The sequence below is a fragment of the Caretta caretta genome, chromosome 1 (genome assembly GCF_965140235.1).
Source record: "Caretta caretta isolate rCarCar2 chromosome 1, rCarCar1.hap1, whole genome shotgun sequence".
NCBI lineage: Eukaryota > Metazoa > Chordata > Testudines > Cheloniidae > Caretta > Caretta caretta.
The window spans coordinates 288,158,461-288,278,027 of NC_134206.1; the positions used below are offsets into that span (position 1 = coordinate 288,158,461).

At 43.6% G+C, this 119,567-nt stretch overlaps 2 protein-coding genes across 4 annotated transcripts; one reads left to right on the top strand and one right to left on the bottom strand.

Annotated features, from left to right (window-relative positions):
* Positions 1-3,272: 3,272 nt before the first annotated feature.
* Positions 3,273-59,831, bottom strand: RAB3IP (RAB3A interacting protein). 3 transcript variants are annotated; one of them, XM_048835801.2, is made up of 11 exons: positions 59,681-59,831; positions 36,465-36,740; positions 35,974-36,235; positions 29,003-29,098; positions 25,531-25,608; positions 24,925-25,128; positions 21,298-21,426; positions 14,451-14,563; positions 9,616-9,715; positions 9,445-9,514; positions 3,273-3,631 (listed from the first exon to the last, which is right to left on the bottom strand). In XM_048835801.2, the coding sequence occupies exons 1-11, from the start codon at positions 59,797-59,799 to the stop codon at positions 3,549-3,551; spliced, it is 1,530 nt and encodes a 509-aa protein (XP_048691758.1). In that variant the 5' UTR covers positions 59,800-59,831; the 3' UTR covers positions 3,273-3,548. The 3 variants fall into 3 exon arrangements, with proteins under 3 accessions (XP_048691758.1, XP_048691759.1, XP_074980467.1); XM_048835802.2 differs by lacking the exon at positions 29,003-29,098; XM_075124366.1 differs by lacking the exons at positions 36,465-36,740; positions 59,681-59,831 and adding an exon at positions 32,020-32,130 and having other exon boundaries at positions 35,974-36,111.
* Positions 59,832-88,065: 28,234 nt separating this feature from the next.
* Positions 88,066-115,983, top strand: BEST3 (bestrophin 3). The gene is made up of 9 exons (XM_048835798.2): positions 88,066-88,217; positions 90,793-90,887; positions 91,456-91,689; positions 99,756-99,910; positions 100,634-100,711; positions 101,161-101,313; positions 110,417-110,497; positions 111,978-112,129; positions 115,043-115,983. The coding sequence occupies exons 1-9, from the start codon at positions 88,066-88,068 to the stop codon at positions 115,962-115,964; spliced, it is 2,022 nt and encodes a 673-aa protein (XP_048691755.2). The 3' UTR covers positions 115,965-115,983.
* The last annotated feature ends 3,584 nt before the right edge of the window (positions 115,984-119,567 follow it).

Consider the following 119,567-nt stretch of genomic DNA (forward strand, 5'->3'; position numbering starts at 1 on the left):
CCTCACAATATACCTATGGGAAGTAGTATCTCCATTTTATAGTCATGAAACTAAAGCACAGAAATTAAGCAACATGCCCAAAGTCACACAAAGTCTGCATCAGAGCTGGAAATTGATCTAAGATCTCCTGAATACAGGGCACTACAACCAGTCCACCTTTCCTCATTTATTTGATGTATATAGAGCAATACCGTATGCACTCCAAGTAGTTTGTTCCCTTTCACCCCAAAGACTAAATTGGAAATCGACCATATCTAATATGGTGGGTAACTCCAAGGGGCATTTGGATTGGAGGATCAAGGTCTGAATACAAACTCAAGAAACCTGCATGAAGACCAGATACAGAGACGTTAAGGTCACTGCAGAGGCAGCAATTGTATAACTGCTGTTATGTCCCTTTACATCCAGTCACAGAGCTGCATAGTTTCTCCTAAGAGGCTGGTCTCTTAACCATAAAGTTTACACTACAATAGAACAGCTGCATAGAGCGGAAATAGGATTTAAGGGGCGGGGGAAGAAAGAAGACAAGAGACTAGCAGATCAGTGTTAAAGGGTGGTAATTTATTGAGACCAGACTAATAGCCAGGGTTACTGCCTCATGGAAGCCAGAACCCAATGGGTATACCTTTGTAGTCCTTGGCTACCAAAAAAAAAAAAAAGTGTGCATGATAAACTTTCATATATATATATATATATATATATAAAAAATACCTTTTGTGCCTACACAGTACCAGATACCAAAACAGCTTTTCTGCTGGGATGAGTGTTGTTTGTAATCAGTTTGTAAATTGTAGATTTTTAGGTATCAGGTATCATTCGGTTACAGAATAAAGTAATTCTGAAAATGGTTTGATTTCAACAACAGAAAAGTTTAATCTTTCAAAAACAACAAGTGAGAAGTCAGTCTAAGTCTGAGTTGGGCAACTCACATCTTTTCATGTATTTATACCTGCTCCTGTATTTTCTACTCCATGCATCTGATGAAGTGGGTTCTAGCCCACAAAAGCTTATGCCCAAATAAATGTGTTAGTCTCTAAGGTGCCACAAGGACTCCTCATTGTTTTTGATGATACAGACTAACACAGCTAACACTCTGAAATCTTTAATCTTTCAAATACTCAAAATAAAAAATAATGATAATTTAAGATCTTTAGCAAGCATTTCTGTGTATAGCACAGAGAGATAACCATGAACATATGGTCATGTTTTCAACTGAAAATAGCAACTGAATTAAACAGACCTTTAGGCTATTATTGCTTAACAGAATATTAATAACCTTTGACATTATTAAAATTCATCCAGCTTGCTACAGTAGAAACCATTGAACCAGTGGTAGGATATACAAAATCCTTTCACCAATGGTTTCAATGAATATGTTGCTGGCAATGGAGAGTGATTGGGGAAAAAATTTCATTTCACTATTGGAATGACTATCAAACACCCGCCGCGGCCCCCCACCCATACACACACACACACCTTTTCCTGAAATACTGTGTTAAACACATTTATTCCATTAAATCTTGCAGCTCATTTGATTTACTTTTGTGTAAAAATGAGATCTTTTGCAAGTATATATTTAGTGGTTAAAAGAAATCACTTGGGAACTATGTATGTTTCGAATCTTTCATAATAAATGAAACATCTGTTTACTACTTAAGTGCTCTTATTATAATTAGAGCAAAAGTTTTTTGTCTCTACATTTTAATTTGATAATCAATTTACCCACCAATAATCTTAGGATATTTGTAAATGAAGAGCTGCTGTCAGGATCAAAAACAAGCTACTGTTTTTCCCAAAGTGATTATGTGTAGTAAGTCTGCCATACAGTGCTGGCTATGTTCCACAAATCCTGATCAGTTGTCTGCCGGTGGAGCAGGCAAAGTGCCACTTCGTAACAAAAGCAGGCAAAGTGGCACTTGAGCAAAGAAGCATTTTTCTTAAGGAGCCATGATCATCTTTCTTCAGTTTCCCTTTGCAAGCAGTTCTACGCGTGAGGAGATTAACAGAAAGAAATTTGCTAATCTTAATTTTCCATCTAAGAAGGAGGGCAGAAATGATTTACATGTGCAATGGCAGTTGACGGAAACTGATGTGTAAAGAATTACTGATTCTTAATATAGGAAAAAAAAGATGTAAGGAAAAAGAAACCAGATACATGCAGAGAGAATGAAGGACAGGGTGGGAAAAAAGGATGCATAACCAGAAGGTGGCTATGAGTAGGATACAGATTAAAAATCGAAGCAGTGTTCTAACACTGATAACCATAGTATTGTCTTTGAGCAGAATTGTGTGGTACACCAAAGTTTAGGGGTGAGCTACCTGAACATATCCCCCATTAGAATACTACATAGTACGATTGTTTTTCCATCTCAACTAGCCTTAAGAACAAGTAACTCAACATGTATGAGATCCCAGTGAAATGCTGTGGCAAAAAGGGGTAATGTGAACCTTGGATGTATAAAATGGGAAGTAGAGAGTTGATTTTACCTTTGTATATAGCATTGGGGAGACAGATCATAGAATACTGCATACAGTTCTAGTGTCCATATTTTTAAAAGGAGGTGAAAAATTGAGAAGGGTGCAGAAGAGAACCACCAAAATGATTTGAGGACTGGAATAAATGCCTTCTGTGGGAGACTTAAAGAGGTCAATCTGTTAAATTTATCAAAAAGTAGATTGAGAGGTGACTTGATTACAGTGTCTAAGTACCTTCTCAAAGAATAAATACTAGGTAGTAAAGGTCTCTTCAGTGTAGGAGAGAAAGCATAATCTCTCATGTCTTCATATCAAGACTGATGCCTTTCTGGAAGATTTGCTTTAGCAAAAATCCAAGTTAGGATTTAATCAACGAGTTACTTGGCTCAATAAAAGGGGTAACTGAGTTAAATCTAAGGGCCTGTTATACACAGATCAGACCAGATGATCTAATGGTCCTTTCTGGCCTTAAACTCTACAAATTTATAAATGAGAAACATAGGGAGAGGGCAACATTTAAAAAAATATTTCAGAGAACCCCAAATCCTCTTAGATATTTCCTTCCATACTGATGATCAATTGCCCAGATACGGCAGTGACGGGAACGTTTTAAGTGTTTAAGAGACACATTTACTCCCACCTGTTCATAAAATTCTGAGATGTACCTCAAACCAACTCTTTTCTAAGGGTCAGTACCCTACAGATTACAGAGTTTAGAGTGACTATGGTGGTGGTGGGGATGTGGGGTGGTGGTTCACATGCCATTCTGCATCATAAACTGTACAGGACAATAAAAACACGTCTTCAATCTAACATTTATTTAATCAGAGGTTTTGTTTTCAATTGTAAATTACAATAACAAGTACTTGCCACATTTTGTTCAACTGAAGTATCATATCTAAGCATACACAGCATAGGAGAGTTTAAAATAATCACAGTACTTAGTGCAATTTGCAAAAAGGAGAAAAGATCTTGGACCGACTTGTTGGAAATAAATATCAAGTGACAAAAAATTTCAGCCATTTTAGAGTTTATCCATATCGAAGTTCACGCATGCGCCAGACTGTAAAGAATTAGAGCTCTTCCTTGTAATATCCAAGTTTTGCCAATGACATCTCTTTTCTCAGCTGCATAACTTCCCAAAACATCTGATCCGCTGTACAAAACAGAAAGTGTAGAAAACTTACTGAAACTAAATCTCCATCCTCATTTCTTCAGGGTTTTTAACTGAAATATGTAGGCTACCTTATTCAAACAGTAGTTTCATCTTTAGAAACATTTTACAAAGTGGCATGATTTCAAAGCTAATTTCACCAATTTCAAAATCCCATCCTTTTATTTTGCACAAAGGAATATACAATGTTTTTCATTTATTTTTTTTAAAAACCATCCCTTCAACACACAGAGGTCATCCCAGTCAGGAGTGGGCTTTCTATTCACTTTATAACTGCAGATCTGCGACACACTGGCAGCCTTAAAAGAAGGCATGTTTAGAGCTCTTTTAAGTGACCTTTGGAATTGTGAGATGTAAAAAATGCAAGAATTTAAAATATTTAGTCCAGAGGCCTTGCCACTATGTGCAGTAATAATACATTAAGGAAACCTTGAATCCCCACATAAAGGGCTTAAACTATTAACTCCTCTGCATCCTTGATTGCTGGCGTGCCTGTTGCCAGAAATGGTTTTCCTTCTGCAGGATGCGTATGAACAGTTTCAAAGCAAAGTCTCATAGCAACCTTGCTGACATCGCTGTACCTAACCAGACCATAAAAACATGGAAGTTTGGCAGTCATACATGTATTTGTTATTCACTTTACTGGATATTGTTTGCAATGTTGTTGTAGCTGTGTTGGTCCCAGGATATGAGACACACATGGGTGAAGAGAGACACACAATCTTTCCAGCTACACAGAGCTGAAGAGCTCTGTGTAGCTCAAAAGCTTGTCTCCATCTTCCACCAACAGAAGTTGGTCCAATAAAAGATGATATCCTACCCACTTTATCTCTCACTTTACTGGATGTCAGAGTTGAAGTTTTCCATATAAAAATATCTTCACACTAAAAATGGCTTTTAAAATCAGAAATTTCCATAAAAATTGGGGGGCAAGGGGGTGCCACCCCCTCTTTTTTAAAAAACAAACTATGGAACAAACACTGACCTACTTTTTTCAGTTTAATCAATTTTCATCTTGCCTATTTCTTCTGAAAGAGGGGATCTTTTTTAGTGGCAAAATGGAAAAAAAAGAAAGGCGTAGAAACAGAAGGGAAAAAGGAAAACCAAAGTTTTTGGATTACGAAAAAGTGTTCCTTTTCAAAACCTGGGAATGAAAATTAAACTAACTTTTTCAACTGGTTCTACTGGATGTAAACAGTAATCTAGGAACATCAAAAATTTATGATTTTACATATGAAAAATGTTATCAAATGAGAGTGTGTTTGTATAGCCCCTAGCATAAGATGGTACAGTAAATGACTAGGGCTCCTACATGCTACAGTAATACAAATCATAATCATAATGAATTACATGGTTAAACACATAAGACAACAAGAGACACATCACTCTTACATCATCATCTTCCTTAGGATCATAGTCTTGGCTCTAAGTAAATGTAAAGGTATTGCTCAAATTAAGACTAAAAACTAAGTAAAATGTTTTCCCCGTCATCTTTCAGAAATTCTCGAACTCTAAGATAGAGTTCTATCTAAAATAAAAAGATAGCACCAGAAGCATACAAGTAGCAAAGAAGCATACAATACAGTATATGGATGACCACCATAAAAAAGCCTATATTCCCCTAACTCATTGTATACATTATCTGAGAAAATATTTGCATAAAGCAACAGGTCCAATTTATATAAAAAAATAAATTTTCCTAAAAGTGTGATGTAGTTGGAACATCAAGCCAAAATACTGAGTTCAGAGCATAGCTGTTAAACATTAACAATTCTGGTAAATAGGAAAATGTTTCCAATGTTATCTATTATAATCTCTCCCCTTCAAATAGTTTTCAGTCTTTTAATCTTCACAGTATTGTGGCAAGCATTATATCACAAACTGGGATAAATATAAGCTTTTTTGGTCAGAACAATATCCTCCTCTTAAATTCAATTGCTTTAAAATTAAGGCCAGTCATTTTCCAAGCATACTTCCTGCAATTTCCTTAAATTATTATTAGCAGAAACCAGTGACATATGCCTTACATATATTTGCACTAAACCTGTTCAATACTTAGGCTATGTCTACACTACTACTTATGTCGGTGGAACTTATGACACTTGTGGGTGACTTTTTCACACCCCTCAGTGATGTAAGTTACACTGCCCTAAGTACTGGTGTAGAAAGCACCGTAAGTACTGCCGCTCACTGAGGGTGGATTAATTAAATAGACAGGTGAGCCCTGCCAGTTGGCTTAGAGTGACTACACTAGAGAGCTTACAGCAACGTCACTGTAAGATCTCTAGTGCAGCCATAGCTTCAGAAGTAGGCTGTCTTCATGTAAATTTACTAGGGCTGTTGATTAATCGCCGCTAACTCATGTGATTAACTCAAAATGTATTGCAATTTTTAAAAAAATAGTTTTAATTGCGCTGTTAAACAGAATACCTATTGAAATTTATTACGTATTTTGAATGTTTTTCTATATTTTCATATAGATGATATTCTGTGTTGTAACTGAAATCAAAGTACTTTTTATTACAAATAATTGCACAATAAAAATGATAAACGAAATAGTCTTTTTCAATTCACCTCATAAGTACTGTAGTGCACTTTGTCATGAAAGTGCAACTTACAAAGGTAGATTTTTTTTGTTACATAATTGCACTCAAAAACAAAACAAAATGTAAAACTTCAGAGCCTACAAGTCCACTCAGTCCTACTTCTTGTTCAGCCAATCGCTAAGACAAACAAGTCTGTTTACATTTACAGGAGATAATGCTGCCCTCTTCTTATTTACCATGTCACCAGTAAGTGAGAACAAGCATTTGCATGGCAGTTTTGTAGCCGGCATTGCAAGGTATTTACGTAGCAGACACGCTAAACATTCGCATGCCCCTTCATGCTTTGGCCACCATTCCAGAGGACATGATTCCATGCTTATGATGCTCGTTAAAAAAATAATGCATTAATTAAATTTTTGACTGAACTGTTTGGGAGAGAATTGTATGTCCCCTTCTCTGTTTTACCCACATTCTGCCATATATGTCATGTTACAGCAGTCTCGGATGATGACCCAGCACATACTGTTCATTTTAAGAACACTTTCACTGCAGATTTCACAAAACGCAATGTAAGATTTCTAAAGATAGCTACAGCACTCAACCCAAGGTTTAAGAAAATAAAGTGCCTTCCAAACTCTGAGAGGGATGAAGTGTGGAGCATGCTTTCAGAAGTCTTAAAAGAGCAATACTCCGATACAGAAACTATAGAACCTGAACCACCAAAAAAGAAAATCCACTTTCCGCTGGTGGCATCTGACTCAGATAATGAAAATAAGCATGTGTTGGTCCGCACGGCTTTGGATTGTTATTGAGCAGAACCTGTCATCAGCATGGACACATGTCCCCAGGAATGGTGGTTGAAGAATGAAGGAACATGAATCTTTAGCGAATCTGGCACGTAAATATCTTGCGATGCTAGATACAACAGTGCCATGAGAACACCTGTTCGCACTTTCAAGTGACATTGTAAACATGAAGTGACAACTGACACATCCAACACATATTGTTGCCAATATACTGAAGTGGCAATCAACATTACTGAAGTTCTAGAGATAATGGAAACAAGCAATTATGGGGAATTTCTTGAAAAGCATCTATATTATTAGCTATGAAAATTTAGCAGCTGCAGCACAAGGCAAAGTTTACTCTGATAATAAAGAAAATTAATGGATTGTGAAGGCTGTAATATTTTGTGATTATACATTCTATGAATTTGATTGTTATTGTGTTTGCTATATAATTAGTAAGGATTAATTTAGGTATAGGTTAGTTTGTATCTAGACAGGAAAGCAGACAAACATTTCTGATAACCCTCTATTTACTGATACTTAAAAAGACAATGCAGGTGTCAATTCCTCAGACGTTTTACCTCCGCCATGCTAGGATCAGCAGTCTGGCTGGTGGGGAAGGTTTCAACTTGAAACCTCTGGGAGACTCCAAGTGAGAAAGAGAAACAAAGAACTTGAGAGTGGTTACAAACCTTGAGCCCCTGAAGTTCAGGAGAGAGGGAGACAGAGACTGTAGGGGTGCAGAGCAGTGGTGGGGGTGTCTGAATAAGCTAGACCTACCTAGCCTTTAGATAAGACAGATGCATGTAGACTTGTCTTGAAAACCCTTTTTCTTGTTATGCCTCATTCCTGCTGTTAAGATTAAAAGGTACTTTGTTTTGAACAGGCTGTTTTGTGTATTTTCACACTAGTCATAGCTCGCAAAAGGAAGATCACTAAGGCTCAAACCCAGTCAGGCTGCTGAGGAATCACAGCTGATATTGTGCCCCTGGAACAAGTCTGAAGGTAGGAGAATTGCAGGATTCCACCCTGAAAGAGGGAAAGGCAAGAGGACTGTCTCCTGAAGGGGTGCACTCAGAGACGAGGGGGTGGGGGGGTGGGAAGGAAGGTGGAGGAGTGGCAAAAGCGCAGACAGTCCTGAACCGTGACAATATTATTTTACTCTTTTATAAAAAATAAAGTCATTTGCCTCAAACATATTAGCAAAACTTAACAGTGACAGCAAATTTCTAAGTGAGGATAATCAATCACTGGAACTTAGTGAGGGATATAGTACATTCTCCATCACCAGACGTGTTTAAATCAAGTCTATATGTCTTTCTAAGGCAGTGGTCCCCAAACTTTTTTGTCTGCGCCTTTCCCCTTTTGGTCTGTGCACTCCCAGGAGCCACGGTTGGGCACCAGGGCCGGGAGCGAGGCCAGCACTGCAGCTGGGGCCTTGGCCGGGAGTGGGGCCACGGTCGGAGCCAGCTGCCACAGCTGAGAACAGGCCCACAGTCGGGGCCGGGAGCCAGTTCCCGTGGCCAGACCTGCAGCTGGGGCTGGAGTGGGGCTGGGGGCAGAGCAGGGCTGGGTGGAGCTCCCTCCCCACTCCCTATGGAGGCTGGCCCAGGCCCCACCACACACCTCTAAATGTTCCTCTGTGTCCCCTTAGGGGGGTGCGCCCCACAGTTTGGGGACCACTGTTGTAATTCAATCAGATTATTGGAGTGGAAGTAAGCATTGCTGGATGATATTTTGTGACACCTATGCTATGCAAATCAGATTAAATAATCATAACTGTCCCTCCTGACTTAAAAAATAACAAACCAAGCATGAAACTTTGCAAGGCTAGTGCACTTAAAAAATGAAGCTCAAAGCCTACTCCAAAAAGCAGTAAGTTTGCAAAATATCTCTCTAAAATTGTATAAATCTAAATTGTGGGCTGCAGTGTCTTCATAGCCAGCTCTATGTATCCATTTTACTGGAACTGAACAGTTCAACTGAGCTGCTTTCCTAATTACTAACCTAGATAGGAGCTTGGATAGAGAGCCAGCTGTCCAAAGCTTAGTCCAGAGAAGAATGAAGCTAGCAGATTGGGGAAACAGCCTGAGGAAATGGCAGCAATATTATCTGTTCCCTTTACTGGAGAATTCACCTATTGCTTGTCATTCACACTGTAAACTGGGTATCTAAGCAGACTGCTTCATGATGTCCTGATAGCAGCGGCTAAAAGCATATTTTCCATCTGCATTTGGCTCTTGCATATTTTTACACATTAAGCTCAGAACAACCACTGTTCATGTAAATACTGTATGAGAACACCTAATGTAATGACTAGTATATGGGTACCAGCAAAGGACCTTTCTGTCATATCATGTCACTATTGCCGTGCATAAGTGGGTATTTGGTATGTTTTAGACACAGATACACCATTTACCTGGATATTTACATCTGTACCAAACTACAGTTCTCCACTTACCATCCTGCTGCTTCACAAGTCCTTGTTGGATATACCGAATGTATGTAAAGAAGTTACACACAGAAGTGATCTAAATGAATGGGAAGGAAAAAAAAAGTTCTCATGTATTACATATCTGTATGGAAACACAATGTAAGCTCAAATGAATTCAAGATAAAGGTAGATACTTACCCTGTATCGGCAAAAAGGAGAAATATAGTAATAGCTGCTTGAGTCCCCTAACTTGATTCTATGCTTGCATGATTTACTTTGTCCACTGAGAGCACATTTCCTGTAAAATATAAAATTTGCTTATTTTGCTTTAAATGAAATTTTGGAAACTCAACCACCTGCAAATTTTAGGATGTAAGATGCTGTTTTAGTTGTTTTAAAGAAAGATATGTAGTAATAGTTGCTTGAGTTCCCCTTCCAGCCTCTTGACTTGTAGTTTGCAATTACTATTCTAGGTTGTCAGCTATTATGGTTTACAATGACTATTCTGTTTTTAACATTCTCGCCCCATTAAATTTTACTAATTTTAACATCTTCTTTAAGACCCTTAAGGCAGAACCTGAGAAAACTTGATCATTCTTAGTCATATATTCCCTCATTCATTACATTTCAAGTTGGTTGAATATAACTTGAAACAATGAGCTAGGGATTTGTCCAACAGAGCTCCTCATCTGTGGAATATGCTATTATATTTTGAGTTAATGTCAATTATTTGAAAATCAGTTAAAGAACTGCGCTTGACATTATATTTATTTGTCCTAAAGCACTGATATTTTATGTTGTTACACTGCTCAACCCTGAAACATTTGTGTAAGATGTATTTTATAAGATCAATTTTGCTTTTATGCTGACGTTTATATTGCATTTTGTATTCAAGGTACTATAAAAATCCTGAATAGAGGGACTGAAGTGAAAGCCTGACAGCAATGTTTTGGGCTGCCTTACAGAAAACTACGGTTAAATGACCAGGTCCATTCCCCGCCACACCCCAACCACTGTTTGTGGTCATCTGAATATAATAAGCATGCTGGCAGATATAATACATTGAGTCCCAGAGGAAGGGTCATGTTAGCCAATGGTGATCCAGCTAAACAATTAAGGGAAAGCACTAAGTTTAAATGAATTTTCACCTACATTCCTTAGCAACAGAAAAGGGGGTATTTACAATTTGGAATAATTCATCTTCCGCTTTATCTGATGGAAAAAAACTGTTGCTACAATAAAAGCTTCATATATATAACTAGAAAAAAGTTTTAGATTTTTCTGTAGCAACCACCAGCATAGTAACAGCACATCTCACAGGTAAATTAGGTTCCTATGGCAAGGTGAGTAGTGGACTTGAAGTTTTTTGCTCTTCTCCCTTCCATTCTACATTATCCAAAATCAGGAGGTACAAGAACCACACTCTCTTCAAAAATGAAACAAAAGCAACTAAAAGCACAATAGCTAAAATATTCTGTTGTGTTTATCTAAAAAGTATACATTCAGTGTTTATCAGACTAGCTGATCTCAATTTTGGCAAAGCTTTTGGGGAGAGGAGGAAAGACTTTAAAAGCTAGAAAATGTCTCCTGCTATGTTCTTACGGTTATACAAGTCTCATATGAAGTTCTTCTTCACTTAGCGCACAGTCAACCTGTGGAACTCATTGCCTGAGGAGGTTGCGAAGGCTAGGACTATAACAGTTTAAAAGAGAACTGGATAATTTCATGGAGGTTAAGTCCATTAATGGCTATTAGCCAGAATAGGTAAGGAATGGTGTCCATAGCCTCTGTTTGTCAGAGGGTGGAGATGGCTGGCAGGAGAGAGATCACTAGATCGTTACCTGTTAGGTTCACTCCCTCTTGGGCACCTGGCATTGGCCACAGACAGGATACTGGGCTGGATGGACCTTTGGTCTGACCCAGTATGGCCATTCTTATATTCTTAAGTCCTTTTAATATGCTAAAAATAATTTAGAAGCTCAAACCAATGCTTTAGAACAAAGATAAACCACTGTGACATGTATCCCATTGACGAAAATAGGAGATAGTCTGTGATGGTGACAAAACACATCAAGTCACATGATAGAGAAGAGCAGTTCACTACAATTCATTTAAAACTAATAAATAGGGCCCTACCAAATTAGCTGTCATGAAAAACGCATCAGACTGTGCAATCTGGTCTTGTGTGCGCTTTTACCCTATGCTACACAGATTTCATGAGGGAGACTAGTGTTTCTCAAATTGGGGGTCCTAACCCAAAAGAGTTGCAGGGGCGGGGGTCGCGGTATTGACTTCACAGCTGGGCGGCCGGAGAGCGGTGGCTGTTGGCCAGGTGCCCGGCTTGGAAGGCGGCACCCCAATACCATTTGAATATTAATGACCTACTTTAAAAAAAAAAAACACAACCTATAACCAATTTTTACAATTCTTACAATGACAAAACCCTCAGTCTAGCGTATTGCCTACAAGTAAATAACTAGCCTGGGTTAGCTATTTAAATCAATCTGCTAGGAAGTTCTCCATGACAAAGTTGTTATTAAACACATAACTGATCATAAAATGGAGTTTATATCCCATGGGAAATTCAAAATATGTTTTGGTTCCAAAATATTAAATATGTATAATAAAACATAGAAGTCAATATGAAACATTTTATTCTATGACTCCCTGCCGCATGGGAATTGAACTTTGTTAGAGGAAATATTAAGACAGGGACCATCTTTTTGTTCTGTTTGTACAAAGCCTAACATAATGGTGTCCGGGTCCATGATTGAGTTTCCTAGGTACTGTGGTGGTGGTGGTGGTGGTAATCATCATCATCACCACCACCACCACACATGTAAAACACAGGCAGAATAACACTGCAGAAAAAGCCTATGAGGAATTTAATAATCTTTTGGTACTTCACTTAAGTAAGACACATAAGGAAGAGTAATATTTAATTCATTAAAATGATCCAGTCCTTGACTTAAGGATTCAATTTTCTCCACTGCTCTTTTGTGTTCTAAAGCACTATCTATACTTAAACAAAATAAATCCTCACAATGTCTATTTCCTGAAGAGTGTTTGATCTAACATTAGATAGGTAAGTTACATGCAATAAGTTAAATTGCAAGAGGCTGTGAATGTGGACACCATCTGAGGGGACACTATCCGTTGAAAGGCTTCATGAAAGAAATAGGTATGAAGAAACAGAAAGTACAGAACGGAATGAGTAATATTCCCAGAACAGGGAAGGAGTGGGAGGGAGTTAAGACAATGATCGGGGGGGGAGGTTCTTCTCATACAGAGGATGTTGAGTAGAACCTATGATGTGCCCCAACCAGGGCTGCAATAAAGAGGGGGATAGAGCTTGATTACCCCCACAGGATTCAGATAATTATTCCCACAAGGTACTCAGAACTAAGCAGCATGTATTATATACCATATAGCACTGAAGTAAATATCATACCAGCAACTAACCTGGAGTGGTGGAACCCCACGATTTTTTGCGCTTGTCTTGTGAGTACTGGTAGTAATGACACAGTTATGGCCGAGGGACTACGTTGACGTTTAAGAATATGCAAACCTTTAATGATTTTGGGGTTCTGCATGGTTCAAAAGTAGTGAGTGTGTGACTTCTCATTAAACAGCTTCTTTAAAAAAAAATTCTGAATCTTCCTTCAAAGTGTGGTCAAAATATTTTCCTTTTCTCTTTTTTAGGAAAAGTGGGGAATAGCAAAACAAAATGCAAATATCCTACATTAAATATGATACGAGACACCATAATGATTTTTGTAATTTTTTAAATATACAAGTAGAGCTGGAACAGTTTTCCATCAGAAAATGCAGATCTGTCAAAGTGAAATGTTTTGTGGGAACATGTTTATTTGACAAATTGTTTTGACAGAAGAGAGTAGACGACTTGGGTTTTCCTGCCAGGAGGCTCACCATTTGCTTAAACAGTCCTGGCTCTCTCTTTATAGATGACCTCTAAACTCCTTGCTTTCTTCTGCACATCTATTGCAAGAGCCCTGTTCCAATGCCTTAGTCACCTCTCGGTCCAATTGCTACAGCCTCCTCTTCTCCAAATTCCCATCATCATAGCTTACTTCATACTGCTGCAGTTCCATCCAGAATGCAGCTGCTAACACAATCTTTATTTCCTGTTACTTACACCCCATCCTCTTCTCTCTTCCCGCATCAGCTTCAAACTCATCCTCATCTCAACTCCACCCTCCTATCTATGCTTGTTGGTGAGGCCTTGCTCCTTGCCGTCCTCTTGAGTGCCTTCAACTGCTTCCTTTGTCTTGGTTCCAGAATTTTTTCATGCAGCTTGCTATGCTTGAAACACCTCCAGATATCAAACACTCACTCTCTATTTCTTCATACCTACTTCTTTCATGAAGCCTTTCAATGGATAGTGTCCCCTCAGATGGTGTCCACATTCACAGCCTCTTGCAATTTAACTTATTGCATGTAACTTACCTATCTGATGTTAGATCAATCACTCTTCAGGAAGGAAACTTTGTGAGGGTTTACTTTGTTTAAGTGTAGATGGTGCTTCAGAACACAAAAGAGCAGCAGAGAAAACTGAACCTTTAAGTCAAGAACTGGATCATTTTAATGAATTAAATATTACTCTTCCTTATGTGTCTTACTTAAGTGAAGTACCAAAAGATTATTAGATTCCTCATAGGCTTTTTCTGCAGTGTTATTCTGCCTGTGTTTTACATGTGTGGTGATGAGGATGATGATTACCACCACCACCACAGTACCTAGGAAACTTAATCATGGACCCAGACACCATTATGTTAGGCGTTGTACAAACAGAACAAAAAGATGGTCCCTGTCCTCATTTATTTTCCCCTAACAGAGTTCAGCATAGCATTCTAATATTCTTGATGCAGAGGCCATAAACAAAAGGTTAAGATATATCCATTTTATTAGGGTCATGCAACAGTTACAACAGTTCAATCAAACACAAGAACCATTCAAATGCCAAATGAAAAATATTGTGCCTCTCATATGACAGAATATTTGGTGTAACATACTTTGGTCCCCCACATTCAACTGCAGAAGCTTTCACAAATCGAACAGGTTGCAGGCCAACTGGTTCAATGCTCAAGGTGTTGTTTTCAACAGCCTCTAGAACAGCTGAAGCCAACTACAAAAGGATAGCAAAGAAAGTAATTAGAAGTAGTTTGACATTATCCATTGCACTGAAGTAATACAAGATTTACAGCTATATAAATATCATTTAATTAAAGCAAAGTCTAAACATGCAAATTCAACACCCCAGATAGGTTAAGAAGTTGCCCTGTATGTCAGTGTAAATAGGACCTTTTGGTTTTAACTCCAGGCTCCTCTCCAAATAACCCTGAACTCCAAGCTGTGAGGTAACTGCATTTAGAACAACAAAAACAAAAAGTCTAGTTTGTTTTCTTGTTAAGCATTGACTCATAGTGAAATTATTCTTCTTAAGCTGAATCAAACATGCTTTTAAAGCAAGGAGTGTTTCAGTCCAAGTATCTGGGCATTCACTTTTAACATTTTTTTAAAGCCAATTATTATTTAAAAGATTTTCAGGAAGGAATAAAACCTGTTAATTTATAGAATACCTAAAAAACAATAGATCATTATCAATGTTGTCAAAGTAGGCTTGGTTATAATATTTTCCTGTGGAAACAACATAAAGCAAAAATTAAAATACCTTTCCCTAACTCATTTTCCTGACTCATTGTTTTAAAGTGCTTTTACATATAGATTCATAGATACTAAGGTCAGAAGGGACCATTATGATCATCTAGTCCGACCTTCCGCACAACGCAGGCCACAGAATCTCACCCACCCACTCCTGCGAAAAACGTCTCACCTATGTCTGAGCTATTGAAGTCCTCAAATCGTGGTTTAAAGACTTCAAGGAGCAGAGAATCCTCCAGCAAGTGACCCATGCCCCATGCTACAGAGGAAGGCGAAAAACCTCAGGGCCTCTTCCAATCTGCCTGGAGGAAAATGCTAACTAAGCAGGATGTGACTCAATATCAGCCCATATGATTGTTTAAATAGACTCAACAGTTCTGTTTCGCTAATATAGTCCATTAAAGGGTTATTCCTCAATGGTTTCCACTAAACTCCTAACTGTATTATTAAAACAACTCTGTACCAGTGATCTTTGCTACCGCCTATATAGTGTTATTCTGCTTTGGATATTTTACAAATCAACTCACAGAATACAGTATTAAATAAGTTTAAATAGAATATTCCTTGTTTGCCCCTCCCCCAAGAAATAAAATAAAATAGTTCACATTCACAGCATATTTATACAGGCAAGAATTTATATAACACATCAACTAATCACATAAGCAGACATCACAACTTAATCTAGTTACCATTTAGTTTACACATTCAGTTCGTCTGGTTATACTTAAAGGAAAATAAAAGATGGTCACTCCATGTACAGTGATTATCTGTAATTTATGCACAGAAGTGGTAGTAGCTGCATCCTGGCCTTTTCAGGCAACAAATAAGTCTACAGTAGCAATTAACAGGGTGAGAGGGCTACAGAGGGAAAACAGTAAGATGGCCTAGTTATACAAATTAGAGACACAAATATGAACTACAAGAGCATACAGATAAAACATTGTACTGAAAGAAGTTAACGTACTGCTCTACATGGATTGCAAATGAACCAATATGCAAATAGCTACCCAGATTGTATGCCAATGGCCATTTGAAAGAAGACTGGATGAATCATGATAGAGTGATACACCAGTCAAGTGAAGACATGAGACTGTTCATAGAATCACAGAATCATAGAATATCAGGGTTGGAAGGGACCTCAGTAGGTCATCTAGTCCAACCCCCTGCTCAAAAGCAGGACCCATCCCCAATTAAATCATCATCATGTTGTATGCAGGAGGAAAATTTAGCACTGTGCCAGGAAAGGCTGTCAATGTTCACCTGCTTCAAACAAATGAATCTCTGTAGACTTAAAAGATTCAATCTTGCCTCTTGTATTTTAGGAAGATCCAAGAATAAATTTCTTTTACTCTTAGGGCTGAATCTTCAACTGTACCCAGTAAGTGCTGTGTAGAGGTGACAGGGGCAAACTCACAAAGAAGGAATGACCTGGACCAGTTCTGTGCTTTTTCCAGCACAGCTTAGGACACTCTTAGGGCTGCTCTAAACAGTGCAGGTATGTAATGAGCTCTCTTGCTGATAGTGATTCTAGGAGTGTAGCATGCTCCAACCACACCTCTTTCTGACCCCACAGCATCACTGGAAAATCTGGGAATGGGGTCCAGGAGTTGTGTAGAACCAGCCTTAGATTTCCCCATGACAGCAAATACACAACTGGCTGCTTACTGGCTACAACAGCTTTCCATCCCTTTTGTCCCACCTGAGGCCTTGATCTCATTTACAATTTACTGTAAAAGGTTGTGTTTCTTTCTTTACGGTCGGGGGAGGAGGAGGTTAGCAATCAAAATGAACGTCCTCTTTCATGTCTTTACTGTAAAACACGCAGATTTCCAAAACAGTAATACCTCTCCCTACTTGAAACATGAGAATTCTTACTTTTTTTTATTTATTTATTTAACTCTGGATCTCACCACAGTCATTTGGAACTATTTGCATCTCCATTTTTCTGTAAAATTGATAGGCCAGGCTAGGAGCAGGAGGGATTGCATATTTTATCCTTGTACAGTCTCCTCTGTCCGGTTAATTGACTAACAATATTTTTAATTAAACCGTATAAAGGGTTTCTAGATGGAATAAGTTACAATAGGTAGAAACCGGAGAAAAGGCACTGAGAAAATATATCTGGCCATGACCAGCAAAGGCCAGTTTGACAGAAGGGAGGAGCAAGTTAATCTGTGTAGAACTGATATCTGGTGGATGAAAAATAAAAATGGTTTGCATGATGAAAAAGGTAACTTTTCTACTTATTTAAATTATCGTAGTGCTTAGGAGCCCCAGTCATGGACCAGGCCCCCACTGTGTGAGATACAGTACAAACAGCACAAAAAAGACAGTCTCTTGCCAAAGAGCTTACAAACTAGGTATAAGACAGACGAATACAGACCAACCAACAGGAGAGTACAAGGAAACGAGACAATATTGGTCAGCATGGTAGGCTGTGGCAAGACAACAGCAGCCTAGCCTAGCTGTTTTCAAGTATAGGCATCACCACAGTGGAGCGTTTTAAGGAATGATTGAACAAGAACAGTAAAATGGCGTTACACACGTTTACGGGGAGTACATCCCAAGCATACAGGGCAGGATGGGAGAAAGCACAAAAGTGCTTGTTTGAAAATTTAACAAGTGAGCTATGGAGGCTGGCATCATGGGCCAATCAGAGGTAAGTATCAACAGCTTGGTAGTGAATGATAATAGATAGGGTGGGGATAGGCTATGAAGGGCCTTGAAAGTGCTGACAAGTAGCTTAGGGTTGATATGATAGAGAAGAGGGTGCCAGTGGAGGGATGACATGGTCAAAGCGACAGGCTAGGAAAATATTTACAGCAACAAATGAAAATTCAAAATGCAGAAAAAAAAAATCAAAGAAGGTGAAATTCACACAACTGTTTTAATCCAAAATCAATTATGTTCCCAACTCTTTCACCTTTCTCTGAGCTTAGCCCTTCTGTCTAAGGCTTCCCTCCTCAAAGAAAGCAGAATGCACCACAGCCCTGGCTGCCTGCTCCAAAGCCTGACTTTCTCTGCTGCGCTGATAGATTGGGAGAGAAGACAGGTGTCTGCTGAGTAAAGGGTGTTGTGGCCTGTATGGCCATTTACATAAAGGCGTAAGTAAGAAAGATAGTAAATGGACAATGTCCCTCCTAAAAGGTCCCTAGTAAGATGAGAAGTACCCAATCCCCAATTCCTCAGGGCACTAGAGTTTGAAGGAGGGATAGGAGAAGAATGAGAGTCTCTACTTGAAAGAGTCATGTCTGGAATAGCAAGAGAACTCCAAGTTAGTATTGGATACAGTGACAGAGGTAGGGAAGGGGGAATCTGAACAACTGTGGTCTCCAACCTTTTTACGCACAAGATCACTTTTTGAATTAAAGTGCAACCCAGGATCTACCCCGCCCCTTCCCCGAGGCCCCACCCTTCTCACTCCATCCCCCACCCTCACTTACTTTCACTGGGCTGGGGTGCAAGGTCTGGGCTGGGGCCGAGGGGTTCAGAGTGTTGGAGGGGGCTCCGAGCTGAGCCTGGGGCAGGGGTGCAGGAGGGGGTGAGGGGTGTGAGCTCTGGGAGGGAGTTTGGGTGCAGGAGGGGGCTCTGGCCTGGGGCAGAGTGCTGGGGTGCAGGAGGAGGTATGGGGTGCTAGCTCTGAGAGTGGGCTCCAGAGCTGGGACAGGGGTTCAGGATGCAGGAGTGAGTTCAGGGTGCTGGCTCTGAGAAGAGGCTCAAGACTGGGGGTTGGGGTGCAAGCTCTGGAAGGGGGCTCAGGGCTGGGGCAGAGGTGCGGGCTCCTGCCAGGCAGCACTTACCTTAGGTGGCAGCGCAGCAGCGCTAAGGCTCCCTGCCTGCCCCACGCCACTCCCAGAAGCGGCCAGCATCTCCCTGTGGTGCCTGGGGCGGGGGCATGGCTCCACATACTGTCCCTCTCTGCAGGCATGGCCCCCGCAGTCCCAATTGGCCGCTGTTCCCCATTCCCGGCTAATGGGAGCTGCAGGGGTGATGCCTGCACACAGGAGCAGTGCATGGAGAACCCCTGCCCCACCCCCATCAGGGGCCGCAGCGACCCTGCCTGAGCCCCGCTGCGCCATTGAACTTTTAAAAAGAAAAGGAGTACTTGTGGCACCTTAGAGACTAACAAATTTATTTGAGCATGAACTTTCGTGAGCTACAGCTCACTTCATCGGATGCATTCAGCGGAAAATACAGTGGGGAGATTTATATACACAGAGAACATGAAACAATGGGTGTTATCATACACACTGTAAGGAGAGTGATCACTTAAGATGAGCTAATACCAGCAGGAGGGGGGGTGGGAGGGAAGAAAACCTTTTGTAGTGATAATCAAGGTGGGCCATTTCCAGCAGTTGACAAGAACGTCTGAGGAACAGTGGGGGGGAGGGAATAAACATGGGGAAATAGTTTTACTTTGTGTAATGACCCATCCACTCCTAGTCTTTATTCAAGCCTAAGTTAGTTGTATCCAGTTTGCAAATTAATTCCAATTCAGCAGTCTCTTGGAGTCTGTTTTTGAAGTTCTTTTGTTGTAATATTCCGACTTTTAGGACTGTAATCGAGTGACCAGGGAGATTGAAGTGTTCTCCGACTGGTTTTTGAATGTTATAATTCTTGACGTCTGATTTGTGTCCATTTATTCTTTTACGTAGAGACTGTCCAGTTTGGCCAATGTACATGGCAGAGGGGCATTGCTGGCACATGATGGCATATATCACATTGATAAATGTGCAGGTGAACGACCCTCTGATACTGTGGCTGATGTGATTAGGCCCTATGATGGTGTCCCCTGAATAGATATGTGGACACAGTTGGCAATGGACTTTGTTGCAAGGATAGGTTCCTGGGTTAGTGGTTTTGTTGTGTGGCGTGTGGTTGCTGGTGAGTATTTGCTTCAGGTTGGGGGGCTGTCTATAAGCAAGGACTGGCCTGTCTCCCAAGATCTGTGAGAATGATGGGTCGTCCTTCAGGATAGGTTGTAGATCCTTGATGATGCACTGGAGAAGTTTTAGTTGGGGGCTGAAGGTGATGGCTAGTGGCGTTCTGTTATTTTCTTTGTTGGGCCTGTCCTGCAGTAGGTAACTTCTGGGTACTCTTCTGGCTCTGTCAATCTGTTTCTTCACTTCAGCAGGTGGGTATTGTAGTTGTAAGAACGCTTGATAGAGATCTTGTAGGTGTTTGTCTCTGTCGGAGGGGTTGGAGCAAATGCGGTTGTATCGTAGAGCTTGGCTGTAGACAATGGATCGTGTGGTGTGGTCTGGATGAAAGCTGGAGGCATGTAGGTAGGCATAGCGGTCAGTAGGTTTCCGGTATAGGGTGGCGTTTATGTGACCATCGCTTATTAGCACTATAGTGTCCAGGAAGTGGATCTTTTCTGTAGACTGGTCCAGGCTGAGGTTGATGGTGGGATGGAAATTGCTGAAATCATGGTGGAATTCTTCAAGGGCTTCTTTTCCATGGGTCCAGATGAAGATGATGTCATCAATGTAGCGCAAATAGAGTAGGGGTATTAGGGGATGAGAGCTGAGGAAGCGTTGTTCTAAGTCAGCCATAAAAATGTTGGCATACTGTGGGGCCACACGAGTACCCATAGCAGTGCCGCTGATCTGAAAGTATACATTGTCCCTAAATGTGAAATTAGTTATGGGTGAGGACAAAGTCACAAAGTTCAGTCACCAGGTTTGCCGTGACATTATTGGGGATACTGTTCCTGATGGCTTGTAGTCCATCTTTGTGTGGAACATTGGGGTAGAGGGCTTCTACATCCATAGTGGCCAGAATGGTGTTTTCAGGAAGATCACTGATGGATTGTAGTTTCCTCAGGAAGTCAGTGGTGTCTCCAAGATAGCTGGGAGTGCTGGTGGCGTAGGGCCTGAGGAGGGAGTTGAACTTTTAGCGGCTGGAGATTGTGATTGACTGTCAGAGGCTCCAGGATCGACCAGTAGATTGCAATCTACGGGCTGGTGACCACTGCTGTACAACATCTTACCACTTTAAGTTAGGCTTCAGCCCTTCACTTTGACTAGTGCAATTTTTTTTATAATGAGGCAAATAGCTAAATATTATGTAACTATGTGAAGAAATAATTTACAGCCTTCAGGTACTGAGTAAAACATGTGGAAACAACTGTTCCATGAGTACCTATGTACATTATATAAAGACAGCATCAACATTTAGACAGAATAAATACATTACCTCACTTTTTGAGAAGGTTAAACATGGGAAGATATCTTCCTGATAGATTTTATCTAAGAAAGGGCATGTTCTGTCCATCGTCGGCTCATCCTTCCAGGATCTGAATTCATTATACAGAGATAAGTCAGCCTAACAAACAAACCCAGAAAGATACTTTTTAAACAAAAAGAAGTTATATTCTAGTGACAAATGTTATGGATTACAGCAGTTCTGCTAAAACTGAACAGTTAATACCACCTGCATTTCAATCAACAAGCATTAGAACCAATACCACTATTCCACATTATTCTATAGCTCCAGCAACTGCACATTAACCACACTTTTTTTTAAAATCTCTGCTTTGCCTAAGTATACAAAAATAAGCAATTTAAGTTGTGTTGTTTCATGTATCTTGAACTTATTGCAGTATTAGGGCACTGAAATATTAAAAAATGAGACAAGAGAGGAAACTGGCAAGTCACTGAAGTCTTGAAGTCAGGATACCCTTGGCAATACAAGAGAAACTGTTTAACTGGAAGAAGTCACTAATTCTTTTACATCTGTGCATCTGTTACATCCTTTCAGTCTGTCCACTGCTTATTTTCTGAATTTGAAAAGTTTGGTAAGGTGACCAAATCTAAGTGATCTGTTAATATTATATTTAAAAGCAAAGTAAATAAACAAATACCTTTGTATGTCTACAGAATTTAATGTAAGAGTAGAATCGAGCCCATCATTTTAAACTCGCTGTTATTCTTCATTTGAGGTCCCTCAAAGTCCAAAAACTTCATTCTCCCACTTTGCTAAGCCTATCTCATGCTATAATTTCACAGGTACCACATAGCATTTATTGGAACATGAAGCCAAACCACATGAGATCATGTTCGGGGGGGGGGGGGAAGGTACATTGGGAAAGCATGAAGGGGAAATAATTGGTGGGGTTTTGGGGAAAGGGTGGGAGTTGGTGTAGTTTTTATTATTAATTCACTTCTTGATGGAACTGATGGAGCTTATGAGAGCTCTGAATGAGAAAGATAGTGTCTTGATGAAGTGGGATTGGAATGGTATTTTATGCACAGGCAGCAGCACTAAAGGAGACAGAAGCAGAAGCGAAACAAATAAATGGGATGTTGAGGATGGATCACCCACTTGTCCTTTTGCCCTACAAACCTGTCTTCCTTAACACACAGAATACCCTCCCTGAACTGATTCATAAGGCTACTACCGTCTCCTCACAACCCCTTCAAGATCCACACCTGCCTACAGAAAAATGAAATTAAAATAGCTACACAGAGTTCCAATGAGGACCAATGATGTCCATCTACTTACTTATATTTGAAAATAAAAAAACCTTTTAGATTTGAAGTTATGAAGATGTCACTAACTAGCCACATTAACTTTGTGACCTTATTACCATTACCCTCATCTCCTTTCCTTCCTACTGTTTGTTACAATCTAATATGATGACACAAGTGAGTGTAAACTCTTTGGGGCCAGAACCATGTCTTCCTATAGTTGGTGTAGTGCCTACCTCCATAGGGCCCTTGCACACTACTGTCATAATATAAATGAAGATTTAGGGAATGGTCTTGGTTTTGTCTGTAAATTAATCCACAGTTAAAGGTCAAATGAGGAGGTATGTGTGAGGGAAGCAGGAAGGAAAGAGTTGGATATGTAGGTCAATAGCATGAAAGCTGAAGAGGGTCGAGGACTGTGAGGTGAGGAAGGGTGAATGCCATTTAAATAAATAAGAGATGGGGAAGATGTGGCCACCTAGAGGATGGCAGAGGACAGTTATGGACTGAGAGAAGAAAACAGAAACTCACTGACAAACTTGGAGAACTGAAAACAGGAAAAGTTCGAAATAGAGAAAAAGGAAGAGAAGCCCATTGATGGATTTTCTGGGCCACCTCATGATTAGGGACTGTGAAAGAGAAGAAGCTGTTGTTTTAGTGAGATGGAATGAGCAAGAGTTCAGAAACTATGAATGGGGTGGGTGTTCTAGAGGAAAGTAACGTTCAACAAGCAGACACACCCAACTGAGAATTTAATTATGCTTATTTTATAGTATGCTTGTTAGAAAGAATATAAGGTTTAAATTACCATTTAAAAATCATTTTAAAATATTCTATGTAAATGAGGCACTGCAGAGGGAAAATAATTCACACTAGAACAATCCTAATTGACTAAACTCAAAAGATTAGTTTATGTATATTAACCTCCTGTATACTATTCTAGTCTATCCATTTTCAGAGTTTTCCCTGATCTTTAGCATTTTACCATTTTCCTATAATTAGTTTTTAAAAAAAACACAGAATTTAGGCAGGCCAATTTATTTTCTATTAGATCCACCTGACTTTCACCTAGGTATAATCAAAGTCAGCTGTCTCAGTTAAACCAGATTGTAAATGCCTTTGTTGCTAAGCCACCAATCTCATTGTGCAAATGAAACACAATAAATGTATTCTGTTCCGTAAAGGAACATTCCCCGTAGCCTCAATCAAAAGCCTCAATCAAAATTCTGAGGCATGAGAAAATGAATGGTTTATCAATACCTTAAAGAGTCACCCACAGGGGTGAAAAACTTTTTTTAAAAAAAGCATAATTTTTGTATGTGTTTACTGAACATTTTGGAAATCTAACAGTCATTATTTACATTGCATTTATTTTTAGTATTTTGCTGAGTTTCCCTCTTCATCCAATATTTAAAAGAAACCAAGCTGACTTGAAAAGCTCTTTTTATTTGGCTTTCTGCTTCGTACTTTGAGTGCCTTATTCATTTCCTTTCTAGGTACTGAATGTGTATCTCTCTTCTATCCCCACTCTTTCCCTCATCAAATCAGCAGTGAATTATAATGGAACAAAATTTTAAAAGGGATACAATCATTATAAATTACTCTTCTGTCTGAATATTTTTCCATCTTTACAAACAGCACCTAAAATTACTAATATATGAAAGATTAGAGAATTATATTACAGCCCTTTAAAAAAATACTGGTGCAATAACATCATTTTGTATATAATTAGTTTCCTGATTTCCTCTATACAGTCAGTTTCCTTTGTGCTTGTTTCCCTTGAACAGCAACAAGAGAAAGAAAAACATTTTTAATTTAGTTGCAAAACAATTAAAATTGGCAAGTAGACTAAGAAGCAAGTGTAGGAAACAACTTTTTTTTTTTATTTTAGATTAACTAGATTTCAGAGTTATAGTTTGACTTTACCATGTGTTAGTCTGATTCTTCCCAGTTCTATGCCCAATAGTGCAGAAAGGCCTGAAATTAACCAAGTCTCATACATTTTCCAAATGTATAACAAAAAAGCTCACAGTATAAAAAACTCTTGCAGAAAATGTTAGAGGTAACTATCTTATAATATTTCAAATATTTAGAATCTTCTCCCCCGAAGAAAGCATTTAAAGGTAAACAGGAAGATTCAGAAATTCACCAGTTATTGATATGGAACTCCAAGATGAAACAGAAGTTAACAGAAAAAATCTCTGAAAGCAATCAGTGGTACACAAAGATTTTACAGACACATGCATAACCATACACAATTTTATAGGGAATGAAAATAAAATTGCTTTTTTAATTCAGGAAACATTAATGACCATCCCACTAGCCAAAAAGAACACAATCTTTGAACTGTTACCTCTTTGCAGTCTTTCACAATGGGCTGCACTGTGGTGAGGTCTTGATGACTGCCACACATAGCACTACTTGTACTTTTGTTTCTTGCATGTCCTTTTTTAAATGGAGCTTTTCCACTAGACTGAAGCTCCTTAGTTGGTGATGTTGGTGAAGTGGACAGTACTAGTGTTTTCAAAGCTGCTACTTCAGCCTGAAGGACATCAATCTTGAAAATGAGAAAATACAATTAAGTACTTGCAACCTAGGCACACATTATGGCATGATATAAATGCCAATTGGCAATACTGTTAGATACTTTTCAAATATGGATAGTGAATGTAATTGTCTTGATTTGCATAAAGAACAGCAACATGTACACCTTCAGAGCACAGTATGCAGTAGCACTGCTGTTTTGCTGTGTCCACTGCCAACTTTCAACATTGTGCTGGAAAAATCCAATGCCAAACCCAAAAGCGTTTACAGACTGTATATGTAGATGGCACAGAACAATTCAGTAATTATTAGCACAGATTTACACAAGTGAGGATCCTTTTTAAATTTTTTACCCACGAACAATTCTGGATTTAAACACTAATAATGCACAGAAAATAAGTTTGAAAAAACTCACCTTTCCCTGTGCTTCTTTTAATTGTTTTTCTGCAGTAGCTTGTTTGACATTAGCTTCTCTCACCATTTTGTGTGCTTCCTATAAAACAAAATGTTTTTGTAGTGTGCATGTTTCCCATAAAATAGCCACCCTACAAAATCCAGGGAAAAAAAACTTTTAAAAATAAATGACATAACCACCCATTTCTTCATGAAGATTACATATAAAAAGAGTAAGATTTGTGATGTCTCTTGGAATTTAAATAAAATAGTTATTAACTCAAAATATCTATAAACCTATTACTTTTGCAATGGCAAAACAAAGGGGATCAGCAGGCCCTGATCACAGACACTGGGCAACTGAAATCCTTTGCAGCCAACCCCTAAGCACCATGCCTGGCAGGACCTCCAAACTCCAATCAAGCTCTGGTGGCTGCCAACTGAAGACCCCACTCCTCTCTTGAGAAAGAGGACCAGCAGCAAGAGAAGCAACATAGGCACACATTCATACTCAAAGGAGCCTGCTTCTGCTCTCCTGTTGCCAGCAGAGCCAACCTCAATAATCTTAATTTGTGCATGAAGGCGGCTCGTTGAATGAATATATGAAGTCTAATACTTAACAGTAAAAATAAATTCAACAGGAAAACGGGCAACATAAAAACCAAACAAATATATCAGGCTAGAGATTAATAAATTACATTTAAAAAATGTAAATAGTAACGTGTTAAAAACAATCCAGGTAAGGAAGTAAGATTCAGCTAATAAAGGGAAATAGAAGAGAGCTAAGGGGTTAAGATTTTTTTTTTTTTTAAAAAAACATCATTTTGTCTGTATATGTCATGTCTATTTAAGCCTTGTTTCAACAACTTATTGCACATGGGTAAATGCTGTGACTGGCTGGTGCCAAGGAAAGTCAACACAATGGATTTAGACTATAAATTATTTGGGACACGGACCTAGCTTATATCTGTAGAGCGCCTAGCATATTTTTGGATGCTATATAAATAAAAGAAAAAATAATAAATCATTAAAGCAGGAATGACTTCGCTCCCCTTGGCTTACATGAGAGCTCTAGATTATGGGTTTATAAAATTACCTTAAATCACAACAGATACATGCAGGAATAAGAACACACACATTTATACAATCTGTACAGGTACATTTAACATTGACCATGCAGTTTCCAAGCAGGGATGCATCTCACAAAACAAAAAGTGTGTCATATTATTACAATTTAAGTATTTGGGATGTAAAACACACACACAACTATACAAAATAAATCCTGGATCCTGCACTGGGATATGCTAGTGTAACCCCTATTTCTTTTTCTTACATCACGGTGTTCAGCCAAACACACTCATTGCTGTTATTACTGCTGCTGTTTCTACTTGCTCTGAGTAGATATGGAAACATTCCCAGACAAGGTGGCAAGCCAATCAGTAGTGAATTCTGTCAGGGTTACAAAACTGGCAACCATTTGGAGGACCAGTCAGATCCCACCCAGTCCTGCAGGGAGAAGATAGAGCTGTCGGGGTAACCCAGATTAAATCTCTGGGTTGAATCTTAGTGCCATTTCCTACAATTTTACAGAAGTCAATAAGAGTTAGACTGGGAAACACCATTAAGAAGGAATTGCAGATTGGAGGCCAAATGTCTTCAGGAGGTGTACTATATCACCGAACCAAAGACAGTGTGTGAGCCTAAAAGCTGTGGTAATTATCAAGTTTTCTTTTCTTTCTTGTTTGAAGTTTACATATGCAATAGCGTGGATGCTGAAATAGTTGGTTATATACTATAACTAAACGTTTTACCTACTTGTCAATTTTACCTACTTGTAAATAAATTTGTTAGTCTCTAAGGAGTACACAAGTACTCCTTTTCTTTATGTGAAGGTAGAAGATCTCTGATTGTCAGAATCCCAATTCCTGTATTTATTTTGTAAGGAATTATATATATATGTGGCTTCAGGTTTAGGTCCTATAGTCTTCATTTCAAGGAAAACAACAAAATCTCTAGTTAGTGATATTCATCTAGCTAGGGTGCATTGTAACACTGTGCTGTAACAGTTTATTTTTGGAGTGTTATTCATAAAAAGGAATTTTAAATTATTAATTGTGTGTGCGTGCATAACTGGCTGATGGTAAAGACTGGTACAGGATTCCCAAGATGAGAAAGAAAGTGAATCTTATTATAATTTCCACTTTTAGTATTTATATGGTCCTATATAATCCAGCTGTAGTTTCTTACGATGACAGGAATTCATGGTCTGTATAAATACTTTAAGTCAGAGAGAGGAACTCCATAGCCAGAATTGGTAAGTAGATTGACTTACCTCCCCCTCTACATAGGTTACACTAGTACAAGCCCCTGTGCCCATTCAATGACCCAAGGAAGCCAATGAGACTCTGCATAAACACGAAGGTCCAGGCTTGTGGATCCCAATGCAGGATCAGGGCCCAAGGCCCTAGTGAAGTAATCACAGAAGTAAAGCTTCAGTGGTATGTTAACATTTGGGAGTGTTGAACACTTAAACACATTACAGAATAGTTACTAAATGCCCCACATTTCATGTTTTGCATATCAAATACAAATTAAATTAATTAATACAGATTAATACACTTTTTCATGGTGCTGTGACATGGCATCAATTTAATGTTTCAGAGGTATATTTATTTTTATGTGAAATACTTACCCAATTTCTCTCATTTTCCCCTCTCCTTTCTCTTGTTTACCATCTCTCTCTCTCTCTCATACACACACATTCTACCTTACTCTTTCTAGCCTTCTATTCATTCTTTTCCAATTACATGCCTCTGAACTCAATTTTTTTAAAATACTAGTCATCAGTATGCTGCCTCCTTTAAGTATAAATATATCTTTAGAATGGTTTCCTGAGATGGCACAAATTCATTCTCGCTATGATAACTATCCTTATCTTAACTTTAGAGATCCCCTTTGATATCTATGCTTCTAATTGTGCAACCAGATTCTATACTGACTGATTACACAAATGCACATAAATAACTGTGTATATTTAATAGGTTTATTTCAAAGTTTTGGGGAGCAATGCACCTGGCCCCAAATCTAAAAGCTGGAAGCATGATAAGTTATTCATTTTTATGTCCCCCTCATTGTGGCCCCAAATTTACTTCTTTTTTATGCAATTTTCTAGACAGATAATCTGACTTTGATAGAAAATGGTTATACAAAAGAGAAGAATGACACATTTTAAGCTTTCTGGTCTATTTTTTCTTACATCCCTCATTTTGGTTGCAGTAGGCAGACTAACAAGGCTAATGAGGTCTCTCTCTCTCATACATGTAAAGCTATATGATTTCTTGCTCTCAAGTCTCCACTTCAACAGGCCCAAGCCTTGAGACCACAAATTCTTTTACAAGCTGGATTTTTCTGTATCAGAGTACAATGTACTGATGCTACATAACACACCTTGCCCAGTCTCCTTTAATTATATCACAGCAATGACTCAAACAAACCTCAAACAGACTAGCTGTAAGTTCTTCCAATTCCTGTCCAAGTTGATCTCGCACTTTAGAAAGTCTTTCACATTCTTCATCTTTTAATTTCAGCTCCTACGGAAAATTGAAAATTATTTATTCTAACTTAATGTAGTAGTCTGTGGGCTTTTAAAGCTCTGCCACAAGTAAATCAGTGCAACAGATAACCTTTGCTAAATAAAACCTTTCAAAACATTGATCTTAACACTAGAGGCAACAACATTAATGCTGTATATGTATACCTAGTACTTCCTTCTATATGGCAACCTGTCAGGCTGATCTAAAAATACAACTAAGCTAAATGTGTGTTTCCAAAATTCTCTGAAGTACAAAGGCTTCTTTCCTGAAATACAGAAGACCACATTCACTGAAACAGAAATATAGAAACCAAAAGGAGAATATATAAAAGAATTCTATAAGTTTGCTAATTTCATAAGTTTTGTATTGTGACAATGTGAATACTGCTTTCACTAGTGCTTGATATAGCCATATAGATAATATATACCTTCCAAAATTTTAATTTTATTTTAAAGCAATAATGTTTTATTTTCTTTTCCTTTAAAGAAAAACATTTGTCTGAAGAAGAGTCCCAGTTCACAGAATCTTTTTTATATATTTTTAATATAAAGTTTTGTCTCCAGAGAGCCTCCTTACAGTACAGCTCTAGCTAACCCCAAAACAGCACTCTAGTTATATCCCTGCTCCTTGTAAAGGCAGCAATATGCAGTCAAATCAAATCAGTTTAATCATTAAAGCTTGGGGACTGGGTAGCTTAATCTCATTTACACTAAGACCCCTATCAGGCCCCTTTACACTGCCAGAACATTGTAAAGTGGGCATAAATTACATTTACTCCAACTTTAAGGTCTTACCACCGAGCAAAGCAGCGTAAAGAAGTCTTTGTGTAAATGGTAATATGGTCCAAGATTTCTTGAATAGATTTTAAAAATGGAAGGAAAAGCTCAGAAGAGTCTTCCTATTGCCAGTCCTTCCTGACATTAGGATGCTAAATACAGTTAGGAACAGTGGGAGCTGGAGCCCAAAACACGTGATAGTGCTGCAGGTGACAACCTCCCAGGGTGCCCAGGTTGATCATGTTTTCAAAGTGAAAAACTGAAACACTGGGGTTTGGAGTATTTTGACAGGTATAAGGGAGGTTGGTGAGGAAGTGGGAAGAAAAGGGGGAGGGGCCACTCTGGTCCTTCCCCCCCACTGCTTGGCCCTTTCAAAATGAAAACCTGGGACCTTTTACAAGAAAGGGCAGGGTGGGAGAAAACAGTATATATGCCACTTTAATGCCTTTGGTGTTGTCTTTGTCACAAGCTCTCCTCTTTCAATTCAATTCTTATCTACCATTCCTCACGTACACCAACTCATTAACCAATTGACTCTCAATTCCCCTTGCTCTCATCTGTGCCAACTAAACTCATCCCCCTTCCAGCTCACAGCGTGCCAGAGTACATCAGCTCCCTCCAAGCCAACTCCCACCAACTCAGAAGCACCTCCACATACACCCCCACACAACAATTTATCTCCGTAGTCAAGAAGCCCTCATCTTCCTGCTTAACCTGCAATAGCTCAGAACTACCCCCCACCTCAGCTCTAAGCTCTCTTCTATCCAAGACTCCAGGTTCAGAATTCTTTTCCCTTCTACTTGACATCCAACACCACCACCACGCTCAGAAATCCTTCCACTCCACTTGTTGATGGATCTGGAAAAGCAGAAGAGGCAGCAGGGAGGGTGTGCATGTGATCTGAAACAGCTCTACGGATGCCTGTATTCCCTACTTATTACTGCCTCCCTCTGCTGCCCTCAGTCCATGTTACCTTTAGCTAGACTACCTCATTGGAAGCCACCTTTACTGAAGCCTCCAGGTGCCCCACTAAGTCTCCAAATGGCAGCATGTAACACTGTACTCCACAGTACATCACATTACATACACGAGACATTTTTGGTGGGGCTTACATTCAATAGGCTCGAATCATCAGCTTACTCTACTCATGACACTCAATGAAAGCAATAAAATAGCACCACAGAATACACAGTAATGTGGGTTTTTTTTAGATATTTAAAAATGGAGAAGCCATCACTGTTTCTGAATTCTCAGGTTACAGCTTTAGGTCTTAGCACCCTGCATTCCCCAGTGGGACATGAGGCTACAGCCACTCCACTGTGATGTAGAACTCAGCCATTCACAATTTTGTCACTGCCACAATAGAATACTCTAATACACTCTACTTAAAACTTCCCTTGAAAGTCACCCAGAATATTCAGCTGCCCACCCGCCAACCCTCGCACTTCCTTGGGGGAAGAAATCACTATGAAGACATAGAACCAATGCCCAAATCTCTGCATTGGCTTCCTGTACAGTTCTGGATGCAACTGCAGGTGTTCCCAATTGTCTTCAAAAGCTTAAACACCCTAGGACATAGTCATGAGAAACCACATCTCACTTTGTAGCATCAAATTGAGCTCTTAATCTCAATTCCTAGAATAACATCAGCAGCAAAATTTTCTAATATCCTGCTTTTGGACAACTAAAGTTTGACAAGCCTCAGGGCACAGTTATAAGTCCATCTCGGTTGGAATTTGTAGATTTTTTTATTTAATTTGGGAGTTGTGTTTATTTTGGGTTTGTTTGTGTGAAAGTTTCATTTTTTGCTTTTCCGATCTGCAGCCTTTTAACTTTTTTGAAAGATTGTATTTCGAGAGGTACTATGTATGCAAAGGCACAGCAATTAAGATATATCTCCCAAATAAATATATATTGTTCCATACACAAGGAGCTAGCTTTCCCAAAGAGAATGCTGTAGAAAAATGAAAGAGGCTAGGGAGGGAGACAGATGCATATCTTGTGGTGGGAGAACAGAAAGAAAGAGAAAAAAGAGGAAGACCATGGAAATAAAAAGGAGAGAAACAAAGTACAATAAAGGAATTAAACAGAAAAATAAACCCAAGGGAAGACAACACTGAAGGTCAGCAAGTTTATATTTACTCATGTTCCTTTTTGTTTAACTGTATTTCTCGAGGAAAAAGTAGGGGAGTTGAAGAAGGGAAAAGGCAGGTTTTGATCCAGGAGTGGTGAATATTCAGGCCTCGTATGTTTCTACAATGGAGAGGGAACATACCAGCACTTAGTTTTCAACTTCACTGTTTGTAAAGGAAACATTACATGCATCAGTAAATCTCAAAAGGAAGTTAAAATAACATTAGGTCAAGCATTATCTTCAAGTCACATTGAAAGGTAAAACTAGTTTTGCCCACTTTTAAACCTTTAAAGTGACAGAACATACATATAAAATATTGTGGTTTAGATACATGGATTTTTTTTTTTAACTGTTCAGCTTGTGGTGATTGGAAAGACTGCCTTTTTAAGATCCAGTGTAGGCTGCCAAAGTAAATCAGACTTGTAGTGTAAACTTAAACAATAAAATTGTCCAAGCAGGAGTTCAGTTTTGGCTACTGAAACATAACAAAAAAAGCAGAGGACACCATACATAGCCTATTGCTTTTAGAAGTTTGGCTAGACATGTCAAATCTTAAATCCTGTTGGGCAAGTTTCCAGGCTGTTATTTAGGAGGAATATCATATACTATATATTATATTGTCAAGCAAGCTACATATTTTGGGTTGATGTGCTTTAAAAGTAAAGATATCTAGGCAGATGCTTAAGGCTCTCTTATGTCTGAAGCTGTTACTGAAGACTTAGCTAAACTCAGCTGTGCGTAATGAGAAATAAAAAGCACAAGCTGAGACAGCTGGTTTAGAGGAACTCCCCACCTGGCTACTTCAAAAAAAAAAAAAAAAGTTAAGCTACTTGGAAAAAATCAACTTTTTTAAACCTGAAAACTCACAAAATTACTATGGAATTATTTCACCCAAAAACAAAAGTCAAAAATAGTCTCCCTATGCAGATAGATAGCAATGGTAGTGCTTTTATTTCCTGACTAGATCCTCATGAACAAAGGTTTTTATATAGTGCAACATATATACAACTGAAAGTACGTCAGCATGGTCCACCAGCATCTGCAATTCACCTTTAATTGCTTAAGGACCAAGAGGTTTGCTCTCAGCACTTATCTGTTTATGGGAAGTCTGGTTTTCCTTGAAATGCCACAGCATAATCAGATATTCCAGATAAGCTCCCAACAAAAGACAATTTTGAGATGCCAATTACTTAAAATGGGGAACAAACAAAAGGAACTCCCTTGAAGCCACTCTCTTGCACTCTTCAACAGGTCACGGAATGCTGTACATCAAGACATGGTCACTATTCATCTGGATGACATCTAAATGTGGTTGGCTCATTTTTCTTAACCACTTTTCACAAACACCTCAATCTGAGGTTGGCAGATAAAATATAAGTGCATAAAGACATGAGTGGAAAAAGTCTTAGGTACAAGTGTACTGAGTCAGTGAAACGAGTCTTGAAATGACCATGCTTGGCTAACCGTCATTTGAGTTTCTTGATATTTGCTTTAATGAAGGAATATAGCTGATGAGTTACAAACTTGAACAGCCCACACAAAAGACACGATTGTGGGTTGAAGTGAAAGTTTACTTTCACTGACTGAACCCGTGTCCCTGTTATCTTCAATATGAAGTTGATGAAACTGAGTCAACTCAAGTTTTCTGACTACAAGACTGCTTTTTTGCATTGGTTCACCTGAGCATGTCTTGGCTAACCTCTGGCTATGCTGCAAAATGGTTACTTTATTTTAAGAAGGGGTGGGTTTGAGGTTTATATAATTCTTATTATACTTGCTGGTGACTGTTTATCTGTCATGGTGGGATGGGCAGTCCTTTATATTGCTATGTTGTATGTATTTTTTTATTTATGGAATGCACACTCACAACACTAAATTCGTGCCAGAGACGTTTAAATCTAAAGACAGATACAGTCTAGTTCCAATAAATAACTAGAGAGCTTTAATCAACCTTCCTACCAACTCCAACACTCTTATCAGAAGATAGCCACTAGAAATAAGATTAAGGATTAGAAAGAGAAAGTGGAAACAGCAGGAATAAGCTCAAAAGGAGGTTCACAAAGAGCTCAGACAAAATTAAATTTGCAAGAGGGAAATTCTGTGGACAGGAGAATGCTTTAGGATATCTGAATTCAAGAAATGCCTAGAATAAAGGTGAATGAAATCCTGGCTCTTATGTCAGCAAAATTTCCCACAATCTTATGATAAGCTTTGGATGTGGTGGCTCATCTAGACTGAAGCAGAGTAAGCATACCTGTCACTGAGACCCCCAGAAATTCTAGGGCATTTCCTTTTTACAACCTCGCCGATGGTGCCAAGCATCTTGAGAAGTGACTAAAGTGTGTGGCCTCTCTGAGGGAATAAGTGGGTTTTCCACCACCATCCAAATCATTAGCATAACAGATTTTCTAGGCCCAGAAACACTACCAGTGTAGTACATGCCCTGTTCCCTCTGATATCTTTCTGAGAACTATGTCCAGCAGTGAGAGAGAGAAGGCATATTCAAATACATACATGAATATTGGACCCCATTAGGCAGACAGCCTTATCTGGGAAGTTTGAAATTGGGAAACTATTGTCAACCTATCTCAGATTTTCTGGTTGTTCTCATGTTGACAATACCAGGGCTATGTCAAGTTGTTTAGGTAACCCTAGCTATGCATTTGTGTACTTTGAAGTGTTTGGGGTTTTTCTGTAAAGTGGAACTTTAAACTTAGAAAACTACAATGAATTGAGAACTGGTTAGTGACAGTGATTGACTTTCCCCAAAAACTTAACACAATTGCTTTTTGGTTTTGTTTTGTTTGCCAAATTACAACAAAATAAAACAGTATAGCAAAGAATTGAAAGTTGGCAAAGAGTGATTATTTAGTGGAAAAATATCAATACCAGGAATAATATGAGAACCCACATTTAAAATTTACATTGACCATCATAATGAAGGGGTAAAGTCAGCCATGACAGAATTAATGACAACATCCAACACTGAGGGAGGGAAAGCATTCAGGAAGACTGGTCCAAACATGTGGCAAGATGGGGTTAAATACAAATAAATGTGGAGAGAGAGTAAAGACAGCACATCTACAAACTGGGTAACATCCACTAGGAAACTAGCAATTCTAAGAAAGACGAAGTGGTGTTAACACAATAAATAATAATGCTTTCCATTTATATAGCATACCTTCCATCCAAGGAAGGCAAAGCGCTTTACAAATACTAATGAATTACACCTCTGCACATTGCATGGTAAAAAAGTATTACTTCCATTTTACAGATAAAGGAACAGAAGAGGAGTTTAAGGGACTTGCTCTGGGTTACATGTCAGTTTGCGGAAAGAACAAGAAATAAAACCAGATGTTTTGATTCCCAGTCACATGCTTTAACAACAAGGCTATTCTATCTGACAGAAGACAGCATTCCATTCGAAGTATGACATACTGGTACTGTGAAGAGTGCCACTGATGTTCATATTTCTTCTTTCATATACATTCATTCCTATGATACATCATTATAGTATGTGAACACCTGTATATAAAAATATTTCTATTTTATATGGCATCTGCTACATTTATGTAGTATGGGAGAGAGAAGCCTCAAGAGGTACATCATCAGCGTCTATAAACAACTACAAGGTAACACCAGAACAGAAGGGAATTATTCTTATTCTCAGAAGGGAGAAACGGCCTAAGTTTAAGGAAAGAAAATGTTTTAATTTAGACATTACAGAAAACGTTTTTCATAACAAGAAGAATCAATACTGGAAAACTACCAGAGGAGGTTTGAGTCATTATCACTGCAGATATTGGGGATCAGGTTACATAAAATAATGATGTAGTGATAATCCTGCAAAACATGGGGGACCCAGACTATTTTGACTTCTGACCCATCTATAAGTTTGATAGTACAAACCTCTCTATTCTGCAAGCAAAAATCATTAGAGAATACAATAAAACAAATCTTACCCTCTGAGCTTTTGCAAGTTCTTCTTTCAATCTCTCATAGCCTTTCTCTCTTACTTCCAGTACAGATGGGCTCCGTAAGTGAGACAGACTGTCTGTACTCAGCCCAAAAATATCTTCATTCCCTTCGGAAACATCCGTTAGCGTAGCACCCTGCAAAAACTCTCTCTCTGCATTATTGCTCTCCTTTCTGGAACTACTGTGTTTGGATGACCCACTCTGGGGTCCAGAGGTAGAACAAGGAACCGTGTCTGTAACATTGATGCTGGAAAGAAATGACATTTCTTTATTTAAATAAGAACACACACTAAGAGGAATAAAACTTTTAGAAATGTCAGTTTTGCTGTTACATGTGCCACTATAAGCATAACTTAACATAGGACGTTAAAGATATTCATAATGTTTTTACTAAAGACATGCTATGTAAACCATTTAAATAAATTAACAAGATTTGCATTTAAATAAATCAGATATGTTAATCATCAATAACCTACTTGATGCCTGATGTTTCCCCACAGTTTAGGTGCCTTGGAGATGAATAAACAGGTTGTGTGGGAAGGTCAAAAACATTTAATGCATTGGGTTGGATAGGTGTAGAGCACACAGCAGAAGGATGTGGGCGGTAGATTACGCTGGGTGAGGTAGTTGGTTCTTGAGTCCCTGGCTCATACACTCCAAGAAGATCTGGTGTAGTGGGAGAAGCGAGGTTCACTTCATGAAAGCCTTCCAATGGGTCACTGGCCATAATAAAAGCCTCATCATATGAAACCCTGAATTAAACAAGCAAATTATTAGAATGATTAGTAAAGAATACATTTATATATTACATTATTAACTTCAAATGCAAGCAACCCATTCTTACTCAAACACTGGACAGCATGGCTGATGAAGCCGGGGGCTTAGGACTAAGCTTTAGGTGCCTGTTTACCAGAGTGATGGGAACTGAATGTATTGTGATGAATGTGTGTTCTGTTTTATACAATGAAGTCAGCTTGCACAAGACTACAGGTGTCTTGTAAAGCTACACAAATGTGCCGAACACATGGGTTGTATGTAGTGGAGTAGGGAACAGAAGTTACAGGAGAAAAATGGAAGTTTTAAGTAAAACCTCTCTTCTACCTTAAGAGACTAACTAATTTAGTCTCTAAGGTGCCACAAGTACTCCTTTTCTTTTTGCGAATACAGACTAACACGGCTGTTACTCTGAAACCTCTCTTCTACCCTAGATCAGTACTCTTTTGATCTCAATAAAATAGACACAGAAAAGAACATAAGAAAGCTCATATTCCAGTGTGTGAAGTATTTCCAATCAGTGTATCTGTAAATAAGTCTCCCAAAGTTCTATGGTTTGTTAAACTACAGGCCTGTTCCTGAAATAGCTCGCTCAAGCGGCAAAAACAGTAAACGGGACTACTCAGACAAATGAGCCCTTAAATTTATATCTTTAGCGTATTATATCAACCCAAAGATATACAAAATAGTAATACTATGAAGTAGTAAAATACTAATAAAACTGCCATGCACTAATCTCTGCATTTTCCCCATATTCACCATAAGGTGAAAATTCACTATTTTGAATTGACCAGGTTCTAACACAATTTCTTTGTTTTCAGCATAAAATCAGGGAGACTATGTGCCCTTTACGACCAGGTAACTCCAAATTTACAGAAATTTCACATGACATCCAAACCCTTTGTAAAAGTCAGGATTCTACATTTCAAAGGGTAGAATTTGGAGACTTGAGGGGCAAATTAAGTACCAAGTACTTACATGACCACCTCTGAAAGTGGTGGCAATGCAAACAGGTTTTTCCATTGTTTAGAAGTATAAATAAATGCAATATAAATATAAAGTATGTCTCTTCATGTAGCTGCATAGTACTATGGGAAAGAATTACAGCATTTAAACAACAGACATGTATGGCATTTTACAGACAAAAATCTGCTCTGAGCTTACAATTTAAAAAGACATAGCACCGCAAATTATGACAAAGGGTGGTGCAAGAGAGGAGGTATGCAGAGATAAGGTTTAAAACAGTCAGAGATCATGTGATATACTTACTATTACATTTGCAGCCCGTTTGTGAATTTTTAAAAATACTTATTACAATGTAGGCACAGTGTCCAGGGTGGAGATCAGCAATTTGCATTTGCAGTAATTTAGTAATTGCATCCCTTTTTTGGTCCATTTAATAAAACAAACTGTTTTCTACTGCCAGTATTGTATTTGACTGGACACATGTACATCGATAATTATTTCCTAATGCGACTAGCTATTTAAATACATTGCCAGGTAAGGTTTCCCAAAAAAAAAAAAAAAAAAAAAAAACCACACCCCAAAACCCTAAAATGTGCCTGCACCTCAACACAATGGCTTCACTGTGCTGTTTCTGTGTTAAGTATGCCCTTGCTACTTCACAGAGATGTTTTGCAGGAAATCCCAGAAAATGCACAGTAAGGACCATGTATGGCTTAAAAGGGACCCTCCTTCCATTCCTGTTTTCTGTAGAAATGTGTTATTTAGAACTACCTACAACAGTAGTATCTCCTCCAGTTGCACAGTGTTTCTTTTGTAAGCAGAGTAAACTCTAAATCTACAGCTTCTCTACTGAACCACAAACATGAGCAGCTTATTTTTAAGTTTCCATGTAAACAATTTCTTTGGCAAGAGAATCTTATTTTTTCTACACCTGTGCTTAACTATCATAAAATATTCCATTAATGTACTTTTGAGGATAAAGCCTGTTAGATTAACAAATGAAAAGATGGATGGGAGCAGGCTGACAAAAGTACAGACCATTTCTTCAAAGTTAAAACTTCAACAATATGTTTTCAGCTTCCCTCTACTGCAATCACTAGAGTGAAAGTGGATTTTTTTTTAAACATTTTAGAAGCTCCAACATAGGGACTAAGGGTATGTCTACACTACGGAATAAGGTCGAATTTATAGAAGTCGGTTTTTTAGAAATCGGTTTTATATATTCAAGTGTGTGTGTCCCCACAGAAAATGGTCTAAGTGCATTAAGTGCATTAACTCGGCGGAGCGCTTCCACAGTACCGAGGCTAGAGTCGACTTCCGGAGTGTTGCACTGTGGATAGCTATCCCACAGTTCCCGCAGTCTCCGCTGCCCATTGGAATTCTGGGTTGAGATCACAATGCCTGATGGGGCTAAAACATTGTCGCGGGTGGTTCTGGGTACATATCATCAGGCCCCCGTTCCCTCCCTCCCTCCGTGAAAGCAAGGGCAGACAATCGTTTTGTGCCTTTTTTCCTGAGTTACCTGTGCAGACGCCATACCACGGCAAGCATGGAGCCCGCTCAGGTAACCGTCACCCTACGTCTCCTGGGTGCTGGCAGACACGGTACGGCATTGCTACACAGTAGCAGCAACCCCTTGCCTTGTGGCAGCAGACGGTACAGTACGACTGGTAGCCGTCATCGTCATGTCCGAGGTGCTCCTGGCCACGTCGGCTGGGAGCGCCTGGGCAGACATGGGCGCAGGGACTAAATTTGGAGTGACTTGACCAGGTCATTCTCTTTAGTCCTGCAGTCAGTCCTATTGAACCGTCTTATGGTGAGCAGGCAGGCGATACGGATTGCTAGCAGTCGTACTGTACCATCTTCTGCCGGGCAGGCAAGAGATGAGGATGGCTAGCAGTCGTATTGTACCATCTTCTGCCGAGCAGCCATGAGATGTGGATGGCATGCAGTCCTTCTGCACCGTCTGCTGCCAGCCAAAGATGTAAAAGATAGATGGAGTGGATCAAAACAAGAAATAGACCAGATTTGTTTTGTAATCATTTGCCTCCTCCCCTGTCTAGAGGACTCATTCCTCTAGGTCACACTGCAGTCACTCACAGAGAAGGTGCAGCGAGGTAAATCTAGCCATGTATCAATCAGAGGCCAGGCTAACCTCCTTGTTCCAATAAGAACAATAACTTAGGTGCACCATTTCTTACTGGAACCCTCCGTGAAGTCCTGCCTGAAATACTCCTTGATGTAAAGACACCCCCTTTGTTGATTTTAGCTTCCTGAAGCCAACCCTGTAAGCCATGTCGTCAGTCGCCCCTCCCTCCGTCAGAGCAAAGGCAGACAATCCTTCCGCGCCCTTTTTCAGTGTGGACGCCATACCAAGGCAAGCATGGAGGCCGCTCAGCTCACTTTGGCAATTAGGAGCACATTAAACACCACACGCGTTATCCAGCAGTATATGCAGCACCAGAACCTGGCAAAGCGATACCGGGCAAGGAGGCGACTTCAGCACGGTCATGTGAGTGATCAAGACATGGACACAGATTTCTCTGAAAGCATGGGTCCTGCCAATGCATGCATCATGGTGCTAATGGGGCAGGTTCATGCTGTGGAACGCCAATTCTGGGCTCAGGAAACAAGCACAGACTGGTGGGACCGCATAGTGTTGCGGGTCTGGGACGATTCCCAGTGGCTGCGAAACTTTCGCATGCGTAAGGGCACTTTCATGGAACTTTGTGACTTGCTTTTCCCTGCCCTGAGGCGCATGAATACCAAGATGAGAGCAGCCCTCACAGTTGAGAAGCGAGTGGCGATAGCCCTGTGGAAGCTTGCAACGCCAGACAGCTACCGGTCAGTTGGGAATCAATTTGGAGTGGGCAAATCTACTGTTGGGGCTGCTGTGATGCAAGTAGCCCACTCAATCAAAGATCTGCTGATATCAAGGGTAGTGACCCTGGGAAATGTGCAGGTCATAGTGGATGGCTTTGCTGCAATGGGATTCCCTAACTGTGGTGGGGCCATAGACGGAACCCATATCCCTATTTTGGCACCGGAGCACCAAGCTGGCGAGTACATAAACCACAAGGGGTACTTTTCAATAGTGTTGCAAGCTCTGGTGGATCACAAGGGACGTTTCACCAACATCAACGTGGGATGGCCGGGAAATGTACATGACGCTCGCATCTTCAGGAACTCTGGTCTGTTTCAAAAGCTGCAGGAAGGGACTTTATTCCCAGACCAGAAAATAACTGTTGGGGATGTTGAAATGCCTACATGTATCCTTGGGGACCCAGCCTACCCCTTAATGCCATGGCTCATGAAGCCGTACACAGGCAGCCTGGACAGTAGTCAGGAGCTGTTCAACTACAGGCTGAGCAAGCGCAGAATGGTGGTAGAATGTGCATTTGGACGTTTAAAGGTGCGCTGGCGCAGTTTACTGACTCGTTTAGACCTCAGCGAAACCAATATTCCCACTGTTATTACCGCTTGCTGTGTGCTCCACAATATCTGTGAGAGTAAGGGGGAGACGTTTATGGCGGCGTGGGAGGTTGAGGCAAATCACCTGGCTGCTGGTTATGCGCAGCCAGACACCAGGGCGGTTAGAAGAGCACAGGAGGGCGCGGTACGCATCAGAGAAGCTTTGAAAACCAGTTCCATGACTGGCCAGGCTACGGTGTGAAAGTTCTGTTTGTTTCTCCTTGATGAAACCCCCCGCCCCTTGGTTCACTCTACTTCCCTGTAAGCTAACCACCATCCCCTCCTCCCTTCAATCACCACTTGCAGAGGCAATAAAGTCATTGTTGCTTCACATTCATGCATTCTTTATTCATTCATCACACAAATAGGGGGATGACTACCAAGGTAGCCCAGGAGGGTTGGTGGAGGAGGGAAGGAAAATGCCACACAGCACTTTACAAGTTTACAACTTTAAAATTTATTGAATGACAGCCTTCTTTTTTTTTGGGCAATCCTCTGTGGTGGAGTGGCTGGTTGGCCGGAGGCCCCCCCACCGAGTTCTTGGGTGTCTGGGTGTGGAGGCTATGGAACTTGGGGAGGAGGGCGGTTGGTTACACAGGGGCTGTAGTGGCAGTCTGTGCTCCAGCTGCCTTTGCTGCAGCTCAACCATACACTGGAGCATACTGGTTTGGTCCTCCAGCAGCCTCAGCATTGAATCCTGCCTCCTCTCATCACGCTGCCGCCACATTTGAGCTTCAGTCCTGTCTTCAGCCCGCCACTTACTCTCTTCAGCCCGCCACTTACTCTCTTCAGCCCGCCACCTCTCCTCCCCGTCATTTTGTGCTTTCCTGCACTCTGACATTATTTGCCTCCACGCATTCATCTGTTCTCTGTCAGTGTGGGAGGACAGCATGAGCTCGGAGAACATTTCATCGCGAGTGCGTTTTTTTTTCTTTCTAAGCTTCACTAGCCTCTGGGAAGGAGAAGATCCTGTGATCATTGAAACACATGCAGCTGGTGGAGAAAAAAAAAGGGACAGCGGTATTTAAAAAGACACATTTTATAAAACGGGGCTACACTCTTTCAGGGTAAACCTTGCTGTTCACATTACATACATAGTACACGTGCTTTCGTTACAAGGTCGCATTTTGCCTCCCCCTACCGCGTGGCTACCCCCTCAACCTTCCCCCCTCCCTGTGGCTAACAGCAGGGAACATTTCTGTTTAGCCACAGGCAAACAGCCCAGCAGGAATGGGCTCCTCTGAGTGTCCCCTGAAGAAAAGCACCTTATTTCAACCAGGTGACCATGAATTATATCTCACTCTCCTGAGGATAACACAGAGAGATAAAGAACGGATGTTGCTTGAACGCCAGCAAACATACACTGCAATGCTTTGTTGTACAATGATTCCCGAGTACGTGTTACTGGCCTGGAGTGGTAAAGTGTCCTACCATGAAGGACGCAATAAGGCTGCCCTCCCTAGAAACCTTTTGCAAAGGCTTTAGGAGTACATCCAGGAGAACCGCGAATGCCAGGGCAAAGTAATCCTTTCACATGCTTGCTTTTAAACCATGTATAGTATTTTAAAAGGTACACTCACCGGAGGTCCCTTCTCCGTCTGCTGGGTCCAGGAGGCAGCCTTGGGTGGGTTCGGGGGGTACTGGCTCCAGGTCCAGGGTGAGAAACAGTTCCTGGCTGTCGGGAAAACCGATTTTTCCGCTTGCTTGCTGTGAGCTATTTACAATCTCATCATCATCATCTTCTTCGTCCCCAAAACCTGCTTCCGTATTGCCTCCATCTCCATTGAAGGAGTCAACCACACGGCTGGGGTAGTGGTGGCTGAACCCCCTAAAATGGCATGCAGCTCATCATAGAAGCGGCATGTTTGGGGCTCTGACCCGGAGCGGCCGTTGGCCTCTCTGGTTTTCTGGTAGGCTTGCCTCAGCTCCTTCAGTTTCACGCGGCACTGCTTCGGGTCCCTGTTATGGCCTCTGTCCTTCATGCCCTGGGAGATTTTCACAAAGGTTTTGGCATTTCGAAAACTGGAACGGAGTTCTGATAGCACGGATTCCTCTCCCCAAACAGCGATCAGATCCCGTACCTCCCGTTCGGTCCATGCTGGAGCTCTTTTGCGATTCTGGGACTCCATCATGGTCACCTGTGCTGATGAGCTCTGCATGGTCACCTGCAGCTTGCCACGCTGGCTAAACAGGAAATGAGATTCAAAAGTTCGCGGTTCTTTTCCTGTCTACCTGGCCAGTGCATCTGAGTTGAGAGTGCTGTCCAGAGCGGTCATAATGGAGCACTCTGGGATAGCTCCCGGAGGCCAATACCGTCGAATTGTGTCCACAGTACCCCAAATTCGAGCCGGCAAGGCCGATTTAAGCGCTAATCCACTTGTCAGGGGTGGAGTAAGGAAATCGATTTTAAGAGCCCTTTAAGTCGAAATAAAGGGCTTCATCGTGTGGACGGGTGCAGGTTTACATCGATTTAATGCTGCTAAATTCGACCTAAAGTCCTAGTGTAGACCAGGGCTAAAAAACTGCCCCTGCAGCTATACAAAGGAACTTACTAGACCAGTTGAAAAATGTCCACAACATACCCAAAGCCACTGCCTCCCACCCTGATAAGTCAATTCAATTTCTCCTACTCATCCCACCACTTCACAGTTCAGTTCCCCCTTTCCTCAATAAGCCAATCTAAACTTTCCACAATCACATTCTCATTCTCTGCCTCCCCACTTCTCCTTTGCATCCCAATTTCTTCAATGAGAAGAAAAAGCAGGGAGGCAAGTCCTCTGCATGACTGAAAGGGAGAACAATTGCCTGAAATGACATGCCTTTTACATGCCCAACTAGCAGACAAGTGGAGAATATGGCCTAGGAAGTAAAATGGGAGCAACAATCCTGCCAGTTCCTCTGTACGTCAATCCCTTTGCTCCGTGACTCCCATTTCATCAAGTATGAAAAACTTTAATGTGAAGGAACTATCATCACACATACCAGCAGACAGGTAAAAACTGCCAGCTCTCCAAGATTTTCTGGACAGGCGATCAGTGCAGCGAGCATATAAAGAGGCTGAAGAGTGAGTGCCAGAAGACCAGGGACAATAACTGCACCTCAGGCAACTCACCAACAACATGCCCATTTTGTGATGTCTTTGACCAGGTCCCGGGCACTGCATTCAGCAGGAAGCCAACCGTGCTTCATAATGACCTGGTCAGCCGGGATGGTACCCCATTGGCCCTTGAATCCAGCCTGGGGAACTGCTGGGAGCCAGCAGCAGGCTCCCAGTCAGGAGCATGAAGTGACTCCAGAGCAGACAGTGGATCAGGACCAATAACAAATTCTCAGTCCCTACTGCCCCGCCCCACTCCACCCCATGAGGAACAGCCGGCTGCCAAACCTGCAGAGAATCTGGTGGAGACAGAAGCCACTCCAGAGCCTGGTAAGTGTATGACTCAAAAGTTTATTATTACACTAATGGGAGAGAAGCAAAAATGGTAAGCCCTGGCTACCAACATTTGGCCACTAGTGGCCGACTGTATCACACCACCTAGGCGTCCCCTCTCCCTCTTCCCTTTCCTCCCACCATGTGGGGTTCAAGACAGTGACTTGGAATTTCAAACATTCATAAACAGCTGTAAAGATTATTTTAACTGTTAAGTCACAGAGGTTTGCTAGGGTCACTCTTGTTTTCTTTTCATTATTTAGAAATTTGCCACTCTGCCATCACGTCTCCTGGGTCTATGCAGACACCTGTAATTAGTGAACTGCGTGTGTGCGTTTGGGAAACAGTATTCTATTTCCAGATCTAGTCCATTTCAGTTAGAGATAATCCATGCAATTCTGCAGGTCACAAAATCATTTCTCCAAAGTATGAGTGTGGTGGCAGTTTTTTCCCAGAACTGTGCTGGGTGCGGGATGGAGTAAAGTTGCAGATTTCAATGCGCTTGTATGCAGCAACAACAGGATAATTCATATTAATTCTCTCATGGATTCTGACCCAATCCTGGCTGCTGATAGCTACAAACTTTTCTTGAAGCAGGAACTCCAGATAGTTAGTCACATTGCAGATAGGGGTGTATTTTTCAGGCCCCCCCATATAGCTGACTAGCCCACTCCACTAAAATGTGCTGTTCAGTTACTATTCATTTGAATACTCCAGCTGCATACACTGCAAGTTTCCCTCCAGCAGCTTGGAATAACATCTCCCACTGCCAGTGGGGCACCACAAGAACAGTTAAGTCTTCCAAAATATGAAAGGCCTGAAATGAGAGAGAAAGCCTTTGGCGGCAAGGGCACTATACACGCCCCTCCTCCCCGCCCCCAACTCCAAATGGTAATTAGTTATGAAATTTTCATGTAACAGAATACAGGTTATAATTCTAAAATTACCATGGTCTCTGCCCTTCTGTAATGGCAATTAACAAGGCTGTGTGCAGAGACAGTGTGAGGACTGAAGCATCCCCTTCACAATATGTGTTGGTTCACTTTAGAACTGTTACATTTTATGTCCTGGAAATTTCACAATAATTCTGTCCTGCTCTACTGAACTACTTTAGACAATGACCCTCTGTTTCTTGTCCTATTTCGGGACCCTCAATCTATACTGCCTGCTGTTCTTCAGGAACTCGAACCCTGACCCCTTGTACCTGCACAGACTGTTCCAAGAGGAAGCATTTCCGTGATGAAATGGTTTACTGTTTTAAGACATGTTTACAAATAAGGCATGTTATGATGCCAAGAAAGTTTGTCGCTGCCATTACATCACATTACACAATCATGATTTGCGATAATAAAAGTGAAAACATGTTCAGGAGCAATTATGCATTAGTAAGCAAATGGTATTCCTCTATTTAGGGTTCACAGCAATTCACATTTCTATGAACTCCACCTGTACAGCTATTGTGCCCACTCCAAGCAAATTCATTGTTCATCATGTCAGTCAGACTTACACTGCATAGCAAACAAGCCCAACCCCCTGCCAAATACCACCCCTCCAAAATAAGAGAGCCAGTTTTGTCCTACTAGCACATTCATACAGGTACTATTCCCCCTCTTCCATAGGGCCATGCAAGTCGATATAGTGAGAATGCAAAGCATTCCTGACTTCTGCTGCCCAGATACAACCAGCTCCCGCAGTGGCAGCTATACTTTCTGGCTGAGGGTACTGATCCAGTATCCCCTCACTATCATATATCCATTCAGGGGGAAATGGCTCTCCTCAAATTTGACAAAGGTTGTGAAGATCGCAGCAAGCCGTAGTGATTCAAACAGCATTGATGACACTGGCATCCAAATGGGTTTGTAAACACCTTCAATGAGATTTCAATCTGCCAAAAGCACATTCAACAATCATTCTACACCTGCTGAGAGTGTAATTAAACCTTTTTTTTTTTTTTTGGCCAAGGCCTCTGAAATCAGGGTATGGTTTCATAAGCCAAGACAAAAGAGGGTACAATGGGTCCCCCAGAATACAGAAGAACACTGGGGACAGTAACGTCGTTTATGTCAATGTAATTTGGTGTGAATAGCATCCTAGCCTGTCCATGAATGTAGATTCCCAAGTGATGAACTCTGGCATCGTAAATTTTTCCTGTACAACCCAAATTGACATTCATAAATCTGCCTCTGTGGTCCATTAATGCCTGCATAACAATGGAGTAGTAACCTTTGAGGCTGAACATGCTCCTTGAGGAGGGCAAACTATGGGCACATGAGTCCCATCAATAGCCCCAGCACAGATCAGAAACCACATTCTCTCAAAACCAGCAATTACTTCCAGAATATCCAATGTCAGCCACCTTGGGGTAAACCACATGCCTGATGGCCTCAGTTTCCTCTGCCACCACTTTACCCACAGTCGATTTTCCAACCCCAAACTGGTTGGCAATGGACCTGTAGCAGTCTGGGGTAGCCAGCTTCCAGATAGTTATAGCAACCTGCTTCTGGACCAGCCAGGGTGACCTCAGATGTGTCTCTTTACACCAGAGGAAGCTGCTCATAAATCTCCAGAAACGTGGCTTTCTTCACGAAAAAGTTCTGGACACACTGCTGGTCATCCCAGCTGCACATAATGATGTGATCCCACCAGTCTGTGCTTGTGGCCCTGCACTAGAAGTGCCAGTCTACATAGGGAGCATCAGCAGCTATGCCAATTATACAGAACAGCATCTGCTAGTGAGAGTACTCCTCCTCCTCCTGCAGCTCCACCAGGAAATCCATCAGGTACCTTCGGTGGGACAAAAAAAAAAAAAAAAACACTGCCGAAACGTCCACCTGCTCCTCCTGGATGCTCTGCCAGTTTTCTGACACAGAAGTGAAAGCACAAGCAAAAGAAGTTCATCAAAAGGTGCCTCCCTCCATGTTGCTGGCTCCAGTAGCTGGGAGTGCACAGACCAAAATGACTGCTTGGCGGGCTGATCAAACTTCCTGTAACAAGCAGGGAGGGGAGTAAAGATTTCCCACCGCGTACTACAGTTTTAGGGCTAGAGTAGCCACATTTCAGGAGTCTGCTTGGCACTCTGGGATATGATTACTTCGAGTCAGGTCTGTGCACTGCAGTCTGGATGCCAGAACCCTAGGTTCAAGCATGGGTTAGAAAAGTCTTAATGTGAAGTTAAGGAACAGTGTACACTCAAACTTGGGGCTTTCTAACATGGGTCACCTGACTCAAGTCCCACTAACTCTGGGCTTACAGTGGAGTGTAGACATACCTTAAGAGGTTGCTTGCGTCAGTCGGGACACAGACAGAAATAAAGCCCAAATCTATTCCACTCAGCCACACTGTCTCAGATTTACAAATAGTTTACCCCATATTCTTTCACCTAACAAGCAAATATAAGTCAAAATATAAGCCAAACTTCTGTGCCTGTCTGTTAACCCTCTTCTTTTCCCCCAATGCTATCCCCACACAAATTTAGAGATCTAGAATATGCACAGTTCAAACAAGGATTTTTCTTACTTTGCACTACACCTTATTTTATTAGATCATCACTAAAACAAGGAAGGACAGTTTAATAAATGTTTTCCAACAGCAAGTCAAATTGTGAATTATCTCAATGGGGAAAAAAGGACAAAACAAGCCAGCATGTTTAACTTATTTATATTTGATATAAACAACATGAATTTGAAGCAGCTCAACTGCTAGCCTGAGTCAAAGCAGCAAGTGTCCAAAAGATTGATGGTTCAATGCGAAACAATAATTAAATCATGCCATATCTTCATTTGGAACCCCAAAAAAGTCATTTTATTTTAAATTATCTAGTACTGACTATGGAGCCTTGCTCAGATCCCTCAGAAGTTTGTCATCACAAGCCCCTGCAGCCAGTCAGAAGAGATCTGCCTGACTAACAGCTTGCCTATAAACCTACAGCCACAACTCTCACTCTTCATTCCATGTATTTCAAAAATTCTAGCTGCAACACTCAGGAGCACCTACAGAACAGCAAAACCCATACACTGTGTTGTTACTATTTAACAGAAAGAAATATAGGAGAGAAGGAAAAAATACCATTTTAATATGATTTTGGTGAGGGAAAGTCAACTCTAGTTAGCATTTTCAAAAACAAACAAGTGTGTATGTTTAAAAGCACTGTACAATTATCGCCACACAGTTCTTCTTTTGCATAAGAAATAACGTCTCAGAGAGAATTTGTTAGAACTTGTTTCTGCCAGAGGGTTTTTTATTCTGCACTAAAACTAGTTTTCAAAATGCCTGAAATTAGCTCTGTATTAGACAGGCATGCTCTTTTCAGTAAGCTAAAGAAGCAAGGCTTGAAACACTATTTAGCATAATCAGTAATATTAATATGCTTTTTATGCTCTATCACAAAGAATTGAAGGGGGAATAACTATCTTCAGTATTCTAATGGGCTAATCAAGAATTTGTCTTTTTCTGTGGACTCTGAATAGTCACAAAGGTGGCCTAATTAAGTACACATACTGTACAATTAAGGTCTTCAAGATTTTGTGATCCCTGGTTAATTGTCCAGAACATAAAGGTTAATAAAATGTCTCAGACCTTATCCACACGAGAAAGTTGAATCAATTTAATTTATATAGATGTTTTAATTAGTTTAAAACTTATATAGGTTTTAGTTAAAATAGTACAAACCCCCCACGTGAACATTCTCATTTTGGTTTAAACCAGGCACTCTCTTCTTTGGTTTAATTGAAGTAATAGTGTCCACACAGGGATTTGCAACGGTTTACTTAAGGCCTTGTCTACACTGGCAAGTTTCTGCGCAGTAAAGCAGCTATCTGCAGTGTAACTCCCAAAATGTACACACTGCCAAGCCACTTAGTTGCAGAACTGCCCAGTTGCAGCGCTGTAAAAAAACCACCCCGATGAGAGGCGTAAAGCTTTCTGCGCTGGGGCTACAGCTCCTCAGTGCCAGAGTAGTCACCCTGGTCGACTACAGCGCCGCAATTGGCCTCCAGAAGGTGTCCCACAATGCCTGTTCTTGCCACTCTGGTCATCGGTTTGAACTCTACTGCCTTGCCCTCCGGTAACCAACCGTGAGCCCCGCCCCTTAAATTCCTTGAGAATCTTGAAAGTCCCCTTCCAGTTTGCTCGGTGATGCATGCAGTAGTCTCAGCGCATCTTTCCAGGTGACCACGCCTGCTCCACGCGCCAGGTGATCCCTCGCTTGGAGCAATGCCGAGCTGCTGGACCTCAACAGCATTTGGGGAGAGGAGGCTGTCCAGTCCCAGCTGCACTCTAGCCGTAGGAATTATGATACCTAGGAACAGATTTCACAATGCATGACAAGAAAGGGGCCATGACCGGGACACACTGCAGTGCAGGGTCAAAGTGAAGGAGCTGCGGAACGTCTACCACAAGGCACAGGAGGCAAACCACCACTCCGGTGCTGCGCCCACGACCTGCCAGTTCTACAAAGAGCTGGACGTGATACTCGGTGGCGACCCCACCTCCACTGCGAAGGCCCCTGTGGATACTTCAGTGGCTTGCGTGCCATTCGAGAGTGGACTGAGCCAGGAGGAGGAAATCTTGGACGAGGATGCAACTCTACCAGTGTAGACATACCCTAAGTCTGTTTAAAAGTGGATATAAGTCAAATTTATGCAATTCACATGCAGACAAGGCCTCTGTTTAATTTTATTTTATTTCTTTACCTCTCAAGGTGTCACTATGGGGCAGAGATAAGATTGTAAAGGTGACCTTAACTGTATTTTAAAACGCTTGGGTTCTAAGTTTAAACTTAGCTCTGAATTTCCTGGCTTTCTAATTACTTCTTTTTTATTACCTACAACAGAACTTAAACTCTCTGTACAAATCCATTTTAAGATTTTTCATGGGAATTTCTTTAGATTTTTTTTAATGGTTAAGAATTATTCAGTAGCAGAAGTCCCAGCACAGTTTGGGTCACTACTTCCTTATCTCCCAACAATCCATCCCACTCCACCCCAAATTACAGTTCCCAACTGCCATTACATTAGCACCCTATGCAATTTGTTAGCTACTGCTACTCCATAATATAACAATGAGATATTTATAGTCCTGCTGCTGGAATTAAGACGGATTGCAGCTATATTTTAAATCCTTACTTAAATACCACATGATGCAACAGATTAGGAAAAAGTCAGACTTTCAAGATCTCTTACTGAGACATTTTATCTCCCAATTGTTTGTAATACAAAAACATCCTGGCTATTAGATATTCTAGAGACAAAGCAATTCAATAAAATTTTGAAGAGGGTACCTTTACGCTCAGTTCTTTTAGAAAAGGTGATGTGATAGAAGTAGCAAAATATTTTCCAGAAATTATTTTGGGAGGGTAGGGTGTGAGGAAAGGCTAGAGAGGAACTGTTTTCCAAATTCAAAATTCTTCATTTTTACTTTGAGAATGATTGTGTAACAGTGCCCAATGAATGGGTCACTCAGAAGCTTTTAGAAAAAAAATACACTATTCTGAGGACTAGTGAAAAAATGTACTTTCAATTTTGGGGCAGCAATGATATTTCTTCTCCTATAAGTATCACACAGTACATGTATAATCATATTCATTTAATGTATTTTTCTCTGTTGTGCATCTGAACACTTAATATTTCACATTCTTTAGAAGAAATTGTCTGGGTGTTTTTTACCCTTCAAAACAAGATTTTGTTTAAAATACTAGATTTCACAAAGCTTATTAATGGAATTATTTTAATAAAAACAAGATGTGAAAAGGACAACTTGAAAAATCCTTTTTGAATCTGGAAAAGTTGAAATACTATAGTTACAGGTAACATTCAAGATTCTAGGGCTGTCAGACACCTATATGCTTATGAAGCTTTTCTGAAACCTAAAATATATATTTTGTCACATAAATTAAAGTTTGGTAGTTATTGTATCTTTTGTTAGAGTGGAAGCCAGTACTTTGCTGGATATAATCAACTGAAATTTTATGACAAATTGATTTTTCTGTTTTTTTAGTTAACATATAGCTGCCCAAGATTTAAGAAACTCTCTCTAAACTGACTCAATTTTTACTGTGAACACTCATCTATTTTAAGTAATATGACCGATCTGCAATATATTTCTCCTCTCAACTTTACACTACTTTCTAGATTTTAGACCTGATGCCACTGCTACTGAAGTCAGTGGAATTTTTGCTTCAAAAAGAGCAGCCCCTTCAACTTTGTCTTAACAGCAGAAATGTTGTAACCAACAACAAAACCAAAGTGCATGACTGCAATGTTTAGATATTTTGTTTCCAGAGACATTTTAATGAAAGATTTCCTCTCTTCTTGTTCCTTTTTCTTATTTTTATGGAAAACAAGGTTAACATATGAACTACAGAAGTATGACTCAATTATTCAGTTACGGTTTTACTGAAATTGTGATAGAGTTAGTTTTAAATATATTTTTTAATGTTATGGTAGCATGCAATTTGAAATCAAAATAAAAAAATATAAAAGCTAAAAAGAAAAGTTGCTTCTTTGACAGACGTGATAAGCATTAAGACAACTATAAAAGTAGTTCACTGGACTTTTAAAATGACTGAAACTGAATTTTAAATAAAATGAATACAGGCTGCAAAACTACCAATTACCTTTCTTCTGCATGGACGCAAAATAGACGATTTTATTGAAAAGGACAATTCTAACTGTTCTACTGCGAATGTTTCCCCTTTTAGGCTGTGTCTACACTACCACTTTCAGCACTAAAACTTTAGTCGTTCAGGGGTGAGAAAATACACATCCGTGAGCAACAAAAGTTTTAGCGCTGAAAAGCGCCGGTACAGACAATGCTTTATTGCCAGGAGCTGCGCTTCTGGCAATAAAGCTACCACCGCTCGTTCAGGGTGGGTTTTTTTTAACCCCCGGTCATAAAGCGAGCCTACACTGCCCACATCACAGCACTGCCGCTGTCATGCTGTAACATGGGCAGTGTAGACATACCCTTTAATATATTGTAACAAGATTTTAAGAATGCTGGGTATTATGGTGTCAGCTACAAGGTGTGCGCACATTATTTATTAAAAGCATAACGACAATGGTAAATTATTTAGTCTACTTTGCTCACAAGGTAACATTAACCTAGTGCAATGGAAGCGTAACCTTGCTAAATGAGACAAAAACATGAAAGGCATGATGTGGCCACACTCAGAACACCTACACTTTAGTATGTGTCATGTAATAAAATACAACAAAGTATTAACAGGATATTAATGCTTAATCAGGCTTCAGTTTCTTCCCCATATTCCCCATCTCTCACTTTGTCAAGGAATATGGATACAACTGAGCAGATGACATCTGTCAATACAAACTTCTAAAAAAAAAACCAACAAAGTTTACTTCTGCTTCTAAAAAGAGGCTGATTATTAATTTCTCAGTTACTGCAAATTCTAGAGCTGGTTTAGCCATTTAGGCCATTATCCTTAAGACTGTGTAAAGAGACACATTCATGTGACTGGAGTAAACAAATAATACAAAGCAAAGGTAAGTGAACAAAAATGTGCCAACTGCGAACTAAACAAAATGACAACGCTTTGAAACTGGGAAAAATATTATTGCAGTTGTGTATTTTAGGTCTACAGAATTGTTCAGGATTTTGCCCCTTGGAGGATGCTTGTTTGTCAACGAATATCTGTCATAATTCTTATGAAACTAGTACAGTATCAGAAAAGTGTTTAGAATATTTACTGTCATATTTGATTGCAAGTGGTCAGCTATACAAAAGTTACAAGCAAAATCTGTGCCTTGTTGTTCTTGCTCCAACTTAATTGCATTACGAAATTGAGGTTAACTGAAATCCTCACTACTTAATAGTGCTGGGATTTTACAGTGACATGGTATTAACCTCTATATCACATGCAACTATTCTCTTCTGCAAACAAAAACACTTTGTAAACAACTCCACAACCTTTATCACAACACAAAATGAAAATATCAAGAAAGCAGATATGCACTTTTTTAAATACTTCAAGATTGTCACTTTAAGCCGGGAGCTGCTTCAGACCAGAATTTCAAGGACAAAGTTTCACTATCAAATTGAACAGTAACAAGCCTGATTTTCACTTTTTATAACAGCGTCTCTCTTTCTATCTTGGCTTTAATGCCAGATGTAGTCGAGGAAATTAATGCTTGAGAACATTTTCAGCAGAACTACTACTATATGCATATCTCATCAACCTTTAAAACAACAAAAATTAAGCCTCTAATTTCACTCATTTTTCCCCAATGTCTTGATTTTGTTGTTCTGCTGGAATGTGAAACAACATGCAGGAATTTAAAGGACTTAAAACGACTTAAAAACCATTGACTTAAAAAACTGGCTGGTTGGTTTCATGCTAATTGTAGCATGATTACTTTAATATTAGAGAAAAACATTCATTTTTTCTGGTTATTTACTTTGTGCATTTGACAGTTCTTTCTGCAGTCAGACTGAGTTTTCCCTGTTTGTTTGATCTTTTATACAACAGGTGTGTAAGACAGTTTCGGGGGTGGTACCTGAAACTTTTTTTTTTTTTAAACTGGATTTCCAGTTGACAATATCTCTTTACTCATCAACTAAGTTGTCAGCAAAGTCCCAGAGGACACCAAAGAGGGATGCAAAGAGGCAAATAATATGTTTATTTAGAGAATAGCTATCCCTCCCCACCCCAAACACATACACACACACACACAAAACAATTTCATTGCAAGACCTGACCTATCGGCTATATCATGCAACCAGTATTAAGGCAGACTTTCCCACAGATTTCCAGTAGGAAATTCTGCTGAATAACTGATGGCACAATAAAGGCATAAATGAAACATTCCCACTGAGGGGGGTGAAAAGGTATTTGTATGAACTGCGGATTTCTGTATAGAAGCAGTCAATGTTCATGGGCAGAAAGAGGCCTCTGTTGTTGCTGGTATCATGTGAGTGCTGAGTCTGCAAGGGGTTGCTTAAAGAAGAGGAAACAGAAAGGGTCTGTTTGGGTCATAGGGAGAGAATAAGATATAGGAGCCTAAGTGGGGTCTCAGAAAGGAGGCTTGGGTTCAACACACATACGCTGCTGGGGGAGAAGTCATGGGTACTGTCAGGAGGAAGAAAGGGCACTCAGTACAGCCCCTTAGTGCTCTCTACATGCAGGGGCTCTGTATAGGTGCAGAGGCTGAGTTGCCTCTGAGTTGGGTATCTTGGGGGATGGTGGGTGAGGAGTATCTGGAGGATGCAGGGGGTCAGGGCGCCTGGAGGGGGGACTGTGCGAACAAGAGTGGGTGTCTGGGGCTGCAGAAGGTGGGTGCTCGGGGGAGGGTTGTGCGGGCGAGGGCGGATGCCTGGGGGGTGCGGGAGGTGGGAGTTGGGGGGGCTTTGTGGGTGATGGGAGGTGTCTGGAGGGTGCGGGAGGTGGGGGCTGGGGGGAGCTGTGCGGGCGAGGGCGGGTGTCTGGGGGTGCGGGAGGTGGGGGCTGGGGGTAGCTGTGCGGGCGAGGGCGGGTGTCTGGGGGAGCTGTGCAGGCGAGGGCGGGTGTCTGGGGGAGCTGTGCAGGCGAGGGCGGGTGTCTGGGGGTGCGGGAGGTGGGGGCTGGGGGGAGCTGTGCGAGCGAGGGCGGGTGTCTGGGGGTGCGGGAGGTGGAGGCTGGGGGGAGCTGTGCGGGCGAGGGCAGGTGTCTGGGGGGTGCAGGAGGTGGAGGCTGGGGGGGGCTGTGCGAGCGAGGGCGGGTGTCTGGGGGTGCGGGAGGTGGAGGCTGGGGGGAGCTGTGCGGGCGAGGGCGGGTGTCTGGGGGGGTGCAGGAGGTGGGGGTTGGGGGGGGCTGTGCGGGCGAGGGCGGGTGTCTGGGAGTGCGGGAGGTGGAGGCTGGGGGGAGCTGTGCGGGCGAGGGCGGGTGTCTGGGGGTGCGGGAGGTGGGAGTTGGGGGGGCTTTGCGGGCGATGGGAGGTGTCTGGAGGGTGCGGGAGATGGAGACTGGGGGGAGCTGTGCGGGCGAGGGCGGGTGTCTGGGGGTGCGGGAGGTGGAGGCTGGGGGGGGCTGTGCGGGCGAGGGCGGGTGTCTGGGGGTGCGGGAGGTGGGGGGGGCTGTGCGGGCGAGGGCGGGTGTCTGGGGGTGCGGGAGGTGGGGGCTGGGGGGAGCTGTGCGGGCGAGGGCGGGTGTCTGGGGGTGCGGGAGGTGGGGGCTGGGGGGAGCTGTGCGGGCGAGGGCGGGTGTCTGGGGGTGCGGGAGGTGGAGGCTGGGGGGGCTGTGCGAGCGAGGGCGGGTGTCTGGGGGTGCGGGAGGTGGAGGCTGGGGGGAGCTGTGCGGGCGAGGGCAGGTGTCTGGGGGGTGCAGGAGGTGGAGGCTGGGGGGGGCTGTGCGAGCGAGGGCGGGTGTCTGGGGGTGCGGGAGGTGGAGGCTGGGGGGAGCTGTGCGGGCGAGGGCGGGTGTCTGGGGGGTGCAGGAGGTGGGGGCTGGGGGGGCTGTGCGGGCGAGGGCGGGTGTCTGGGAGTGCGGGAGGTGGAGGCTGGGGGGGGCTGTGCGGGCGAGGGCGGGTGTCTGGGGGGTGCGGGAGATGGAGACTGGGGGGAGCTGTGCGGGCGAGGGCGGGTGTCTGGGGGTGCGGGTGGGGGGGGCTGTGCGGGCGAGGGCGGGTGTCTGGGGGTGCGGGAGGTGGAGGCTGGGGGGAGCTGTGCGGGCGAGGGCAGGTGTCTGGGGGGTGCAGGAGGTGGAGACTGGGGGGAGCTGTGCGGGCGAGGGCGGGTGTCTGGGGGTGCGGGAGGTGGGGGCTGGGGGGAGCTGTGCGGGCGAGGGCGGGTGTCTGGGGGTGCGGGAGGTGGGGGCTGGGGGGGCTGTGCGGGCGAGGGCGGGTGTCTGGGGGTGCGGGAGGTGGGGGCTGGGGGGGCTGTGCGGGCGAGGGCGGGTGTCTGTGGGTGCGGGAGGTGGGGGGAGCTGTGCGGGCGAGGGCGGGTGTCTGGGGGTGCGGGAGGTGGGGGCTGGGGGGGGCTGTGCGGGCGAGGGCGGGTGTCTGGGGGTGCGGGAGGTGGAGGCTGGGGGGAGCTGTGCGGGCGAGGGCGGGTGTCTGGGGGTGCGGGAGGTGGGGGCTGGGGGGGCTGTGCGGGCGAGGGCGGGTGTCTGGGGGTGCGGGAGGTGGGGGCTGGGGGGGGCTGTGCGGGCGAGGTCGGGTGTCTGGGGGTGCGGGAGGTCGGGGCTGGGGGGGGCTGTGCGGGCGAGGGCGGGTGTCTGGGGGTGCGGGAGCTGGGGGGGCTGTGCGGGCGAGGGCGGGTGTCTGGGGGTGCGGGAGGTGGGGGCTGGGGGGGGCTGTGCGGGCGAGGGCGGGTGTCTGGGGGTGCGGGAGATGGGGGCTGGGGGGGGCTGTGCGGGCGAGGGCGGGTGTCTGGGGGTGCGGGAGGTGGGGGCTGGGGGGGCTGTGCGGGCGAGGGCGGGTGTCTGGGGGTGCGGGAGGTGGAGGCTGGGGGAGCTGTACGGGCGAGGGCGGGTGTCTGGGGGTGCGGGAGGTGGGGGCTGGGGGGGGCTGTGCGGGCGAGGGCGGGTGTCTGGGGGGTGCGGGAGGTGGGGGCTGGGGGGGGCTGTGCGGGCGAGGGCGGGTGTCTGGGGGTGCGGGAGGTGGGGGCTGGGGGGGGCTGTGCGGGCGAGGGCGGGTGTCTGGGGGTGCGGGAGGTGGGGGCTGGGGGGGGCTGTGCGGGCGAGGTCGGGTGTCTGGGGGTGCGGGAGGTGGGGGCTGGGGGGGGCTGTGCGGGCGAGGGCGGGTGTCTGGGGGTGCGGGAGGTGGGGGCTGGGGGGGGCTGTGCGGGCGAGGTCGGGTGTCTGGGGGTGCGGGAGGTGGGGGCTGGGGGGGGCTGTGCGGGCGAGGGCGGGTGTCTGGGGGTGCGGGAGCTGGGGGGGCTGTGCGGGCGAGGGCGGGTGTCTGGGGGTGCGGGAGGTGGGGGCTGGGGGGGGCTGTGCGGGCGAGGGCGGGTGTCTGGGGGTGCGGGAGGTGGGGGCTGGGGGGGCTGTGCGGGCGAGGGCGGGTGTCTGGGGGTGCGGGAGGTGGAGGCTGGGGGAGCTGTACGGGCGAGGGCGGGTGTCTGGGGGTGCGGGAGGTGGGGGCTGGGGGGGGCTGTGCGGGCGAGGGCGGGTGTCTGGGGGGTGCGGGAGGTGGGGGCTGGGGGGGGCTGTGCGGGCGAGGGCGGGTGTCTGGGGGTGCGGGAGGTGGGGGCTGGGGGGGGCTGTGCGGGCGAGGGCGGGTGTCTGGGGGTGCGGGAGGTGGGGGCTGGGGGGGCTGTGCGGGCGAGGTCGGGTGTCTGGGGGTGCGGGAGGTGGGGGCTGGGGGGTGCTGTGCGGGCGAGGGCGGGTGTCTGGGGGTGCGGGAGCTGGGGGGGCTGTGCGGGCGAGGGCGGGTGTCTGGGGGTGCGGGAGGTCGGGGCTGGGGGGGGCTGTGCGGGCGAGGGCGGGTGTCTGGGGGTGCGGGAGGTGGGGGCTGGGGGGGGCTGTGCGGGCGAGGGCGGGTGTCTGGGGGTGCGGGAGGTGGGGGCTGGGGGGGCTGTGCGGGCGAGGGCGGGTGTCTGGGGGTGCGGGAGGTGGAGGCTGGGGGGGCTGTGCGGGCGAGGGCGGGTGTCTGGGGGTGCGGGAGGTGGAGGCTGGGGGAGCTGTACGGGCGAGGGCGGGTGTCTGGGGGTGCGGGAGGTGGAGGCTGGGGGGCTGTGCGGGCGAGGGCGGGTGTCTGGGAGTGCGGGAGGTGGAGGCTGGGGGGAGCTGTGCGGGCGAGGGCGGGTGTCTGGGGGTGCGGGAGGTGGAGGCTGGGGGGGGCTGTGCGGGCGAGGGCGGGTGTCTGGGGGTGCGGGAGGTGGAGGCTGGGGGGCTGTGCGGGCGAGGGCGGGTGTCTGGGGGTGCGGGAGGTGGGGGCTGGGGGGAGCTGTGCGGGCGAGGGCGGGTGTCTGGGGGTGCGGGAGGTGGAGGCTGGGGGGAGCTGTGCGGGCGAGGGCGGGTGTCTGGGAGTGCGGGAGGTGGGGGCTGGGGGGGGCTGTGCGGGCGATGGGAGGTGTCTGGGGGTGCGGGAGGTGGAGGCTGGGGGGGGGCTGTGCGGGCGAGGGCGGGTGTCTGGGGGTGCGGGAGGTGGAGGCTGGGGGAGCTGTGCGGGCGAGGGCGGGTGTCTGGGGGTGCGGGAGGTGGAGGCTGGGGGAGCTGTACGGGCGAGGGCGGGTGTCTGGGGGTGCGGGAGGTGGAGGCTGGGGGGCTGTGCGGGCGAGGGCGGGTGTCTGGGAGTGCGGGAGGTGGAGCCTGGGGGGAGCTGTGCGGGCGAGGGCGGGTGTCTGGGGGTGCGGGAGGTGGAGGCTGGGGGGGGCTGTGCGGGCGAGGGCGGGTGTCTGGGGGTGCGGGAGGTGGAGGCTGGGGGGCTGTGCGGGCGAGGGCGGGTGTCTGGGGGTGCGGGAGGTGGAGGCTGGGGGGAGCTGTGCGGGCGAGGGCGGGTGTCTGGGAGTGCGGGAGGTGGAGGCTGGGGGGGGCTGTGCGGGCGAGGGCGGGTGTCTGGGGGTGCGGGAGGTGGGGGCTGGGGGGGGCTGTGCGGGCGAGGGCGGGTGTCTGGGGGTGCGGGAGGTGGGGGCTGGGGGGGGCTGTGCGGGCGAGGGCGGGTGTCTGGGGGGGTGCAGGAGGTGGGGGCTGGGGGGGGCTGTGCAGGCGAGGGCGGGTGTCTGGGAGTGCGGGAGGTGGAGGCTGGGGGGAGCTGTGCGGGCGAGGGCGGGTGTCTGGGAGTGCGGGAGGTGGAGGCTGGGGGGGGCTGTGCGGGCGAGGGCGGGTGTCTGGGGGTGCGGGAGGTGGAGGCTGGGGGAGCTGTACGGGCGAGGGCGGGTGTCTGGGGGTGCGGGAGGTGGGGGCTGGGGGGGGCTGTGCGGGCGAGGGCGGGTGTCTGGGGGGTGCGGGAGGGGGGAGCCGGGGAGGCTGTGCGGGAGGCAGGGGTTGCATGGCGGACGCTGGGTGCCCGGGGGGGGGGTCTGTGCGGGACAAATGGGGAGGGGCTGTGGGTGGCTGCGGGGAAGGGAGACGGTTTCCTCTGAGCCCGCCCACAGGGACCAGCCACCCCCGCCTCTTACCTGCCGAGCCCCGCCAGGCCGTTCGCAGGCGCCGCGAGAGGCTCCTCAGCGCCGCAGCTTCCCCACAGCGAGCAGCTGGCGCGGGGCGGGGCTCCGCCGAGCCCGCGTGGAGGGCGCATGCGCGCAGAGTCCCCGTTTCCCTCTGCTCCTCCCCCTCCCACACACGCCCCCCTGGGGCTGGTCCGGGAGGGTCGGTCCGGCTGCGCGGGGCGGTGATCAGCCCACAGCACCGTAGTAGCGCCGCCCCTCCCCCGCCCCCGGTGACGTTGTGGCAGGATGGTGCCCCAGGGTCTGGCTGTTCTGCCAGGCAGGGCCAGGGCGAGTGGGGCTGAGTCACCCGAACCGTGTTAGGGAACCTGGGGTGGAGCCTCTACACTGATCTTTAACCCTACGTTGAGCATTTTCTGCCTGGGGCTCCGGCAGAGCTATGCACACGCTGCGGGATATTTATTAATTCCTCTGCCACTTTGACTTTGCCCCGCCGCACACACACACACACACACGACTACAAAGATTCTGGCACCCAAAGGGCCGTTGTCGTCTGTCCCTCCCCCTTTAAATCTGGCTCAGAGGGAGCGCGCACACGCTGTGACTTGGCACCTGGGTCCCATTCTGCACTGAGCCACATGCTGGCAGCTGGGCCCTCCCGTGTCACTACCAAAACTGCTCCTCTCGGTGCCTAGGACCTGAGGGCTTCGCGCTGGTCAGCAAGGTGGGGGGGGGCGCAGGGGCTCTGGGAGGTTGGGGCTGGTAGAAGCGGGTAGGGGCTCTGGTCGGGTAGGACAGGGTGGGAAGGCTGGGGCTCTGGGAGAGGCAGGGGATCTGGTAGGATAGGACTGGAGATGGTGGCTGGGGCTTCAGGAGAATTGGGGAGAGGGGGCTTGGTCCTTCCACTCTTGCAGTCCTTCCAGCACCCATGCCTGCCGTCCACATGGCAGCATTCAGACCTGAATCAGACCAGCCATACCCCAGACTCCCTAGAGCATGGGTGGGCAAACTTTTTGGCCCGAGGGCCACACCTGGGTATGGAAATTGTATGGCGGTCCATGAATGCTCACAAAATTGGGGTTGGGGTGCAGGAAGGAGTGAGGACTCTGGCTGGGGGTGCAGGCTCCAGAGTGGGCCAGAAATGAGGAGTTCAGGGTGTGGGAGGGGGCTCTGGACTGGAGGTGCGGGCTCTGGGGTGGGGCTGGGGGGATGAGGGGTTTGGGGTATAGGAGAATGCTCCAGGCTGGGACCGAGTGGGTCAGAGGGCTGGGGCAAGGGGTTGGGGCATCAGGGTGGGGTGCAGGCTCAGGGGTGGGGCTGGGGATGAGGGGTTTGGGGTGAAGGAGGGTGCTCTGGGATGGGATCAAAGGGTTCAGGCTCTGGACGGCACTTACCTCAAGCAGCTCCTGGAAGCAGCAGCATGTCCACCCTCCGGCTCCCAGGTGGCTCTGCGCGGTGTGTGCTGCCCCGTCCACAGACACCACCCTTGCAGCTCCCATCGGCCGCAGTTCCCGGCCAATGGAAGCTGGGGGGGGGAGCAGTGCTTGGAGCAGGGGCAGCATTCAGAGCCCCCTAGCTGCCCCTACGCATAGAAGCCGGATGGGGGACATGCCACTGCTTCCAGGAACCACGTGGAGCCATGGCACGCATATGCGGAGCAGCCCCCAACCCCAGCTGGAGCAGGGCAAGCCCTGGACCCTGTTCTGCAGCAGGACCTCAAGGGCTAGATAAAATCGGCTGCCGGGCCACACGTGGCCCGCAGGCCATAGTTTGTCCACCCCTGCCCTAGAGCCCTCCTGAAATGTGGCTGCTCTAGCCCTTTGACTGTGGTGAACTGTGGGAGAACTTGACGGTCCACCTTGCATGTGACAGGAAGTTTGAACAGCTGCCAATACATCCTGCTGCTCAGTCATTTTGGTCTGTGTGCTCCAAGCCACCAGAGCCAGCAACATGGAGGAGGCGCCTTTTGAAGAACTTCTCTTGCTTGTGCTTTCACTCCTGTCAGGAAAAAGGCATGAGGTGCATTGGTGGACATTTTGGGGCATTTTCTGACCCATTGAAGGCACCTGACAGAGCTTACGATGCAGCAGGAAGAGGAGACCCCTCCTGACATGGCAGACTTGCATTCCCTGATGCTGCTTATGATATTTGTCATAGCCACTGATGCCCCCTACATAGAGTGGTGTGGGCCCACAAGCACAGGCTGGTGGGATCACATCATCATGTGGACTTGGGATGACCAGAACTTTCTCATGAAGAAAGCCACATTTCTGAGCTTTGTAGGTAGATTGCCTCCACTCTCCAGTGTAAAGACACCTGCAGGAGGCCTCCCTTGCTGGTCCAGAAGTTTGTTGCTATAACTGTCTGGAAGCTGGCTATCTCAGACTGTGCAGATCTGATGTCAACCAGTTTGGGGTTCAGAAGTCAACTGTGGGAAAAGAAGTGGCAAAGGTTTCTGAGACAATCAAGAGTGTGGTTTTATCCCAAGTGGCTGGCATAAAATTTATTCCTGAAATAAATGTTGGCTTTGAGAAAATAGGGTTTTCAAACTGTGCTGGGGCCATTGATGGGACTCATGTACCCATAGTTTGCCCTCCTCAAGGAGTACATAAACCACAAAGGTTACTACTTGTTATGCAGGCCTTCATGGACCACAGAAGTTGATTTCTGAACATCAACATGGGCTTCACTAGGAAAGATCATGATGCCAGGGTTTTTCTCTGATCATGAATAGACTGGGACACTATTCCCACCAAATGACATTGCCATAAATGGAGTTATTGTCCCCACTGTTATTCTGGGGGCCCCCACATACCAACTTTTGCCTTACTTATGAAACTGTACCTTCATCTAAGAGGCCCTGGTAAAAGACAGTTTAATTACACTCTCAGCGGTTGTTGAATGGTTGTTGAATTTGCTTTTGTCAGCTTGAAATTCCACTGGAGATGTTTACAGACCCATTTGGATGCCAGGGTCATCAATGCTGTCTGCACTATTGCGGGTTGGTGTGCTCTTCACAATCTTTGTGAAGTCAGAAGTGAGCCATTTCCCCCTGAATGGACATAAACAGCAAGAGGCCACTGAATCGGTTCCCTCAGCCAGAAAGTGCACCTGCCACAGCTAGAGCTGGGGAAAGAAGTCAGGGATGCTTTGTGCTCCCACAGTATGGACTTGCATGGCTTGATGGAAGAGGGGGAATGGTACTTTACGAATGTGCTTGTGGGGGGAGGGGCTCACTGTTCGTGGGAGTTTCAGTGCTTCGGGAGGGGTGGTGAGTTTAGTGCCATGCAATATACTTATGAATGACATGACCAATTATCAAAGGAGGATGGTGGTCTTTCACAGTAGGGATTCACTTACGGAAGTGACTGAAGTATGAATTGCTATAGATTACAGTATTGAGGGATAATCTTTGCATACTAATTCCTAGTTGTCCCTGATCATATGTTTACCATTATTATTTTGAATACACTGTATGATATGAAGCAGTGATAGCAAAACCCCTGCCCTAGGTGTCTCCTGGCCACCATTCTCCTTTCCCTTCTTTCCCTGATTGCCACTCCCTTGGCACTGTGGGAGGAGTGGAGGCATCCACAGAGAAGGGAGTCAATATGGAGAGCTGCATGGGGCAAGGTTGCCCTTCCCAGCTACTCAGGGGGTTGCCAGGGGCCACCCACCCATGGAGTCTTCCAAGCTGCTTCTGGACTACAGCACAGGGTAGTGTGCAGGGACTCGGGCTGTGGTGTGGGTGAAGCAGCAGGAGCCACTACTCTTGGAGTCATTACTGATATGAGCTGCTCAGACAGTTCTTTCTGCTGAGCTCTATCCTCCTCCCGTAGCCAATGTTCCAGGAACTGTGAAACAAGTGCTTGCTCCTGTGCTGAAACTCTGTCCTCAAGCTTTACAAACAGCCCGAGCCTTTCCTCTCGCCTCTCGCGCCATGCCTTTCTGAGCCTCAAGTCCCTCTGACTTTGGAACTAGACCTGCTTGTTTACCCTCCCCAGAACTTCAACCGTAAGTCCATCAAGGAAATGCTGCTTCTTGTAATGATCCATGGAGGTACCTTGGCCCAGACTTGTGCTGCAGAGTGGGCAAGCTGTGGAGGTACTGGAGCCAGTAGAGGTCAAGGGACCTCAACAGGACAAGATACAGAGGGTTATAGTTTCAAATAGCTCAGTGCAGGAGCACAGAAAAAAATCCCTGTGGAATTTCAAGGACATAAAACGATACTTTTAAGAAACTCAACTTCAGTATATTGTGAGAGGGATGGTTCAGAACACAGAAGCCCCCTGGATGCAGCCTGCTCAATCACAGTGAAAGAAGCAACAGTAAGTTAAAAATGAAAAGCTGGGTTTTTTTTATTTTAGAAAATTGCAGAATTCTTCGGTTTGGAATGGGGCAATGGGGGTTGACATCTGTCAGGCTACAAAAGCTGCTTCTATCATTTCAGGCCTTCCACATTTTGGAGGCCATAGCAGTTCTTGTGGTGCCTGACTGGCAAAGAGAGATGTTCTTCCAAGCTGCTGATGGGAAACTTGCAGTTTATGCAACCAAAGTATTCAAACATATAGTGACTGATCAGCACATCTATGAGTGGAGAGGACTGGTCAGTGACCGAGGTGGTAGCCCTGGAAAATTCACCCTTTCCTGAAAAATAACTACCTATCTGAAGTTCTTGTTTCTGGCAGCTATTAGCACCCAGAATTGGGTCAGATTTCATGAGAGAATCAAGAGGATGCTGCATTAACTTCCACATGGCTTACCTTGTTATGGCTGCATGCAAACATGCAGAACTCCACAGCCTTTCCTCTTGCCCCCTGGCACATTTCTGGACAAGATTTCAAATCCCAGTCATATTTAACACAAATGATTTTGTCACCCATGGACTGCATGGACTACCTCTATCTGAAGTGGACTAGGTTTGTAAATGGAACACATTTCTACTTCCCTGTATGGTTCACTGTTTCTAGGCAGCTCGACAGACCGTTTAGTGGTTACAGAGCAACATACTTACAGGCATGGCAATGCAAGGTTATTATTTTTAAGAAACAGGAATGGCCCTACCTAAACTCTGTGCCTTTCTAGTAAAAATACACTTTCGAAGTGTTCTTTACTGTTTGCATTTCCCAATCACCATTTTGAACTTCATGTGCAGTGGGGGATGGAGAGGGAGGTACCAAGGTCCTGACACACAAACTGCCATTAGCAGATACATGCTGCTAAGCTGGGGTTTCTCATAAATTTTGCATGGGTTCACAGAGCAGAAATTTCTCCTATTACTGAAGTAATAAACGTTAAAATGGAGCCAGAAACTTACTGGGCTCAGGGGCAGCTTTTGTCCCTTCTGTGTCTGCTGCAGGCTTCACAGCAGGCTGTTCCTTAGGGGGAAGTGTGTGTGTGGGGGGGGAGATCAAATAGCTCCTCTGAGCATGGACCCAGAATGTGCTGCTGCTTCTACTCCTGCTCCAAAGCCTACTCCGGGACTTGTTTCAGCAACGGAGTGACTTCATTGTGACCTGAAGGTCAGACTAGACGATCATAATGGTCCCTTCTGACCTTAATATCTATGTATCATTCGATGCCTGCTGCTGGCTCCCATCATTCCCCAAGCAAGGCCCCATCCCAGGTGACCAGGTCGTCCTACACCACTCTTGGCTTCAGGCTGGGAGCAGTACCCAGCACCCGGTCAAACGCCTCATAAAACCAGCATAATGTTGGCGAGTTGCCCAGTGTGCAGCTGTGGTCCCTGTTTTTTCTGCACTCACTCCTGAGCTGCTTAATTCACTCCCTGCGCTGGTCACCAGTCCAGTAAATCTGCAACGCTGACAACTTCTTAACTATCTGCTGGAATGCGTGGTCATTACTGGTGTTCTTACTAAAGTCCACAGTTTTGCTGGCCTCATGCCAGACATTTACCAAAATCTGGCTGTGCTCTTATGACCATGAAGCAGTGCACTTTGCAAGAGGCTTCTTCTGTTCAGTCTCCATTGCAAACACCGAAGGTTCTCGGATGGTGTATTTGCAACTTAGTGGTCAGAAGTCAATGGAAAGGTTCACGCTGACTCACCGAGCTGCTGCTGTATGCCCAGAACAGGTTGCTTCTGTTTTCACTGCAGTCAACTGGAGATTGTTGGGATACAGAGGACAAAGAAAGTTGGCTCACAGGATTGTAGAATACTTTGGTGGACTCTCAGGACCCGAGTCAGAGTGGGGCGGGCTGTGTCTACACTGCAAAACAATGAAGCTTGAACTCTGGATCATGGCTTGACTTGGGCTTGGACCCTCCAGCCCTGCAGGGTCCTAGGACCCGAGGTCTGAGCCTCAGTCTGAAGTATTTGTGGGTATATCCACACTGCAATGTAAGCCCAGCCTAACTCCCCTTCTGTCTATACACAAATCATGCTAACCCAGCACTTGGATCCAGAGACCCAGGACCCCATGGGGGTGGAGGGTCTGAGTCTGAGTCAACTCAGGACTGAGGGTTCAAGCCCTATTGCTTTGCAATGTAGATGCAGCCCCACTGGACTCCTGCTCTGGGAGTCTGCCAAAAGTATCCTACAATCCCATGGGCTGATTTTCTATGTCATCTGTTCAGTCAAGTTTTCCCACACTAGCCCTTTGTTCATGGTGCAGAGTGGCCACATTTTGGGAGGACATTAGGAAGTCTGGAATATGGGTGGTTGGACTCAGGCCCTCATAATGCAGTGTAGATGCTGGAGCCCCAGGTTGGAACCCAGGGTTTAACAAGTCCTAACCTGGGGTTACAAATTACTGTAGATGCTCAAGCCCTAAATTAACAAATGTAGGGTCTGCTAACTTGAGTTCTACTAACTCTGGGCTTTCACTGCAGTGGAGACATACCCTGTGTGTAGACAGAAGGAGGCTCTGGGTTTAAGCTTGAGTCTGAGCCTGGGCTTAAATTGCAACGTAGACATTCCCTTACTGAATAGAGTCAAAGCCCCCTGGACTCCCAGGGAGACCGAGTACCAAAGGTGCGTGGTGGGGTGCCTTTTTATTTGTCCTGTAGTTTCTGAGTCTTAAGGCTCTACTTGGGTCACGTTCTCAAGCTTTTCTAATCTACAAATTATTGAAATCCTGCAAGGCGGGAGACATGTATTTGCTAGGCCATAGATTTCAAAGGGGTGTAAGGGTTACAAAAAAGTGGGCCTCAGAGAAAGAGATATTGGATTTTAAGAGTACAAGTACATGGCCCTGATCCTGCAAACCCTTACCAGTCTCATTCACTGATATTAATTAATTGGAACAGAATCTAACCAATGCTGCCTGAACATAGGTCAGCCAAGATAGAGGGCACATTAGGGGAAAAGTTGATTAAAAAAACATGGTTGAATAACAGACGTTACAAGTGGAAGCAGAATACTTAGTAGAAAGCACAAGCCACTTCTTACTTATTCATTCTCATCTATTGACGAGAGGTAATCCTATGGTCCTTAATCCTTTGAAATGTCTATAATTGGCAACACAATCTGCAGTCCAATTAATTAGCTTGTGTCAAGGTTCCTTCCCCACTCTGAACTCTAGGGTACAGATGTGGGGACCTGCATGAAAAACCTCCTAAGCTTATCTTTACCAGCTTAGGTCAAAACTTCCCCAAGGTACAAAATATTCCACCCTTTGTCCTTGGATTGGCCACTACCACCACCAAACAAATACTGGTTACTGGGGAAGAGCTGTTTGGAAACGTCTTTCCCCCCAAAATACTTCCCAAACCCTTGCACCCCACTTCCTGGACAAGGTTTGGTAAAAAGCCTCACCAATTTGCCTAGGTGACTACAGACCCAGACCCTTGGATCTTAAGAACAATGAGCAATCCTCCCAACACTTGCACCCCCCCATTTCCTGGGAAATGTTGGATAAAAAGCCTCATCAATTTGCATAGGTGACCACAGACCCAAACCCTTGGATCTGAGAACAATGAAAAAGCATTCAGTTTTCTTACAAGAAGACTTTTAATAAAAATAGAAGTAAATAGAAGTAAAGAAATCACCTCTGTAAAATCAGGATGGTAGATACCTTACAGGGTAATTAGATTCAAAACATAGAGAACCCCTCTAGGCAAAACCTTAAGTTACAAAAAAGATACACAGACAGAAATAGTTATTCTATTCAGCACAATTCTTTTCTCAGCCATTTAAAGAAATCATAATCTAACACATACCTAGCTAGATTACTTACTAAAAGTTCTAAGACTCCATTCCTTGTCTATCCCCGGCAGAAACCAGCATATCGACAGACCCATAGACCCTTTGTTTCTCTCCCTCCTCCCAGCTTTTGAAAGTATCTTGTCTCCTCATTGGTCATTTTGGTCAGGTGCCAGCGAGGTTACCTTTAGCTTCTTAACCCTTTACAGGTGAGAGGAGGAATTTCAAAGGGGTTTACCCTTCCCTTTATATTTATGACAGCTTGCAAACAGAATAAAAGACAATACAGTTCCAAAGACATTTGGCTGAGCAAAAATTAATCACTAACAGAATTATTTTGTCAAAATAAACTCTCATATTTAGCTATCTCTACACACCTCAGAAAAAATCAGACAGTTACATATTGCAAAGTATGTAATGAATGTGGTTAAAGTTAAAACTACTAAGAATACATTTCTTGATGCAGTATCAAATTAAAATAAATTAACTGTTTTTAAACATCTATTTAAAAACAGAGCTCTTATGTGACACATGATTTCATCACAGGCTGACTCTCAGGCACAATCAGAAAGATGAAAGTTCATTAAAAAACACATTTCATTGTAAACAGAAATCAGCAAAGTTGCTGCTGCTGGTAAAATGATGGTGCAGCTAACATCCTTGACAGGAACCTGTTTATCAATATACCTTGGACTGGTGTATTCCCTGATTGTGGGCTGTGTAACTAATGTGTAGCCTCAAAGCACTGCCCAACAAAACTGCACAGCCCAAACTCTGGCCCGTGGGCCGGATCCAGCCCCTCAGGGCTTTGGATCCGGCCCGCGGGATTGCCCCCCTGTGGTGCCGCAGGCTCCATGCCGCTCTCAGAAGCGTCCAGCACCACGTCCCTGAGGCCCTAGGGGGACAGAGGGCTCCGTGCGTTTCCCTTGCCTCCAGGCACTGCCCCCCGCAGCTCCCATTGGTGGAGAACCGCGGCCAATGGGAGCTTTGGGGGAGGTACCTGGCGGCGTGGCAAGGGCAGCATGCGGAGCCCTGCGGCCCCCCTCCCCCAAGGGCCATGCAGGGATGTGGTGCCAGCTGCTTCCCGGAGCAGCGCGGTGTGGGGCCAGGGCAGGCAGGCAGGGAGCCTGCCCTGGCCCCGGTGCGCACTGCTGCCACCCCGGAGTTGCTTTAGGTAAGCAGCGCCAGGCCAGAACCTGAACCCCTCCTGCACCCTGCCCCCCAAATCCCTGCCCTAAGCCTCCTGCCGCACCCCAGACCCCTGCCCTGAGCCCCATGCTGCACCCCAACCCCCTGCCCTGAGCTCTCTCCCACAGTCCGCACCCCTCCTGCACCCCTGCCCTGAGCCCCCTCCTGCAGTCTGCACCCCAGCCCCTTGCCCTGAGCCCCAATACACTCCGCACCCCTCCTCTGCCCCAATCCCTTGCCCTGAGCCCATTTCTGCCCACTGCCCCCCCTCCCACACCCTGCACTCCCTCCCGCACCCCAACCCCCTGCCCTAGCCCTGCAAACGATTTCCCCACCCAGATGTGGCCCTCGGCCCAAAAAGTTTGCCCACCCCTGCCCTAAAATCTGGGGGTTTCTCCCACAAATTGCATTAATTCTGTAACTCTTCTGCCAGGTGGAGTTGGCAGCAACAAATGCGAGCTTCAAAATCTAAGGGTCCCTCTTAATACAACACAGAACTGTCTCAAGCCCCCACCCAGTAATCTGGGAAAATTAAACACCATTCCTGGGTGCCTCTAAGAGGCCATACTTCCCCTCTCAAAAGCACTGAGTCAGTGTATATGTAAGCGGGGGAATAGTCCCGCTATTGTGGGAAACTTTCCTGGCTTCTGCACTACCCCGGTGAAGTGGGCTAGTGAAAGGATCTGAGTCCTTGCTCTGACTTCCTTTACCCAGTGGCCTCCCCTTCCACTCTCCTGTCTGGCTGAGTCCTCGTAACCCCAACAAGGCTGGGTCCAGGATTCCTGGGGGGCTCAACCCCCAACCCTGCTGTGGTCACCTAGGACAGGGGCTAGGGTGTCCCCACTCCGGGGTACTCTCTCCACAATGGGCACTTGTCTGACCCACTGATTATTACATACAATTTGAAGTAAATGCAAGTTATTTAATCAACAATTAATTTTAAAAAGAATAAGGGGAAATGGGAAAGGTTAAAGGAAACATCAACTCGCTCTGTGGCAGGGAACATCACAAACAGTGTCTCTGGAATGTCCGGGCAGTTCACAGTCTGTTCCTTGCAAGTCCCAGGCCTTCTTCTCAGGCCCTGGCTGTGCTGCAGGGATGTTGTGGGTCGGACACTTGCTCTGGTGGTGGCCACACGCTCTCAGGCTCTAAGTGGTAGGACCCTTCTTCCCAGTGTCGCCCCCACCGGCGTTACGATCCAAGCCTGGCCTGCAGAGCCTCTTGGCTGAGGCGTCTCCCTGTGCTGGGCCCACTGCCCAAGGTCCCCCTCAGTCTTCCCAGCTGCTCACTGCATCCAGCTCCAGACTGCTCCAGCCCCAGCTCCACCACTCTGTCTCTGCACTGCTGCTGCTCTCCCTCCAGCTCCCTGGGCTGCTTCTCCGGCCCCTCTGGCTCTGGTTGCTGCAGCTCTGCTCCCAGGGCAAGTCTGCTCTCTCTGGACTGTGCCTCTGGCTTTGGGGCTGCAGCTCTGCTTCCAGGACAGGGTCTGCTCTCTCTGGGCTGCTTTTCTGGTCCCTCTGGATCTGGCCCAGCTCTGCTCCCCAGCTCAGCTTGGGCCCCTGCTTTCTCCTTAGCTCGGCCCCACTCTGTCTGACCCAGGGAATTCCAGCTCACACGGAGGATGGGACCTCCCCGGCCTCCTGACTCCCTGATTAGCCTGCCCGCCCTGTCATTCAGGCTGACCTGGAGCATTGGCCTCTCCCCATTGTTCCTGGGGACTGTCAGTCTCAGGGTCCTGGTTTCCCATAGACCCTTCCCCTTTGAGTACTGGGAGCTAGCAACTAAAACACCCCCATTGAATGTTAGTAAGGGGGCAGCAGTCCCCTTACATATAGCAGAGAAAACTTTTTATTAAAAGTGGAAAGGAACCTGGTATTAATTTGGAAAAACACCACAATCGTGATTCCAACACATCCCACCAGGAGCAAAATTCCCAACCCAGAGTACATCAGGCAGTGTTCTTTGCCTCCATTTCTCACTTTGCAGTGTGAAAGTCCAACAAATATCCTTTTAACATGCCACTCCCTTCTCCTTCCACCACACCCCACTCACCGCTGCTGTTCCTGGTCATTGAAGATCCAGAGTTCATAGGTGCGTTCACATTAGCTCACCTCCCACGTGGGGGAGGGGGTGTGTGAGGGTGGAGATAGAGGTTCCAGAAACAGGGGGGCCATGGCCCCCCACTTTTAAAAGTGGGAGAGCTATGCCTGCCCACTGTTTAACATGGGCACAGTAGCCTTGGGCAGGTGCAGAGGGTGGCGACAGGGGCTGCACTTCACAGCTGGTGAGCTGATCAGGTGAAGTGCAGGCCCTGCCAGCACTGCCAGCCTCTTCCCAGTTGGGGGCTGAGGTGGGCCTTAGCCCCCCCTTGCCATGGGACCCCACCCCTGCTCCTCCTCTTCCCCTGGAGGCCCTGGCCAGGCTGGCAGCCAGAGCCAGGCTGTGCTAAGAGCCACCTGGGGAGCCCCGGACCCTCCACCTGCCCTGGGCAGTGCGCCACAGGGGGCAGGGACATGGGCTAGGGGCTGCTCTGGGGCACCCCAGCCCTCTGCCCAGGGCTCCCCACAGCAACCTGGGCTCCTAGGGCAGCTCTTACCATGGCCAGCTCCAGCTTCTGGCCTGCCCAGGAGGCAGGGCCCCAGGGAAAGAGGAGGAGCAGGGAGCGGGACCATAGTTCCGGCACCAGTGGCCTCATCTACTCCGCTGCAGATGGCCCTGCCCCGTCACCTGCCTCTCTACTGTGACCTCTGTGAGTCAGTCTCTTGAGGTTCTGCTCAATGACTTCAGTGGCTAGTGGGGGAACCTCACTGCTCGTGCAGGCTGGGCAGTCTCTTCCACAGAAATGCTGTCCCATAGCAGGTCTAAGGCCTCAGCACTTAGATTTGATTATTAGTTATTTCTGCTCTCGTGATCACTGAACAAAAGACTCTGAATTGAGCCTAATCAGCTCTGTCTTTAAACAGTGGAGAGGGGTGTGTCAAATGGTGCCTATGACTTTTCGGCAGAGCCCACACCACCAGGCAGAACCATAGAATATCAGGGTTGGAAGGGACCTCAGGAGGTCATCTAGTCCAACCCCCTGCTCAAAGCAGGACCAATCCCCAATTTTTGCCCCAGATCCCTAAATGGCCCCCTCAAGGATTGAACTCACAACCCTGGGTTTAGCAGGCCAATGCTCAAACCACTGAGTATCCCTCCCCCACCCACAGAAATGCCTGTCCCCACACTCTCTCCCTTCCACTGGGCTCTGGTATCTGAACCCCCTGCTTAGTGAGTTCAATTCAGTTGAGGGTGACCCCCTCAATTAGGACAAGCTAAGTATAGTCTTGCTGCTCTTTACTCCTGCAATAAGGATAACAACATTTCATTACCTCTGCATTCAATACTAAAGGTGAATAATAACCCAATACCAGCCAAAACTGATCATTTGGGCAACACAGCTCTGTCTGTTGTTCACCTAAGTAGAATAGGTTCATGTAAATATAATCTGGCCCTGAAGTCTTCCTCTCCTTACCCCCCGTCCCGTCCCCCCACATCCCTGACAGCTCATCACTAGATGTCAGGGGAGAGCTCATTCAGACCTTGCTTACTCCCAATGGATACCAATAATTGCTATCCCCCTATAACATATTCAAGCTCTGTTTGTTAAGTCAACCCACACCTTTGCAGTCCTTTTAGATTCCTCAGTGTTATTGGTTGCCCAAATAGCTATGGAAGCAAAAAATACCAACTCCCAGTGCCAACTGGCCACAAAATCCTGCCTAATCTTATTTTCAGACTTGGCCACGCACTGATGACTGCCAGGCTGGATTACTGTAACTCCTGTCTAGAAAAGGAATCAAATGCCTTAGTACAAAACGCAGCAGCCTGTCTGCATAGCATCACACATCACTAGGAGCACATTCCCCAATACGCCTTTCTCTGCACTAGCTCCTCACTGAATATAAAATCTAGTTCTAGGTCTCTGTTCTAATATTCAGCTTTTGGATTCAATCTAGCAACCTAAGAGATAGCCTCTTCCAATGTGACTATAACCACCTGTGAAAGTTACATTTCACTGGAACCATGGAATCCATTCATCAACAAAGGGAGGCACATGAGCACGGGATATAGAAATTTCACAGGAGCTGGACCCATACTATGGAAGTCATTCATGCAAAAGATAAGAATGGGCAGAGGACTTACCAAATTCAAAACTAAGTGCAATGCCCACTTATTTGACTTTATTTTCCTTCATGCAGGTCTTCAGATGCACACTCACACAAAGCAAAATGCTGTTAATCAAACTATTCCTCTTCCAGGCTGGGAAGGAAGAAGAATGAGATTATTATTTTCTGTATTGGGAAGTTCTCAGATAAGATTGTGATGGAGCCCTTTTTAGCACCTAGGCAGGTAAGACAGATAGATAAGATCTAGTCCTTAAATCTAGAGTCCAATCACCTGCAATACTTCTTTCTTACTCATTTTATTGGTTTAATATACTGTACAAACCTTAATTTTTAACTCCCATTCCACGTAGATGACAAAAACATAAGTGCAAGCAAACAAAACCAGCAAGTTAAGGAAGTATGGGCTGGATGAATGCACTACAAGGTGGGTAGAAAGCTGGCTAGATTGTCGGGCTCAACGGGTAGTGATCAATGGCTCCATGTCTAGTTGGCAGCCGGTATCAAGTGGAGTACCCCAAGGGTCGGTCCTGGGACCGGTTTTGTTCAACATCTTCATTAATGATCTGGAGGATGGTGTGGATTGCACTCTCAGCAAATTTGCGGATGATACTAAACTGGGAGGAGTGGTAGATACGCTGGAGGGGAGGGATAGGATACAGAAGGACCTAGACAAATTGGAGGATTGGGCCAAAAGAAATCTGATGAGGTTCAATAAGGATAAGTGCAGGGTCCTGCACTTAGGACGGAAGAACCCAATGCACAGCTACAGACTAGGGACCGAATGGCTAGGCAGCAGTTCTGCGGAAAAGGACCTAGGGGTGACAGTGGACGAGAAGCTGGATATGAGTCAGCAGTGTGCCCTTGTTGCCAAGAAGGCCAATGGCATTTTGGGATGTATAAGTAGGGGCATAGCGAGCAGATCGAGGGACGTGATCGTTCCCCTCTATTCGACATTGGTGAGGCCTCATCTGGAGTACTGTGTCCAGTTTTGGGCCCCACACTTCAAGAAGGATGTGGATAAATTGGAGAGAGTCCAGCGAAGGGCAACAAAAATGATTAGGGGGCTGGAACACATGAGTTATGAGGAGAGGCTGAGGGAGCTGGGATTGTTTAGCCTGCAGAAGAGAAGAATGAGGGGGGATTTGATAGTTGCTTTCAACTACCTGAAAGGGGGTTCCAAAGAGGATGGCTCTAGACTGTTCTCAATGGTATCAGATGACAGAACGAGGAGTAATGGTCTCAAGCTGCAGTGGGGGAGGTTTAGATTGGATATTAGGAAAAACTTTTTCACTAAGAGGGTGGTGAAACACTGGAATGCGTTACCTAGGGAGGTGGTAGAATCTCCTTCCTTAGAGGTTTTTAAGGTCAGGCTTGACAAAGCCCTGGCTGGGATGATTTAACTGGGAATTGGTCCTGCTTCGAGCAGGGGGTTGGACTAGATGACCTTCTGGGGTCCCTTCCAACCCTTATATTCTATGATTCTATGATAAAACTGCAAACCTTGTAATGGAAAACACATGTGAACCAGCTCTTTGGCAGGGCTTTTCGCAACTTAAGGCCCCCATCCTGCACCAAGAACTTAGAGGGGCTCCAGGTTGGTTCTGGAGTCTGTCCATGTGGTTCTCAGTGCAGAAGCCAGGCTTAATACTGTAATTCATTTTTTGTCGATATCCTCTCCTTCAATAATAACAAGGTCACAGTAACATTTTGTAGACCAAGATTTGAAATGTTGCTTTGCAACAGAAAGAAACCTTCAGACATTCAAAATGCCATTAGAACACAACATTCTCAGTCTTATACCTCTTCAAAAATATATGTATATGAATGCTAAATGCCTTTCATCAAAGGATCTCAAAAAACTTTACAGACATCAGTGAATTGCAATACACTAGTAAAGTACCTAATTATTTGGCCTCCTTTATACAGATGAGAAAACTGATGCACAGAGAATGTAAGGCCATGTGTACACTGGGGAAACTTAAAAAAATAATCCTGCAAGTTCAATTGAACTCATGTTAGCAATAGTGAAACCCTACTATAGACAAGGCTCCTGCAACCAGACATTTTTTCACCACCATTTTAGTTAAGCCAGTTGAAAGCTAATGCTAATTGAAGCATTGGTAAAAATGGGCATTCAGCTGTGGGAACCTTATCTAAATGGGGCTCCCACCATCACTTCCACTAATTCAGCTGAATTTGTGTTAGAACCAATGGAGATTTGTTGTTGTTTTGTTGTTTGTTGTAAATTTCTCCAATATAAAAATTACTTTAGTGACTTGCTCAAGGCATACAGCAAGACTGCAGCAGAACCAGGAACAGAATCCATATTTAATTCTCGCTCTTCTGTTCAATTAAACAATGATTCCATTTAATAACATTTGGAATCATCATAAGAAATGAAAGCTTAAAATGGTCTCAGAAAAGTGACAGGTCTGTCCCAGTCTAACCCAGTAATGGAATTTCATGTGTTTATAACAAAATGTTAAGTCTTGAAGAGCAACAGATTTTAAACTGATGAAAGGAAATACTTTTTACACAACGCATAATTAACTTATAGAACTCACTGACAGAAGACATCATGGATGTCTGGGCCCAGATCTTCAAAGGGAGTTAGGTGCCTAAATAACTGAGGATTTGGGTTCACATGCTTAGTAGGATTCAAAAAGGTTTAGACATATATGGATAAAGAGAATTCAAATTAATTAGTAAGGATAAAGAAAGTATAAAGGAGATAAATTCTCATTTTTCAGGGCATAAGACAATCACTACCTGACAAGGATTAGAAAGAAACTTCCTCTCTCTGAGCAGGTTAGTTCACAATTGTCCACTATGGAGTTTCTTGCACATTCCTCTGAAGTATCTGGTACGGAACACTCCTGGAGACAAGATATGAGACTAGATGGAGCACTGGTCTGATACTGTTTGGCAGTGCCTATAAATGTATCATGCTATTTTGAAGGAGTTAATAAGTATTATTTAATACTAAACAGCAGAAACTAAAGTGTTCGCAATGGTAGGAAATTATTTGCCCAAACCCCTAATATAGACAAGGGTTCAGAGACTAAAATTCAGTTCTTAGGTAGCACTGTGACTTCTGAGTTTAGGGTTACTGCATTCTCCCTTGCTGTGACCCTACATTAAAAAATACAGTGTCATGTTGTTTAGCTTTTATTTAAAGAGGGGAGTTGCAGGAAGATGGGATGGAGAGGGGGATAGGAGAGGGTTGATTGCTTGCAGTAGGTGCTGAGAGCAAGTGGATTGAATTGTCTGTAGAAAAAAGAAAGGAGGGGTGCATTTGGAGCGGGTTGGTTCAGTCTTCCTCCTGTTTTCTCTCCCACTTGATAGTTTCTCCTTAGATCCCTTCCTTCTCCTCACTACATACTAGCTATGAAGTGGAACAAGATCTGAGAGTGCAACTCAGTGCAGACCCACTCTCTCTCACACACAGCAAATTTAAGGGTATTTTCTTTGAATGCCTTTGATCAGATAAATCACAATTCAGCAAAAGCTGCTGTATCTCACAAAAACGTAAAGATGCCAGACATGGTATAACAACTGTGAATAACACGGGAAGTACACCATCGCATTAACACTCATGTACTGTACTGTCTATCAAAGGTACTCCAAAGAAAATGAAGAAGTGAAAGTGTTAATAATTTGTTAGTTTTGCCTCAGTGACCCTTTAACATTACACGCTCAATTTATTGTTATTTCTGGTGTAAATTATTAGGGGTGTCCATAAAATGAACAAGCTGTCAATATTTGTTATTTTCAAAGGTTTAATAGGACCCCCTAAAAACCTAGCATCCTAGCCAGAAAAGATTGTCAGTTTATGGCCTCTCCCACAAAATATTAACTTAGAAAATACTGGGAAAGTATTGTGTTAACTGCAGTATAAATATACACTCGTGGCATTCATATAATAGGAATATACCAATACAAATTTTCTGACATGAAAAAAGATTCCATAATTTCAAATCTAACCCAGTTTACTGAATCATAAAGAGAACATTAGGGAAACGTAAACATATATTTGGAGCCTAAACTATAGTTATCAAAGTTCAATATAGTTCAATGTCTACTACAGTACAAAATATTGTTAATAGAATTTCATTGATGAACAGTAATGGGTTTAAGATTTTGCAGGGTTCCGTATGCAAATGAGTAATATTAGGCAAATGGGTACACAGCTGCATTTTTATGAAAGAAAGCGAATGTTTTTCATAAGCAATAACCTATGAATTCCTGGCTGTCTTGCAAAGTCAGACTCCACTGACTTCAGCAGAGCTACACCCTCATGACACCAGTGTAAATAAGAGCAGAACCAAGCCCTTGATTCACAATGGTTCCTTCTACAGTAGCCTGTTGGGTATTGTAGGCTTTGTCTAGAGCAGAATAAGAAGTGTGTTGTTAGCACATCTGCGGTGTCTACCATGGTCAAAGTGTAACGTAGACAAGATAAAATATAAACACATGCTACAGTGGACACATTAAAGTCTAGGCTTCAGCTACCTGCACTTTACCTTGACCAGTGTCGCCCATGTGAAGGTAGTGTGTCTTCTCGACACTAGACTTAAAGCATATTAGCACAAATTAGCTAATGGTGTTCACATCACACCTTTAAACCCTAGTCTAGACAAGACCTTACAGATAAGTGTCATCTGGAGCTTGTTTTTGCTGTTCCTGATGTTTTTTATTGCCATGAGCAGGTGGACTTATGTTATTTCTTTCGGTGCACAAGTAAGCACTGTTAATAGCATTTTGGATGTTCTCAAATAACATAGGCTGAAATCCTGGCCCTATTGAAGTCAAGGGGAGTTTAGCCATTGTCTTCACTGGGACCAGGATCCACCCCCCCACCCCCCAGGGTCCTCATTTATTTTGTTAAGCTGCAAGATTGACCTTGAAAGATCATTATGATGTATGACTTTGGTGCAGATGGTAAAGCTGTTACCTTGGCTGGCTGGATGCCCACCACTTTCTCTTCAAAATCAAACATTCTCTCCCACTTGCAATCATGAGGCTCCTGGGGACAGCCCTGCAAACAATTACAGTGTAAACAGTTGAGACAGACCCGCTGAGTTAGTGTCTACCTGTGCGCCCTGACAAACCATCTTTGCCTTGCTGGACCCCTAAGGACCATAACAAAAGGAGAAGTTAAAGGGGAACAGACAGTGAGGGTACCAAAGGTGGTGTCATACTCACCAGAAATAAAACTCCTCGTGAATGAGATCCATTAATCGATCTAAGAATTTTAGTAGAAGTAACATATTCCACACCACGTGGAAAATATATTGGGTGGGCGTAGGGGGCATGTTAGTCCTTTATTCCTGCTTACATTGATTTTGCACAGACTCAGTCAATCCTAAAGACAGATGTGCCTGGTGAGAGGAAGCACCAGCAGTGAAATTCTGGCCCCATTGAAGTCAAAATCAAATGCTTATTTGACATTAATGGGGCCAGGCTTTCCCCTTGGTATGGAGCCAATGAGTAAATTGAATAATCCCATGTAGCCTCACACACACTACCATCTCATAGCTCCGGAGCAGTAACTGTATGCCGAGAGAGGGCCTAGTGGGACCTTGGCCACCTGGGAGTTACAGAGGACAAGAGCCCAGAGGCAAACTGCAATCCAAAGGGATGCTGTCCTCTCCCCAGAAAATATTTCATTTAGGAGCTTTCAGCTGACACAGAAGTGTCTTGGAGCCAGTCAGTCTCTCTCCAGCAGTCAGACAAAGCACCCTGCCCTTCCTGCTGGCACAGAGGGGAGCCACTGCTTTCTCTGATGTCTCCTAGTGCTTTGTGTCAGCTGGATGACTGTCTTCACTCCAGCTCCCCACCTGCCTTCTGCTGGGGTGAATCACACAGAGACAGAAGGAGCCTCTCTGGTACCACATTCTATATGTCAGCTTCTTGCACTTGCGTAGCAGTTCCCCTGTGTGGGTGTTCTAGGGCAATAAAGACATTGTCATGATGGACAACACCACTACCGGCTAAAAGCATAATGTTTATCAAGGCACCAAAGTCTGCACCAGTGACTAGAAAATGAAGCATATTTGTTAAAAGGGCATCACATATCAAAGTGTTTCTTCATGTGGAGTTACAGTATCCTAGCAATTAATCTGTTGAGGCAGCAGGCTTTATCCTGCATACAGAGTGCATTTGTGATCCTCTGACATATTTACCATATGACTGCTGGAGATAAAGCAGCCTACTTTAAAGTATATTCTACAACCCACAGTGAGTGCTGCTAAGCACAGCGGTATCTCTTTTACTGGAATTACTGTTAATTATTTCAATCCCTCTCACTGAAGAAACTACTAGACTTCATGGCAGGTCTTTACATATTCATTTTAAAGAGTCAGTGGACAGCTTAATTATACACCTATCCTATGTTAATTTGTTTAAGAGTTCTATAAAGCCGGTAATTCCAATGGCAAGTGACTGTATGTAAAAAAAAACAAATGTTTTATTCAGAGAAAAATCAATATTGCTGTTGTTCTCTGCTATTGCAATTTGCCCAAAATTTCAGTCATTTATTTTTCTTTTCAATGAGAAAACTCTTTCAGGTTTCTCAAACCTCTGATACTTAGAAACCCACTGGCCTTGTTTAAACTGGGATGAATTTGGACATTATTATTATGGATTATTTGTATTATATTCACAGCTCAAGACTCAGTCCAAGATTGGGGCCCCACTGCACTCTGTACAAACACAGAGTAAGAATTTGTTCCTGCCCCAGAGAACTTAAGAGGAAGACAGCAGAAGGAGAAATGACTTACCCAAGATCACAACAGCTGGCCTATGGCAGAGCCAGGAAGAGATCATAGCTCTTCAGGGCCCCAGTTCAGTGCCCTAGGCACTGGGCCACAGCGCCTCTCTTACCTCTCCATTGGTAACAATAGTGACCATGCTAGTATGGGCTCAGGCATTTTTACCACTGTGTTGTCTAGATTTGGTCAGAGCAGGTTAGAGCACTTGATGGTAAAATCCCCATGACCTGTACACTAGTGATGCTATCACAAGTCGAGCTGCCCTTAGGGCAGTCAATAGTAAGAGGATTACCCATACGAGACCTCTGTGGGACTTCTCTGATTTATAAGCTCAGGAGAAAGGAAGTGCTTACACTGTGCACTCCAGGGTATCATTGCAATTATAACAGCTGAGGAGATCTATCGAGGGATATCAGAGAATGGTCAAAGTGATAGAGTTAAAATATTCATTGCAAATGTGAAATAATTTATATACTTAGCAAAATCCATCCTTTCTATTTACTCTTTCAGGAGTATCATGTGTATAAATAGAATTCTTGATTCCTATCCGGCCACTGACACCTTATAAAAATAGCTGAGTGTGATACTGAGGTGTAAATACCTTAAGCAAAGTATTACCTGATGTTGCATTCATTTGAATTAACGTTCCCTAAAAATAAGACTACAGGTTTTTAATTGGCTACAAGGTATTCTGTTGGTGATAACTGAGACATTTATTTCAGACCTTAGATACAAAGGCAAAAGTATTTATGTGTTTATATTATGATGTCGTGTCGCACTGCAGAGGGCAGTAGTTTGCAGGTCCTTGTTCCCTATTGTGGGATTTTGAGAGTTTACTATAAAACTTGGTTTAACCTAATAAAATTTTGACCACCCTTGTGTCTTACCATGGAATCTGGTATTCACATATCAGAGACGAGAAAACAAAAGGAAAAACCCTTGCAGAAATTTCACCTTCTCTCGCTTGCAAATTTGAGGGCATAGATAAATCAGTACAGATACTATTTGCATACCATCCAGAAACAAAGCCTATGTTCAGCATCCTTACATGGGCTCAGCACTGTTTTCACTGAATGTGTGGCGCCTTCACCCTTATTCAGGCAAAACGCACATTGAAGCCCCAAGCTTTGTCCCTCGCTCATTGAAAGCTGAAGGCATTTCCTAACGTTGTATTAAAAATGCTTTTGGTGAACTTCTATAACAAGTCCTTGGTGGGAACAGGGTCAGATGGATCGTCATGGTGCTGTGATTGCTTTCACATCCCTGCTATAGTGTGTGAGCTTTTCGTGAGCACCTGAAATCTGTTGTTAATGACATGAGTATGAAACACGGATCTAAATCTAAAACAGAAAAGCTGTATCCAAATACAAAGATATTTTAAAATTTTCATAATGGGGCTAAAATCATGAAGGGTCTATGCTTGCTTCTGGTGGAGAGACCCCCAACTGTGGTAAGGTCACTAGGTAGGGATTTTGGAGTGGCACAAGCTCCCATGAACCAGGAAGGCCTTAGGGGACCATCCCAGCCTAAAATGTGAGTAGTAGTGTCTGGGAAAGGGTATGGTCAACTTGGTCAGAGGATGCACTGAATCATTGTATCCCCTCAGCAGCCTCGGCTAGCAAGGTTCCTGCAGAGCTCTTTTTGCCTCCCTCAGGTATGGAGGAGCGGGGTGGGAGGAGGATACCCCTAAGGGAGAGCAATAGAGCAAACACCTCCTGTCTTTGGGATGAATCCTCCCTGGATATAGCAAATCTCAGTGGTAGAGGGAGATGTACTTTACAGCTCTCCGTGGCCGTTTCAGTGGATCTGCACTATGGAAACTTTATTTTATTTCTGCCTCCAAAATTGTAAAGTTCCAAGTCTGTGTCTTCTGAAAAACTGCACAAAGCTAATGGAGCAGTATCAAGCTGCTCATCTCATTATATGAAAATACTGGAGCACGCCCTGGAAAACCATCTGACACCACCTGTCCCTTATTAGTTATTTAAGTAGTGTCACTTGTGCTCAGTGCTTAATTTGTAATGAAAGAGGTGTTGGGGCTCAAGCAATTAGGAGCTGTGGCTCAAGCACTTTTTTACATTCATAACTGATGCAACAAGCCCAGAGGTCCTGGAGCTATGAACTGCCAACCCTAGAGGTGCTGGGTCTCAGACCTGGCAAGCCCTGGCACAAATTAAGCACTGCTTGTGCTCAAAGGATCTACTAAAGGGCCTGTTTCTCAAGCAAACTTAGGCGTAAGTAATTATTATAAACAGTGATCTTATAATATCCTCATTGGTAGGAGCTCTCCTATGAAAAGCAGTCACTCTAATAGGATCGGGCAGTATGTTTTTTCCATGCCAGACCATTAAGTGTTAAAATGCTTTATTATATTTCACCATAGCCCACTGCCTGCCCACAAAACACACACACCGTACAGTAATGTCTTTTGTGTTTTGACATCTAAGTGTCTTCTATCTGCTATTGTCGAAGAGGAAAAAGCAGATGATGATCCCAAATCATTTCCTTCAGAGACAAGCTGAATTAACAAAACATGCTCCTGAATCACTTTGTACATAATGATGGGACTCAAACAAGAAAAATCTCTTATCAGAAAATATAGCTTTCCCCACTGGTCTACACAGCATCTTATTTCTCTCTCCCTCTGCTCTATTTTATTTCACTTTGCAATCATCTTGCTTCATTCATTTTGTGAAAGATTCTATGAAGAATCATGGAGCACTGAATGGCATCCTCCTTGTCTCATTGTCTGTCACGTTTCACAGCTTCCTGTTAACACCATGATTCCTGAAAGACAGAGTTCATCTGACCTTTGGAGTGGGGAGAGAAGCTCCAATCATGCAAAGATTTAACTTCATCGCCATGAGTCAATCCATTGAAAGCAGTGGAACGACTCATGGGAGTAATACAAAACATGTTCATAAGACTGCAGGATTGAGGCAAGACTCATCCTCTTTTCTGAATCTCAGAGGAAAATGCTTCCCTCTTATTTGTTCCATTTGTGGGGACAGAAGGAATGTGGTGAAAGGTTTTGGTGCCATCCAAACCATTAGAGAGACTCTTCATTCAACTCAAAGGGGTCTTTTGGATGGCAAGTGGAGTTATAATTATAGACTAGAAAAGAGCAAGATCAGCAGCTGCTGTTGCTTGCGTCTGTTCCCTGCTGTAACTGACAGCAGTGAGGGACTTGGCAAAAACAGACTTCCAGAAGTGGAAAGACATTTTAACCCCTGTGCTTGTCAGTCCACTCCTCCAGGATAGTAAGCAAACCCCCAATAGCCTATGTTCCTACGGTGAAGAAGGAGCAAAGACACTATTTCATAACTGAAGGCTTCTTCACTGGGGACATTTGAGGAAAAGAAAGGGTCTGGGATTTTCCTTCATGTTTGGGTTGCCAGATCAGAATAGCAGGTTAGTGTACACAGAATGTGCTTAATGGTTTGTTTTTTTAATTGAACTTAATCTGTACCTTTGAATCCCTCTCTCCACTATAATATAAAGGAGGAAATAAAATGATAGAAAATTGATGGTTAATTTTGCATGTAGGCGATATTTATTTGTATATACTGTAATATATCTACAATGTTATTAATTGCCATCCTTTTCTACGATGGTTTCTATTTTAATTGTAATGCTTCCAATCCTGAAGTCCGGACCTGGACAAAACTCCCATTAACTTTGGGAGTAATGTTAATAGAACAACAATATTCTTTTATTTTTAGGCACCAATGCCAAAGGACTTCTGGTTGCCTTAGCAAAAGTAAAATAAAATATAAGTCACAGTAACAGAGTAAATTCCAGAGAGGTAACCAATACTGAAGGGAAGGAAAAGCAGGATTACAGGTATGGGTCAAATTCTCTGTTGCTGTAAATTGGTGCAGCTGCAGTGATATCAATGGAACAGTGCCAATTTACACCAGAAGAGAATTTTGCCCTATATCTGCTAATGAGGTAAATAATAATAAAATATCTGTATAAGATATTATATAGCACCAATCACCATAGTATCTAGTGCCTAGTATCTGCAAGAGCAAAGCCATGAACCATGAATTTCGGTCTTGTTTATACCATGTCTTCCCATTGCTATGTATTGTATTTTATATATTAAAAAAGTATAATGGAGACTATGAACATGTTCCCAGAGAAAAACACAAGTATAGTGCCAAATCTGTGCTTCTTGTGTTGTGAAACATTTATTTCCATATGAAGTGAAAGAAAATAGATATACTGCGATCATTCGTTCACCACTAGTCTAAAAACAATTATACTTAGTTTTACTAATACAAAAATAATGTGATAGTGCTTTTTAGATAATATTCCTGAATTTATCCCTGCAGTATAAATCCTCCTGGGGGTACTCCTAGTTTCAGTCCTAGCTAGGGCTATAGGTGTGCTAACTTGGCTTTCACAATTCCAATAGAATTTCACTGGAGTTCCCATTAGAAAGATTTGTTGCCTCATTCATACCAGATCTCTTCTCATTATAACCACTTGGTGAAGCCACCTGTTTCGTTAGGAACTAGAATCGAGGCTGTCGACTTTTAATCTACACTTCCCATGCTGACCCCAGGCATTCCGGCATGCAAGATGTCACCTCTGCCCACTGATCAGCCAGGATGTGACCCCTTAGTTGCACTTATCAAACTTCAATCGAAAAACGGATGTGGAAAAAAATATCAGCAATAGCACATCTATCATTTAGAAGCCAAGGAATAATAACCATATATTCCCGGATTTTACAAACTGCCAGGCCATTCTCCACACAAATCAGAACTTTCAGGAGAGACCATCGGTCAGAAATGGAATTCTTATGGGTGTCCTTTCCCCTTGTTTACTCCCTCTATGAATAAAAGAAGAAATTAGCAATTTTAAAGCTAAATTTTCATGACTTATTTTTATGCTCAGCATCAGAGGCCTAGCCAAGTTGTCCACTATAAGGCAGCACTCATGGTTTGATAGTTTCTCTTTTAAATTAAAGTAAATAGTCTACAGTGGCATAAAGAAAAACATGCAAGAGTGACATTTATGCTAGAGCAATGCAAATGACTTTATACAATCATTAACTGCTACTGGGTCTTATCCACTTCCTTCCTAAAATGCTGTGCAAAGTTTTCCTCTCCATATCTGTACTTGTCACCAATATCCATAGGTGCATAAACAACAAAAAGAGCTATACAACACTTTGACAAAGTCAATAAGAAAACATTCTTACCACCACCAAATATAAGTGTAACCCTTCTGCCCGTCAGAGTTGGCAGCAACAAGGGCTGGGTTCAGTATCTAGGGGTTCCATTCTAATAACACAATGCAAAACCGGATCAAGCCCCTACCCAGTGACCTGGGACAAATATATACCACCCCCCACTGGGCACCTCTAAGAAGCAATACTTCCCCTCTCGCAAGCACAGAGTCAGAATGTAGCAAAAGCCTTTTTTTTTTCCACTGAATGCATCCGATGAAGTGAGCTGTAGCTCACGAAAGCTTATGCTCAAATAAATTTCTTAGTCTCTAAGGTGCCACAAGTACTCCTTTTCTTTTTTAGAGAGAAATAATGCAGTATTATGTTAGGGAAACACCACCAAAAGGATTCATACCACAACCCATGAGCAAAACCCATCCCAAGCAAATTGGGCCATGTCCTTTCCCTTTGGTTCTTGAGTCCAGCAACCCAAAAGTCACTCAAGGACCCAAAAGTCCAACAACCCAAAAGTCTCTGTCTCTGGTCAGTGCAGCCCCAGAGTTCGAGAGTTTAGCTGCAGAGTTTTACCTCCCAACCTGGATGGAAATGGCAGGGTTAAGGGGCACCTTATGTGGTCCAAAGCATTGCCCCACCTCTCCATGGGCCCCTGTTCCGCTCTACCAGCTGTCCCACGAATCGCTCTGCTCTGCCAGCCCCCACACATGAGCTGCTCCAGCCGTCCTGCAAACTGTTCCGCTTCACCAGCCACTCCGCTCTGCCAGCTGTCCCATGAGCTGCTCCAGCCGTCCCACAAACTGCTCCACAATATATCTTCAGGCTCCCCCACTACTTAACACAACACTCTGTGATTTCAGCGCTTAGTAATTTTAGCTCTTTCATGATTTCAGCTTGTAGTAGGGGAGCCTCAGTGCTGGTGCACCATTGGCTCAAAGTGAATTCAGCTCAGCAGCCTGTAACTAAACTCCTAATAGAATCAAAATTAGCTCTGACATTCCACAGTGGAGGAAGAAGGAGGTGCAATTGGCATGTAGAGCCCTCACCAGGGGCCCATACCACCAGGTAGTAATACCGGTCCCCAGCCTCTCTCAATTCACTGAGTTTTGGAATCCATGGGGGGAGGAATAGCTCAGTGGTTTGAGCATTGGCCTGCTAAACCCAGGGTTGTGAGTTCAATCCTTGAGGGGGCCATTTAGGGATCTGGGGCAAAAATTGGGGATTGGTCCTGCTTTGAGCAGGGGGTTCTACTAGATGACCTCCAGAGGTCCCTTCCATCCCTGATATTCTATGTCCCTTACCTAGCAAGTACTACTTAGTCAAGGGTGAGTCCCTCCATCATAACAAAAGGCCAAGTACAGTTCCACTGTCCTTGATTCACATAATCAGGATAATAACAATTTATTCTTCCTCCCCAATAACAGAGAAACTGGGGATCCCACAGCAGCCAAAGTGACCATTTGGGCAGCTATGGGCTCATGCTAGGCGAGGTGGGTGTACCTATGCAAATGAGATCAGCCCCTGAAGTTCTTTGCCACAACTCACCACCAGATGTCAGGGTGGAGTTCATCCTGACTTTACTTACATCAGCTAAATTCCTAGTCCTCCACTCAGCCTGCTAGGGTTGCCAATTTTGGCAGGACATATTCCTGGAGGTTTTATCACATGACATAATCTTTAATTAAAGATTAATCTTTAATTCCTGGAGACTCCAGCACAATCCTGGAGGGTTGGGAAACCTACAGTGTGCTCTGGTGCAGACCTGAGAAAACAGCTAGGTCTTGGACTATAACCTAGCTTGGGCACTGCACTGTTGGAGTAGAAGAAGGCATGAGGACCCACTAACGAGAATGTCCTACCACCAGCCACTCAAATATCAGGAAAAAGAACAAGGAGTACTTGTGGCACCTTAGAGACTAACAAATTTATTTGGGCATAAGATTTTGTGGGCTAAACCCCACTTCATCAGATGCATGCAGTGGAAAATACAGTAGGAAGATATATGTATACAGAGAACATGAAAAAATGGGTGTTGCCATACCAACTCTAAGGAAACTAATCAATTAAGGTGGGCTATTATCAGCAGGAGAAAAAAAACTTTTGTAGTGATAATCAGGATGACCCATTTCCAACAGTTGACAAGAAGGTGTGAGTAACAGTAGGGGGAAAAATAGCATGGGGAAATACTTTTTACTTTGTGTAATGACCCATCCACTCCCAGTCTTTATTCAAGCCTAATTTAGTGGTGTCCAGTTTGCAAATTAATTCCAGTTCTGCAGTTTCTTGTTGGAGTCTGTTTTTGAAGTTTTTTTGTTGAAGAATTGCCACTTTTAGGTCTGTAGTTGAGTGACCAGGGAGGTTGAGGTTTTTCAAAATTTGCAATTTTGTTCAATTTTTTGTTCAAAATTTCAACAGAAAAAAACAGAAGAGACATAAAATGGGAGAGGCAGTCCCTAGATCACATTGGGATGTATAGATCATACCAGAGCTGGCTGAAAATGGGCAGGGAAATGCATGATTTTGTTCTTCTGTTTTTTTTCTGTTGAAATTTTGAACAAAAAATTCAACAAAATTGCAAATTTTGAAAAATGTCATGCAGTCCTAGTCAGTCACTTGAACCAAGGCTCAGAGCAAGTGGGACGCTGGTAGAATCTTTGAAGAATAGGTGTTGTATGCTCCAGGTAGCGGACGCTGCCAAGCAGGTAGGCAGGAAGGCACATCTGCCCCAGCTGGAGCTTCTGGGTGGTCTTCAAGAGTAACCCCACATAGATAGCATTGCAGTAATCCCATCTGCAGGTCGCAAAGACATGGCTAACTATAGCTATATATGGGACTATTAAAGTTAAGATACACTCTAAAACAGTCAATTTCCTGCTTGTTTTTACTTTTCTAGAAACAACCTGCCAAGACAATGACAGTCACTTACTCCAGTAAAGTAGCAAATGCCACCTTCTTTGGATTTCACAGATTACTCCTCAGGTGGAAAGGCAGCATCTACAAATTGCTGTACAGGGAATTTATTGCCTTTGCTAGTCTTTACACAGCAATAAGTGTGTTGTACAGGTACATCCATTTCCATGTGACATATTCATGTCTCCTTCTTAATAAGAATCAAATGCTATGTAAAGGGGACAGTCTCACACTTCAAATCCTTTGGCTGATGACTGACTTTGTACTAAAAAACATAACCTTTTGCTTAGACCTTTTTTAATGTCCTTTATTTATATCTCACATGATTTTTGGAATGTTAAATTACTGTTGAACCATCATCTTCCAGTGATTCTAATCTCAGCCACCTGCTAGCTGATGATTGTTGTGTATATGTCATGTTCCAAAAACGTTATGCCATATAAACATCTGCAGGACTACTATGTCATTACATGGTTTTTGCCACTCTAACTCTGCCCTGACTAAATGACCTGTTTTGAACGGCGAAGTCTAGACATATTGTCATACTTATCCATCTATGTCATCACCAGTTAATAGATGGCAATGTAATAGGAAATGGTGAAAGGTGATTATCTTATGGTCCAGTTATGTAGTCCTTTCTCAGGAAATGGAAAGTTGAGTTTTGCCTGAGTAAGGACTGCAATAAGAGCCCATAGTTTTTAAGAGCCCAATCTCGCAAGGTGCCAAGCATCTACTCAGTAGAAATTGGAGGCACTCAAGTTGGGATCCATTAAGAGACGTAGGTATTGCAATGCTGAGTGCCATGGCACCTAACTTTTAGGCACCTAGAAAATCCAGGAGCACCACTCTGATCCACAAAGCCGAGTTAGGCGACCAGGATCCCTATACAATAAATGGAGAGAGATAGGTGCTTAAGAATGTGATCCACAAAAGCTCATACACTAGGCCAGGAGCTGCATGAGCTAGCCAATGGGAAATGCTGATAAAAGGGGTGTGTGCTAAGTCCTGCTTATCTCCTGAAGGTAGGCACCTAGTCTAGGGTGCAGGGAAGTGCCTATCTCTGCTTAGCAATTCACAAATGGGCATCTGCCCCCTGCAGTCAGACAGCTTAGGTGCCTAACTTAAGGCATTTCTTGAAGGGAATGAGTGAGGCACCTGCCTCACTCTACACAAAACAGCTGAAGAAGGAGTTGGTGATGCTGCCGCACCCCTGAGTGACACAATAATGCTGTCCTAACCCCAGGCATAGACAGCTTCTCCCATTGACATACCTCTCTGGGAGGTGGAGTACCTCCACGACAGGAGACGCTCTCCCCTTGGCATAGGTAGTGTCTTCATTAACCACTACAGCAGCGCAGCTTCACCACTGCAGCGTTGTAAGTGTGGACAAGCCCTAAGTCTGGGATTTAGGCACCTAAGTGCTTTTGTGGATCCCTCCCTCACTACCTCAGAGGAGAGACTCAACAGCAGCACCTTGCAGGATCAGTGTGTAAGTCAGGGTGACATTTATTCCTGTGCAAAAGGCCAGCACAAGACCTATGTGACACTTCAGTCCCAATTAATTCCTCAAGTGTGACTTAAGTGGGGTGTATGTCTCATGCTAGTCCTCTGCGCATGGTGAATTTCACCTCGGTGAAGACAAGATTTCTAATGGAATGAAGACTTTCACTGATAAAATAAGTGGGAGACTTCAAATTATTTTTCAGTCCCTCTTTAGAAATATAATTGGAGCTCAACATTTTTCTTTTTGGCGTAAAACAAGTTCTTTGGACTTACTTTGTCTATGTGGGCAATCACTAATCTGCCAAGATATACAGGCATACAGAAAGGTATAGTTGGTAGCAAGACTAAATCACTGGCATGTAAAGAAACAACAACAACAAAAACCTTCAATTAAAAAAAAATCTATTCTTACTTTAAATCAGTAAATAAAAACTCTCCCCTTTATTCAGTGTACACTGTGGAAAGCATTCTATACGAACAGCAGATTTTATTTTACAAATGTAAAACAACCCCAAATATTTGCCATGTATATCTTTTATATGGGATAAAATAACTGTAAGATTTTATATATAAATAAAATAATTGCTTGTGTTTAAGAATGTTGTATTTCCTTAGCTATCATTTTCTGTGGGAATCAGTCACTGTACTCCATTCTTTTTTTCTGACATACGGCTTATAGTTGCCCTAGTTTAAATATATTTGATTTTTTTGTGCATTTTAACTTATCGCCAAGAAAAATTTCTTAGTAGTAAATGAGATATACCTCCTGATGTGGAAAGAGTAGAGTTTTCACATAACAGCAAGTAGAGATTTATGCCCCTTTCCAGTTTCAGAAGATCTGATCAGATCACTTTTATTAAGTAGTCCAGTTGAAAAATGGGAGAAAAATGCATTTGCTGAAGTAGTTTGCAGCAAGACCATTGATTTGTATTAGGTGGCATACTACAGGTGAATAGCACAAGTGGATTTTGTCACTTCAGTAATGAGAAACATTTTATGACTAGTGAATAATATTCCTCCACCCATCAGCTGCCTTATTACATGCTACAAATATTAACACCCTAAATGTTCATCAATTTAATTCCTTAAAGATTCATCTGTGCACATTAGCCAAGATCACTCCTAGTTTCAGTTTTCTCGTTATTTATGCTTAATTGTCTTCACTTTATATCCGAGGTGTGCAGCGGTATTACAAAGGGATATATACATTTTATTTTTGCTACAGATTTTTTCTTACAGGAAGCCAAAAACGGTTCTTTGAAAAATTATCAATTTACTGTGACAAATATGCTGAACAAATCCCAGTCACCTTTGTGCTTGGTAAGTACAGCGTACCTGTGGAAAGAATCCACAAAGCTGCCTCCATTAGGATGTCACAAACGGCAATGCATGGAAGTATTTCAGAGCTGAAAGGCATGTTGGAAATCTGTCTCACAATAAAACCACTGCCATCCAGTAAGATTGCCTTAAAGTCAAATTGCTTTTGTCAAGTCAACACCACATGTACTTGAATTATCACTTTACTATTGGAAGATTTAAGTTTTTATTCACTAACTATGTTTGTTTAAATAACTATCTGAGCCTGAGCCTGTGAAGTGAGTACCCTTCACTCCCATTTCAGTGAATGGGAGTTGTGGGTGCTCAACATCTTGCATGAGGCACTTAGGACCTTGCAGGATTTGGCCTTTGGAATGTAATAGCTACTTAATAATAGGCTTTAACTGTATCATATTGTGCATATTTTATAACAATTATTCTGGCAAATGAAGTTACCTTACAACCTAGATAACATGCTACAGAATGAACTAAAACTCAACATTAGAGGACCTGAGTGTGTGTCAGTTTTGCAGCAAGAACAGTGATGCTGATATACTTTTTTAACATGCAGGATTCTACGTTACTTTGGTGGTGAACCGCTGGTGGAACCAGTTTGTGAATCTGCCCTGGCCAGACAGACTTATGTTCTTGATCTCTAGCAGCATTCAGGGAAGAGATGAATACGGGCGCTTACTTAGGAGGACTCTAATGCGTTATGTGAATTTAACTTCCCTGATCATCTTCCGCTCAGTGAGCACAGCTGTATACAAAAGATTTCCAACCATGGATCATGTGGTAGAAGCAGGTATTGTCAATTTCCTTTCCCCAATAAGTTCTTCCCTTTCTCTTACAGATGGGGATGTTGGAGATCTGCCTCGTATTGTCTTCTCTTTAATCCCTTATCCCTGTCAGATCACCCCATGTCAAATCTACCCACTGGCAGAGAAGGATTAGATAAAATGCCCTTAAGAGTCCAGCATTGCTAAATTCTTTATCTAGGTCCATTTTAGAAGAAGATGAGGCCCTTATGACTGAGCATGCTATATCTCCTCTGCACTCAGCCTTTCTCAGACAGGGGAGTGAGAGGATGACAGAGTGAATTTAAAAAAAATGTTTTTTTTAATTTAAATTAAATATGAGTTTATTTTTAAAACAACCCAATTTGAAATTCTGACAAACTATGTTAAGGCCTAAACTTACTATAATCTAAAAAAATCATTAAATTAAATGAATAATATTAAATATTACATGCTTGCTGCCAAAGTTTCAAAGAAAGTCAAACCACTGAAGTGGTGGAAGTCACTGGCTAAGCACCTGGAACCAAAGTTTGTTGAACTGCTAAAGCTTTTGACAGCTTCATTTCAGTTTATTCAACTAGTATAGTTGATTAACTAGTTCATTCAACATTAAGGAACCAGTTGGGAGTCAAAATAGAAGGAAAGCTTGATTTTCTTTTCCAATCTATGACTAAAAATGAGGTATGAGAGGAGGACATGGTGACCATAAAAAATCAGTTCATGTCACTGAATTAGTTAGTTTTAAATGCGAAATATGTTTTGATAAACCTTTTTTTCCTTATATATCCAGCACATTTAAGGCAGTTTTATTTAACTAACCAAAAAATTTTAATTTGAATATCCATCCAAATAGAGATTGACACAAATCATGAGTAAACAATCATCATCCAGTAAATAAAAAATGCATCATTCACCATTTTCTAACACAATAAAAAAATTAATAAATAAATGTGTACAGATACAGTGCATTCTCTTTAGCAAAAAGAAGTACCACATTTGTTGTAAATGCTATATTTAATTGCAAATCAACATAATTTAATGGTTACCAACCAGTGAGAACTAACCCTTCTTTAGGAAAATAACTAAAAATTCCAAACACTAAACAAGATTATGATGATGGTTTAAACCATGATTTTAGTCTGTTTGATTTAACTCAATCCATGCTGGAAGCTGAGTTTGGGAATGGTACGTGGATCCATTGCTTGGTAGCATACAACATCATTTATAAGCAAACAGGCCAACCCAATAGGTATTGTCATTTTTGTATGGTGCACGGAATAATGAGATGGCACCTTTTATCCCTTCTCTTAGGAAATACCCTTTTCTAATATTCTGGTGATTTAGTTCCCATGACCACCACTACACCTCATAAGAAATGGGTTCCCCCCACCACCCCTAAGGACATGTATTATCCCAATGTCTACCAAGGAGCATACACATGCTTCAAGGCAGAAGCTGGTTGCTAACTAAGCCAAAATAAATTCCCTTTCCAACCTCCCTGCTGCACAGTTAAGTGCGTGGTGTGGTCTTATACCTTCTTCTGAAGTATTTGGAATTGGCTGTTGTCAGAGACAGGATACCAGACTAGATGTTGATTGGTCTGTTCCGACAGAGCAATTCCTGTATTCCTTCAATCAGGGCTTTGGAGCGGAGCCTGGAGCTGGAGCGCGGAGTAGCTCCGGAGCAGTGGAGTTGCAGGTTTTTGCCTGAAGCTGGAGTGGAGCCGGAGCACAGCTCCAAAGCCCTGCCTTCAATGGTATCTTGTAAACTGTATTATTTTAGGAAACAACAGTAAGTTACTGATGTTACACTATGTTAAAATATGCTGTATATATACACATGAGAGTCTTAGAATATTTAAGAAAAAACTCCCAGCCGACTGCATTTTTCTTATTGACAGAACCAGCTCAGGTTGATGTCTTCCTTTTCCCAAAATTATGTTGAATTTTGAAATCCTTTTCCTAGCATTTTTCAACAGCAAGTTGTTTACCTGAGCCTGAGAGGTCAGTGAAGCTTTTGTCATTCTTCCTAGCCAACTACTCTTAGTACACACAGGAAAATTACAGCAATTCCTGCAAGCTAACCCACTTCTGCCTCTCTGTACTAAAGACACCCTGTTCTTAAAGATACAGTGTATGAGTACTATACATACATTGCTGTAGATTGGAAAAGAAATATATTTCTTAACAGATGGAGAAAATATTCTACCACAGTGTCCCTGAACAAGTCATGACAATATAATCAACACTATACATCTGAATATATCTTGTCCCACGAATATTTCACAGCTACAGTACTGGACACTTGAGACCAGATTCTGCTAATCTTTCTCATGTTGAGTAATACAATACTCCACAATTAATCCCATTCATAGTTAGCTATGGCTTTATGGAACAGACTACTTGTTGATCCTGCATTCAACTTAAGCAATGGTGGCAGAATCTGACCCTTAAAGAGCATCAGTAATTATTGAAAGAAAAGGAGTACTTGTGGCACCTTAGAGACTAACCAATTTATTTGAGCATAAGCTTTCGTGAGCTACAGCTCACTTCATCGGATGCAGTGAGCTGTAGCTCACGAAAGCTTATGCTCAAATAAATTGGTTACTCTCCAAGGTGCCACAAGTACTCCTTTTCTTTTTGTGAATACAGACTAACACGGCTGTTACTCTGAAACCAGTAATTATTGAAGCCACTTATGCCAATTTTTCACCTCACTGTCAAACTGAAAATTGCTAAAGCAAAAATATTGCTACACATTTGCTTTTCCTGTAAATGTATTTCATACATTAATAGATTAGATTTTAAGGCCAGAAGGGACCATTATGATCATCTTCTCTGACCTCCTACATACAACAGGCCATAGAATCTCATCCAGTGATACCTGCCTTAAGTCCACAACTTCTGTTTGAGCTCTAGCGTACCTTTTAGAAAGATCTAAAGACTGCAAGTGATGGAGAATCCTCCATGTTCCTAAGTAATTTGTTCAAATGCTTAGTCACCCTCACTGATAACAGTGTGCACCTTCTTTCTAGTCTGAATTTGTCTAACTTCAGCTTCCAGCCATTGGCTCACATTATGCCTTTTTCTGCTCAAGTAAAGAGCCAAAGAAATCCTTTCCCCACTGAGGTGCTTGTAAACTGCAAGTAAGTCACCTCTTAACCTTCTCTTGGATAAACTACATAGGCTAAAAGAACAGGAGTCCTTGTGGCACCTTAGAGACTAACAAATTTATTTGAGCATAAGCTTTCATAGGCTACAGCCCACTTCATCAGATGCATAGAATAGAACATATAGTAAGAAGATATATATACACATACAGAGAACATGAAAAGGTGGAAGTTGCCAGACCAGCTCTAAGAGGCTAATTAATTAAGATGAGCTATTATTAGCAGGAGAAAAAAAACTTTTGTAGTGATAATCAAGATGGCCCATTTCAGACAGTTGACAAGAAGGTGTTAGGATACTTAACATGGGGAAATAGATAGACTAAGCTTCTTAAATCTCGCACAATAAGGTGAATTTTCCAAATCTCAAATCATTCTGGTAGCTCTTTGCTGAACTCTTTCCAATTTTTCAAGATCCTTTTTGAATTGTGGACACCAAAATTGGACACAGCATTCCAGCAATGGTTTCACTAATGCCACAGACATAGGTAATATGCCCACCCTCCTCCTAGTTGATATTCCCTGCTTATGTATCCAAGGATCGCGTTTTCCCTCTTAGCTACAGCATCACTCTGGGAGCTCACGTTCAAACAGTTACCATGAGCCCTAAGTCCTTTTCCATGTCACTGCATTTCAGAATACAGCATCCCAACTTGTAAGATCTACAGTCTTTGTTCCTAGATGTATGACAAAATGCATGTTGTTCAAATGAGGGTACCTCAACAAGTGATCTAGATCACTCTGTATAACTTATCTGTACCCACCATTATTTACCAGCTTTGATTTTTATATTTTCTTCCAGAGCATTGATGAAGATATTGAATAGCTTTGGACCAAGAACAGACCAATCTAGAAACATCCCCACTGAATGATAATTCTCCATTTACAATACATATATATATATCAATTAGCTAGTTTTTAATCCATTTAATATGGGCTACAATGATTTTGTATGGATTTTGCTCATGGGTGGTGCATCACGGAGGCTGTGGGAGGCTAAGCCTCCCCAAACCTCCACTAATGCTTCCTGCTACGACCCTGGACCGGGCAGCAGTGGGGCTCAGGGCTCCTCTGGCCAGCCAGAGCTCTGGGTGGCTCAGGTGGGTGGACCAGGGGCAGCTTGAATGGGCGGGTCAGGGCTCAGGGCAGCTCAGGCAGGCCTCCTCCAGCCATGGTGGGGGACTTAGGACTCCTTTGGCCCCAGTGGATGAGAGTGGGGGGAGAGGTGGAGGGGAGTGGGGACAGGGCCTTGGGCAGAAGGAGTGGGGCAAGGGGATAGCCTCCCCGAATAGGAGGTTCATGTACCACCCATGAATTCCTAATTTTTCCAACAGAATGTCACACAAAACTAAGTCAAATGCCCGACGGAAGTCTATGACATCAATACAGTTACCTTTATCAACCAAACTTTTCTTCTCCTCAAAAAATTACACTGTTTATTTGAAAAAATCTATTCTCCATAATACCATGTTGATTGACATTAATTATGCTATCATCCTTTAATTCGTTACTGATTGCATCACATACATTGTTCCATGCTTTTACCCAGGATTTCTAGTGATGCCAACACTGTACTTCAAAAATACGGGACAGACCTCAGATGTCCCAGTCTTGAATTGAGCCTTTGGGGCAAGTCTCTTCTCCTCCCCATCCTTCCTAGGGCCTCTGAGGGTATGTCTACACAGCAACTAGACCCCAAGGGCTGGCCCATGCCAGTCGACTCAGGCTCATGGGGCTCAGGCTGTGGGGCTGTTTAATTGCTGTGTAAACTTCTGGGCTTGGCCTGGAGCCCAGGCTCTCCAGCTCTGGGGGCTGCAGAGACCCCAGGGCACACTAGGCCAGGCAGCCACTGCAGCTCCTATTCATGGTCCATGTGGGTGCCAGGAGCTGAGTCAGAGGCTGCAGTTGTTGATCTCTGCCTGCACCAGTGCTGTACACTGCTAGGGGGTGGGGGTTGCACGAAGGGTATGGGCTGGAGGAAGGCAGCAGCAGCAGGAGGCTTCACTGCAGCCAGCAGGGGCACTATTTCAGATTTCAGTGGAGGGGCAGTTGTCAGTGGGGCTCTGGCGACAAAGGGGCAACTGGACTAAATTTGAGTGGCATTGTGACCCCGAGCAACAGGTCAAGTTGCCAACCGGTTGGAGCGCCACTCCATCCTGGATTTCAGGTGCCAGAGTGACGCTCCAGACCACTCCAGCGGAACTACTTCCCTGTTTGAAATATGGGATAAGAGGTGTCCCATACTGATTTAGTAGTAGGGGAAGGCAATTTTTGATTTAAGTAAGGGATATCCCTTATAATATGGAATATTGGCAACCCTAATATTAGGCTAACTGGCCTATAGTTACCTGGGTCATCCTGTTTACCCTTTAAAATATTGGCACAACATTAGTTTTTTTCCAGTCTTCTGGAACTGTTTCAGTGTTCCAAGATTTGCTAAGAATCAGTATTAATGGTTCATGAGCTCCTCAGCCAATTCTTTTAATACTCTTGGGTGCAAGTTACCTAGTCCTGCCAATTTAAAAATGGTTACCTTTAATAGTTGCTGTTTTACACCCTCCCTAGTTATTGATTGAACAGAAAGTATTTCCTTTATCACTGCAATGAAAATAACTAGTTCGGGACTACTTGGAGGCTTGTTTCACCATAACCTTCATCAATGATTAAACATGCTCATACTGTAGCAATCCAGTGCATTCAGCAATAAGGACAATGCTCCCTGCCATTACTGTCCCTCAGACAAACTGTTTAATCATTAATGGATATAAGCATAAATATCTTAACTTTAAAAAAAATGGCTGTGGCACATAATAGTCTAGTCTCCAGTGGTCTGTAACACTTTGGTCTAATTGCGGTTGTTGAGCAGTAAACTCAAACAAACAAACAATACAACCCATACTGAGCAACTCCAATCTTTCCCCAGCCATCTTTTGTAATGTGCTCATTCTAAATAAGCCCATCTTTACCTAATTAGCTTCCACATGGAGTACCTCCTTAAATTGACTCTGAAGCCTGGCTGGGAATTAAACCCCCTTCCACCTCAGCCCCAGGCTGCTGTCTGGCCTGATGTGGCCTCCTCCTAGAGACACAGAAAAATCTGTTCACCCTGTTACAAAAATATAGTGACATATTAACCCTGGGATACCTAAAATGGGGCCATTATCTTGTACACACAAACAATGTGCTAATAATCAGTTCAAGACCCTTCACCTTTCTGCCTCTGTTTCCCCCTCTATCCTTGTCTGTCTGGTCTATTTAGGTCCCAATCCTGCAAACACTTAAGCATGTGCTTAACTTGACTCCCAGTAGTAAAGTTAAACATGTGTGTGTAATTGTTTGTAAGACTGGAGTCTATGTGTTTGTACAGTCATGAGCACAATAGGGCCCCAGATAGCAGTTGGGACCTCTAAGCATTACCATCACACAAATATTATCAAATAACCACCACCCTTTTTGGATACTTACTAAGACTATTTTAGCTGCAGCATTTTGAACAGAATGGAAAGGTGAGAGCTAGAAAGCCAGGAGATTGCAATAGTCAGGATGACAAATAACTCAGGCATGAAGGAACTAAGGAACCAATCATTTCCTTCATGGCTAGTTGTTTTCTGAAACTCTTCAAATGTTTGTGGTTCACTTTTGTTTACTGTCCGTTTCTAGTAAATTTCACCTTCTGGTTCTCAGGCAGTAATACAATGTAGGGATCAGGAGGTTACAAATGCTGCAGGGGGCTGTTTTACTGGTATAAAAATGGTTTATACTTAATTAATGGAAACAATTCTATTGTTCTTAGGATTAGTAAAAGATTGTTTTCCCCAAATCTATCTTTGGGACCAGCTTTTGCCTGACAGTGGCCAGGGCCAGATCACTCCACTGCAGGGGGGAAATGTGAGGTTCCCAGACCATTAACTGAGTAGGCAGAAGTGGGAAGAGGACAGTGGAACAGGTATGGAGAGATCACCCTCCCTAACCCAGAGTATCCACTTCCTGGGCAAAGTCCCCTTGCCTCTCAGCCAGCTCTGGGGCTACGCTGCTCCCACTTCCACTATATGCACAATGCTGCTCCAGTGAAGCTATGCTGCTAGAGACAATCCTGGCTCCATCTCCTTCTGCCCCTGGAATCCCAATTCCCTTCTAACTGGTTGGGGGAGGGGTTTGTAGGTAAAGTGAACCCAGAGATTTGGGATTTCTGAGCAGAGTTCTCTTTCCCTCTCTTAACACTACTGAATAAACCAGAAGAAACAAAATCCTACGGAGAAGCATTTTAAGGGCGGTAAATCCATTCTCCATTGAACTTGGTTTACTAAACACACTTTCATTCATTCATTCACTCCTTTGAAATTTTAGTGAAAATTTATCAGTCAGAAGCTCCTGTGACCCCAGTATCACTTTTAACAAGTTTTAAGACACCAAAACAAGCAACTATTGTTGAATGATAATCTTTTGATATTATTTAGTTTCTTCTTGCCTAAAAATAGAACATTAAATCAGAGTGATTTGTGTAATACCTAGTATAGTACAACTGCACTACTGCAGCAGCAGCATATAAGAAAACAAGTTATTTTTAGACTAATGTATATTATTTGAGAGGCCTAACTTTCTATCTAAACCTGGAGTGTTATTTAGGTAGATTTTGCAAGGAGGCTGATGCGCTATATTGGGAAGTTGGGTTTAGTACCGAGAAGAATGGGAGAAGGAAACTAATGGGGAAAGCTATGAGTAGAGTTCAGTGTAGTTTTATATAAATATTACATACACACACAATGCTCAGAATCATTCTGGTGCCTGGAAATTAATGTTCCATAAAAATCTATTTCAGTACTTGAGCTCGTAACATAGGAACCAATAATTTGCAAACTAACTGCACCTTGGGACACTACAAACCAGCTATTTTTCTTTTGTAAACAGGTTTTATGACAGTAGATGAAAGAAAAAACTTTGATCATCTTAAGTCTCCCCATCTTAAATACTGGATTCCATTTGTCTGGTTTGGAAATCTAGCATACAAGGCGCGAAAAGAGGGTAGAATTCGAGACAGTGTAGACCTGCAGACACTGATGAATGTAAGTAGGAAAAATAAATCTACAGAAACAGATACTGAAATCACTATGCATTGTCTGTTCACCTATATAACTTTATCTATTACATGCAACTTTCCAGTCTTTTCCTCCCCACCTCAGTGGACTTACTCTAGATTTGTACCAAGTGTGTTTGTCTACGCACATACTATACACAAAACCAAGTCCACCACCAAGTGCTTAATGTGACAGTATTTATATAAATGAGAGAGAATTGACTGAAACACCAAATCAGTGAGCAAAATTCTGCTCTCACTTTCACAGTAACTCCACTGTAGTTAAAAAAAAACCAAAAGATGGAGAAGTTGTTTATCTTTAGGGGGCTTATCATTTTAATTTTATTTTATTTATTTTAAGGAAAACAGTCTGCCCAAATATATCATGAAACAATCTATAACCCTTTTTTGTAATGTAAAATGTATCCTCCTGCCAATATCCCTGGACAGCATACAAATTTAAAATAATGGAACAATAGATAATTTGTTAAGAAGCTAAGCATTACACCAAGCTTCCTAAATCTATTGTACAACTGAATTTTTAAATATAGTGATGATCTACAGAATATTATTTAACAGATCAGTTTCTAATTCATTAAATTTGGTGCAGAGTATACTGTTTTACAGCCTTTCGTTTACGTGAAATGAATTGTGACAAACCCATTATTATTTGGGAGCGAATGTCACACATTTTGTTTTGTTTCTTATTTAGGAAATGAATAAGTACCGGTCTTGGTGTAGCCTTCTATTTGGTTATAACTGGGTTGGAATTCCATTGGTCTACACACAGGTACTGAGATATTACCATACCCAAAATTTGGACCAAGATTTTCAAAAAGAGGGGCCTAATGTTAGACTCCTAAGTCCATAATTAGGCACCCACATAAGTGACCTGATTCTCAGAGATGCTGAGCAGTCTGCAGCTGCCATCTTGGACATGGTCTCTAGGATGATTGTCTGGCCAGATATTTTAAGTTATGTTTGATGTGAAGGTGCTGGATGGTTTGGGAGGCTGGGAAGGTACTGGGAGGTTTGATAGGTTGGGGGTGAGTAGGTTATGAATTCTGCAGTACCCATTCCGTGGCCACCAATAGATCATGTTGCCATTTTATTTGTAATGTCTATCTATAATATTTAAAATACTATTGTGTTAGGTGCTCAGCAGCCTTTGGGAATGTGGTGCCTTATACATAAAGAATGATTATTATATTATTTTAATGTAGCTTTTATTTGTTGCAGGTTGTTACTCTTGCGGTCTATACCTTCTTCTTTGCCTGTCTGATAGGACGTCAGTTTTTGGATCCTGACCAAGGCTATGTAGGACATGACTTGGATATTTATATTCCAGTCTTCACACTGTTACAATTCTTCTTCTACGCAGGATGGCTTAAGGTAAGCTATATTTGTCAGCTACAACAACAAATAATTTGGTGTTGATTTGGCTACATCTTTGGGGAAAGGTAACAGGTGAAATCCCCCCAAGTCAGCTCAAGTCAAGGGTCTAGATTCAAATTTGTTGTAAATTCATTGAAGCTTAATGGTGTTACACAAAAGGATAAATTTAGCACAAGGTGTCCAGTGGCTGATCTTCAGGAAGAGCTTAGAAAATCATCCATTACATTTTCAATCCACCCAAGGCAGGTCTTACAATAAGTGTGGTTGCAAGAAAGAGTCAGGATCCTGAAAGTACCTCCTACGAGGAGGTGAGCACTGAAAGCTCCCAGTGAAGTACGGCCTGGATCCACAAAGAGATCTAGGTATTGCAATGCTCACTTTTAGGCACTTAGAAAATCACAGACACAATGTGATCCACAAAGTCTAAGTGAGGTGCCTCAGCTCCCTATACAATGAATGGGAAGAGATAGGTACCTAAGAATGCTATTCACAAAACCATCGTGAACCAACCAACCACTAAGCTATCCAATGGAAGATGCTGGCAAGAGGGGTGTGTCCAAAGCCCTGCCCCTCTCATGGACTTACACGCCTAAATCCAGGTTGCAGGGAAGTGTCTCCCCTGGCTAGCAATCCACAGCTAGGAGCCCCTCTCCCAGAGTCAGCCATCTTAGATGCCTGAGCCATTTCTTGTGGGAATACATTAGGCACCTGCCTCGATCCAATAAAACAGCCAGAGGAGGAGGTGGTGCTGATGCTGACATTATACATTTTAGCCCAGTGGTTAGAGTACTCACCTGGATGTCAGCCTGAGGGGGAGAAAGGATTTATAGAGGGGTCAAAAGAGTGTTCTAACCACTGAGCTATTCTGGTGTGGGGTTCTCTCAATCTCATCTGTCAAAGCTGTTCCACTGTGGCTAAATAATGACAGCGTAATTGGAGCCAGGGGACTGGCTATAGGGTCTCCCACCTCCCAGGTTTGTGCCTTAACCACTGGACTGCAGTCATTCTCTCCCTCTCTGTCTGTCTCTCTCTCTCTCTCTTTCTGACCCAATGACTATTTAAGCATGAATCCAAATTAGAACAACTTCCACAGGAGAGACTGAGGGAGCCCCAGATCAGAATATTCCATACCTCAGTGGTTAGTGCTCCTGAAAGGTAGGAGACCCCGGTTCACTTTCTTCCCCTCTGCCCGAGGGGGGAATTGAATCTGGGTCTCCCACATCATAGGTAAGTGCGCTAACCACTGGGCTAACAGTTATAAGGGTGGTGGTAGGAGCAGCAGAAGATTTTGAATGGGCCATGATCCGGTAGATGGCCTCTGAGCACAGTTACAGGGTCAGGCCCCATGGGCAAGATAGGTGAAAGAGTACCTAGTTTCTCTAAGTTCATGGGTCTCTCTGTTGCTTAGGTGGGAGACGGGTGTCCAAATACCTAGAAGGAGGCATCAGTGTGCACATGTCCAGAGGCAGAAACTTCAGAGCATCAAGGGAACTGTTACCCCCAAAATTTAGGCATTGAGTGAATTTAGGTATCTTCAGGGTTCAGCAGCAGCCAAGCAGGGTTTTTCTGGATAACAATGGTGCCTAAAACTAGGACTTAGGGCCCAGATCCACAGAAATATTTAGGGTCCTAGGTGCCACTGAAATCAATGAGAATTAGATGTCTAAATACCTCTGAGGATCTGGGCTTAGGTGCCTAAATCTGGGGATTAGGTTCCTACATACCTTTGTGGATATGGGCCTATTATCCTTGAAGAATCAGGACCTGGGAGTTGGACAATAAGATGTCCAAAGAAGGATGAAAATTTAGGCCATGAATTTCCCCTCCAATTTTGTGTCCAGTTGGGGAGATGGTGTTGCAGAGGAGGAATGGGGAGCAGAGCTCTAAACCACTTGTTTTGCTTATGGTCAAAGTCAGCCTGCCTTGTAGAAGCCAAATGGAGTTACCCACTTTCAGATGGCAATGAAATAGTGACAGCTAATATTGACTACACTACTAGCATCACATGAAGCAGTTAATTAAAGCGTGGAACTGCAAAAGAAGTTGGATTTTTTTATGGCCATTGTTTTGTTTTTTTTTAACAGATCAGTTAACATCTCCTCATCAGGTGTGTAATTAAACAATTAAGCAATATTCTCCCTATTGATTCCTGCCCCTGCAATTAATAACAAACTAGATTAATTCAAAGGAAAACTGAAATGAAAACTCAACCAGGCAGTACTAAGCAAATTCATATATTAAGCCCAGCAGTCACGTAAATCTCACTCTTGCTTCATTAAATCATTACTGTAAGCTTTGAAAAGCTAGTTGACACTAGCACGACGATAAAAATTGTGCAAAACCAGCCATTTTTAGGGCCTAATATAGGAAGCCCTCTGGGGGAGTTTTGTAAATTGAGAGAGTCCTTTTGTCTGCAAGCATTTTCTCTGGTTTTGACTCATGCAGGTAGGTCCATGCCTATGTATCAGGTTCAGAAAGACCCTGAAACAGAGTCAAAATCAGTCAGAATTGTCACATTGTACCTGGTTGCACGCTGAAACCGTGTGACACTGATTCTTTCCATAAATCATCCCAGGTTCACTCCAAAGGTTCACAAACCGTTTGTAACCAAATCAAGCCAAGTATTTACAGTTTCACTGTCTGTCATGCACGTTTTGTGCAATTCTGTGCTAACACATATACCGAGCTGCAATGTAATAATCTTAAATACAAAAAAACCCCAACACGTTATGACACAACTCAGCAAAACTCTGAATATTCAGAATAAAGTCTTACATTCATTCTTACAAGAAATGGCCAAACAGTGAGTTTTGGGGGGGCTTATTATTGGTTTATGTGATGAGTTTAATGTTATTTTAAATTTAATAACTGGGATGATATTTATGCTCCTTATTGCCTTAAAAATATATATTTTTTAAAAAAGAACAAAATCGTTCATTGTAAATTATCAAAAGAGTGGACTTCATTCTCTTACCTTGGGAAAAATTAATGGCAGTTAGTCTGATCCTGCAGTGGGAGAATCAGGTACCTTTTGTTTTCAAAGGTATAAATAGTTGTGTATGTATGTTATAATACACACTTAGGAGTAGAAACACGTGTTTTTTGAAGGTGCAGAAACTCACCCTGTTAAATACATTTATGGGACTTATTCTCTACTGAGTATTCTTCAAGATTTTATTGATAGTATACCAAGGTTAGTTAGTATATTGTTAGTATATAAGGTTTTGTAGTATGTTGTATACTATTGTTAATATACAAAGGTTTTATTGTTAGTATAAAAAGCTAAACTGGGCCAGTCTTCCTGAGTCTGCTGCACAGCCTCTAATTGTGACTTATGAACAGTGGAGTTGGACCTCTTGATTGTCCATCCAACAATGTAATCATAGAAGATGAGAGATGGGCCCTTCAGTTTTGGAATGCTCATTCCCTTAATCTATACCAAAGTCCACCTATAGCACCTTTTTTAGTTGAGCTCAAGACCTCTACCAGCTTGGTCCTGGCAACTTCAGATGTAATTTTCATTATAAAAATCACTTTATATCAAAACCCAAAAATGTAGTGACAGTCTGCATAAACTTAATTTAATAACAGAATAAACAAAAAGAGGGGCCACTGGGCTGCTTTTACAATTTAAACAAAGCTGCCACTGAATTTCCAGTCTGCTGCTCCAAGAGTGCCATAGAATCCAGGAGTTTGGCCAAATGTAAATCCTGTTTTCCACAAACTCCCCAGGGCCTTCATACAGGATTGCAGATAGCGTCTCGAACTATTTTGCAGTTCAATAACATAAACGTGGTTAAACTGCTATCCATTCTTAGGCTGTGCGTCTGATTTGTTACCCATACCGTACACAGGACAAGGTTTCCCATCACATGAGATGCTTGTCCCAGACTAATTTATAATCCATTCAGTTGTGATAGCCAGCAATCCAAAAATAGATCTTCACTGTACTGCACTGAATTCGTTTTCAGAGGATGTTCTCATGGGCTATATGCTGGTGGCAGGTCAGCCAGTCAAAAGGCCCCGGCTGAGGTTTTCCCTGCCACTGCACCTGAGTGTGCCTATCAGCTTCTGTTAGGTGCTGTGCGTGCTGTGGGCTCGCTGACTTAGCTGAGGAAGTGGCTCCACTTAGATGCCACGAGGCAGCTTGTTCTCTGGTTTATTTCTATCCAAGCAGCAACATAGCTATACTTGCAATGTTAATGCCACATACCAAAGGCATCTCTCCCCTCCTCCCTCGCTGAGTCTGGGATTTTAATTCTTATCTTCCCCTAGCTAGTGCATGAGACCCAGATACAATTTTCCTGTGAACACTGAATGGCATGATGTAGAAAAATCTTTACTAGATCACAAATGCACAGGAAATTATTCTTATTACTCTTGCTAGTTATTTGTATTATGGGAGCAACTACAGATTAGAGCCCCACTGAATGTGGGCTGTACAAACACTTAGGAAGAGACCCTTTCCCCCAAAGAGCTTCCAATCTAAGCCCTAACTCTTACAATTTACGATGTGCAGGCTGAGTGTGCTGCACCCACACAGAAACCCATTGACTTCTAAGGGGCTCTGGGTCGGCCCAGCAATTCACCCCCAAATTGTAAATTGCAGGATTGAAATCTAATTAGCCATGACAGGCAAACAGTGGGAGAAAATAAGTATTTGTCTCTCCATTTTCCAGATGCGGAACTGAAGCCCAGAAAATTAAGTGACTTGCCCAAAGTCAAATGAAATCTATGGTAGATTTGGGAAATTGACTCCCAATCTCCTGGGTTGAGGGCAGGGCCTTAACCACAAGACCCCCAGACACTGTTATAGCACAGAATCAGTGGGCAGGTTGAAAGGGGGAGGAGCCTTCTCCACCCAGCCCAAGCAAGCAAGATTTGGGAGAGTGACAAAGACCACTGGAGATCCTCCTGGTTCATTTAAGACACGTAGACCCCTAAAAGAATGACTCTGAGTCACTAACACATCCAGTGCTCCCCCCAGAGAACAGCTGAAACACAGGAGTGCCCCTCTATGATAATCATAGATTATAGATTATAGATCTCTGCCCGTCAGAGTTGGCAGCAACAAGGGCCGAGTTCAATATCTAGGGGATCCATTCCAATAACACAATGCAAACCGGCTCGAGCCCCCACCCAGTGACCTGGGACAAATATATACCACCCCCGCTGGGCGCCTCCAAGAGGCAATACTTCCCCTCTCGCAAGCACATAGTCTGAGTGTAGCAAAAACCTTTTCATAACAGAGAGAAACAATGTGGCATTATGTTGGGGAAACACCACCAACAGGATTCATAACACAACCCATGAGCAAAAAACCCACCCCAAGCAAATTGGGGCATGCCCCTTTCCCTTTGGTTCTTGAGTCCAGCAACCCCAAATCACCCAAAGTCCCAAAAGTCCAGTGACCCAAAAGTCTCTGTCCCTGGTCAGGGCAGCCCCAGAGTTCGAAAGTTTATCTGTGGAGCTTTACCTCCCAACCTGGGTGGAGATGGGATGGGGATAAGAGGCACCTTACATGATCTGAAGCTGACCGCCCCACAGCTCCATAGGCCTCCGCTCTGCCAGCCGCCCCACGAACTCCTTCGCTCAGCTCCGCTCCGCAGCCCACAAGCAGCTCCCGCTGTCCCACGATCTGCTCCACCAGCCGGTCCACAAACTGCTCCACGTCCCACCAGCAGCTCCCGCCATCCTACGAACTGCTCCACCAGCCTGTCCACAAGGCACTCCAGCCGTCCGGCAAACTGCTCCACAATATATCTTCAGGCTCCCCCACTACTTGACACAACGCTCAGTGATTTCTGCTCTTAGTCAGTTCAGCTCTTTGGTGAATTCAGCTTGTAGTAGGGCAGCCTCAGTGCTGGTGCACTATTAGCCCAAAGTGAGCTCAGCAGCCTGTAACTAGACTCCTAATGGAATCAAAATTAGCTCTGATATTCCACAGTGGAGAGAGGAGGAAGTGCAATTAGCATGTAAGGCCCTCACCAAGGGGCCCATGCCACCAAGTATTAATACTTGTCCCCAGCCTCTCTCCCCTCACAGAGTTTTAAAACCCAAGACTCTTGCCTAGCAAGTGCTACTTAGTTGATGGTGAGTCCCTCCATCATAACAAAAGGCCAAGTACAGTTCCAAGCACAGTTCCCATAATCAGCGTAACAACAATTCATTCTTCCTGCCCCAATAACAGAGACACTGGGGATCCCACAGCAGCCAAAGTGACCATTTGGGCAGCTATGGCCTCATTCTAGGCGGGGTGGGTGTGCCTATGCAAATGAGATCAGCCCCTGAAGTTCTTTTCCACAACTTGCCACACCTCACCACCAGATGTCAGGGTGGAGCTCATCCTGACACTGCTTACATAGACATATCTGTTCTGTTCGTTCCCTCTGAAGCACCTGGCATTGGCCACAGTCGGAAGATGGGATACTGGGCTAGATGGACCATTGGTCTGACCCAATATGGCCATTCTTATATATACAGCCCTTCTTTGTAAGTGGAGCATTCCAAAGAAAACAAAGGCCACACTGTGGAATTCTTTCCAAAGTTAGTACAAAACCTGCCCCTACACGGGGCTTTCTGGGATTCATACGACTTCCCCCAGGGATTGTTCACAAAGGCTTTTCCAAATGAAAGCCAGATGTTTGAAAAGAAAGAGCAAACATAAGGGGGAAATGGTGTGTCATTTTCCCCTTTTGCTAGGAGAAACCCCTCTGGCCAGTCGTCTTCCCAGCAAAGCTGTCCATAGCCCTGTACTGCAATCCTGACTTTCCTGTTGGCTACAAGAGTCAGCCTTGCTTTCCTGGGCTGTTGAGGGAGAGGCTGGCTGGAAACGCCCCCAGCTTTAGGGCAAGTTCCAGCTCATCCTGTTCTTGAAGCTTCAGTCTCAGGCCCTAAACCCAGAGGACAGTCTGAGTTTCCCACAAATTTCAAGCCGTCTCAGAGATCTCTTCCTCTCCCTGTGATCATGTCCCCCATCCCACAGATACGTCTTTTTTCAGAAAAAAACGGAGAAGGCTATTGCCAGCTCAGGTGGATTCCTTTACTAGCCCCATTGCAAAGACCTTGTCCCAGCCTCACACTGCCCAGTTACCGTCACTACAGAATGGGAGCCCCCTGCTTTCCTGAAGGCCGAGCCTCCTTCTCAACTTAAATGATTTCAAAATAAAATTTAAAATAATTCAGTCTGAATAAAAACAAAATGTAGAGTCTGTTTCCTGTTTGCAATAAGCCAGGTAAAAGGGCACCCTGGCTTTCATTGCATTCCATTTTTAAGGCGGCATGCTTTTCTTGACTAACACCAGGCTAGAGAGAAACACTCAGTATGACTGTTGTGTGGCTGCAAGCTCAACAATAGCTATCCGATCACAGGGTCATGCTGACCAGACTTAAGGATGGAAAGGGGATGTGATTGATTTCGAGGAGATTCCAGCTGTGATGTTTTCAGCAGGGTAAAAGACTATTATAGACAGTTGAGAGGGCTGGTCCCCTGAGTTGCTTTTTAGACAGTGAGGCCATCAGTCAGCATTCAGTCGCCATGTTGATGGCATTGATTGTGCAGGGAGGACTGCGTGAAGGTTGCCATCCTCCTCCCCTTGAGAAAGCTAGTAATGGGATGCAAAGCCTTTAGCTGCAAAATCCCCAATTCAAATCCAGTCCAGGTCACCACTAATCAAATGTTATTGCAAAGATGTGGGTGTTGGATGACTGTGTTGGGGCACTCCCCCACCCCAGTCTGGAGAAAGCTAACAAGCCCCTCTGGGTTCACCTGCTATCAGATAGGCACACCTGCAGGGTCTGCACGAGCTGAAGGAAGCAAGTTTAAAAGGAGCGCTTGTCACAGAAAGAAGTGCAATCAGCGAGAAAACTTCTGTGCCCCAGCAAGCTGATGCTTGTTCCAGGGTCACTGAGAAGGGAAACAGCTAGCAAGCCTCTACTGCCCACAAGGACAAATTAGACCTTTATAAGGAAGCCAAGAGAATGAACACTCCCTTAAATGGGACCCCAGAAAGTCTGGAATGACGTTCCCAAGTGGGGAAAAGACTTTTAAAGGGAAAGAGACTCTGTAACCGCCTGACTGTGACCCTAGAGAGAGGCCCAGCTTATCACAGAGACCTACATGGAATGAACAGGTGGTCTCAGTACAGTTCCTAGGGCATTGGTGTCCACTTTAGAACCACCACAGTTGTGACTGACAGTATTGCAAGGAGAGGATAGTTCAATCTGCTCTCTAAATATGGTTCCCCCCAGATCAATTTGAGATACATTTGTTGGGCACTGTGGGGAAAGCGTCCCATAGCACTGCCTAGGTACTGTGTGCTTATTCTACAGATACTGTATACGGATGACTTCACTATCCGGCAAGACAAGATGGGTGTTGTGATATCTTTTACTGGACCAACTTCTGTTGGTGAGAGAGACAAGCTTTTGAGCTTACACAGAGCTCTTCTTCAGGTCCTGAAGTAATTAAGCTTAAAAGCTTGTCTTTCTCACCAACAGAAGTCAGTCCAATAAAAGATATTACCTCACCCACCTTATGTCTTTAATATCCCAGGACTGACACAGTTACAACACTTCATGATCCAGGACAGTCAATCAAACAGCTTTCATGACTGCTAAATTCAAAGCTGGGACCCAGAGCTGAACGTTCCCTGTGTTCAGAGGAGTACAGATCTGTTTTGGTTCAGGCTTACCTTTATGAAATACAGACACTGATTTTCTTAAAGGTACCTCCTGAAGGTGTAGTGACTTAAGGCCAACTCTGCTGCCCGGTAGGAATAACTTTGTTAGTTATTTGGTGCAGAAGTCTGAGATATGTTAATTTTATCACTGCAATTCCATATACATTAAGATCTGTATTACCTGTAACCAAACGAAAATTAATATGCTGACATTACCTAAAATGCCAAAGTACCTTTACAACTGAGTCAGTGCAACTAGACTGGCAAAACATCACAATGGAATTCATGTTAGGGGAAACAAGGGGCACAGGAGAAAGAGAAAATGAAATCTTAACAGTCAGTCTCTTCAAAGCCATTTTAAGGCAACAGCATTAAGCTTTGCATATTGGCATTTATTCAGTCTGTGATTTTAATTGTAGGTTGCTGAGCAGCTTATTAATCCATTTGGGGAAGATGATGATGATTTTGAAACAAATTGGTGCATTGATAGAAATTTGCAGGTCAGTATTTTTGGTCTCTACTTTCCTCTCTTCTGCTTTACTGTAATATATTATAAATGTATTCCTTATAGGTCTGAGACACTAGCTAGTGGGACTGAGAGTTATACAAAATGATTCTTTACCCAAAGGGGATCATATCTCCAGAATCCTCCATGTTTTGTTTTTAGAGTCAATATATTATTAATTCACCATTCCATATGCCTTGTCTGCTGGGGAAAGGATGCAAAGTGAAGACACCTGAGCTGCCCTTTAACCACAAGCTCATTTCGTGTAACCCTGCCTGTACTCACCAGTTCAGCCACGTAGGAGATCCTGGCAAGACTACTCTGAACCAAATTCTGTTCTCATTGACACCTTTGCAAACTCACTGAAATCAATAAGGTTGCACCAGTATAATGGATAGCAGATTTTGGCCCTATATTTGTACAGAGCAGAGAGCAGGTAAATAATTTACAGGAGAAGTCAGCACTGCCAAATCTTGCTGTTGAAATTATTCCTACATCTCTTATGGCACAATTGTGACCCTGCCACCCAGGAGAGTAAGGCACATGAAGAGCTCCATTACTTCCCTGCATGGGCAACTCACTTTGGAGGTAGCAGAACAGGAAGGTGACCAGTCTCCATGGGGTCACCACTCCAGAGCAGGTGTGGAGCGAGTGGGGGCGGAGGGAGGAGTCACAGGCAATCAAGGCAACCTTGGTTCCACCCCTCACAGTGTGCTGGCCAACTCAGCTGAGCCCCCATCATCAGAGAAGTATCTGCACCTGATATAGGGCTCTGAGTCAGTCTTGGCCATTCCTGGAGGAATGCAGCTAAAGACAACTTGTCACAAAGACACAGCTGAGCCCTTTATTTTTACATACGTAAGTCAATGGTACAAGGCTGTTCACGTGCTCTGTTGGAAATATTTTTAAAAATATGGACAAAGTTTGCTTAAAGATTCCTCTGTGTGAACTTCTGCATAAGAAACATCTCTACAAATAGCACAATAATAGTCCTCATATATTTCCTGAAAACATGGCACATCAGAGAATCACATTTAATTGGGGATGGGTCCTGCTTTTGAGCAGGGGGTTGGACTAGATGACCTCCTGAGGTCCCTTCCAACCCTGATATTCTATGATTCTATGACCATTTAGCTAAATAATCCAGTTAATAAGAATGCTTGCCAGAAAAGTTAATACTTTATCATTTGTGATTAAATGTGATGTAAGATGAAGGGAATTGTTTTGCAAACGTCTGGGGCTCTATCCCATTCTAATTAAAGTCAATTAAATTTGTTGCCATTGTGGGAGCAGAAATAATCTATTTCAGCTTTCTATATAGTGCCTATTAACATGGATCAGGCCTATAGTCACTATGTACATCTTACATAATGTCATAAAACTTATTTCCTAAAGAATATTTCCCATATAGCAGGAAATAGTATATTACACACAAAACCATATTTAAAGTAGTGTAATTACAACTACGACCCCAGGTCTCACTTCTGGCTGTGGATGAAATGCACATGAACTTACCAAAGATGGACAAAGATATTTACTGGAATGATTCAGCTGCTCAGCCACCATACACACTGGCAGCTGCCGATTACTGTATTCCATCTTTCCTTGGCTCAACTATTGAAATGGGGTAAGTAAGGCTGCCATCTTTTCATGATGTCATTAAGGCTACAAAAATGTGTATCCAATCATCATAATGGCCTATGGATTTTAAATGTATATCATGCATAAATATGACTTCAAATTTGAAGTTTAACATTTAAAAATAAATAGGTTTAAAACTATGTAATGGTTTCTTTTGATATGCACAGACGTGTACAAATTCAACGCCTGGGAAAGCTCAGTGGCCATTAGAAAACTAGTGATTTACATGATCCTTTTAGGAGAGTGACACAAACTTAGCCCTTTGGTTTTTTTGTGGTATTGTAGCTGTATAAAACAGCATAAACCAAAGAAACAGCAAGGTTTTTCAAAGAAATTTTCAAGGTACTAAATCCTCTATGTACATGATACAACAATTAGCACAATACCCATTTATTTGCTTGTTTCTTATACAGACACTCCCTTTCTTCTTGCTGGGTAAGATCATTCCAGACCTTTTGGGAGACAAACTATAGAAATGGTCTTATGACTTTTCAATTAATAATAACCCAGAATTGTTTTCTTGCATGTATACCAACCCTATTGCAAAGAACCAGCCGGAGTATGTGACACTGCTCGTTGTTCTGGCACTCTGAATCTACACCGCTGGTGGAAGTGTGTGGTGTACGTGTAGCTACACGCCACAGTGAAAAGTAGGCTGTGTCCGCACTGCCGTCTGTAGCTACACGTGTCAGTGAGGCTCTGGCAGAGGGGAGGCAGCGGGGAAAGTCTGTTTTCCCTCCTGCCGGACCTTTTCCCTGCTGGCAGAGTCTCTTCCTGCAATGGAGAAAGGCTCTGGCAGTGGGACACTACGCTGGTATGTTTAGCAGAGTAGTGAGTAGCAAGCTGTGGAAGGTATGTATTCACATACACACCCTTCAGGAGTGTTTATACTTTACTCACCTAAGCCATGTCCCTCCATCTACACTGCTATTTATATCCGTGCTGGGCAGTATGTACACTACACGCTTGCCAAAAGAAACATGCAGTATAGATGTACCCTCATAAAATAAGGGGACAGGCCAGGCAGAGCATGAAAGGCTGAGTTAAAACACGTATGATGTGCTCTAGCGTAAAACAGATCGGTGAACATGAAGAATATCCTGTCCCTTTAAGAACCAAACAAATACTAGCGCTGGTAGAAATTTTTCATTTGAAACTTTTTTAAAAAGCAAAAGTGGCTTTTTCAAAACCTAAAACTTTCTCTTTTTTTTCAAAAAAATTTCCAGTTTTTCATTGAACCCAGAAAGGTTGAAATTTTTGGAGGGGTTAGTTTTTTCTCCTTAATTCTCTTTTTTGCCACAAAATACAACAGAAAGAACTGTGTTCAGGATGTTTTTTCCTAATTTTCGTTTTGCCACACAGTAACTTTTCCATAGTTCTTCAACTTTGGAAAAGTTACAGAGTAGCAAAAGGAAAAATGAAAGGAAAAAACACGCCTTGGCCATCATTTGATTTATTGCATTCTGTGAAGAGAAAGGGGGAGGAGAAAAAAGAGGAACAGGGAGGACCCAAAGTCCAAACTTCTCACATTTTTATAAAAAATATTTCATGAAAAAAAAAAAATATATATATATATAGTTCCATTTTAAATCCTTTGAAATGGTAAAAACTTTGAAATTCTGTATTTTTCCCCAAACCATTTCTCTGTTTTTTTCCAACCAGCTGTAACAAATATAACAAGGTTTCCTTCAGCCAGAGTTCAAAACCAAGGTCTAAAGGTGTAGCTTGTTTCAGCCAAGTCCAAAACAAATATCTAAAGCATGGCTCACGTCAGCCAAATTCCAGAGAGGAAGAAGATTCACCACTCTCCTCCTTCATTCTAGTCCTCCTCCTAGCGACAAGTCTATCCTCCCTGGTGCTCTCTGCCAAACTAAATCATCCACTGTCACAGAGCATCCCATTTATAAGTATTGGAAGGAATTAATCAATCCATCAAAGTTGCCATGTCCATACCTGAAATCCCTGCTCTCAGGACAGTCAACTTCTTCTAGTGTTCCCTCCCATTGTCTTTACACCCCATGGCAAGTACTAAATGTGCTCCACTCACCAAATGGTGTGGCTGCAGTAACTCGTCATTAACCTCAGAAGCCAGGCAGAAAAGCAGAAACTAATGGGTGGGATTTTCAAAAGGACCTAAGAGACATGGACCACAAGGCCCATTGACTTTCAATAGCACTTCTACTCCTAAATCTCTTAAGCACTTTTGAAAATCCTACCCCATGCTCAGTGCTTAATTTGTAATGTGAGAGGTGTCGGGGCTCAAGCAATTAGGTGCTGGGGCTCAAGCAGTTTTTTTTACTTTCATAACTGAAGTGGCAAGCCCAGTGGTGCTGGAGCTATGAACTACCAAGCCTAGAGGTTCTGGGGCTATGAACTGCCAAGCCGAGAAGTGCTAGAGCTCCTGGCACAAATTAAACACTGTCCACACTTCCAGGAGCACCATTAACTTTTGCCTGAGACTCTTCCTGATAGAATGAGGAATACACTGCACAGAGCAATTGTTCTCCTCCTGCTCCCGCAAAGCTCTGATCATGTGGAGCTGCCATCAAGGAGCGTTCCATTGTTCTGAGACAGGAGGGAGAACACATCAGCATTGCCTGTGCTCCTCACCCCTTTCAGTGCCTCTGAAGATTTTCAGCCCCACTTTGCTCTTATTTGTTCCTCCTATACCTCATGGAGGCCCTTTATTAGGAACGCATTTGTTCCTTAAGTTCTCTGACTCTCATCACTCACTGTTAATGTAGCTCCATTCCGCTAATGACAGGCAGACAAAAAATGGATCATTATATAAACCTTATTTTCCATTGAACATGAAACCTTACCGCAAACACTACACTTCTTGTGATTCTAGAATAAAACAAATACAGAGTGACACACGCTGCATCGCTTTATCTTACAGGCTGTCCGATACAGAGTTCCTCCGAGGGGAAAACTGGCCCTGGGATGATGAGAAATACAGGCGACAGCCCTCAGTGCTGAGAAGAGTTAAGCGATTTCTGAGTGTCCATGAAAGTGCTCCCTCCCCAACCAGGAGGCGCTACAGTAGACAGACAAGTGAGAACTCTGTGTTTTTCCCTGCGCATGAAAAGGGGCACATCAGCAGTTTGCAAGAAATGCATTCTAGAGGGAGACATTTTGCCTCAAAGGTCAAGAAGAAACATGAGCTGGCTGACAGGAATCCCCGACTGCACGCTAGCATAGATCTAGCAACTATTAGTGAAACTAGCAGAACCAACATTTTAGAAAGCTACCAATCTAGTGTCAATGACACAACAACTAAGATAGCTTTGCCAGTCCCCGAAGCAGTTGTCGCTACAACTGAGGCCAGAACACCCAACGCGTCAGACAGCCAGACTTTACCGACAGACACTTCCACAAACATGCCAACAGAACAGGAGCCCCTAGGCAGTCCAGCTGAGCGACATTCTGATCCTGTGGATGCGCCACGACCTCATTCAGAAATGGCTATGTCTTTTACTGATTCTGGGCAGCATAAATCATTCACCGTTGTAACAGAGGAACCAAACCCTGATTTACACAAAAGTACGACAGCAGGTGATAGCAAAGATCAACACAGGAGCTCTGAAAGATGTTCCCCAGACTTCCATACGCTCAGTATTACATTGCATACAGATGCTGCACCTCTTTTATTGGATTTCGGAACACCCTCTGGACAAAGCACCTTACGTGGTGAAAGTAACATTGCTGCTCCCTCTGCTGCTCGAGATACAGTTGATATGCATCACTTATTGGAACATCTGGATGCTAAAGAAACAGCTATACTAGAATTCATTCACGAGAAGAATGAAGGAAATCTCTGACAAGGTTGTCAGAATCTTCTAGATTCCAATTCTATTCTATTATTTATAGTGGGGTGAAATGCTTAAGAGCCCCTGCAGCCATTCAGGGGTTCCCCAAACACAGAACAGTTTCATTTTGTGAAACAATTGGAACTTTGTCTCTTTTGAAACTGGTTCTTATTCAGATTTCTGAAAATACAGAAATACAAATACACTGCTCAGACCAGACATACAGTACATCATACGGCTGATCTTATTCCCAAGGGAAATTACTCAGATTGCTATGTTAAAGCTTTCCTCTCTCAATAAGGATTCTGGCAGGGCAATATTAAATTTAAATTGAAAAATAATCTCAGCCAGCCGGGAGCCCCATTCCCATTCACCAGCCAGTACCCAGCTTTGGCAGTGTTCTTCGGCCTTTCTCTCAGCACGGACTCCACCTTTATACGTGGCTCGGGAAAGGGAGCTCATGCTGTCTATGGCCACAATGGAAAGGGATGTTTTCCCTCTCTTTCAGCAGTGGGAAAGGAGATTTCTCTCCAGCACATACACGCCCAGCTCTTCTTTCTTGGAATCCATCTTTTTGCAAATCAAATTGCTTTTATAACACAGCCACGTCATTATTTTCCCCTCAAGTCTTATTCAAATGTCACGAAATAGCAAGGGCAAGTTTTAAGGAATCATACTGATGTCATGCCAGTACAATTCACTAACACCACATCCCTCCTCCACCACCCGGGGGGTGGATGGCTCCAAAAGCGATGGAACTAATGCAGTTACTCTACTCATGGCAGGAGGCAGAGCACCATCCTTGGGAGTGCACAGCTCCCATGTGCCTGAAGCACTCCTCTGTGGCTTGCTCTATGGCAGCATAGGAAGGCCTGAGAAGTGTGGGGTGTGACCAGTGGATCCACAGCTATGTAGGTTCACTGACCAAACTCCCCCCAGTCCTGCATGAGGAGAAGGATGGCCGTAGCTGCAGGAGGGAGAGTAACAGCAACCACAAAGCAGGTCCACCATTTGGGTAAGAGGATTCCATAGCCAGCCCCCGACAGAACACAAGCCTGAGGAAATGGGAGTATCTCAGGGGAGAGGATTTGAGCCTGGGATTCCAGGCCACTGGTTCTTTTGTCTCTTTTCTCTCCGTCTTTTCCAATTGCAGAGATCTTGCCTAATCTGCCTTCAGGGTCCAATCACCATCTTGCCACCATCTTCAGCCTCCTTTCTCTCTGCTTCCAACAGGCTCGTAGTTGTATTGGAACACAGTAATCATCTGCTCCATCCCAGACTTCAGTTTACCCTCCCTCCCACACAGTACTCAGCTGAAACAAAACTAAGCACATTTTCCCCACTGTTTAACTGTGTTTACCTTCCACTGCCTGCTTCTCTAGTTGATTCCACACCACACCTTTTACGTCAGTGCTTGATCACACAACCGCTGACCAATGATTTAAATGCTTGGCCTCCTCTTTCTTTCACACCTGTTTGGCTAACCTCAAGACCAGCTACTGCATCCTGCTGGTTGGCTGCAGAGTTGTCATTCAAATTCTCTCCCCTCTCATTCGTAGCTGTGTAGTAGGCCTGCTTTATACCCATGTAGTAGGCCTGCTTCCATTAATGTTTCATTCATGCTTCCATTACATGTAGCCATGCACCAAACCTGGACCACCAGTGTAAGAGATTAGCGTCCTCTCACAGAGTCTCATAACGCTAGAAAAGGATACGGTACAATGGGAAAATGCTTACAGGTATTTCACAAATAGCAACTAATTACAGCAATAAATTCAAATATTCTGTCCATTACTTGTACAGAATGGGACTTAGTTATGGCCATTTTCAAAATTTCCTCTTGTTAGTTAGTTTGTTTGTGAGCCCACTATTGCATTCATCTGGTGCTGAATTATCTTTTGGACCAAGTTGGTCACCTAAGCGCCTCTCGCTACAATTTTTTTTTAACACTAGTTTAATAAATTGACTAATTATAACACTAGCAGCCCAAACAATTTATGGTTCACGTTTACCAGCATAAACAATGTAACAATTTATTACATAAAAAAGCAATTTTTTAAAAAATGAGGTTGCTTTGGTTGTATTAAACTATGTCAAGACTTGCCCCAACAAGGACCTGACCAATAGAGTAGGCCACTTTGGAGAACAAGAGCATCAGAGGGCAGGAGCTACAGATGTTAGTGAAGCTGGAAAAGACTGGGGAGAAAACAAGGCTAGAACAGAGGCATATGTTAAAGCAACAGTTTGTTACCATCTCCTGGGGCTAATCTTGGACAAGGTGGGATATATGACCATAATGTCTGTGGTATGATGAGCTGACCAATACTGCAACTTTCTAGGTGTTTGCATTCTAAGTCAGAATTCAAAGAACCCAGACAGCAGAATGTTCACATTTTATGGAACTTTCTGGCAACACTTATTCATATATGATAGAAATGTGAGTAGACTGTAATTTTCTGTTAGAATAATAATTGTATGTATATCTATGTAATGGAAATGTACAAAATATAATTCAACTACTCATCTAAGGAAGCAAAAATATCCAGGCTGCTGCTAAATAAACGATACAGCTTTATGATGTCTTATTTTAGGACCAAATAAATAAAGTTTATCTAGACAGAAAAGTTTGCTTATGAGCACTGCATACTTTAAGAATAAAATTGAGAAAAAAGCATATACACAAAATAGTCGTGGAGTAAATCATATTTGTATAGCTTACCCTATTCTGCAAAAACTGGTCAATGGCAACTGTCTCTTGTGGCCTGGGACATAGCCTGTCAGATCAAATATATGCGGTATAGTCTTTTACTGATGAGTACAGAGCCATGACATTATAATGCTGGGAAATATAAATACATACTATAGTACACATTAGAAACCAAAACCAATATTCCAGAGATATCTGTGCATAGACTTCCTAGGTCTGTAACAACAAAAGCTTCAAGTCTAAAAGTCCGTGTGTCAAACTTTGTCAATGCCAGAAATGGGTCTTCTATTTGTTCAGAACCACTAAGCTTGTTCTGAAGTACAGCATTATCAAGTTTCTCAGTTGACACTGCTCCTTATTTGTTGGGTCAGTGCTCTTCTTAAAGGATTGGTTTCCATAAAAGGGAGACTACATGCTGTGCGCCTATATCTGGTAACTGGTCTGGAGTATTGCATCTAAAGGAAATCAGTTTATTGGGACCAAGCCTTGAGTAGGAATATGGCTGCCTCAAGAATATGTCCTTAAACATAGAGATTATTTTAAAGCATATTGTTAACAATTGAACCTGCTCACTTTGATGTGGGCTAGGTGCCCAACCTATCAGCCCCTCCAACCTCAGAATTTCTATTCTGTAAGATTGGGTATCTAGTTGTCCTGTGCACTAGCCTGCATAGTAGGCTTCATCTGGCAGAACCTTCCAAACATTAGCCCAGATCATTCCGTTTTGACTAATCAGAACATAGTTATCAGAGGGAACACCCCAAACGCATAATCCTGTCACCTGGGAGAGTGGTGGAAGGAGATTTAAGGAAGCTTGCTGTAGTACGTGTACATTTCCATAGCACCAGAAGTCTTCTTTGAATTCAGCTGATCGCTTTTGCATTCCAGAGTTTAAAGTGAGTGTCAGA

Excerpts from the sequence above, each read along its gene's own strand:
- RAB3IP (XM_048835801.2), bottom strand. The coding sequence starts at position 59,799 with ATGCGCCCTCCACGCGGGCTCGGCGGAGCCCCGCCCCGCGCCAGCTGC. Across the intron at positions 25,609-29,002 it reads TTACAGCTAGTCTGTTTGAG|GAAGCACACAAAATGGTGAG; the intron begins GTTTGTTTGAGT and ends TTTGTTTTATAG. Across the intron at positions 21,427-24,924 it reads TTGTGAAAGACTGCAAAGAG|GCTGACTTATCTCTGTATAA; the intron begins GTAACAGTTCAA and ends TTTGTTTGTTAG.
- BEST3 (XM_048835798.2), top strand. The coding sequence starts at position 88,066 with ATGACAGTCACTTACTCCAGTAAAGTAGCAAATGCCACCTTCTTTGGA. Across the intron at positions 91,690-99,755 it reads GGATCATGTGGTAGAAGCAG|GTTTTATGACAGTAGATGAA; the intron begins GTATTGTCAATT and ends TTTTGTAAACAG. Across the intron at positions 99,911-100,633 it reads ACCTGCAGACACTGATGAAT|GAAATGAATAAGTACCGGTC; the intron begins GTAAGTAGGAAA and ends TTTCTTATTTAG.